The 114,470-nt window shown below is 41.0% G+C and overlaps 1 protein-coding gene across 2 annotated transcripts; it reads right to left on the reverse strand.

The window, feature by feature from the left end:
* Positions 1-27,232: 27,232 nt before the first annotated feature.
* PTN (pleiotrophin) lies at positions 27,233-105,381 on the reverse strand. Of its 2 annotated transcripts, none has more exons than XM_058022167.1 (5): positions 105,143-105,381; positions 51,964-52,073; positions 50,357-50,530; positions 49,166-49,327; positions 27,233-33,908 (listed from the first exon to the last, which is right to left on the reverse strand). In XM_058022167.1, exons 2-5 carry the CDS (start codon positions 52,070-52,072, stop codon positions 33,856-33,858), a joined length of 498 nt encoding a protein of 165 aa, XP_057878150.1. In that variant the 5' UTR covers position 52,073; positions 105,143-105,381; the 3' UTR covers positions 27,233-33,855. The 2 variants fall into 2 exon arrangements, with proteins under 2 accessions (XP_057878150.1, XP_057878149.1); XM_058022166.1 differs by lacking the exon at positions 105,143-105,381 and adding an exon at positions 74,464-74,546.
* Between the last annotated feature and the right edge of the window lie 9,089 nt (positions 105,382-114,470).

The raw sequence follows: 114,470 nt of genomic DNA on the forward strand, positions 1-114,470 counted from the left end.
TCCCTAATCCCACCCATAACAGCAACTTGCCAGGCCTCACTTGCTTAATGGACTTGCAAAATGCACACAGCTACTCATTTTCTTCATTTGCTGTCAAAACTAAGGACAAAAATAACCTCAGGAGACCCCAAACTTGACCTTTTCAAAATTTTATGCTTGTCAAATTTCACTGCAGAGGATGAATTACCAATGCCAGCAGTGGGAGAGCAATAGCTCAGTGTTCAATGCCTCACACTGATTCAGATAAAGGGATGTTTGCATGTCAGCACAAACCAGAACCAGAAAAGAGGGTGATCTGTCAGTGGTGCTCACAACAGACATGCCAGCTCCTGTCCAAAATGGGCCTATTACCATTCCTCTGAATTCATTCTTCATTTTCCATGTGCTAGAGCAATGAGGCACAGAGGAAAGTAATGCCATCTGTCTTGCCTCCTACTCCTCTACAATAATCTTTGCTTTTAAAAGACTCTTACAGGCTCTATTCATTGTGGGAAAGAATTGAGAATTGTGCAGGAAACCTATTTTCCCTCAGGGAAAGAGTGGGACATAATTTCATTCCTTAACATTATAAATTATGATGTTTTTGTCCTTTTTCTTTTTTTTTTTTTTTTTTTTTTTTTTAGTTTGAAAGGTTAGAAAATGCTGTGGAGATTAATAACATCACTGATATTAATTACAACCCTCCAAAATACATATTCCTATAATAAGGAGGGAGTATTCTCAGTGGGAGATTATACTGGAGAAGAGAAATTACTTAGGAAATAGCCATGCCTGGGTCAACTGACAGAAAGCAATTAGAGCTTTTTCCCAGCATGTAGGAAACAGGCAATAGTATAATTGACTCATTGTACTTTTTGAAATAAACCAGTAAGATAATGCACAGAAAACAAAATTGTGAGAACTTGTGTCCAATTAGTCAAATCCTGAGAAACAAAATGATAGCAAAGAAATATATCAAGACTGAGGTCGGTGCAAAGACCCTGACATCAGCAGCAGATTAGACAGCCAGACTGACAGGTCACTTATAAATAATGATGCAAAAGTACTTACCATACATAGCATGTGAAATATTTCACCTTTTGATGCCAGCCTCAGGTGTTACATATTCTGTTTACTCTGGGCATGTACATGCATGATGGAAGTGACACAGATATTTATAAACAGTCTACACACGTGATCCATGTGATACAAGCACCCCTGCAGTAGAAATAGAACATAATTTCCAAAAGGAGTTACATTCTGGACCTAAAAAAAAGCTCATAGATACCCATAGGGAGAGGCTGTACAGCGCTGAGAATCTTTTTAGAGTTCACAGACAGTCTGGAATCCATGATACATCTTTTCAATGTATATTCATAGAGCTAGCAAAACAGAGAATGTAAACTGAGGCATTACTCCATCAGTTTTTGTTGGCAGGCCAGTGGCACCTGCTCTGGAAAGTCAGAAGGTGAGTGCATGATTTAATCTGGAAAAGGTGTCAGCCAAACCAGAATTCCTTTCCTTACCACAACCATGTTATGCTCATGGTCAACCAGAAAGAAAAAAATGAGGGAAAAAAGGTAGAGGAAGCAAACACAATATGACTCGGTTTGCAGCCACTGCAATCTCATCTCAACGTATCCTTCATGGTTTGAGGCATTTAATTATGTGTCTAGGGCTTTGATGGTCATTTTTAAAATAATAGTAAAATTAAATTAAAGTGTATAGTTATACTGACTGATCTATGCTTCTTCTGTACTTTATATTTCCTGCAAAGTTTTTAAACCACAATAAAAATGCATTTTTTGTCACTAGTGGAAATAAGTGACGTTAAATATTGTCTGGAAAAGGAGACCAGTGATTTTCAATTAACATTAAATAGGAAACTGTTTAATATCAATTGTTATTAAATGGGCAAATTAGCATTAAATTAAAGCTAATAGCGTGGGCAAAGTTTTCCATTAAGCAAGCCAATATTAAGTGCATTCAATCTTTTATGGTATCCACTATTCTGTTTCCTCAACTGAAAGATGTTTCTGGCTAAATAGGCATTTATCCAGTTTATGCCCCTTCAGCTACCAACTTCATCTGATCTCTATTATATAAATTCAGTGGATAAAGCATTCTTGCAAATTTTGATGGCCATTAATTCTGTGGCTCCTGCCAACTAATTGTCCTCATTTTGAACCTCCTCTTTGAGCTTCATCTCACACATACCATTAACTACTTTTTGCTGTTCCACAATGAGGAGCAATGAAATCATCATGTTTGATGATTCTCCAGCTTAGATAAAGGCCAACTGCTGATGTTAATGAAACAGTACTGCATAAGGAAGAAACAAATGCAGAAAAAGGCTTGATACTTAAAAAATTATCAGGACATAATCCTCATTATAGGAGTTGGCAGCATCTAAGATTCAGGAATCATTTTTTAAAATGAGCAGTGTATGAATCAAAAAATGTTAGGACATGTATTTACTTTCTACCAGTTGAATAATAAATAGATGTTGACTTGCATGGTGGGAGGGTACATGCCATGAGTTTTACTCAAGCAGAAAACCTAGGAGGAATAAATGTGTTGGACCATATCTGAAACCTACATGTTTGGAAAGAGATGAGAGAGTACCAGACAAGTCTGTATCTCAGAGATTCTGAAGCTCTTCTGAAAACTTGTTTGTTGGGTATGTTAGGATACAGCTTGAATTATTCAAAATCAAAAAACCATGGATTCTTTTTAGCCAGTGGATGGGCCTGAAGTCATAAAGTGAACAAGACCTCTTGGAACTCTGACTCCCATCTCCTATTGTCACAGAGTTCATGTTCTTAAACTCCTTTAACTTTATGAAACTAACTTGAAAGTTAGCATGGCAGTCTCACAAAAGAAGCAACTGGCTTCTTGAGTTAGGAATTCAGATATCCTCCCAGAAGGGAACCAGAGACATAGGTGGTGTATTAATGAAATCAGAGAATAAATAAACTTACATTTTAAAAAAAAGTTTTCATTTTTCTCACCTAAAGGTAGGGTGTTCCATGGCCTAAAGGGTATTTTTCAGTGAGTTTCTGAAAGCATTCTGAAACACTCTCACATAGGTGATCTTGTTTACCTGCAATAAGAAGCAATTCTTGCCATCTAAATGTATAAACATTTAGTCTTGCTGAATTGTCTCTGGAGAGAAAACAGAACAGCATTATAGAGGAATTTTGCGCAAAACAACTTGTCCTGTGTTTGTGAGGTGGCAGCATGTTAGAAAATTGGTGCAACAGTTTGATGGGTTTCCATGGAAACTGCTAGACTTGAATGCATGGGTGCACAAGCAAGCTTGCCAGGTGCCCAGGATTGGTTCAGAGGAAGGAAAAATCACATTTCCATGACAGCCACAGATTAGCTGAGCAAGTCTCTTTCCAAAGTGATGTACTTGCAAAAATAGATAAGCGCCAACCAGACTAAAATTTGTTTGTGCTTTATACAGCAAACTGTGTAATTTGATTCCCCCTTGAAAATGGCCAGATTGCAGTTTCTGACCATTGAATGTTTCACCCAAGAGGCCATGGTCTTCTGCTGCAAGGAACATTTATGGGAAAAAAAAAATTAATAACCCAGCAGGTAGAATGAAGAAACCAAAATTGAAATGGAAGAATTATTCCCTCAAAGATAGCCACACAAGCATTTCTGACACCAGTGAGATATGTAATAGAATAAACCAAAAATAGGGCTTATTTGATAATCCTTTATATTAATTGCACTTGTCTGCTGGGCTGTTTCTAAAAATCTGAACATAACTAGGCCATCAGCTACTGCAAATCACTATTGCTTTGATGAAATGCTGAATAGCATAGTAATACTGAAAGCTTCTTTAAGCTGGAGATATAACAGAGTATTTTTCAATGGGCAGATGTAGCTTAGGACCAGGGAAAAGGCTGAACTGTACCTGGTGCCCCCTCTGTGCTTTCTCATTGTGAATCTGATGGATTGCTTTTTCATCTACTCTCTGAGCACAACTTTTGACTAAGCAATGCAAATACCAGAATGTCACTGTCACACCAAGAGAGAAAGCTGATGAACAGTTCAGGAGATGATGGCAAGGAGGCTCAGAGCCCTGAAAAATTATGTAGGAATATATTTTGGGATCCAAAAGGTAAGAAGTCTTTCAGATGCCTCTTTAAAAAGATTAGTGGTATCTGAACAAAATCTCACAGAAGTCAATTCACCAGTTTCAGCTGACAAGGAATTTAGTTTATATACAGGGCAATACTCAGGGAGGAGAAAAATAGGCTGTATAGAAGATGTGTAAGAGGAATTATAGAGATCTTGAAGCACCTGGACTAAGTCCAAAGAACACAGTGCAAGGGTAAAAACTCAGATGTTTTGCTGTTTTGCCTAGATCCATGAGTTTCTTGCACAGTTGGAAGTGAAAACCTGGCCAGTACAAAAGATTCTTCTAGTACTCAGAGTCTCTGAGAAAACCAGCTTTTCAACAGACTGCCTTCAGGTATTGTGCTCTGGGAAACAGCTCTTGTGTGGGCACACACCTGGAGGATGGAATTACATCCTTGGAGCTTGCTTCTCTGAAGGGAGTCTGCACCCAGGGAAGTTACAAAGACAACTCTGTAACTTACTGAGACCAAAGAGACCTTACAACTACTTAGGCTTATTCCTACAGGAGCCAGGACAGCCTAGTAAGTCACCAAGGTGTCCATCCCTGAACAAAAGCTAAGGACTTTTATGAATGGACCCTCTGAGCTCTGTCATCGCCCAGAAGGGCTACACAGCTGTTAGATAATGAGATCAGATTTTGGATCACTATAACTATCAATAAAGCCTCACCTATAACAACTCCAACTATTTGGAACAATTTTTTTAATGGATCATTAGGCATATACATAAAATGGCTTTATACCCTTCTCAGCTACAGTGAAGACTATTCTTCAGTCACTCAGATTATTCATGACACTCAAATTCAGAGGTCTGAAGTACTACCTGCGTGGATTTACCTGTGGTTCAGATGTCTGAACTCCCAACACAGTCACTGGAGGGCTTTTCCATTTGTCCACACACTGCTGTTTCAGTTATCTTATGGTATCTTTCCCAGCTTTCATTTATATGCTGAATAGCACAGGAGTCCTTTGTGTTATGTGTCATACCTGCCAGTGCAATTCAAGTACCTTAAAAGAATTTCTGCTGGTTAGATATTTATTAAAAAGCTAAATGAAACACTGATTCTCCTCTGATTAGGATGGATACTCATGCACCCAACTCACACAAGATCTATCTTTTATATTCCTAGTGCAGGTGTCTACAATCTGGAGCTGAATATCATCCTCACTTCCGTCACCCTGATATTTTCTGGAAAAATCCCTTCACCAGGATTTCTTCTCCTGGGAAGTTGAGAAGCCTTAGAAAAAAATGTAAATAATAGTTATCTGATTCACTTCTCCTGTGTTTGGCAGCTTTGGAATGTGGTCTGGAGATTGTTTACCAAAAGGTGCATGTTGATGGTTCAATGTGAATTGTTTTAACTTAATGACCAATCACCATCAGCTGTATCAGACTCTGAGGAGTTAGTCATGAGCTTTCATTATCATTCTTGTTAAGGCTTCTGTCTGTATCCTCTCTCTTTCTTTTAGTCTAGTTTTAGTATAGCATAATAAATTAATATAATATAATATAATATAATATAATATAATATAATATAATATAATATAATATAATATAATATAATATAATATAATATAATATAATATAATCATATCATATCATATCATATCATATCATATCATATCATATCATATCATATCAGCCTTCTGACGACATAGAGTCAGATTCCTCATCTCTCACCTCATCCAGGGGACCTCACAAACACAACACACTTCCAGCCTCACTTTCTAAACCATGCATAATCCTTATGGGTCTTTTATCCTTGGCCACACATTAAATGGTATCTCCAGCATCAAGTAGTCACGTCAATAATAAGTAATTGTTTAAAGAAAAAATGTATTCCACACAGTAGCCTCCTAATTTTATATGCATATGGCTTTATACTAATTCAATGATGCCTGTATAAAAAGACCAGGAGCAGAAAGATTAACAGCAATACCCAATGGAACACTCCGCCCAAACATTTTTTCTTTAAATCCTTACTTGCTGTTTAGAGCACAGCTTGTTTTCAGAACCTGTGGAGCTTTCATAAAGTGGGTTACCACAAAGAAGTGAGAAACTGCATCTACTCTAAATGTTCTCAGCCTTTCTGAGAGGCCCAGCCAGGAGTCCTTCAGAGGGGTGGCTGCTGAGACACTCTACTCCTGTTGCCAATGGGCCACTGGTGTTTTGGGAGCAGAGGAGGCAGGAATGATTGTTATCACCACACACAGGGCAGCTGGCAGAGCTACAAAGCAGCATGTGAGCCCCAGGCATTGCCCAGTGGGCTGAACACAGGGCAACGTAACAGCTTCAAAAAAAGCACAAGCAAGCGTTTGCTACACAAGTCCATCATAGCACGTTGTACTTTTCCATTCTTTGACTAAATCACAGCTTCAGGATAAAATGATGGGAGAAAAAGAGCCTTGTACAAATTATATTTAGTATAATGGCTGAATGAGCTGACTCTAGGAGAATCTTGCATGCTCGAGCAATGTTTTATTTCTGGCTTTTCTTGACACTAATTCTGTCTCTGGCTTCCTATAACACATAAGTGATACGGAAATTAAAGCATGAGTGAAGATCAAACAAAAAGTCACAGTACTTGAACGCTGTTATTTTTACTTCCCTGGATGAAGTAATTTGTATTAAATTATGCCAACTAAATTACCCTAAACAAATGTCAATGTTGAAAACTAAAGACACAATATTGGACAACAAGATGCTGGCTAAAGGATTTGCAGGACATTTTTCAGTTAATAAGACACATAAATAGTTCCATATTTAGAACACAAAGTTCAAATCAGGAAGCTTCAAAGTACAATATTTTTGAAAGGGAACAAATATACAAGCTTTCAGTGGCACCTCATAACTTCCCTTTTGTTTACATGTAATGTTCACTATAGTTCTTATCTCCCTACTGATAAGAAGCCTCTGCCAAGTAAAAGACTCATTAACTTACCTGCTCTTAGCTGCAAATGACATCCTGCAACCCTTTCAAACTTACTAGAAAATAGTGGTCACATAATGAGGTTTGAATATAATAAGGGCTTGTTTCACACTGGGTACAATGATTCTCTGTGTGCAATAACAGTATCATAAAAGCACATGAGCATAAAATTATGAAAACAAGTAGAGAAACATGAAACAAGTCTGGAAAAGTACATTGAACTGGGCAGTGGGCATCTGAGTTTCAAGATATTTAAACTCACACAGCACATAGTCTTACAAATTATTATCCAAATGCTGCAGTCAAATGAGAGTGTCTCAATATATAATGCCATTCCCTCAAGTTTTGTACAAGGTTACTCAAAAAAGATCCTTAGAAAAGGTTTCCACAGGCCTGGAACATGCTTTGAATTGAGGTTCTACACTTTTCACTCATACTGAAACAAGATATAAAAAATAGCTTTGGCCATATGACAGCAAACTAATGAGTCCTATGAATAATACATGAACCAGAGTGATAACATTCTTGGCTTTAGTGGAACAAGACAGGAATCTGGTGAAGAGCTAAAGCATGTCATGGACTACTTGCAAGGCCTCTTTACTTTCTAAAATGCTCCTCAGCTGTTTTGGGTGTATTTCACAAAGAACAGCAAACACTCCCAGCTGAAATAGTTATTACTTCTGCAGATGTTGGGAGATTTTCCTTCTGGGAAGAAGTGGACGGATAAGTAGGAGCAGCTTGTATTTCCATGGAAGTTTCATTTGGAATGCAGATATGCTATGCTATGAACCAGTAACCTAAATAAGGGACACAGATGTGCTCAGTACATCATGTAAAAATGTACATTCAGTTTGTCTGACCTAATTCTCCAGTGTCAGACACAGCTGAGATACCTCAGGAACAGAACAACCACCACACCAGGAGCCAGCTAAGGACTTGCAAATCCTCTTCATTATTCATTATAGAATGATGCACACATTTTTGGAGTTTAACCAAGCAACAAATAGATGCAATGGCTTAAAACAAAATCTGTACTTACATGTTGGCATGTCCTACAAGTCTTCCAGAACTGGGCCAAAAGCCAGTAAGAAAAGTTGCCCTCACCAGGGACTCGTGCTCTGGTGCCGCTTTTATAAACACTTGTAGCATGAGTTGGGAAAATACATTTCCCATTGTACATGAAGACAGGGCTCATTTCTCAGTAACACTTCATAACTGTAGGCTGCTCAATTAAAGCTTGACTGCTACAGGATTCTTTTAGATTGGCTCACTGCATCCCTCAAATTCACACCAGCATTGAAGTGCTGGCTGGAAGGGATCTCTGGATGCCTCTGCTCCTGTCCCACAGAGGAGGCAGGGCAGTGTCCAGCACTAGATCAGATCAGCTGTTTCTTTGCCTGGCTGAGTCCCAGGAACTTCCAAGGACAAGGACAGAGAGTCCCTGGCCACTCTGGGTAACCTGTTCCAGTGCAGCACCAGCCTCACAGCTGTGGAAACCCAGGGCACAGGGAATATTTCTCTGTCTGCTCTGAGGTGCCCTGACCCCCAGGGGAGCACTGACTTTGACCCTCATTCATGGAGAAAGTTTCCTACACTTCAAGATAGACTGGAATCCACAAAAGTGTGAAATAGATCATAGAGAGTAGTGTAGGTGTATCACTTGGTGAGAAATTTAGGATTGGGGATTTTTAGTATATTGTGGATGGAAGGAAGATAGAGGGCACAGGGTGTCATCCTGGGTTTCTTCTTGATGCTTCTTCTTCTTCCTTCTTCATGGGTTTGGGTGGCATTTTGTAATTGGGCAGAAAAGTCCACATTGCAGCTCTTTGGGATCAGTTATTGGGTTAAAAGGGAAAATAATCTAGGTGTCAGTTCTTAATTGGATAGTTTAATCTTAAAAGACCTTGTAACAAGAGATTGTTGGCCATTTTGTGCCATCTAATGAAAAGCTGCCGAACTCACGGTTGTGAGATTGTTTTACTGATAGGAAATAATCAACACTTGAGTCTGAACATGAATTACTGTCTCAAGTGCCTTCAATCCAGACCCAGAAAAACCAACAACTGGGACCCCCACACACAAGGTTTTTCCTAATGTTCAACCTGAGCCTGCCAAGCTGCAACATGTGATTTCTGTTCCTTTTTATACCACTTGCCACTGCTGAGAAGAGTTTGTCTCAGGCAAGTTTCTTTGGAATGGAACTTTGCTGTTCAGCATGGTAAGCATTCCCCCATTTTAGCATCATTGCAAATTTGCTAAGGGTATGTTCTGTCCCCAAAGTTGAGGAATTAATGTTAATACAAGCTACAGGAATTAGTACTGATTAGAGTACTGATTTGAGCTCCCATAGCTCATGTGAGAAAAATGAAATGTCCCAGTCAGGATTTCTAGTTCTCAGGAAACATCCAAGTATGGAAAGCCAGAGTCCCCAAAGGAGAAACATCTGCTGAAGAGTTCTTGCTTGTTGCAGCACATATACTCAGGATGAGTGCAAAATGAAGAGAGAAAAAGACATGCTTTAAAAGAATCAGTGACAGCAGAACAATAAACTGGCAAATAAAATGTGGATGAGAACCAGCAGAGTAGACAGCATTTGCCATTTTCATTTGTCTATATCAATTTTATTTATCCTCCCCAATGCATAACATACATTTTGGTACCTCAGACATAGCAAGTGAAAACAAAAGTTTGCAGCATCTCCTACTTTAGCCATAGGTTTCTACACACGTGTAAGGAATTGGTTTTCACTACCAGGAGAATGCAGGTGAGTGAAAGCTGATGATCTCCTGCTGGAGGAACTGTAGATTTCTGGGGACCAGGCTTAGTCTGCACTCAGACCAAAAAGAAAGCAAACCACCTCTAGTGCTGTGCACAGCATAATGTTTTCTTAGAGCAGTTTTCCTCCTTTCTTCTTTTCTCCTCTAGAATAGGCATCCAGCAGGCTATTTGCACTTAGCACAGGGGATTTCATTGCATTAGATTAGAAGATATCTCCATTTTCCTTGACCCTACCTTTCACATATTTTTCCTGAGGACAAGAAAGCTTTAGTGGGCAGTATCACTCACATCTTTGTTGCAGTTTGGCCATGGCAAGGGAAAGGAATATTTGAGATCCACAAGAGGGCAGTTGCTTTCGATAGAATTGAAAACTTACATGTCTCCAGAAACAAACTCATACATTTTTTCTTCTGAAAGAGTGTATTAAAACTTTAAAAAAAAAAAGGTCCCTCAAGCCTGAATGAGAACTTGGTGAGTGACCAGGATTTATTGTCAGGGAACATGTTGATCGTAATAGAGCAAGCCTCTTCTGTGCCAAAGTCCATCAGAAGATACACTTACATCGCTTTACCACCAAGAGGCTCCCATGCATTCTTTAACAACCCCTAGGAGTTTAAAATCACTTTTTCTCACATTATATGTTAGCCTGTGACTCTGCAGGACCACTGAGGAAGGACTGTCTGTCCCTCTGGTGACACAATATCTGATGTTTCCCTGGTCCATTGCTGTCCACTCTGCACTTGCATGCTCAGAGCAATGGCATAATCTGCCCTCCTTGCACTAATAAACAGTTAATCCACAGAACTGCAATAGCTACAGCCCTTGAGATTGTTCCTCCATTCAAATAATCTGGTGCATGCAGAAAAACAGTTTACTCTCTGCTGTTAATCAAGCTTATTTAGGTTCACACATGCTAGTGTTATAAATCACCTGACAATTTGCAGGGGAAAAAAAATTTCCCCCTTTCCTTTCCCTTTCCCTTTCCCGTTGTTTAGTTGCTTACTAAACCTGAAATACCTTTTGTGAAACATGTCCACTCAAGCTATGTTAAAAGGCTCAGTGAGCACCTGGAGAGAGAAGAAGCATGAAGTGATCACAGTAATTTAGCCTCTTCTGTTAAAATTTGGCCTTCAATATAAAGCTTTGACTACCCTTGAGCCCTACACATCTTCCATCAGAAATAGAATTACAGAAGCATTTTTCCACAAAGAGCAAACCCAGCAGGAAGTTTCTCTCCTCAGGATGATGTTTTTCCTTGCAAGTCGGAGTCTAGGAGAACCTGAGAAGTTCTCCTTGGCACCAGGAATGCACAGATATTTACTGTCCCCACATATGGTGTCTTCACTCATTTTTCCTCCTCTCATCCCACAGAGTGGTGCTAAGCTGAGCAATCCTCCCTTGCAGTGAAGAGCATTTATTCAGGTGGGAATTACACATGCAAGCAAGAATTCACTACCAAAACCAGCTGTGCCAAAGGGTTGGTTTACATTTGTTTTCACTCCAGGCTCAGCTGGAGGAGCAGGGCAACTCATGGACTCCATCTGAAGGGCAGGGAGAATTCATCTACCTCCTCTAGGCCCGTGCAGAGCAGGTTTTGTGTGTTTAATTTGGCCTTTGCCATCAATTTGTACAAATGATTCCTGAGCTGAGTCTCAGTAATGCCTGAACTCACAGGTCCATTTCCTTGCAGGTGTGTGCTCAGCAGAGATTGGTCTATAAAAGCTGCCATCAGCTATTGTCAAATCAGAAACCAGAAATGTTATTAGTGAGAATTGCGGTTCTTTTTTCAACTAGCTATGAATCAATGCTCTGTTGCTTGTTTATTGAGTTAGAGGATATTGGCAAAATGATACCATTATGCCCAAGGAATGTTATATTTTTCTTTCTTTTTTTTTTTTCTATAATGGCACTGCATGCGCTGTTATTTTGAAACCTCACTTCCTCTGGGTGAAGACAACCTGCACTGCAGGGCATCTCACAGTTTAGGAACTAAAGTGATGAGAGTGTCTCAATGCAGTGGCCAGGCAAAAGGGAAAAATGCCCCTTGCTCTGAGAAGCTGCTGGAAGAACTGGTTCTTGTGCAATGTCTGCCCTGCCACCAGCAGCTCCAGGAGCTCTGAGCTCCTGACAAAAGAAAACCAGAGCTCAGGAGCTGGGGGCAAGCTTAGGGAATGTAGAAGAAAGGGAAGGCAGTGCTCATCTTGACACCAATTGAGGAGAAGAAACTGTAGCTGATGAGGAGCCATAACAAATTCTCCTAGTGGTGTTCATCCAGTGACATGAAGGCTGGGTAAATATTTGCCAGAAAATTGCAAAAAAATCTCTGGAGCAAGATGGCTCCTGAGTGATTTCCTGCTCCTGAGTGAATCTGCTATAACTTAGGAGAAAGAGGAGCTCCTACAGCAGCTGTTTAAGAAACAGAGCTTGACAACTACTGAAAATAAGCTTGGCTCCTATCTGCCATGTAGAAAGGTATCAACTGAGAAAAAAAGATAAAAGGAGAGACATTTTTCCAGCTGTAAACTCAATTGCTGATCCAGATAGTGGCAGAAGAAAGTCCCAGTTTAATCACAGTGCATTTGTACTCCCAGGTATCCTGATGATTAAATGCTACTTATTGCTTTCTACCTTTGACAAAATAAAAGGTGTCACAACCAAAGAGGCAAATAAGCTGAAATTTTGCTGTTACAAAAGCAGGTTGCTTTCTGCAGATCTCTTCTTTCATCATGTCTCTGCTCCCCACCTTGGTTGCATAACCCATAAAACACCATCTTTCATCCTAAATATGCCAGCAGTTGTATTTGCACCTGGCAGGGAAATGGAAACCTTCACAAGAAAGTAACAAATCCAGAATGCCTCTCCAAATCTTTTCAGAGAAATGCCTAGGTTATATGAAAAGGTAAAAGTGAGAAGGCACTGTCCTGATCTAGAGCTGTCCTGATGCACTGAATGTCTCAATGACATCTCTGGTGTAGAGAGGTCTGGTTCTGCTGCTGAGCACTGACCAATAAAAGTTTCCAGCTACCAGGGCTTTGCATCTTGCATGGCACCGGAGAGAAGCTCCCTTTCCTTCACTCACCCTGCAAGGGGAGTTTTTAGACTTGTTAAAATATTTTTATCTCAGAACAGAGCAGTCTCTTGTAGCTCCTGTTTACCAGGCAGATCAGGCAGACGATGCAGAGGAGCAGGCCAACTGGAGCCATGGTATTAATAGTGGTGGAGAAAAGAACATGATCATGTCTAATACAGTTATGGACAGATGGCCTGCTTGTAGCACTGTAATCCTCCAATCCAGTTTCAGTCAGTAAAGCAAGTCCTCTGTCTCAAAATAAAACACTCCAAAGAATGATTCAAGGACCTCCTGCTTCCTTTCCAGGGGCAAGTCTCATTACAAAAATAATTTTTCACTTTTGGAGCTGTTTAAATCAGCAGCTTTTCTTACATTGAAGTATATGAGTTTCTCTGGGTCTGGGTTGAAGGCACTTGAGATGGTATTTCATGTTCAGACTCAGGTGTTGATTATTTCTTATCAGTGAAACAGTCTCACAACCATGTGTTCGGCAGCTTTTCATTAGAAGGCACAAAATGGCCAAATATGTCTTGTTACAAGGTCTTTTAAGACTAAACTATACAATTAAGAACTTACACCTGGATTATTTTCCCTTTTAACCCAATAACTGATCCCAAAGAGGGACTTTTCTGCCTAATTACAAAATGCCACCCAAACCCATGAAGAAGGAAGAAGAAGAAGCATGAAAAAGAAACTCAGGATGACACTCTGTGCCCTCCATCTTTTTCCATCCACAATATACTGAAAATCCCAAAACCTAAAATTCTCACCAAGTGATTCACCTGCAGTACTCTCTATAATCTATTTCACACTTTTGTGAATTCCAGTTTATCTTGAAGTCTGGGAAACTATCTCCATGAATGAGGGTCAAAGTCTGTGCTCCCCTGGGGGTCAGGGCACCCCAGAGCAGACAGAGAAATATTCCCTGTGCCCTGGTTTTCCACAGAAGTATGCAACTTACCATCATATTTTTCTATGGCTACACTGCTTTCCTGTTGAATATGACTCTCTCTGCTCCATTTTAGTTGGAAGGTGTCTGTGAGAGCCCCTGCAGAATGCAGCAAAACCCTTACAGGAGCAATTCCCCTGCTCCCTCCCACCATCATTCCCCCAGTGCCTGTGCAATCTCAGCAGTAAGGACTTGTCAGGCTGCACTAGAGCTCTGCATAGCTCAGTTTGAAAGAAGCCAGACGAGGTTAAAAAAAGGGAAAATTTTACCAGGTACTCTCTTTTTTGACAAGTTGATGGTTTTATATGGGAAAGATAAGAACACAATAATTTTTTTTTAAAAAGGAAGCAATAATTAGAGAGAATGTATGGGGGGAGGTAATCACATGGCAGCTGAGAGGCAGTGAATCACTGCTGGCATGTGTCATGACAGCATCTTTGGACTGTGCTAAAATGCCTCACATTTAAAAGCTCTGTGTACCCCCCAGTTGCCTGGTGATGGGCTGGGCACACTGGACATTCTGAGACAGGGCTGAAGGCAGCCTGAATGTTTTTGGACTGCTTTTAAATCTCATTGGCTTCCTAGCAAGTGCATTCACACTGCACAGTTTTTTAAATATGACCTTGGAAGGGCAAAATGTGAGGCACACTGTGGCAGGGTGCCCTCCCAAACTGGTACAGCTCCAAGTTCCTCCATGCATTCAAATCTGACAAACCAGAGCCTGAATTCCTGCTCTCCCTGCTCCACCTCTACAATGATTAATAAGAGCAGAAGCTTCTGTGCTGTCTTCTCTTTTATCTCTCACACAGACTTGTATTTAGATTGTTGTTAATGGCTGTGGCTGCTGTTTCCTCAGCATCTTAGAAAATCTTTGCATCATTCAAAACTCACATTTTCCTTTCTATGCCTACTGCCAAATGCTTTTATTACTGCTTTTTTTGGCTGATACTGCGCTGTAATTCAGTGACCTACTGTTTAGAGCCTGCTCACACCTGGATGGACTGTAACATCTCTCAGGTAACCTCTAAGCCATGTACTTCAGGTACCAGGAGCAGCCTTGCTGTTATAAACAGAGTAAAATAATCAACACAATAATGTAGCTGAAGAACTGCATGATTCTTTGGCCAGTCTATAAGATACTATGATTAAAATTATCTCAGCTATCCATATGATATTTTCCAAGTACAAAACAAATATAATCCTAATTTACATGGAAGCACCACTCACATGTATTCCCTCCTTCCCATTTTGTTTGGAAATAAAACAAAAATTCAGTATGATAGAGCTGAAAAGCTAAAAACACTAAATCAGAAACAGAAGATACTCATCCCTTGGTGAGCTGTATCCATCTATAAAGAAAAATAAAGGTTTCATGTGCTGAAAAGTGCACAAGACTGAACTCTGCACTAAGGTGGTTCATTTCCCTCTTTGCACCATCTCCTGGTGCATTCTGGATTCATGGCTGGTGTGAGGATTATAATTTCAATCTCCTCATTTTATGACTACCACTTCTTTAAATCCTCACCTGGGAGGCTACACACAACTTCACCTCTCTTTAGAAGCACAGCCCTTGCCTGCTGCCACCCAGAGCAGCAGAGTGAAGCAGTGGGAATGAGAAGCAGTGGGGACACAGTGGGGACCAGCCCAGCCCTGTGCAGCTGCCATGCTCAGCCAGGTTGCTGCTGACCGGGCTCTGAAAGGGCTGCCTGGAGCTGGGACTAGAAGGCAGTTCTGCTGCCTGATAAAGCAAGTGGATGTGCTGCCTGTCCCTGTGATGCTGGATTCCCCATCTTCCATGATTCAATCAGTTTTCTGTTGCAGAGAATGGGGGGCGGAGAACAGGAGGGAAAAGCTTGGATAAAAAAGCTCTTTCATTCTTCCCTTCTTTGGACAGTCTGGTTTGGTTTCTTTTATCTTGACTGTAGGAAAGGATAGAATACCCTGCTTTGAGACTTGTGTAAACATTATGAGCAAAAAGGTTTTGTTTGCTCTTCCCTTCATGATTAAAAGCTACAAGCCATTAAAATCAGCTGTCAATTTTAGAAATGCTCTTGACTGTGCATTTTAGATACAGCTGTACCTAACAGTTGTCACTGTTCAGAAAGCCAAGCACCAACAACAGCTGGCCAAAACACTAAGAACACTAAGTGCAAGAATAACACTAAGCAGCAAATAAAATACTGCTGATGTAACCCACACCACCCTTTTCCTCCCCTCTTTTCTTTGTTCTACCTGGAGCTGGGCTCATTCCTGTTCCCTCCCTGTTAGCCCTGAGTATCCCTTCCTCCCTGGAGATGCCCAGTTCCTCTCCCTGTTCAGATCTCTGAGACTAGATTTTGTACTAAAAGTCCCCAGTGACTTTGAGTTGTCACTGTGGTCTCTTTCCCAGCTATGACCTGCTTCATGCACAGCATGTTTGCTTGACTATGGATGCTGCAGCCTCTGTGTCTGCCCCCATGTAAAAAATTACAAGAACAGGGCATTAGATATAGAATTAGAATTATTCCAGAATAATTCCACTGACAGAATATTTCTGGAGCATCACTTAGATCCCAGAACATTTACTATTTAACTAAAGCAAGTTTTTCTGGAGTCAGTTTTGTGCAGTTTTCCTCTATCCTTGAAGAGTTATTGCACAAATGCTTTTTCTCAGTAACCATTCTTTCAGTCACCACACACCATCATGAAATAGGAAAAAAAAAGAATAAAACTGACCACATGAGGGAACTGTGGTCAGACTATTCCTAGGGGAAGCTGGATTAATGAAAAGGCCCTTCTCCAGCTTCTTTTTACTTTGCTGCTCTTTGGAGAAAACTTCCAAATCAGAAAGTGTTTTATGGATGCCTTGCTGCCAGGCTGGTAACTGATTCTACCACCTCATTAGCTAATCCATTCCCAAATTAAATATGGACTGGATTCAACAGGCACATATACAGGAAGGGGTAAAGTAGATGAGTGTAATGGAAGTGTAATTGGTTTTAATGTGATGTAATGTCAGTAAATGCTCTGCATTAATTGGTGTCCCAGGGCAATCTGTCTGGTCTCCAACCTAACTGCTCACAGATGATGGAGCTTGGGGAGAAATATATACAGAGAAAGCTTTTATGTTTTTTATATCCCCTGGTATAAATGACAAATCAAATGACATTGGGATGGAAAAAGGACACTGAATAAAGCAAAATGCCTAGGATGATAGCAAGGTAGATTTGCCCTCACTTGCCTAAGGTTTTATCAGCTCAACACAATGACTTGCAGCCCTGCTTTTACCCCAACACACTCTTTCAATCTTCACTTGACTTTTTAGTAAAGATGGCAAGGGCTATTACTGTGACAGATGCAAAAATGAGATGTAAGTCACCACATCACCTGATGTCAAGGATAGCAGGAAATTCCTGAGGGTGACCAACAGAAGAGCTCAGCCACAGGTGCTGCCAGATTAGGGAGGACCAGAAATGATAAAAGCAACCATGAAGTTGTCCCAGCTAGAAGTTTACCCTGCAAAGCACTGCACCATGTGGCTGGGACCCTTTGGAAAATCAAAATAAAGGTCTGGTGCCTGCACAACAGGCACAGTCTGTCTGGCACCAAAACGTCTTCTCTAGTAAATGATCTTTCCTAGTCTTTTTCTTCTGTGGAGGAGAAGATGGCTGTGCTGGGAGAGCCAGTCAGCCCTTGGGATTCCTTGGAAATCACAGCAGAATGTCCTGGTGCCCCTGTGTTTGCAAAAGGAGGCATCTCCAACAGCAGAGACAGCTAAAAGCTGGAAATATGTTCTCACAGCTACAGCAGTAACAGAGGATCAATTCATGGAGTTCACTCTGTCTTGAAAATGGCATGAAAATGTAAAGAAAGGGAGTAATGAAAAAAAAGTCAGTAACAACGTATTCAAGATGGAAATAAGTAAAGATCAAATAATTTCATTATAAGGTAATGATGTTTCTTTTGGTTGAGTTCACTTGCATCACAGGCCAACTGTGTATATTTTTAGCCATAACTGAAGAAAAAAGCATCAAGTTATTACTAGTCTCCTGGATTGCCTGGATTTTGTCATTTTCCTGGAAAGCTTTTGCTCTCTTTAGCAATTTATGGGCAGAGTAGTACAATTTCATGGTCTGCTCATGGGGTCACAGCCCACACCAAGCCATCAGCAATGGCTGATTTGCATTCAGAGTGCACCCCAGTACCTTACAAACAGGTTCAAATTGCAACTACACTACAGGACAACAAAAATAGATAAGCACATTCCCTTGGCAGAAAGACAACCTTCCCATTTATGTTTCAGAACATGGAAAATAATTATCTGTGCAGGGGTATTCACCTGTTACTGAAATTTCCCAGCTTCAAATAAAGAATTTTGTAACTGTTGAAAATGAGGGCATGATGGTTCAATTCCTCTGATTGTCAGGCTTCCATGTAGCTCAGTGGAAATTTAGCCAAAAGGAAAAAGACATGGAGTCTCAGATAAAACAAAAAACTCTCATTAAATCAAGTGTAAAATGTCTTCCACTAATAGTAATTAAGAATTTAAGTGGGTTCCCTCTGAATGCACAGATGCCCTTTTTCTGTTAGCTCTGGAAAGAACCCAGCAGTGTGGTTTGCTGACAAAAAATGTCAGAATAAATAGCTCATCTATGTAAATTTTTGAATCTGAAAATGTTATAATTTCTGCCAGTAAGGCACTTCTAATAGTTTCACAGATTCACTTAGGGACAGAGGCTTAGTTCATGCCATACAGCAAGTGCACAGCTGAAAAGCCACCAAGAAGTCACACAACAAATCCCTGCAGGAAAATGCTTGCAATTAATTTCCAGTAATGAAAGCACCCATGTAGAACAGCATGTAGGAACTGTTTAGGAACAACAGACTTATAGAAGAGGGGGACTAAATGGGAAAAAAAAAGCGTGAGAATTATTTTCTAATTTAAAATATATTAGTGAGTATAGGATAAATATGACAGCTTAAAAGCATTAATATGGGACTGGTACATGACATTTCACGCTTTGCTCAATTCTGTGACAGGGTTCCAGAGTAGAGGAGGGCAGAAGACATCGAAGGATGGCAGCAGCCCTCACCTGTTGTATTTTCTGGGACCCCCGTGGCAGGAGGAAGGAATGATAACTCTGACTCCATGTTCTCAGAAGGCTAATATATTATGTTATGATACTATATGATATTAAAGAATGCTTTACTAAACTGTACTAAAGAATACAGAAAGGATACTTACAGAAGGCTAAAAAAATAATAATTAAAACTCGTGACTCTTTCTGAGTCCAGACACAGCTTGGCCTCAATTGGCCAATGAGTCAAAACAACTCACACCAATGAAACAATCACCTGTGGGTAAACAATCTCCAAACACATTCCACATGTTCGCACAACACAGGAGAAGCAAATGAGATAAAATTGTTTTCCTTTTTCTCTGAGGCTTCTCAGATTCCCAGGAGAAAAATCCTGGGTGAAGGAATTTTTCAGAAAATGTGAATGCCACACTCACCTTCATGGTGTGCACAACAGGACACACTGCCAGGCTCCCTGGAGTGCCTCTGAGTGCTGAGTCCCTTGGGGCTCTCTGCTCTCTTTGCTCTCCTTGAGCTCTGTTCCACTGTGCTCACTGACACCAGATTGCTGGCAGGGAAACAGAAGGAAATGCTGTTTAATAGAAGTTGCAGTATGACACTGCAGTATGAGTATTATTACAGTTAAACATTGGAAACATTACAGAAAACACGAGGGCAAACAAACAGGTAGGTGGTGAAGTGCAGCAAGCTCTGTGCGCTGCCTCTACAGGGCCAGAAAGTTTTGTGGTCTCATCCCTTTCTCTTTTTCTGGTTATTGTTCCACAACACTTTAGGTTTATCTGCTACTTTTTGCCTTGTTGGGGTTGGTACTGTGAGGCAGTTTTAGAGGTCAAGCATCATGCAAGCCTTACAAGTTTTTAATAGAGACAGGGACCAGTGGCATCAAGGGAAAGAACAAATCCAGGGCACAGAAGGCAACCTCTGAACTCCTAATTAATTTTTACTGCCAACTTAACAGCTACCTCTTCAAGGTTTCTTAGATTACAGACCACAGCTCTGTATTTATCAGTCCAGAAAGTTTTGGGGTATTTTTCCTATTAATTTGTCCAATCATTATTTGAACCTGTTTAGATTTTAAACTATGATGGCAACCTGAATAGAAACAGTTCCACAACTTAAGCATACACTGGGTTTTAAACAGAGAACCCACAGAAGTCACATATAAGCCATGTAAAAATATATTTAGATATAGGCTATATGTTGAAATTCATGTATATTAAATATACATGGATTATATAAATATGTAATATTTATATATTACATATTTATATAACCCATGTATATTTTTATTATTATATTTTATAATATTACATGTTACATATATAATATGAAATATTATAAAATATAAATGTGTAAATTAAATATTTTAATATGTAAATTTTAAAAAGTCTGACTGGCATAAACATAGTGTAAAACAGTCATCTCCAATGCATTGTCTACCTGGGACAGATAGAAAATGAACTCTGAAGGGCATCATTAACACAAAGAGTGGAGGCTGAGAACATCAACTGTGTTTCTCTTCACCATCCCACCTCATTTCTTTACAGCCCACTCTTGGGGGGAAATGGAGATAAAAGCTGTTCCAAATGCTGCTTGTAAACATGATGCCTCTTGCATCCTGCCCCTGGGATGATGCAGCTGGGTAAAGAATATTCAGGATTAGGTCAAACCCAGGCATTTCCCAGAGGGCCAAGAGGGAAGATTTCTATGTAAAGCAGGGCTCAGGGCTCTTCCAGACAAGGTTTTTTAAAAAGCAGCTTGTGCTAACTCTTCCTTCACATTGTTTGCTTTCAGTTGCATAGAAAAGAAGTTGAGATTTCTTTCTAAATATTTTCAACATTCAAGCAATTTAAAAAGGAGTATGGAAGGTTCTAATTAAAAGAATTCACACACAGAAAGCTAATGCATGGAGAAAAGCCTTTAGCTCCATCCCATGACTGTTAAATACGTGTTTTGGAGCCAGCCCTTCTAATGAGGTGAAGATTAGAAAGCAAGTGGCTTGAAAAGGCATAATGTGCTTTGACAGAGAGCAGAGGGCCCAGGCAGAGGTCTCTCACCACAGAGGTGAGCTAAAGTCCCTAAGCTCTTGGCAAGATATGAGCATGGCATGTTGACATCTTGCTGGGTGTTTGCAGTGATGAATGATACTAAGCAAGAGAGTTTATTTCAGCCTCTCATTCCAAGCCAAAAGGTACCTGCAATCCATTCTCCTGCCCTTTGGAACCTCTCAATGCAGAGCTGTTGACTGCTTTGAGCCACAGTCTGCCTGACTTTGTGAGTGCTGTTTTGCAAGCCTACCTGGCAGACTAGGAAAAAAAGCCTTCTCTCTTCCTGGCAAGAAGCCAGGGTGTGCACTGCAAGCAGTAGACACACGTAGGAAGAAAACTTATCCTGTCATCCCTCCAACTTGCCAGGCAAAACCTCCTCCAAACTGTAAACAAAGCTTAAAAGTTCAGTTTACGTGTGGCTCGTATTCTTTGCACACTTCGCTGTGAACCTGCTACCTTTCTCTTATCCTCTATTTATTCATAATTTCTCATTTTGTCCTTTTCTCACATAGTTCAAGCTGACTTTCTGGTGTAGATAGTGGCTATCCCTTCTTTGTCACTGGCATGGAATGACTGAAAATGACCATCACATCCATGAATTGTCCAACTCTGTTCCCATAGCATGGCTGTGGTTCAATGCCAGACTTTCTTGTGAATAGAAAGTTGTGACTTGTAGGAATGTCAGTTTAGTAGTTCCTAAATTACATGCTGGTTGGCAAAACAAAAAATATGATTCTTACACATACAGTTGTTTCTTTTTCCATGGATACGTACAAAGTGTCTTTGCACGTCTAAAGGCAGCTTCTTTTAGTTTAGAATCATTCCCACTTGACCTATCACTATCTGCCTGTATCAAAAGTCACCCTCTCTCTTTTTCATAAATCTACTCTAAGTATTAAAAGCACAAGGCAAATTCAGCTCCCCAAGTCTTCTGCTCCAACTCATGGATGTGGCATTTCCAGATTAAGCAGTTGGATTTGATGATATAAAAGGTCTTTTCTAGCCTCAATGATTCTCTGGTTCTCTGTGCTTGATTCTGTTTTTCCAAGGCTCTCTGACACTGGCTGACCCTCTGGATCAATAGCATGGCCAGCCAGCTGCAGCCCCAGGCCTGCTCTCTCTGGCGTTCACACCTCCCAGCTGGCACTGGCACAGAGAGCTAAATATGTGATTTTGTGCTGCCAGAGGCTCCCACACGCCAGGCACTTGGCTGAGGGCTCCTGTCAGTGCAGCTGCTGATATGGGAGCAGGGGGAAGAGCATCGGGCTGGCAACAGCTCACCCGCCTCAAACACAGAGCAAGTGAGGAACTGGGCTGTGCACAAGAGGGGCCTGTGGGTGCCAGGATAATTGTGTTTGAGTTTATGTAGCCCCTTGCAACTGAAGAATTTAAAAGGTGTCCAGATGAGGTTTAGACAGAGAAAAGCAGTTCAGGTGCTGGTTTGAGGCCTCTCAAGAGATGCTGATCCCTTGTGGGACGAAGCCCTAAATCTGTCAGCGGGAAAAGCCAGATTAGGAGTGGTCCTGCAGAGCTATTCCCAAACCATCCCCATTCTCACTCCATGGCCCCTTCCTGTGCTCTCTTGTTTCCAGGAATTCTTGGCCTGCTGTTGAGAAATGCGGCTTTGCCCTGGTTCCCAGCAGGGCCGTGAAAGGAGCGGGGTATCCAGGCCCAGCCGCGCATTCCCCGGGACAGGAGCTGCCCTGGCACCTGCTGTGTGTGACACAGAGTGCCTGGAGCTCACCAGGGGCACTGCTCAGCCTCCCTCAGCTGGGGCAAAGGGAACAAAAGCAGGGACTTTGTCTCCCCTCTCCTCCATACCAACACCAGGGAGGAGGCAGTGAGCTCTCCTGTCACCTCTGTCCCACTCTCGGCTGTGCTGTGTGGGCAGTCCTTCCATCTGGCAGTGGGACTTCAGATAAATTCACTCACTGCTGTAATGCACAGCTGTAGTCCACTTGTCTTATACATATTTGGGTCCCTGTATTCAGAGCTATTAAGACACTTCAGTTTTTAAATTCCCAAACACTTTTGAAGTGCTGCCTTCCAGTGCAGCAGCTTGCAACCTTATTGGAAGGGGAAACTACCAAGCAAAACTCCAGTCAGCCTCATACACTTCATTTCCCTAAGCTCCCTCAGCATCTAGCAGGGAAAGAGGCCCTTTGTGCCGTCTCTCAGATTTGCTAAACTAGCCCTCTAGTCTGAATCCCCTTCTGAATGGACTTGTCGTGCTCCATTGACTACAGAGGGAGCTTAGGGACAGCCTCTGAGATTAACCTCTGCCCCCACACACCGGGGTGGTGGGTGCTGAGCACTGCCAAACTGCATGAAAGCCTCTGAATCAAAGGTGTTAACTGAGAGTGTATCACTAAATTGCAGCATAAATCACAATAGTGGCTGTTACATCGTTGTTGTAATTGCTGCTAACAACAACAGCAAGTAAAATATATTTCTGGATTTAAGATTAGACTGTTTTTCATCTCCCTTGATGAAGTCTCTAGAGACTTGTAGCATAAATGCTGCAAAGTAGGAAGGTAGCTGCCTTTTCCATTGCCTTTTTCTTACTCTGTCGTACCAGTTTATTGTGACCCTTATGTGAAAGGTTGCAGGGCACCCTGCACTGAAAGAAAATTGACTGGTGTTTTTCCTTTGCATGTGAGCAGATAGAGCAGTAGCTTATTTAGGGAGCTCTCCTGATAAGACAGCCAGCAGCAATTGTGATAACCCAGGCCCAGTTCAAATTCAGCTACTTACCAAACAGTGTTTATCAGAGGGAGTGCATGTTTTGTCTCTGAGACACTCAGTTATACAGGGGGTGTGATGGACCCCTGTCAGCAAAGGAGAACAGCAGCAAAGAGAACAAACATGGCACTTCATTCCCAGCTAAGGACAAATGGAGACCTGCTCTTGCCACCCCTTTTGCCACTGGGAAGTGTCCTGTTGAGTCAGTAGGACTACGTGCACTGCACTCATGTAAATTGTTACAGGACTGAGATATTACATATTTTAGGATCTTTGCATATTATATCATGAGTCTCAACACATTTCCCCATGATGAAAATGGGCCAGTTCACATTTGGAATACATCCAAAATCAGGTCCTGAATTCAACATAAATTCTTTTTAGTATATCTTGTCAGATATACTAAATATATGTGTGTATATATATATTTATATATGACCTATATATTTTTATATGTCAGATATACTTGGCTTACCTTGCAGCCAGTTGCAGCAACCACCCAGGCAAACCTATTTTGGGACAGGTTTCTTCAGTGCCCCAGTCTGTGTCCTTTCTTGTGTCATTTTCTAACACATGTACCCAGTTCTCTGTTGCGTTTTTACACCAGGGATTCTATTCCCACTTTTCAAAACTACTTCAACCCAGAATTTCTTCCCATATCTTCTAGCCCCGCAGAAGTTTTAAGACTATTTACAACAGTGACTCCATGTGATTGCAGACATCATGGACAGGTTTCTTCTCAGGTAATCACTTCAACCCTGAATTCCAGGTCAGCAGTGTGAGTCCTAAGCCCAAGGAAAAAATGGAGGAAAGGAAGAAAGCAAACAAGCAAGAAAGAAATGAAGATAAAGGAAGGGGAAAACAACAATAGGGATAATATTGCCTTGTGTTACATCTCTTTGGCTACCACCTCCACCATAAATGCTTTGAGGGGGAATTGGAAGCTGGATCATCCTTCCAGCTGGAGATTCCTACTGCATCAAGCACATCCCCAGGCAGCCACTACACCCTGCTGAGCCCCACTGTGCACCCTGGAGCAGCACCCAGTGCACTTGACCAAGCTTGAACATCTAGATCCCATGAGCATCTCTAGTGAATTGTCATGAGTCATAAAAATTTTAAAAATCAATGGAATAAAAAAAGCTTTCAGCCAGAAAGCCCCCACATAATTATACTGGTGCAGAATGCTTTTATTAGGAATAGTAGGGTTTTAAAATTGTATACTGGGGGGAAAAAATCTGTATCTCAAAATGCAAGGGGATGCAAGTTAATTATCATTACGGAAAGATCTTTACTTTTCCTGCATTCCCAACATTGAACACTTTTCTCTTACTCTGCCTCCAGAAATTCCAGTAATAAACACCAGTAATAAAAACTCTTAAATAGTTGTTGATTAATTGAAAACAATCTTTTCAAGACAGATTTTTTGGGTGTGTTTTGGTATTGCAAGGTTTCATGTACTGAGCAGACCAAAAAAAATTTTTACTGACCTTTTCAGATCCAAGATTTCATCTTTTGCTCCTGTGGTAGAAATGGTGTAAAGCAGCAAATGAAAAGTGTTAACTAAGAAAGCAGAGACTAAATAAACACAAACAAAAAACATTCTTTGCCAATGGAGACAATAATTTCAGTGATGATTGTGTAGCAACAAAGCTTCTGTAACTCGGGGTACCCAGTAAAGATGGAGATATTTTTCTGTAAAAGATAGTCTCTGTGTGTATGCATATTTGTATTTAATGTCAAAACTCATTTGACCAAAAATGTAATAATCTTTCTTCAGAAATGCTCCCAGTGAAGATTTTATAACAGAATTGTGCTTTACTACAAGATTACAGGGGTTTTTTTCCTTCCATTTGGGTTTCACTGGAGACAATTAGTACCAGCTAACTAAGAAAAATAGAGAAAATCTCATGTAGGCAAATTCCCATATCACCATAAAAGATAATAATGGACAAAAACCCGGATTACTACTTTGTGAGAAGATTTCATCCTGAACATGAGGAGTTCATTTTGCAAATTCCCTGTTCTCAGTGAAAATCAGGTGCTGCTGCATCATCTACAAGGCAAGGGATGAAGTGAGTGCTGTCTCTGTGTCTGTGTGAGGGCAACTATCAGGCATTTGAGTTTAATTACAAGTCTATCCTGTGCAAGGACAGAGGGATGATGAAGTGCAAAAAGGCTTTGAACTTCAGCTGTGGTAGTGCACCAGATTAGCTCTGGGGTCTTAAAGGCCTCAAGGAGGCTTTGTGCTGCTAGCAGATACTTGCCTGCAGACATCTCACCCCACTCACCTCTGGCAGTCCTCCTTCCATCCAGACCCACCTAATGAAGCACCATTCCCAAAAGCTTGGAGCACAAAGTGGAGCAGAACTTGGGTCTCTGCATGAAGTCCTCTCCATTCATCCACTCCATACATAACAAACCAAAAAGGTGCTAAGACCAGGAAAGCAACCCAACCAAAAAGAACGGGTGTAAAACTCTGTTCAATGTTCACAGCTCAGTCAGTACCTGAGGACAGAGGTGGGGAGGACATGAGAAATCCAGAACTGTGTCTCCAGCATGATGGAGCTTAGGGAAGCTAACCATGACTTGACACACTCCTCAAGCAGCTCACATTTCCTGACAGGATCAGATACCTCACATGGAAGTACAAGACCATCTTAAAACTCTCTCACAACCTTCTAAGCTAAAAGCAGCATATTAAAAAGGAATTAACATTTTTCTTTTGTAATTAAACAATAGTGAGTACTTGGTCTCCTTTCCAAGGATAGGATTTAAGTTTTGGAGTCCATTAGTGCTTTGAAGAATACACTGTCAATTTTTATACCTTACAATACTTAATTTTCTTCCAAACAATTTTAGAAGCCTAAATCAATCTCCTTGTCTTGTAAAATATGGGAAGCATGTCCCTCTTTTGGCAGTGACTGATGGAATAGTTTTCATGGAGTAATTAATTAATTATTCTAAGATTTTAACTAATAGTTGGACACAGAAAAAAACACCCAGAGAAATTGGAATGTGGCTTCTTTGTTCTACTCTTGAGTCTTAATCACCTCTCAACAAACACACACCAACACATATTAAAGTGACTATTAAAGTAAAACAGCTGAGCATGACAAATCTGGGAATGAGGGTTTACCACTGCTTACCTGATAGCATAATTTTTAAATAAATCAAACTCTTCATCTGTAAGCCATCATTGTGTCACTATCACACAGGTTGAAATAACTGTATACTGAAACAAGCTGCTTAAAAGAACTGAAAAGTGCCAGGAAATTGGGACAGACAGGCTTTAGTGGGCACAAACCAAAGAAATGTTTCCCACTAGATTCACTTTCTGGCAGACCTCTTTTACAGACTAAAATTTTTTCTGAATTTACAGATCATTTGTGTGACAAGCCACACCTACAGCAAATAAAAACTAATAAAGACATACCATTAAATATTTAGAATTATTTTAAGAAACTCCAGAAACAGTTTCCACAACCAAATGAGAACACCATATGTCTGTGTATTAGTTTATTTAATTCTTTATCGCCACTAAGAGCAAGTAAATTACGCTGATACAATTGGTAAACATATACATTCACTAGAGCCCCCCAAAATCCCACAGAGCTAAGGGAAACATCAAGGGATGTTACAGGATTAATGCTTTCATTCTACAATATGGATATATGGCTTTCATACAAGTTTTAAAAAATTGAAAAGGTAACACACTGCTAGCTTACAAAATCAATATACAAACTGGAAAAAAAAAGGAAAAGGAATAGGAAAAGAAAGTAACCCATAAGAAGATATCATATAGCACTGGTTTAATAGATATATACAGAATTAGGAATACATTGAATATGATATTCAGGCTTTGTTATTTTGACTTTCATTTCTCCTTTCAGTTTACCACTCAAACTACAAGAATTAATATGATTTCTCTCTTACTTTTATTTTTCCATCTTATTTTACCCATTTTCCTCACTTTTTATTGGCAGAGAAAAAGACTTTTCCTGTCTGTGTGTATATGTTCACACTTAAGTGAAGCAGTTCGTCCACTTTGAACAAAGCCCTTGTGTGTACTTGGTGTGACAGAAGAGAACATCACTGTGACATTAAGTCCTTTTGGCCATTACACTGGCATGTGTTTTGCATTTCCCTTGGACACAGCTATCCTTAAACTGAAGTGCTGGCAAGTGGGAAGAAATCTAGCTCTTCATCCTACTCGTGTATCCTCACTTAAACAACAGCACAGGACAAAAAGCTCTTTCTTTTCAACCACAGCCTGAAAACGTGGCAGCACCAGTTGTGATTCACATTTAGAGTTATGCATGCACCTTTCTAGAGTTTTCTCCCATGTATGAATGTACATATAGTGTGTATATATATATATGTGCAGTGTGTATGTATTTAGAGAGCTTTTGTGTCTGATGCTGACATCTGCATTAGGTGGATTCTGGCTCCAAGCTGCAGCCTGTCTCTGCTTCAGGCCACCTCAGCAGCCACAACACACTCTGGACTGTCACAGCCATTTCCTCCAGCTATAAAAGTCTAGATGAAATACATGATTGTAACATGGCGAGTGAAATGAATGATCTAATAAGAAAAGCTAAATAATGTCTTGTTGCCAGATGGAATAGAGAAGGGAGTTCAAACAGCAAAATTAATTGAACAAAATTGGCTGTGGGTAAAACAGCCCTGTAAAGGCTTCTCATTTTCCCTAGCTTTCCATCACTGCCTTCAGGATTACAGGTTTTGTGCAGTCTTTAACTTACAATGCAATGGGAATACTTGTACACCTCCATTTTCAACTCATCAATAAATCCACTCCCTGGACATGTTTTCAGTTTTGTTGTGGGTTTTTTGTTGGTTTGTTTTTTGTTTTTGTTTTTTTTGTTATCACTGCTTATTTAAGAAAGGACTCAAATCTGTAGGTACAGCTTTTACATATACAACTCACTCAAAGCCAAGTGGTTTAAAGGCTAGGAGATACTTACAGATTTCTTTAGCCATCTGGGACTCCATGACATCCAAATTTAAATGGCAAACTGCAGAAAGGGCTAAAGGATTGTAAAACCCCACCAATGAGAAAATAATAGTTGAACGTAGCTGAATTCTCATGCTTTCCCAGATTCTTGCTCAGTTCAGAGTGATGAGGCCACAAGACAGACAGCCATTTGTGAAGAGTGGCAGAAAGAGGCCATTAGGAAAATTATTTGATTTTAGCATTGTTTAGTTTTGATCCAAAAGCAAAGTTTGATGCTGCTATGAATGAGACTATCTACATCTTCTCCAAATGCAAACACCATGGGTGGAAGAGGCTCTCTCCTTGCTCCACACCTGCTCAGGCAAGTCTTTCACTATCCCTGAAACTCTATGCACCACAATAATTTGGTGATAAAAGAGGATAGTAGTAAAGGATACAGCTGCTTGCCACTATTTAGCTAGTTAAGGTGGTTTTCTGGATTTTGTGCTTTTTTGTTTGAAGACAGACACTCCTGCATCAATGTCTCTAATTTTTGAGATGATCATTTGATCATTTCTGTCCCCTGGGAAGCCACAACAAGGTCAAGTTATGAGGAAAGTTTTACCAGCAATCCATCCTCCCAGCAAATCCAGGGACTCTCTGTGCTCATTATCATACTTCCTTGTTCATTGTCATACAGTGATTAAAAAGTTGCTACTTTTACTTTTGTGTCTTTTAATTTCAGAAGGACACAGTTGGAGAAAATGTGTGGTATGGGCTTCCTGGGGCTGTTTTGCAACAATCCAGGAAGAAATGAAGAATATAGTCTCAAGGATGAGGAGAGATCATCAACATCCCCAGAAGTTTTACTGAGGAGTGTCTTAGCAGAATTGACAGAATAAATGCTATCAAAATTATGAGTAAGTGTGGGAAGGCAGGCAACAGGTATAATCTGCCTCAGCAAAGGAGAGAACTCAGTCTCAACTTCAGAGAAGTGCTGTCCTAGAGAATTAAAATGGACAGAATACAAGACACCCATCCCCACTGACATACTGTTTCTCCTCAGGATGATTTGCGAGACATTTTTCATGTGGAGACATGAAATCCCACTGCTGTGGGATATCAAAATGGTGTCCACCTCACCAATATATTGCTTTACAAAAGTAATGAGTTTACATTGTTAATGTTGCTGCAGTTCCTATACTTGAGGGAAAATTAGGTTATTGTCCCATCCTCAGCATTGACATTAGCCTGTATACAGTTGTCTCCTTTTGACTTTGTCTCCACTTGAACACTTTCTTTTGAGGCTGAAGTGGGACTTTACTTCTCTGTAACACTTTACATTTGATTTGTTTTCATTAAGGCACAAATCAATGAAAGCATAAAAACAAATGTGCCAACCTGTAGTTCTGCCTTTTGCATGCAAGGAACAGGCAACAGAAATTTATATAAAATGCTCCTGATTTCCTGTCTCTTAACCAACTCTCCAAAGCTGCCTGTTTATACATTTTGTAATTGTTATTCTTTCATTTCTTCTAACTTTTCTCCTCTGAAAAGCAGTTCAGCCCAGAATGTCATTATGGAATTAGAAGATGAAAATCAGTAAATTACAATTTAGTATCTACCTGCATTTACAACAAACATTTTCCCTTCCTGGAGCCTTGTCCAGAAGTTTTGCTGCACTTAACACACTGTTAAATAGGCCAGGCTGACCTGGGCATTTCTGTCAGAAGACATGTCTAAGTCAGAAAATGTCCCAATCCTCAAATACTGTTTTAAATCAAGATATAGACACGCCTAGCTGAAAGCAGCATTGCCTCAGCTTAGTTAGAGAAAGAGAAGGGAGATATACCCAAATATATTCAGGTTTAGACTCACTGGAATCCAGAATCTGGATGCAGATTCATCCACAGCTGATGTTCAGCAACTCACCCATCTTTTTTATAATAGATCTGAGCACTCAGAAAAAGGCTGTCATTTGGGGTTTTTTTATCACCTCCCCATACTCCATTATAGCTGTAGCAAATGAAGATGCAAACCACTCCTTGAGAGGGACATTCATGAAACAAATTTCTGTCCGTTAAACTAGGTAAGCAACACATCTATGCTAAGGAATTTTTCATTGTAATAGGATAGCACCAAGAAGGTAAACACGTTTTTCATCTCAAGTAGCTGCTCCCACAGCACTGTCAGACCAGCCTGCCCTCCCAAAGCAGGGAGGGTAGAAGATTAGAAAGCAAATATGGAAAAGTTTCAGAATGACTGAAGTAGAAAATGATCAGGATGAGTGGGAAGAGGTTTTGTTCAGAATTTTGCCTTTTGCTTTCCTGATAACGTCACTAGTGAAACAAGGGCTTCTTCCAGGTACTGGGAGCCTCCTTTCAGAGCTGACCTGACTGACCCATTCAATCTTCCTCTGTGTTCTGCCATAAATTACTTTATCATCTCCTGCATAGCTGGACTTTCCACTTAATGTTTTGTTCTGGCTTATTGGAAATTTTCTTCATTCTAAATTTATGAACTATTACTCTAATTGCTGTCAACAATAGGATGCCAATATAGATCTGAACATATGCGGATTGTGCATAAGAAATGTTCTCCTATTTCACACCCTTTGCTGAATTTTCTTCTGGTCCTAACATGATATTTTTTGTTTTGTTTCTTTGTTTTCTGTAAACTCTCTCCATGAAGGCCCTATGCCACCACAGGAACCTGACTAGCTTGCTTCAAAATCTATTAGGAATGTTCCTTTAACAAGCCAGATGGGCAGTTAAACAAAAGGACCATGAGGCATCACAGGAAACACAGGGGAATTTATTTTCTTTATACTCACGGAGGTGGAAATAAGAAGTCACATCTAAATTTTGTTAAACGACAATCAAAGTGTTGGTCTCAACATCATTCCCAATTCCTGCCAGCTCCCTATGAAACATGGACTAGATTAACCAGTGTGAGACAATGGTGCAACAGTGTTGGCACTCAAAGTTGAGCCACTTCAAGTGAACTGATGCAGCATGTAGACAGACAAACCTTTGGTGAGTGAAAAAAAGTTTCCTTCTCCCTTTGCTTTCAACCAGACCTACCAAACCATTAGCTTAAGTCTGAGGCACAAGCACAGGTAGACCTGATTAGACCATGAACAAACCAAATAGCACCCAGAACCACCTAAATATGAGCCTTTATGATTTTAGATTTGGTCACTGCACCTCCACCACGTGTGGGGGACATTTTTAACTATCCCACAGACTCAGGTATGTCTAACAGCATGGTCAAAATAACAATGACATCAACACAGACTGCAAAACACACCCAAGGAGTCTGGGAAAGAATTGTGAGGCTAGTCTACCTTAAGCTATGTGCAGCCCTGGCTAGGAGGCTTCAGGAGTGTTTGGGAACAGAAAGAGTTGCCTCACCGTGAGTCCAGATCAGCTGTACCCTCCGCGTGAGAAAAAAGAGGGCAAGCTCTACAATTGTTACAATTCTTTCTCAAAATAAAGGGGAGTGATGTTAGTATGGAAAGAAAAAGACTCTCTGCTTGTCTACAAGCTAAGCCCAAGAGAGAAATGTGATTTACTCAGGTGAACACAGCCTGCTGCAGCTTCACTGAAGTCAATGGGTACCATGCAGGAGTACAGGGGAGTCTGTTCCTCTTGACCAGCCTGCAGCCCACAAAAATGGCAAAGCTTATTTCTTGCTGCTGAATTTTAAGATTTAAAAGTCCAAAGCAATGATTTTGAACTTAATCTAGGTAATGAAATCCCTTATGTTTTCCTCTAAAAATTTTGGTCTGCTTGTTGTCAGTTCATTAAACAACCCTTTACTTTGAGACAGACCAGCCATTTGTCAGATCCTTTTTCTACTTTGTGACTTCACTCAGGATTCAGAATCATTTAAATTAGGTAAAACTGAACAAACTGAAAAACAGCTGGTTGTAATTTTTCTCTTTTTTCCCCCCTGCAGACTATATTAAAAAATCACAACTAATTTTATGTTGACTGAGCTTTTCCCAAGTCTTTTGCTTATATAAAAATGTAAGAAAGCAAAAGATACTGGTTTTGTATTTCCCTTCTGTTTTACTGAAAGATAAACGAATAATTATTTCATTCCTATTGGTTTCAGGTCCCATAATTTGTCCCTTTTTTGGTCAAATATATGAACTACCTCTGGTGGTTTTCAAACTGATTTCTCTTTTTATTTCCCACCAGACATACTATTTTTTAACCAGCTATAATTAAGATCAACAGGAATATTGCCACTGATACAAAAGAGAGCTGGGTTAGGCAGAATCACAACAATTTCAACTAGATCTTTTATGAAAATTATTTTCACCCTTTTGTCAAAATTAACAAATAAAATACAGCATTTTTCAGCTTTGATAGGTGAAATGGAGGACACCATCCACCAACACTGATATGCTGAAAAGTGGAAAGTTTTGTCATCATTCCACTTTGAAAAATCATTGCTAGAAAATCATGAAAAATTAGGACTCTTTTATGTCCAGTTGTTGAAAGATTTTAGATTTACTGCCAACATTCAAAATATGGATAAGGAAAGGAGTGTTACTGGTTTTTACCTGTAGATGGTGACATTTTGGAATGAACGTTAAGCACACATCCAAGAAAATCGCATACTTGTAAATACTCAACAAAATGCCCCCATCCTTTCCTTAAACAAACAGTTTCATACAGTTATGCAGATGTAATCAGATATTAAGAAACAGGCCTCAATTTTTAAGATATAAAGTTCTAATCTTAAATAGAAATGCATCCAGCCAGAGTGCTATGTTCACACAGGGTACCACTGGCTTCAGCAGAGCCCCACACAGGCTCAGGTTCTGTTTGCATGCACTGATTACCAGACTGAGACCTATGGCAAGACTCTAGAAAAAAAAAAATTAAAAACCTCTACATTTTCAATATACAATAGACATACTTTTCTAAATGAGTTTGGAGTCCTTTATTACAGGCCTCTAAAAATTGTTGTTAGGGTTATACATTAAAAATACTAAAGTAATATAAAAAAAAAAAAGGATTTTTTTCTGTGTTTGCTTTTTTCCTTCTATGGTACCATTAAGCTATAAATAATTTTAGGATAAGATGCCTAGGTATAAATGAAACTGTTAACTGATCATGTTTGCTGATGTCCCTTTCTCACATTGCCCGAGTTGACTCCATTAATCCAGCATCTTCTCTTGTTTCTTGCCTTCCTTTTTCTTCTTCTTGGATTCTGTCAAGATATAAAAACAATAAAAAATTAGCATCTAGCAAGCACTGCAATAAATTTCATTTAACATCTGTGGAAGTTTCCCTTTTTTTTTTTTTTTTTTCTTCATGCACATAAGAATTGTCTCCTCACTTTGAACAAAGAAAGGGAAAAGAAGAAAAATAACAGGAAAGGTCGAGGCAGTAGAGAAGATGGAGAGGGAGTTGCATGTTCTGTTCAGAACCCTCCCTATCTGATGGCTGACCCTGTTTGGCATGCAAAACATTATCTCAGGAACTTGCTTGGAAAATAAGAAAACAGCAGGCATCTCCTGGAGAAACCGGGTCACGGCTCAGTGGAGAGCTGGAAGAAAGCACTGCACACACTACCCACACATATACCCTTCCCCTGCTTCCTTTCTGTCTCATTGTGAGCCTTTGGCTTTCTCTGAATGTGTGAGCAGATCCAGAGCAGGAGGAAAAAGCTCTCTTGTTTCTCCAGCTCCTCCACTGCCAACCTTTCCCCGTTCCCCTGGGACAGACACCTATGTGCGCTCGGGAGCACGGCCTGTGTGGGATTCACAACCTCTGAAGCAGTAAAAGAAGCAGAAAAAAGAATGATCCAAACAATTCTTATCTCATTTGCTGCTCCTGTGTTGTGCCAAAGTAGAATGCAATATGGAGGTGTTTACCCAGAGTGATGGAGTTTTGTTTCCTTGGCCGATGAGGGCCAAGTGTGTGTCCAGACTGTCGGTCAGCAGAGAGTCATGAGATTCTGGGCAGTTGAGTGCTTGTGCAGATTCAGTTTAAATGTAGTATAATACAGTATAAAATAATATAATAAAGTAATTAATTAACCTTCTGATATTACAGAGTCCTCCTTGTCATTTTCTCCCCATCGTCAGGATTACCTTGCTTTTACCATAGGCCTGAGGCCCTGGGAGCAGGGCCTGTCCAGCCAGCTGAGACTGATGGGATGAGCAAAGGAAAAAGGAGCACCTGCTTCTCTAATTAATTTGGGGTTCATAAGGGAAGGATGGGAAGTCACAAGTGAAAATTTGTGTGTTGTGCTACCAACTGCAGTAGTTTTCGCTGTACTCTAGGGTAGCGCGGTGTTCGACAGGTAAAGGAAATTCACAGAGGGACCTTGGAAATTAAAACTAATTAAGAGGATTATGTACTCTTATGTCACATGTAGTCTTACAATAGGGAAAACAGAGCGTTCACTGGGAACATGAAAAAAAAGGAACAAACTGCCCAAATCCCTGTTGACACCAGCATAAAATAGCACAACAGGTACCACAGAGGGATGCAAGCAAAGCTTCTGTGAAGCAGCATTCCTGCAACCAGCACATCAAGCAAACAGACCCAGAATTGCCTAAACCCAGATATCATTAACCAAACCAAGCAAAACTATCATGGAATTATAGAATACACTGAGTTAGATGGGATCCAGAAGGAACACTGAGTCAAACTCCTGGCCCTGCACAGGACCACCCAAAAAAATCACGCCATGTTGCCTGAGAGGGCTGTCCAAGCACCTCTTGAACTCTGTCAACCTTGTTGCCAGGAACACCACCTCTTGGTTAAATAACAACTATCACCTTGAATGAGAAGAAAAGCACTTAGCCCTTAAGGTGAAATTGTTATTTTTAAATATGATTCTTTCCCCTCTGACTCATTTACATAACATAGTCTAGGAATCACCAGCTGTGGTAAAAACCGCTTGTTTTCTTTAAATCCAAGGCAACAACACCAATTTCTTTCAGGTATGGATAGGGCCAGGTACCTCCAGCAGAAAGCAAATTTAGGCTACCACATTTCTCTGATGGTTGTTTTTCCTAGTGTTTCAAACCAACATTTTTTTCTTCAGCTGTTATAACAAAACAAAAATTACTTCCCATAATCCTTTAGCCAAAGCAAATTAAAATACTTGTTTGTGCATATAACCTGCTCTAAAATCTCTTTCCCTTAAAAACTTTGCTTAAATTTCAAAGGGATAATAATTTCAAAGAGATAATTTAAAAGAAGTAGTATTTTTTTTTATTTGAAAACTAATTTTTCCCCCTGCTTTTGCATATGTTTGTGTGCTTGCACGTGTGTCTGAATGTCTGTAGTCTGGAGTTATTCACAGAAACTGACACTATTTCATAACCTGTCATTAGAAAAAGTAATCTTTCATTGACTTAGTATCTAATTTGCTTTCAGCTACAGCTTTCCCTCCACCCCGGCAAATTTCCCTCCACCCCTGCAAATTTCCTGTATCCCCCCTCAAACTCTTTCACCCACAACCTCCACTTCCTCTAATTTTGCCTCTCTGTAAGACTGACTCTCCTGGATTTTGCATTGACTGCACTCTCCCTCATACTTTTTATTCCCCACACAACACCACTTTCTCTGAAAGATGTGACATTTTATCAATCAGATTGGCACTGGAATCTGCAACGTTTATTTAGACCCAGCAGAAGCAGCAGGGCACTATGCAGACTTGAACTACATTTACTAAGAGCAAAGGAGACGTATAAATGCAGGCAGACTGCCAGCAGGACTCTGCAGAAGAGTCCAGGAGAAGACAGTGGTCTGCAGTCACATGAATGCACCATCCTCACTTGACCTGAGGTACCAGACAACCCACTGTTTATCCATTTGCACTTAATGCCTCTGGATCCACATCTCTTCCTTCCTCAGTTCTTCCCCCTTTTCTGCCTTGTGGTAATTTGCACATCATCCAAACTGCCAAACCCATCTACCTCCAAAGACAAGAGACTCTGCTTTGGGCCTCAGCAGAGTAAAACTGTCATGAGCCAGATGGAATTCCTCCCTCATTAAAAGCACTCACACCACCACAGCTTCTGCCTTTCAGACAGGTAATCTGGATTGATGCACAGCATATTTGCTCCATGAAATGACATGCATACACACAATTGTGAGAACATTAACAAAAAAAAAAAAAAAAAAAGGAAACTGCCCAAATATTTCCCAGCCCTTAGGCTCTTTTATAATTCCCAACACAGACACCAACACCCATGTGCTGACCTCTTAAAATGTTGATGTTCATATGCTCATGCACAAGTCTGTTCACAGCCACACTGTTCCTGTTTTGATTATGATCAGGCTATGGTATGTCCATGGCTAACAATGGATAAAGTTGCTTTAAGATGCACTTTGCTCATGTTTTTTCATTTCTCTTCATACTCTTTGCATTTGTGTTATTCAGGCTTTTATTGTCCTCACCTCTGTTCACCCTATGCTACAATTTCCACTTCTATGACAGCTGCTGGGTCACAGCCACGCTGGGAACCACATCATCCTGATCACCCTGCCAGTGCTTCCCTCCCCAGAGTAACCAGGAATGACTGAAATCACCATGCTCAAAAGGCTGACAAGTTCAAACAATGAGAGTTATCTGCCAGCTCATCAGTCCCAAACTCCAGCCAGTTAAGTCAGGGGAAGATCCCCTAGGCACACTGTCCAACAGACCCCGTCAGTTTCCTGTTCCATACATGAAAATGATCAAAATTCAATTCAGATTAGCACAGAGTGGATGTTAAGAGTTTCAGCTCAGCCATTTCCTACCAGGAATGTTACTGTGGTCCCATCAGAAATTACAGTGCCTAAGCAGAGCCCACTGAGACAGCCTGTCTGATGGAGAAGCACAAAGCTGATTCCACATCTCACTGGCACTTCAAAGCAGTGGGACCCCAGCAACACTCACCACTGAGCCAGAGGGTGTCGGGATTTCTAGCTGGTCAAAGTGACCCCGAGAAAAGTTCCAAAGTCCCTTTTCCCAGCCCAGCGCTTGAAGGAGGAGTCAGAGCTCTTCGTTTCTCGGTCTCAAGGTTGTTTATTGTATTTTATCTGTAAAATTCTTTCTCCTGTCCTGCCAAGGTCTGCTCAGCAGGACAGACAGAGGCACTCTGCCTGCCCCTGGGGTGGTGTTATGTCTTTATACTAAAAACTACGTGTACAATGTTTACAATCACTTTCCAATACCTATCACCTATGTTAGACAGTGAGCTTCTACTCTAAACCAATCTTTAAGTGCCAACATGACAGCAGAAGATGGAGGCCAAGAAGAAGAAGGAGAAAGACTGGACGTGCCCAGATCCCTTCATCTTGCCCCCCTGAATCCCCATTCTAAAAACCTCACAATCTACTTTTTCACCTTGTGATAAATTCACTATCCTACTTAGTTTGTCATGACTTGCAGATCTTCATCTAAGGTTGGTAACTTGCTCCATGGGTCACAATCAAACCCACAGGCATCTTGGGCTCTGTGCCAGGGGCTCTGAGACCCCTGGCAGGGGTCTTGGCTGCTCAGGACAGCCAGAGGGATGGATGTCCTGGGTCCTGACGAGAGGGGAGCAGGAAAAGCTGCCCAGTGAGCAGGGACTATTCTGAGCTGAACCTTGCCATTTTCAGGAGCTTTGGGCCTACAGAAGCCTCCTTCTCCTCACCCACCCCACTGAGTGCAGTATTTCCACAGGCAGAGCCACAGAGCTGTGCACCAGCTGTCCTTTGCCTCCAGGGAATGTGTTTGCTGCAGACAAGCACTACCAAAAATATAGAGAGACACTATGGTAAAAACACTTAACCAGATGAAACTCAGGTTCACAGGCAGCCCACACAGAACTTGAATCTAAATCTACTCACTGCCCTATTTGCTTTCAAGTTGGGTGGCCCACTTGTGCTAGACACCAGTTGGTGGTATCTTTGTGAGCTATCTATGGCAGAATTCAGGGTCCTGAGAGGCAGAAGCAAAGCAAAAAGAAGGATGAAAATACTGGATTTCAGAAGAGCAGATTTTGGTCAGTTCAGGGACCTGCTCATTCAGGCTAAATACTCTGGAGCAGGGCACATGCAGAGAGAAAATTCCAAATGCCTGGTAGTCCCTGCAGTGTGCAACACCCAAGCATTGCACAGCCACTCTGCTGCCCCCTGGAACAAGGGGGGCACTTCCAGCAAGATCAAAACCAAACATCCCTGCAGGAACAAACTGTGTCAATACACAGGCACTGGATTATCTAATCCTTCATCACCAGAATAACCCTACTAATAGTCACAAGACTTGGAATTATTCACAGGATTAAAAACTGGCCATGAATTAGCACTGGACCCACTTTCTGTGGGCCCAAGATGATCAGTAACAAAAATTCCAGTCAGGTTCTTAGCGAGTAAACAAGTTAATTTGATTAGCAGAACTTTCTCTATGCAATTTGGGATTGCAGCAGTCCTCTTTAAACAGTTATCTTTATTCCAGAATCTCATTCTTACTATGCAAGCAGCAAATGAAAGTAATTCAGTTGAGCAGGAGCCACACACCATTTGAAGCCACTCTTAATGTATAAGGCACAAAAGAGAGGTAATTACATTTTAATGGAAGTCAAGCTTTGTAAGCCAAGATTTGCAGGTCTTAATTTTCGTTTGTTGAAAAGAAGGTAACAATTCACTCATGGCACTGCTGAACTTCTGTGCATAAAAGTCAAGCAGTGTCCCCAAAAGTAATATAAATCATATAAAATTGCAAAAGCTGTGCTGATAGAAGGTTAGAGTAAAGAAGTTCCACATCAGATTTTCAGGATACAATCTTCCCAGGGCCTAGCACTCACTCAGTCTTACCAAGCTCAGAGGAAGGCATGTTTTAGAAAGGCCTCTCTACATCTCAATTGGAGCAAATTTTCCAAAGCACCAGGTTTCTATGTGGTAAAGGGTAATGGTGCCATGGTGTGCAGGGATCTTCTGAATTTTGGGGATGAAATGCCTGTCCCTGTGGAATGGAAAATCTTAGCTTTGGTATAATCCAAGATTTTGGGGAAAAAATCTCAGAGATTCACACTCCTGTCTAGGAACAGAAATTGTAATATTTTGTGATTTCCAGGACTTTAAAAGTACCTGGATTTCTGAAAACCCTTTAAACATAGTATTTCTTTTTCTTGTAGAGGAAGAAAACTTTTCATGGCCATCTAAATCCTTTTCTTCCTTTTTTCCTGTACTACATACAGCATTTATGTATTCCAAACGGTTTAAGAAGGAAAATCTATATTATGATAGCAACTTGCTCCCTAATGCATTCTGAAAAGCCTCTTTGAGAAACAGACTTCTACTGGATGGAGGAAAAAAGCAATAATCCACCAGCTGAACAGCAGCAGAAGGCACATCTCCAGTCAACGACCCTGATGTAACTTTTACTTCATTAACAGATTAAAATTGATTGCATCTCTTATATTTTAACCTGTGCTCCTTACCAGCTTTCTCTAGCTAACTGTGCTCCTCAATTTGTTCACTTCTGTGCTCCCTCCCCTCCATCAGGTTTTGTTCTGCTTCTGAATTTGCTAAAGTTTTGTTTTGGATAGACTTTCATTTGTTCCCAGTTGAACACAAGAATGACTTGATTTAGACCTAAAGGCTGCAGCTGCCCCATTTAAGTCAGAAAGTGCAAAGTGTGTTAGGAATGGGGAATAGTCAGATTTATGCTTATAACAAAAACTAACATAGCTGACAAAGGAATGGAACCAAGTCACCACTCACAGAAAATGTGTCAATACTTTTTCTTTCTCATTAGAATTGCAAGAAGAAATAAATGTAGAGGAAAAATAATTTGTTCTAAAATGAGCCACAAAACTCTGAAATTATCTTAGAAAGTCAGAAGCCACTTCTTGAATCTGACATACTGATCTAAGACCTTTAAACCCTTTCCTTTAACATCCCAACTTAAACTAGTCAGGAATTACAGGGAGCTTTTATTTAAGAGATAATTTGCTGAAACCAAGGATTTTCATCAGAAAGGTTTCCCTTTGATGATTTTCTTCCTTCAAATATTTGGGGAAAAAGAGTTTCAGAGCTGCCTATGCAGAGGCACTCAAAAGACCACAACTCCTGACTTTGTTCAATGGCCTAATAGCCTGAAGGCAAAGAACATGAAAGTTCCATCTCATTTTCTTTACATCTATGTTAGCCCTTAAGATGTTAGATCTTAAGATTAAGTATTCAGAAGATTGCAATGGATAAACTTTTCAAACCAAGGCTGTTTTGCAGCTGGAGCCTGCTACAGGGGTCTGGCTAACGCTTTCAGAAGTAGCTCACTTTGCTCTTCCAGTTGGCTTCTCATCAGCCTTGGGAACATTCACGCTGCTGCTTCTGTAGGGCAGGGACTTTCTCAGTGCTCTTCATCATGTTCTGAGCTCAGCATGAGAGGGACACAGTCCCAGCTGGCTCTTCAGCCCCCTCCCTGTCTATGCTGCACACAAGATCCCTCTCAATGCCAGCAGGACAGGTGCAGGCACAGGCTGACACATTAAGGGTTTACTCGCTGCATTCACATGTCTGCAGGAGACTGCTGGAGACAGAAAGCTTTAATAATCCATTGGGACTTCAGTATATACCTATAGAGAAAGTTATTTATGGTATAATGTCAATAGAGAACTTATTTTATTCAGTTAGCTCTTGAAAACCAGACACTGTCCTTTTCAGCTGTGCTTTCTGCATCTGCCCCAGATGAGCTCTGCCCTTGGGGCACAGGACATGGGGCTGGCTTTGATCAGTGCTTCCCACTCTGCAGAGTCACCTGCAAAAGTCTGGCAGTGAGCACAGACATAAGGAAAGACAGAGATGGCAATGTGGAAAATGAGATGGAGGGAGAAAAAAAGCAGGGGAAGAGAGCTTGAAAGGAAAGGAAGTGAAGAAATAGAAAAGGAAAAGAACAGAATGGAAGGAACAGGACTTCCTCTCTGTGTCACTGCTGGGAACAGCAATGAGGGTGAGCATTTGCTGATGGCATACCTTTTATCACAGCAGATCCCATAGCTTAAGGCCTTTTCATGGCTCAAGGGCACTGACTAATGCCAAGGAGGCAGGGCTGCTCTTACAAGCCAAAAAAGGGAGGCAATGAGCACATAACAGAATTGACACACAAGGCTATTTAAACTTTCACCCACAAAGGTCTGCATTAAAACCTAGAAGAAACTCCTGCAGGTACAACAGTGTTAAATGAGAATTTGTCAAATTCAGTTTTTCATCTTTTGGGGCAGCATAGAAAAAGAAAAAATTATCTGAAATGCAAACCAGGGGGTCAGAAAAACATGGAGATTAAGGTTTCCATAAACACCCCAGAGTTTTTCTTTCCAAAAACACCTATGAAAGATGCAGAACAAGTAAAAATTGCAAAATATGTAGTTAAAAAAATATATATCTTCTCTCCCTCTCCTACATGCATTTTCTTCTCCCTGGAATTAGGGCTGTGTCAATCAGATTGATATTATGCTATGATCTGACAAGGCATTCAAATTATTTATCCAAACAGTAAAATTTTTCACAGGTACAAAAGCAATCTCAGGGGAAACTACAGCACAAAGCCTCCAAGAAACATAAGGAAATGGGAGCAGAAAAGCAACCATTTAAAGACATCCAAACTTTTTTAGTCATGGGCTGCACTGGCAGCTTATAAGCAGCTTGAGGCTGGTCCACAGTGTTAGCACCATTGTGTGTTCTTTTTCTCATATAGCTTATTCTCATTCCCACTGAAATTGAGAAACATCATATTTCCTCCTGTCACAGCAGCAAGGAGCCAAATGACAGAGTCATGTCTCAGAGCCTAAAGTTCCCAGTGAGTTTTACTTCACCTTGAAACACGAGCCTTGTCCTCAGACTAGCACTGGGAAGCAAAACCAAACATTTAGTGCATAGTCTCTCCCCTCTGGACCACTGTTTCTTCTCTTGGTTTTCACATTTCCCAGCGCCATAAGGCATAAATTATTCATGGCAAAACTGCTTCTCACAATGTTTATGCAGTGCTTAGTACAATGGCACCCTTTTTCAGCTGGGGCCTCTGGGCACTCATGCAATACAAATAATCATGATGATAGCAACAATAATAACAGCCAGCAATGCTTTTCCCACTGGGCACACACTCCAGTGTCCTGTCCCACAGAGCTCAGATCACTGTATTCCTCTACAGGCTCCCAGTCAGTGCCAGGGGCCATTTTTCAGTAAACCTGTCTCACCCTTTAGAACAAGCGAAAAATCTCCCAATTTTACCTTGCAGGTTTTTCTTTAACTATCACAGCTGTTTCCTAATATGAGAAAATCCCTCGTTTTTATAACTAATTAGTTTGAGCAGATTCTATTATTCTGCCTCCTGTAATACTAATTATTACACTAGCTGCATGCCTGCACGACTAATGAGTTACATTAAAGCTGGGGAATTCTAAAACCTACAGAGGGAGATGCAGCATGACTGTGAAGCCAAAACAGGAGACAGCAGCATCTTTCAAACAACACAAAATCACAGCCCTAACAAGTCATTTCCTCCCAACAAGTCTGTGTCCCCTCCTGCTGCTTTGTGCTGTTGAACAAAGGCAAAGCTGAGGGAGGGCACCCCAGAAAATGCAATTTGTCCAACATGCAAAATGAAGTGGTGCAGTTTCATCAGTGCAGTACCCAGTCTGTCTGAGGAACAAATGGCTCAGGAGAGCAAGTCACTCACACACCACTGTCAGCTCCTTGCAACAACCAGCAGCCAAGCCATCCTGCCAAAGCTGGTCAGTCTGCTCTGGCAGCACACTGCAAGTAAGATCTTCCCCCAACAGGTAGGAATCTGCCACTGGAGTGCTCAAAAACCAAAGGTTGTTTTCTGTTCCTGCCAGCAAAGTAAAGAAAGGGATACACCTGCTCATTAACACGAGTCCATCTCTATGGCTTGACAAGAAGCTTCCTAAGAAGACCCAATGTAAAATGGTGTTTAACATTGATGGGAGTCCACTGAGATGACTGACATAAAACCAAGGACCCCGACTAAAGACTGCAGTTCAGACACTCACCTTGAAGTCAATTGTCACATTCTGATATTTTTATTTACATGGTAGAAGTGATCAGCAGCTCCTGATAATTTTATTTGCATGATAAAAGGGAGCAGCAGCTACTAGCTACATGCCTGGACCAGCCAATCATTCTTAGTCAATCTGGGAAATCCTTTAGCCTTTCTGACTTTCAATTACTACTTTTCTTCTAATTAGACTTCCTGAGCTCCAAGGAGTGATAGCAGGATTAGCTAATTGCTGCCTGTAAAGATATACAGATAATAGAAACAAGGTAGGGCAGATTATTTATACTTCACTCAATTCTGAAGTAAAACTCTTCAAATTGTATGAAATTATTAAAAATACATAGTGCAGTCATTTCCTCCATGCAGTAGCATGCACACTGTGCCAAGCACAGGGAACTGTACTGTCATCTTCCAACGCTCTCAAATGCTAAACCTGATCTGAATTGTACAGAAGAGATTACAGCCAGTAACAGCTCAGTTAGGTCTTGCCTTTATGTGGGAAATCTTTCCAAACACTGCATGTTGGAGGATGTGATCTTTGGTTGGCACGCCAATTACTAAAGACAACAGTGGTGTGAGCAGTGTTAATATTTGCCAACCTTAGCACATATTTTTCCTGTGTGGCAAGGACTGAGCTGAGCCATGACAAAGTAACTCATAGATGTGATGTACTGTAAATTGATAAAGAGTTGGGAAGGGAGATTTATTAAAAAGAGCTAAATACAGCCAGGCAAAAAAGTTATTAGAAAGGTGCATCATTCAAAAAACATGAAGGGTACATTGCAAAAAGGGCAAGCAAACTGCTTGTTCTATTTAATTTTATCTTAATCAGAAGAATAAATATCTGAAAGTACAACAGTTATGGGGAGGGAGAGAGAAAGAATGAGAGTGACCAAAAGAGTGTAGGAAGAAATAAAGCCCATCAGGCAACCCAGCTCAATGAAAAGAAATTCCTCCTCTCTTAGCAGTTCAAGCCAAACGTTTCCTGAATCCTGACAATCCTCCATTCTTCTGCTTTCTGGCTGGCTGGAACCTGAACAAGCATCAATCAAGCCTGGGTGGGTGTGGAGCTGGCCAGATGGAGGATGTCGGAAGCACTTTGTGCTCCTCAGCACAAGCTGGCCATTAGAGCAGCCACTCGACACAAGTGCCTGAGTCTGTCACATCTGTCAGGACAGTTTAGGGAGACCTTCAACATCACCAGCCTTGCAGACACTGATTAGAATATGCAACTGTGTGTGCTAGAGAAGAGGTGCCTGCCTCCACTGGGATTTTTTGATGAAAATCATCTTTTCATCCTCTCTAGACTTTGTGATAGGCTTTCTCATGACCTCATTTGGGGACTAAATACACCACAAACCGTGGTGCCTGGGACATCACTATCACATTGCTGACAATCTGTCTGCCTAAATGCACAGTATTCAAAAAGGAAAAATGTTTTTCATCCTGTGTTACCTACACTTCAACCCAGCAGCCCAGGACCAAGCCACTGTCTTGTAGTCTGAGAACATGTGAGCAAAGCTATGGAGAAAAGAGCTTGTCAGGAAGCAAAGTAAGGTTAAAATTCCTGGCTCATCATCTGCTCTCATCCTTAAAAAAAGTTGTAATCCATAAAACAGCTGCTAAGAAGTAGAAAGTACTGACATAGAGCAATTGCTATGAAGAAAATATTTTTTTTTTCGTTTTCAAAATAATGGAGAATGCTTAAAAAGGTTTTAAGCTTCTCTGTGGGTGCTTACTAAAGATAAAAGAAATCCATAAAAACACTTAACTTAGTGGTTTATGAAGAAAGAATTGATTCCCAAAGCTTATGAGCATCTCCTGCTTTAACTTGGCACAAGTTTTGTCAGAGATCATAGAAGCCATGGAAAACCAAACTATATTTTATCAACAAATCTGTAAAATTATAAACCCTGAGGGGTTTTTTGCAGGTATGATTTCCCTTTCTGTTAAGAATAGATTCAACTCCTATGAACAGCAGTAGTTTTTGAAATTGTTAAGTGAGAGGAGGGAGACTCCTCCTGTCAGCACAGCTGCCATATGTTGATGGGCTGGAAAGGTGGATAAGCAACAGCAGAGCAGCATCTACACTTAAATCCATCAAATGGCATTTTCCTCAAAGAGCAGAGAAGGTGAGGAGGAACTTCAGACACCATATCCCATGAAGGAAATGTGTCAGGTGAAATTTGATGCACAATGCTTTATTGGTCACGCCTAGACAAGATATCCTATCTTAGCCATACAATCTTTGGAGTTCTTAAATAATCACAATAATTAATTTTTTTTATTAGGGACAATTTTGAAGGTCTCAGATACTCCCCATGCAAGCAGTGATCAAAATTAAAATTCTATTTAGCTAATTTAGTGGGTGTGATGAACAAAAAACACAATGAACAATAAGTGGGTGAACAACATGAACAATAAAGCGAGTGTCCTCTGTAAAGGACATGCTTGGAATACTGTTTACATTCCAGTCTCTCCATAACAAAAACTCTTTTGCAATAATAGAAGGAATTTAGGTAAGTCAAATAATGTGTATTCTTATAGTGGATAAATTCTTACACCAATAAATACTTAAGTCATAAGCTTTAAAAGATGGCAAGCGACAAAAAATTAAAAGATGATGTATAAAAGTACCATTGATTGGAGAAGCTAAGCAGGGGCTTTTACAGACCTCATTTACAGTATGAAACCAAAAGGAAAATGGATATAATGGAGAGGTTACAAATACAACCTAATAGAATAAAAATTTCACCTCACTGGAAAGGGGTTAGTCAGGAAAATCAGGAAAACAACACTTTTTTTCTGAATATACCAGTATTTTTCAGTGCAATATTTTCTGTCTGCTTTTGGTGCTCTCAGCCTGTTGCTGTCAGAGGCATTCACTGGTGAACCTCTTGAAGCAAAGACCAGTCAGAGAGGCCACCATTCACAGTAAAACAGATTCCTGAACTGCTGAGCCCCTGGCTCACTGCTCTGCTGCCAGAGCACCCAAATGCCAGCATCCCCTGCCCTGCTCAGCCAGGCAATCCCAGTAGGAATCCCAGCCCTTGATCAGCACCCACAGATCTAGCTGGATATCTGTACAGACCACACTCCAGAAAATGACCTGCTGCTTCCAAATAAAGCATCAAGGGCTTCCTTTGTTACGCTCTTGAGGCACTGATGCAAAGTTAGGGGTGAAAAAGAAGCCTAACACATAACTTCAGACCATTTGAAGTGCTCAGGCCATAATCCAGTTCTTCCCATTTCCAAATAAGGAAATTCATTAGGACTCTAGCTACAGACTGAATGCAGTTTAAATATTTTCCTTTTTCTTAGTTGTGGGTTTGGACTTACCTCCAACCTGTCATTTCCTTCACCTCAGGAAGAAACCAAATACTCTCATTCCAGCACTCTGATTTTTAACTCAGAAATAAAGTTCAGTGGGGCAAAACTCCTCACACAGTACTAACCTGCTTGACCTAATTTCTTCCTCTAGTTCCTCCTCCTGGTGCCAGCACACTGCCCAGTGTAGCTCCCGTGTAGTTATACCCACAGATCTGCAATATGGGCTTAGCCCTGAGCCCAGGCAGGCTGTGTGTGTGTGACTCCCATGCCTGCTGCTCCTACTAATGCCAACAGCAGATGAGTGAGCAGGTGGCATGCAGGAAGATTTCTAATGCAGATCAGGAGAGCAGAACTGCCCACAGTTATTATGATTAAAAACCCACATTTGTACCTATTTCTCTTTTTGCATTCCTTCAAATCAAATAAAGCCAGGTTTCGTAATTAAGTCAAACCCCATAACTGGTTGCTGCAGTCAGTCCCAATCCAATTTCCAGTCTCAGCTATAACTCACTCCTAAACTCCAGAATCAGTTAAAGTTGACTCCAATCCAGCAATTTCTCAAGCTCTCCTTTAAAGCTGTAACTTGAAAATGAGCCTGTACCACCCAAGAGCGCAGCTCTCACAAAACAATGCTGCATCAATGCTCTGCTTTGTGGCCCTCTCCCCCTGCTCTGACAGCCACTGACAGAATATAGATATATGACTCAGTGGCAGAGGATCCAGGGGCAGAAGATGCCTTCTGGCAGCACAATAGGAAGCCTCATTCACTAAACTCCCAAAGGCCACTTAGGCATGGAAACTTAGTGAAATAAAGAAAGCAGCAAAAACATGAAAAAAAAAATCCTGCCCCCCAAACTGCTAAACAATAAAATCACACATCTCAAAGCCCTTCCTGCATTCTCATCCAAACACTTCAACCCCTAAATGATGTTTGTTGTCACCAGCTCAACCAACTCAGGTGGTCTCTGAAAATCTAGTTGTAACTTTGCTGCTCCACAGCCTGTCACTGTCTGCACAGGTTCTGGATTGTCTGGACTCATGGATGGTGTGCAAGGAAAACCAGTCACATGGATGGATGGATGGATGCATACACACACACACACGCACACACACACACACAAAGTGCCTGCAGCTTCTCTGGTTGCTCAAGCAGAGCAGGCCACCTGCAGGTACTCCTCTGATCCATGGCACACCACAGCCCACAATTTGAAAATTGCTTGTCCCAGGTGCACCTGTCACACTGAATCACATTTATTTGTATTGCTATCCAAGTATTCAGAGCCTGGAATGTGTCAAACCCTGCTCGTTTTAAGTAAACAAATGTCAAGGTAGCATAGCTTTTATAATCTACTTAAAACATACTGCTTTTGTATCTCAAACAAGATCTCACAGTTTTAGCTCCCACTATAAATCATCCTATACACATAACACCTGCTCTTCCAACAAAAGAGTACATTAAAAGGCTTTAATGATTAGAAAGAAAATAAGTTTTTCCAAGGGCCACCTGGAAACACAAATGCAGGGCATATGTCTTTCTGTGTAGCAGGAATTATACTGTCAGTCACATTTAAATAAGACATATACATTCTGTACTGTTCTTCCTGCTATGTTTGTATAAAGAATAAACAGCCCCAAGGGTGCACAATATTTTCATATTTCATTGTGCACTGAAAAGAATATCCTTTCAATGTTACTTGTCCAGAAGGAAAGCAGTCCTTTTTTCAACTAATCATTATTCAATACCAAACAAAACCTATATAAAAAATGTCTTTATCAAGGGATATTTTTTCATTTTATAATTATTATTCTGTTCCCATCAACGAGTGAGTTACAAAAAGAATTTTTACTCTGGAAGTCTACTTGTGTACACAAACTGCTAACAGTACAGGTGGTCTAAAGTTAAAATGAGAGTTCTAATCCTCAGCTTACTTCTCAAGTGTGAGACAGTCTTGACTATGCAGCTCAGGAATATTCCCTGCCTGAGCCCTGACAGACAGGAGCAGTGCAGATCTGAGGAAAGGCCATGAGAGTGCAATATCCTGTACAACTGAGCTCCCACTGAAGCAAGCAGGACACCACAAACCCAGTGATTTAAGTGAGCTCTCATGCAGCTTTCAGCAAATGGAATTTACCTTGAGGTTTGGGTTTGGTAAGCTTCCCGCAGGGCTTTGAGATTGTGACAGTCTTCTGGCAGTCAGCGTTATGGAGGGCTCTCTTTAGGTTCCCGGTCCGAGTCTTCAGGGCCGTGTTCAAGTCACATTCTCCCCAGGCCTGGAACTGGTACTTGCACTCCGCTGCAGCAAGGGAAAAAAGGCAAAACTTAAAACACAATGACTGAGCGTGAAAACAAAAATGTTGTGAGTCTAATAGGCTACCACAGGCAGCTGGTGCTTACAGACAAAAAGATGTGCAACTGAAGAAAAGAATCCCAGAAAACTTTAAAGATTATTTGTGGTGGTAATTGCAGTCTCCCCTCCTCTCCAGTGCTTTAAAATTTAATCCTCTTGCTTTTGCATGGATATTGCATTTTTTGGCATAGAAAGAGAAATCCATTCAGCTATGAATATGAACAGCAACAACAAAAAAGAAAGAAACAGCCGTTTGAAATGTCGTTTACATTCCATATGTCTGTTTCTCCATTTATGTGACACCAGAGGTTACCAAATAAAGCTTGAACAGTTTCTAGAATGTACGTGCACCCATAAACTTCTCAAGTCCAAAACTGCAGCACTGATTGTGTTGGTAAGGTCACAATAATTTCAAAATCGTGCCAAGCTGTTTACTAGACAGCTAGAAAGAAAGAAAAGCCAAGTTTGAAAGAGAAATAAAATTTGAGTTTTGGATAGACATCTTGTCCAGGGCAGATCTGACATATCTTCCCAAACTGGTACATAAAAACCTTCTGAACTGAATGGTAAAAATTAAATACACTGGTCTGGAATGATAAAAATACACTGGTTTTCACTCTCTCCTTTTACTGAACACATGGGTAGCCAGCCCCCACGCTCCACATCACACATTGTAAAGTCTGTGATAGCCATCGCAGAGGTTCACAGCTGTGAACTTGCGCTGCTGCCCTAAACAGGGCTGAACAGCACAGAGGGCAAATTCCAGCATGCAGGAAGGCAGAGTTTGTAATGAGTAAGTTATAGGGACTCTCTGCAGAGGAACTCTGAGGAAGCTGCCTTCTGATGGCCTGCATGTTCTAGCTCTGATAAACCCGAAATGCAGGACTAACGCCTTCCCCAAGCAGAAAAAACAGGCTTGCTGCTCCATACTCAAAATAAAAACCAATGTAAATCCCTTAAGAGAGGGATACTGACCTCCAAATTGCTTCTTCCAGTTGCAGGGAATCTTACACTTCTGAGTCTTGGTGGTTTGTTTGCACTCAGCCCCAGTGCGGGTGCCCTCGCGTGTCCCCAGGCCGCAGTCACCGCTGGTGGGCACGCACACACTCCACTGCCATTCCCCACAGTCAGACTTCTTCGCCTTCTTCTCTGCATGGAGACAAGAAACCAAGCAAGAGAAGTTCTCAGTACCCAAGAACACAGAGAAGTTGCCTAAACTTAACCAAAGTCACAGCACCTGGAAGGGTGAGTAAGGAAGACATTCGTAACACAATGCTCTTAAAAGCTAAAGGTCTGACATCCTCTTCACGATTCTGCAGAGACAGGTCAGGATGATCATTCAAACTCAGTCCCACTGCCATGTTTGCTAGTCCATTCAGATATTCTCAAGTGGATTCTCATCTTCAGAAATCTAACAACCCACAGGGATCACTGACCAAAACATGCAGAATGGACCTCACTCAGAAAGCTCTGTCTCCAGTAGCTGGTGGCATGCAAATATCCTCAGTTCCAGCTGAAGCACTGTACACTAAACAATGAGAAATGTATGTGCTGAAATCACAGGATTTGAGCACCTTCAGGAAACAGCTGTGGGATGCAAACTTTTGATTTGCTATACAATGTCACATTTTATCATAGCATACTTCAAAGGCAAAGGAGCTACGTGGAGAAGTGTACTCGAAGTGCTGTTAATTCACATGGGTTTGTTGCTCAAGGAAAAAAGTAAGGATTTTATTTAGATCCTTAAGCACAAGTCTCATGAGAAAAGATAGCAATGTTATCAAACCCAAGGATTCACAAAAATAATTACTTAGGTCCCTAAATCATCACAAGTAACTGTAAATACATAAATTTTTTTTTCTTCTAGGTCTTGCATGTTTATGCTACCATTTTCTCATATTTATGCAAGGCCAAATTGGTTAAAAAGTTCATTTTTTTTACTGGGAACACTAATTCTGATGGACTCACAGTTCATAATATCTGGTATATAAGTTGCCTGAAAATAATAAGACCTTAAGAAAAATACCAAAAAATACATTCTTTAAAAAATGTCAAACTGAGTTTGACAGATATGAATTTTCCACCCTGGGCCAGCTTCTCTTATAATGAGGTCTGAGTTCATCACTGACAGAAAGCAACTACTGCTGGATGTCTGGCTGTCTGTGCAACAGCAAGTTAGTACAATTCTTTGTCAGAGGATTTCCACATCACACAGCATTAGTGTAGCACTGTCATATATAACACTGAGCAAGTGACATAACTGCTCTTTCATCACTCCTGTTTGGTTCCCCCTAAGTCAAGCATGAAACTACTCACACAGCACATTTTAAGCTGCTTTGCACTATCCACTGTGTGATAAACCACGGACTCCAGTCTCTGGGGCTGTCAAGCTGCCACTTGACATGGAAACTCCTTTCTGCTTCCCTATTTAACACAGAACAGCATGTCACGGCCAAAAATCCTACCTTGATGTCAAAAGGCTAACAAATGACCTGATTTCATAACAAAACCAGAAGCATTTGACATTCTCACACACATGCAACCTAGCTTGGGGATTAACTCTGAATCAGACTGGACCTTACCTGGTTTCTCTTTCTTGCCAGCCTCAGTGGTACTCACGGCTGCCAGAAGGAAAACGAGTGCCAGGAGGGCAGCAGTGAACATTCGACGTTGCTGCTGTTGCTGCTGCATTCTGCAGATCAATGACAGAGAGGAAAAAAAATGGTCAGTGAGACTGTAAAAAGTGGGACTCCAACTAAAGCATTTTTGGGAAGCTCTGCTTCAGGACCACAGGATACAAGCAGATAATTAGCTATTGTCAGAATGGGCAATTAGCTCCACTGCAGAGAGAACACAGAGATTTTTAACTATTTTCCAGCCTGTGTAACCAAATCGCTGATCTACAGCACTGATGCTACTGGAGGAGTTTTGCCATGGGAAGTTCTGTAACTATTGCTTGTCTTCTAGAAACCTGTTAGAGAAACAAGGATCCTGACAGGTCTGGAACTCCTCTCTTCTTTTCTGACCTCTGGCTGTGTAAAAATAAGTAAAACGTACACTTCATTTTTCAGTTTACCAATTCATATGAAGTAGGGAACACTCTACTGTCCACCTTGCAAGGGTTGAAGTTCCTATTAGGCTTAGGTGACATCTGAAAAGAGCTTCTTTCACAAAAACTTATATAGGTGATATGTGATGCATTATCTTAATTGTCATTGGCATGTTGCTACATACTTCTTCCTTCTCCTCCAATTAGTGTCTCTTCATAATATAAATTAGGCTAATTGTTTGAAATGCAAAGTAGGCACAGAGACAGGACTTGCACATGCTGCTAGAGGCTATCCACAGCATGCTAATAAACCTGAAATCTGGATTTGGGAAGAAAATATTCAAATACAAAAAGGTATTATATACATTTGCTTGGGATTGAAGCATCAGTCACCAAAAGTCATTCTGAGCTTTCCCTTTCCCGCTTCTATAATTTTCATTGTCTCATTTTGGCACTGTTTAACAGAACACAGGGTCTTCAATAGATAATTTAAAAATAAGAAACCTCCTCCCTTTCCTAGAGACATCTGTCCAGTAGGCAGCCAGGAACCCAGATAGTGGACTAGACATTGCTTGGATGAAAGGAAGGTTTTTCCAATTTTTTTGTTTTGTTTTTCTTCAAACCAGCACCCATGATGTTCATGTAACACCAGCCTTCAGAGGAGGGGTAACAGTGGCACTAAGACAGTTTTTAAAACTCAGCTAGACTGATATTTACAGAGAGTTTAATGGCAGCCTGATCTCACCCTGCTGAGCACAGCAGCCATGGAGGAGAAATATTTTTCAACATGAACAAAGAACAAAATGTATTTGAAATTTAATTTGGCACTCCTCAGTATTCTCTGCTGGCAACCTCTTGGTCAAATGCAACATAATTATAACCGACAAGGAAAACAGGAGAGGAATCCCAAACATGGAGACTTTAAAGTATCTGGCTTTAATATCATTCTAGAAGTCAGATGAGACAACTTAATAGCTGTGTTGAAATAAAGTTCATTTGAAGACTGCAAGAGGCCTGGCATTCAAATGTATGAAAGAGCTGTCATTAGGACCAGTTTAATTTACTTCAAAAGAAAGTATCATTTCCCATGAAGAAGAAAAAAGCACCACCATTGTTTCCAGCAAACTCAGAGCCCAGAGTAGAGCACGTGAGTTGCCAGAGAGCTTGGCTTTGTTTTTCCTTTTCTTCTGCTGCATGTTTCCACTCAGGCCTCTCATGTTTCAGAGAAAATTAATAAAACAAATGAAATAAATAAATATATTAAATAAGCAATTAAAAACTAAATATGCAACCTGCCTTTTAGCTCAGCTTACTTCAAATTGCTTTTTTCATAATCAAATGAGCACCTCTTTAATAAGGAAAAGCTGAGAGAATTGTGTTTGTGCAGCCTGAAAAAGAGTAGGATGGGGTGACCTAATTGCAGCCTTCCAGGACCTGAAGGGAGCTCCTGAGAAAGATGAAGAGAGGGGCATGTAGTGACAGAACAAAGAGGAATGAATTCAAATTGAGAGTAGGGTTAGATTAGATATTAGGAAAAATATCTTTACTGTGACCATGGTGAGGCACTGGAACAGGTTATCCAAGGAAGTTGTGGAGGCCTCATCCCTGGAAGTGTTCAAGGCTAAGTTGGATGGACTGCTGAGCAAGTGGTGTAGTAAAAAAATGTCCCTGCCCATGGCAGGGGGGTGGAATTAAATGATCCTCAAGGTCCCTTCCAATCCAAACCATTCTATGATTCAAATACATTTGCCATACATACTATTTAAAAATTAAACTCCACACTCAGTCCCTTGTCCCTTTCCTTAGGGGGAGCTTCCCCACCAGTAACACTGCACATCCCCTAGCACCCCATTTTTACTATAATTTGTCTTTTCACTTCATCTCTTCCAATCACCTTCCCAGAGTCCTTTGTTGAGGGAGAGAGAGTTAATTTCATGGAAGCACATTTATCAGGAGACACAAACACTCTCATATCTCAAGTCACTGCTGTGTGTCAGAAGCTGAAGCAAAGGCAGCACTAGAGGTTTCACTCTGCAGAATGCCACCAAATACAAGAGGTGGTCACAGTTTTGGGGCTGCCCCCTACAGCCCTGCTGCCCACCCCAGGGACCTGGGATGGGGTCACACACACCCCAGAGGCTCCCCAGGCACTGGGAGTCATGGATGATTGTTACTAGGGAAGCTGCCTCATATTAAGTTGAAAGGGACTCAAATTTAAATCAGGCTGACATTCTTTTCCGAAAAACAGATGGGGAAAATAGTTAGGTTTTGGAGTCTGAAACATTCCAGAAGCCCTATAAACAAAACCCCACAGAGGCTTAATATAGCATGTTTTCCTAAGACTCAAGGCTCCCCTACAGCCAAAACACTTGCCAAATGTCTAATGCAAACACTAAACCTGCAGAGATATAGATATTCTGTCTCTCTGCAGACACCCAGGTTGCTTCCTGAAGTGCCTTTCCTCTACCCACAAGTGAAAAGCCATGTTGTAGAAAATGGAGAGACTGCCTCACACCACACCAACACCTTGAATATGATGTAACCAGTACGACCACAGGAAATCATTTAACTGTTTTGCAATGGTAAACAGCAAAGGTGGGTGCTCTCACAAAATTACAAGCAGCCCACATGTAGTACTCACAAAATAGTAGGTTTTTTTCCAAAAGGCTAGAAAATGCCATCTATCAGCAAGTATGTGAGTCCAATGTTCAGTTTTTCTTGCAAATATTTTAGTTGGCAGTTAAAAGATAGATTAAGATAAAAACTCACCAGACCAGACTTGTTTCTTCAAACAATATATTCTACTGACAATAACTTTGTATTTTTTGGTTTACTTTTTCAAAATTCAAAGGTGACAGTTCTTCCTTTTTATTAGATTCTTTGATAACATTTTTGGTTCAACCATTGATTTAAAGAACTGCTATAACTGGTTAAATGACATAAAAAGTGTTACACCATAGACAAAATGGACTCCTCCTGGATATTTTGATTTTTGTAATGAGCCCTCTGGCTACACCACGGGTAACAAGTAAATCATGTGCCATGAGAGGAAAGCATCTCTAAAATCCTGTATGACAGCCCCTAAACAGAGCAAGGAGGCAGCATTTAAACAAATGGCAGGGGTACTTACAACCAAAGAAAGACAAAGATAAAAGTGAAAGAAAGAAAAGAGATTTTTGAGATGTGGGTTGCTACAGGAAACCTCCGAAGAGAGAAAAGGTAAAGAGAGAGAAAGAGAGCTTAGAACAGTTTAAATAGGAAGTTGGAACAACATGAAGAAAAGAAGGTGAGCAATCACACAAAGAGCACCGAAACAGGAAAGAGAGAAAAGTGGTTAAAGATAGTTAAACACTAAACCAGAGAGTGTTAAAAAAGCATGAAGTGTAAAATGAAGGGAGAATTGAAGACCAGTTGAGATACACCACAGCAAGCAGCTTCTTGCAGCAACAATCAGGCACAGGAATTACTTCAGGCTTACAGTTGATTTCACAGCCAATCTCTGCTTGGGAGTAAAAAGTGAAAGGAAAATTTTAAAATGGCAGGCAATCAGAGAATTAATGGCTTAATCAACCATCCATCCATAGTTTCAATTACATGTTGAGCCTCAGAAAGAGAAATCAGACAGAAACCACTCCATGGCTGCAGTTTAAGGGACTTTTTGAGCAGAGCTTGAGCCTTCCACTCTAAATCCCACACTACCCCCAACCTGATTTAACAATCCCACTGAAGTGGGAAGCCCAAAGCAGCACAGGCATTTCCATGTTGTTTTTCTTAGACCTCTGGATCTCCGCTAGAGGAAGTCAAGCTTACCAGAGTGACTCAATCTGCACTTAGACAATTAACTCAACCCCAGGTACTCCTGAATCTGAACAAGTCTTTGCTGAACACACGCATTCAGAACAAAGCAGACAACTTTGGATGAAGCTCTGTTGGTGAGCAAGAGTTTATTTTTCCTAGCCTGACTGAAGCTGGCAAAAGCAATACATCCCAGGATCACATATGCCTTTTACAGGTGGCTTTTTTTGCTGTTAACAACTTTTATGCACAAGTTCTTCCCTTCATCTGTTCTTTCCAAAGCAACTGGCAAGGTCCCAGATTATAGAAGCAAATATTTCATTATTAGTCCATATGAGTGCAATCTACCACTCTGAACAATCAGGTCTTCTCACATTATTATAACAACCTGCCCATATCCTCCAGCTTTTCCAGTATAACGTGCCAAACACCAGCTGTGTTGATGATATTGCTAAGCTGCATCTAGAGCAAGACTGAAGGTATTGCCATTGCTAATGATGGTCCATGGGCTTTGGAGTGAGTTTGCCAGGGCTCTGGACCAAGGTTTGATGGGATTTGCCCTTTCTGAACATTCCTTGGCCTGTCCACAGCTTTGTCACATTTGCTTTAGCTGCAACAGCATTTCTTCTAATTGACCAACCAGCTGTGGCTGATTTGATTTACTTTTCTTTGTCACTGTATGGAGCCACACAGGTTTTGTGACTCTATTATGATAATAGCTTATAAAGAAATGCAGGGCTGGTATGTTAGCAAAGGCCTTGAGAAGTGGAGACACAGGATACAGTGCAGAGGAATACATATGCGGAAGACATGAGATGGGGCACCAGCTTATCAACAGAGACACAAACACTTGCTATAAACAACTGCCCCAAGGTCAGATAAAGAAATTCAGACATGGACCTGGGCAAAACTGGATATCACACAGAATCACAGAATAATGAGGTTGGAAGAGACCTCTAAGATCATTGAGTGTAACCTATGCCCTAACACCTCAACTAGACTATAGCACCAAGTGCAATGTCCAGTCTTTTTTTAAACACATCCAGAGATGGTGATTCTACCACTTCCCTGGGAAGAGAATTCCAGTACTTAATTATTCTTTTGGTGGATTTTTTTTTCCCTAAAAGATATATAAAAGATATAGGGCTAAGAAAGAGAAAGCAGAATAGTTTCCAATGTACCTAAAAGGTGTAATCTCTAGGGAAGTTTGGATATAACAAGACTGCGGAACAGTAAAGAGAGAGAAAGGTATCAAAGCATGCTAGAAAACATTAAGAAAAACAACCCCAGGTTCATCCTAGAGCAAGGAAAACATGAATATCATCCTGAACAAGGACCCCAGAGGATGACAGGTCACTATAACCATCTCTACCACCCACACCATGAAATCACCAACCTGAGGGCTAAGAAGAGCTGGGGAAGGGTCAGCAAAACATCAGGAAAAGCAGTTGAATCTAAGTGTATTTATAACAATTTAACTGGTGGTGGCATTGTTGTTAACATTATTATAACACCTGCATAGATATATAATCTTTTTCTGCAATAATTACATCCGCACTAATAACAATCCTTGGATTAAACCATTAAGATTTACATTATATTAACAATAAATCTTTGGCTTAATATAACTATATAAAAAGGTATGGTTCCTCTTTTGCAGTAAACAATATTTTGAGCTATGATTCCCAGCTTCACACACTATTATTTTCATCCCATGACCACAAATAAAAATGCATCCCAGGTGCAAACTTAATAAGTTCCTGCAACCCATTATTTTTCTTCAAAACACTGCTCAATTTGAGTCCTCTTTAAACTCCCTGTCCACTTCAGAACTAACTTTTGCATTAATCCTTCTTTTTTCCTGCTCGAATGAATAATTTCCCATCAAGTCCCACAACAAATACTTTAATAAATTACAGTTTGATTAGCACCAGATTAGTCACATCTACAAAATCAGTTTTTAAATGAGCTAGTTTGGGACATCAATCTCCTTTCAGTAAACACATGCCGTGTTTAATGAAACTTAATATTTAATTCCAGTTCTTAAATTATTCTCCTATTCAAAATGTGCTCTACTTTGCAGTCTATTGAGGGCAGATGGCTGCAGCTACCTGGATCTGCTTCTTTCCCTCTTTTTAAATGTAAATATTTTATTTGCTAAACTGCAGTTGTGCAACATCAGGAAATAAAATTTGATCCATGGTTTAATGGTCTTAATGAATCTGAAATGTAACATGCCATTTTTTACAGTGGTCAGAGATGGAAACACAAAGTTTTCTCTGTAAAAGGGAAATTAGGAACAGTTAGCTCTTGGGAGTTTTACCACAGAAACACTTGAAGAATCTTTTGTTTCTCCAGGTCTTCATCTCATTCGCCACCCTTTGCATGCCCCTATGTCCCACCTGATCTCCCACATGGAGAACTGAGGCAAAAGCCAGCATGCCTCTGGAGCCAGACCTTTATGAGCCATAATCTTCCAGCTGTAACATGCTCCCTCTTCCCTCACACTCATACACATTTCCTTTGTTGTCTTTATTTGTACTAGTAGGGAAATAAAATTAAAAATTTAGATTTGCTCTTCGTTGCCCTTGCAAGATTTAAGATAGCTTAGTTTTTGGTGAATCTCGGCAATCTTCTGTGTCAGGACTTCCAAGACACTACTTTATAGGGTGATCACTGCCATTTTTAGTAAATTTCTGCAAGCTCACAATAGCATTTCAGTGGGCTGATTTTTTTCAATAAAAAGCTGTAGAGCAGAAATAAAATTGAAATTGAATAAGCAGAGCAAGAATAAAATTGAAATTTGTTTTCTTGAAACAAATTTCAATTTTATTTCTAGGCTTGATACAAATAAATGTTAATCAGTCCTTTATTAAAAAAATTGCATCAGTCCAACACGCATCACCAGTTTACTTAATTTCACAAAAGCCAACTTTTAAAATTTAAAACTTTAATCAGATCTATATTCATACTCCTATGCAACTTAGAGCAAATCAGCTTGCTAACACTCAATAAAAATGGTTATTTTTAGGGATACACTTTAAGATGAGATATAAGATCATACTGAATCAAATTCTAAAATAGCTCAACTTTTCAGAGTTCTATATTAGGTGGTAGAGAAATCACATCAACACATTTTAGCGCCTATTAGTATCAGCACTTTTTACCTTCTAATTTAAGTTGTGAAAGATAAATCCTTCTGTTACGAAAGATCTCCTTCTATTTTACCTGTGCATAATCACACAAGGGCTTCTAATGAAGTCATCCACATCCAACTTTGGGAGACACAAAGCTAGAAGATGCTTTTCCATACTCCACCAAGATAAGATTCACATTCTGCCTTATGTATCACAGAATCACAGAGTGCTGAGTTGGGAAAGACCCATCAGGACCATCAAAATCCTCCTGGCCCTGCACAGGACACCCCAAGAATGACACTGTGTGCCCAAGAACATCCTCCAAACTCTTCCTGAGCTGTCTCAGGCTTGGTGCTGATACTGCTTCCCTGGGGAGCCTGTTCAGTGCCCAATCACCCTCTGAGGAAAAAACTTCTTCCTGATTATCCAAACTAAACCTCTTCCAACCAGCTTGAGGCTGTTTTGTCGAGTCCTGTCCCTGATCATGAGAACATACATGTGGTATCTTGTCTCAGTACCTGCCCCTACACTGCCCCTCACTGAAGACCACAGTGAGGTCTCCCCCCAGTTTCTTCTCCAGGCTGAACAAAACAAGTATACCAATAGCTTGCTTTTATTAATTCATTTAGTGCATTTCATTAATTTCCAGCTATATTTCCTCCGCTGTGGTTTCTCTATTTTTGGAGACTTTTCTGGACCTTCAAGTTCTGTTAACCAGTCATGACTACCACTACAGAGTGTGTGGGGGCTAGCCCAATAATTTTCATTTGCAACTATTACATCTCTTTCCAGCTTCTCCAACTAATTTCCCAGGCCACCCACACCTGATATTTCTCTCTGTTCTCACCCAAATGTGTTTAAGGTTCCAACTTCTCCTTAACTGCTTTCCATCTTTCCATCCTGACTACTGTGGTTTATAATCTAATTTAGTTCTTTGCTTTGTCTACCCTGCCATTGTAGTGTCATTCCTTTATCCAATGCAAAATCTTTATTTCCCTTACTTTTCCTTTCCTGAGTATGAAAAGCCGACATAGACATCACATATATTTCTCTGTATACTTTTTTTTAGGGTAAAGCTCACCAAACTCTTCTCAGAGCTCAAAATCTTGAGTCTCCATCATTTTATCACACCTTCACGGACCAATGAAATGCTGTGTTCATTTAAAACTATTACTATAGCCTTAGTGATCCAAGTCCAAGATTGAGCCAAGATTTAAAGAAAGAAAGAATCTTTAATTATAATAACTGACTGTTCAGTCAAATGGTCTCTCTCTGGCTGAAAAAAAACATAATTTAATCTCATTTATAGCAATAGTGATCTTTCAGAATGATTTTGTTAAAGAAAATCTACTATGAAAATGACGAAACACTGAGTTTTCTTCTTTTGATGAAGTAATTAATGAAATTATATTTTACACTTGGGTAGGTAGGGGTGAGTGGGTTGGTCAGTGTATAAACACTCCCCCATATTAATTCAGAGACCTTCAGCAACTGCATTTCTGCCCAAAGCAAAACCTGTGTGCTCATTTCTCATACTTCTGTGACTTTTCTGAGAAGGCTTGGTATCCCCTTGGCCCATAGCAATGAAAATTTTGCAGCTCCATCACCAACTCCAAACACTGGTTGCCAGTACTCTGAACCTGTGTGCCAACAAGACAGTTCAATGCCATGTAGGAAACAGAAAATAAGCTCCTTGCACTTCAGCCCTGGAGCAGAGCCAGCACCCCAACAACAGCCTTCAGGTCCCCATTTCAAAACACACAACCCAGTGCAGCTGACTGGTCACCCTGTCTGGGAAAATAAGATCATTAATTAGAGAAATTCAACTAGAAGCTACTATTCAGCTTTTCTTCTTTCCTTCCTCTACCTTGCTTCCACTTGGGGGTAGAGAGAGGGACCACTACACATGGAAGCAGCTCCAGCAATGCTCTCCCTCCACCCAGGAGAGGAAAACCTGGCAAGCAGCGGCTGGCAGGGAAGAGGCAATTGCTTCAAGGTGAGCTGGAAAGAGTTGGGTAAGCAGCAATTTATTCTGCAGTACAGTGGCAAATTTGAAAAACATAAAATTGAGTGTAACTATCTGTTTGTGGCTACAGAACAGCCAGGGAGACGTGAGAAAGCTCTAGAAGGCTGAAATTATATTCGGCAAACCTTCTGTATTTTTTTAAACTAGCATTTATGCTCAGCTACAGCACAGAGTGCCATAAGAACAAGCAAGAATTAAACAGTTAGCTAAAAAGAAAAAAAAAATTCATAGCACGACCCCTCTGATAAGCCCAAGTCAAACACTTCATTTCAAAAATTGCAGTGTGCAACTCAGGGGCAACATTTTTCAACATGTAACCAATTCTATATTCTCTTTTCAACATGGACATTATTAAGGGCCAGAAAAATGAGCAATGAGGCGAGGGAACTATGCCAATGCCATAAAAAGAAGCAGGGAACCAAGAGTTACATGTCTGAAGAAAATCACTAAAAAACAAGACCTATTAACACATCTCATCTAGTTTTGTTCAAGTAAATAAACTAATTAGTTCATTTCTGGATAACAGCTCCCCTAGTCTTTGATATTTGCTTAGCTGATTGCATATTTGTCTCTCACATCAGGCTAAGGCAAATACACATACTGTGGATATTTTATATTTCTAATTCCCCAGACACAAATGAATAGTTCAAGTTGATAATAGACACCCCTAGGTACATGAGTTGTGCCTTTAAATGCTGAGCATAATTTAGACTGACGCAAGACTCAAGAAAATGGATGGTACAAACAAATACAGGTGAAAGATTTCTTTCATTTTTCCAAAATGTTCCATGGGAGAGCATTGGTTTCTACAGGATAGTAAGCCTTTGAAAGCATTCTTATTAATTAAAATAAATTTATGTGTGTTTTTATAAGCTCACTACTATACAACTACATTCTCTTCCATTAAAAAAAAATTAATAAATATGTAAATAATTTTATGCAAGCTATACAGAGGACCCTACTACTCCATTTATCTGATCAAAGAATAATGAATAATTTATAAAAGGTGGCATTTTCAGGGGTCAAAATTTACCATTCATGCAGTATGGTTGTGAACAAGACATAATGGTAGCAAATAGTTTCTTCCTCAAAGGAAAAGTGTAGTAAGTGGAAACATAGTGCTAAACAAACACAACAGGCAGCACCTTGATTAAAAGGCCAAAGAATTAAAAACCCGGAGTGGAAATGGTCAAAACTTCCAAGGGGAGTAAAAATGTTATGCTTCTCTTTTTCCAGATCTCCAACATGAGATTTTCAAAAAGTGATTTTATTTTTCAGAAAGCCTAGGGAACACATCTAATATTTCCAAACAGTAATAATAGAGAAAATACCCAACTAACAACCTAGCAACAACAAAAAAATCCCCATTCAGTATCATAAACTGATGTTAAGAAACCAGCCATGTCTATAAAGAGATGAAAAAACATGCTGTGCTTTCAAAAAAAGCATTACAAGCCTTTAATGCAAAAGGGATGGCTGCTATTTTTTCTGCTGGTCCCCTCGTGACCGTACAGAGATCATTTTCTTAGCCCTGGACTTCAAAAATTGTCTTAGAAATGAGATTTTTGAAATGGACATTGCTGTTGAAACCAGTTTCCTCTCATTCCCTGAGCTCTTATTTTGTTCTCATCCACAACCCACACATTTTCTTTCTCTCTTTTGCTCTTTGTGGGTCTGAGCAAGCCTGAATTGATAACTAATACAGTTCTCCAACTTCCTCTTCTATTGACCTCCCACTCCTACTGCTCCACTGCTGTAAGGCTGGAGAAACAAAACAAAAACCCAAACTGACTCATATTTCAGTTCATTCTACTATATTTCCAAATCTTAACTGAAAAGGACATTTTAAGCCACTTGTTACTGCAATTTTTCCCCTCCCTGCCCTTCCCGCAACAATCACAGCTGCCATCTCAGTATCGACAAAATCACAGTGGGTTTCTTAGACTTTCATTTCTCCAGGACTAAAGATTAGACACTACTGGACCTGCTCACCAGGAAGAGCACAGGATCTCCATTCCATCCAAAGGTTTTTGTTTCAGTGACAGAGAGGCCAAGTTTCTGACTGAACTCTCCTGTGCATGTTCTGCATCACTGTTTCTCTCCTCATGCTGCGGTCAGGAGTACCACAGCGACTGCTGAATCCTCTCTCTCTATTCCCTTTCACCTCTGCTGTCCCAAGGTGCAAAAGATGTAATTCCTTGATGATAGCAGAATGAAAACAGGCTCTTAGTAGTTATTCCCTCTGCCTCTTTTCACACCTCAAACTACCAGTGGTTTTGCTCTTCCTAATGATCCTCTGGTTGGCTGAGACTGTTAAAATGCAAAGAATTTTTTCATGGTTTTTCAAACTCTGGTAAGTGACCAGATCCCAACTACTGCACTACCATGACACTACAAGACCAGAAAAGAGCAAATAAATACTGTTACAGAGAGCCTTCTGATATAAAGAATATTGCTGACACGTCCTTGACTACCTAATGTGTTTTCATCAACCAGAGATTAATTTGGGTACCTTCTGAAAAATGTTAGAAAAAGGAGGGGCATTTTCCCATTAACTTGCCGAACAGAAAGTAGAAAAGAGTCTCTCACTCTCCCTGTCTATCCAAAAGAAAGTTTTCTTTACTCATATAAATTCATTTATTGGAACAGAGCAAGCTTATGACGCCCCATTTTCCTGTCCATTGCAGTTGTAACAACGCCCTGTGGGTATCACAGTCAGGAAGGAAAAAAAAGGAGCAATCAAGGAGCAATTTTTGTAACTGGGTCCAGAGCCAAAGATTATTACTGATACTGTGAGGATACAAACCATGTGCAGATATACTTTGATGTCACCACAGTCCCAGTGGTCACACCACCATTGTGAATAAATCATGGTTTGAGAGCTGTTTAAGCTGTGACATGATTTGCATAATGAACAGCTGTACTGTACAAGCCAAACAGATGCCTCCACTGTATTTTTATTTTCATTTTCTCCCTCTGCCCCAATGAAGACATTTTCAGCTCAATGGCAGCAGGCAAATCACAGCATCTGTCACTATCCTCACTTCTGCATCTATGGAACAGGGATAATAGCACTTGCCTCCCTTAAAAGAACACTGAGAAACCCATAATAAAAATGATTATGTGAAGAGGGGATAATTTTATTAGCCAGCATCAGCTGCAGCTTGCTCCACTTTCCTGCATCTCATGTCTCCATGGTTCCAGGTTTTGAGCAGGGTAGCCAGACTCCCTCAAGCAGAGGAGAGCAGCAGGAACACTGTGAAATTCCCACTGGCTCAGCAGGCTGCTAAAGGAAAGCTGCCAGACTCAGCAGAACCCCCTTATCTTTTATAACTACCTTTCCTCAAAATTAAACAAATTTTGGCAAATGTTTGAGTTTTGATTTGCCTGAGATGCCTGTCAGGTTGGAGAATTTTTACTAGTTTGTTTGTCTGGGGTTTTTTTAATCTTCAAATCAGGCTCTGGGAAATAGGCCATACCCATAAAGAAAATTACCCATTTTATTTCATTTATTCAATATGACTCTGCCTTCTTTGCTGTTTGTCCCTTCAGATGACATTCCAAAATATGCAGTACAGTCAGAAAACTACCTAACCTGAAAGCACAGAGCCTCTCACCAATGCTCTCTATTAATCTTCCCAAGGGACTCTATTTATACTTTTTTTTTTTTCAGAGAAATTGTCTCTTTGCTTCAAGTGACAAACATCAGGGCATTGGGACAGCCATGCAAAAATGAATTAGGAAAAAATTAAATAAACTTAAATAAAGGCTACATGAAATGAAATCTATGTCTATCTAGCCTGTGTCCCTGTTGTGACACAGGGCTAGAATGTGTATTTAAATCCTTCGTTTCCAGAAGCAGTGAGCAGAGGCAGCAGCTGTGTGGCATGTTCTCATCTCTGCCAGTCAGCAAACAGCATCTCCAAGGCACAAATGCCCTCCAGTGTGACACCAGTCAGCAAATAAAGCCAAAAGCCCAGACCTTTTGTTCTGCAATTGATTCTCAGAAACACTGAATATTTTAGGTTGGAAACACCTTTAAAATCATCAAATTCAAGCCTCAATCTAGACTGCCAAGACCACCACTAATCCATGACTCTCAGTGCCACATCTTCATGTTACAGGGATGACGACTCAACCACTTCCCTGGGCAGCCTCTTCCAGTGCTTGACAGCCCCTTCAGAGAAGAAATATTTTGTAATATTCAATCTAAACCTCCTCTGGTGCAACTTGAGGCCATTTCTGCTCATCCTATCACCTTGTTACTTGGGAAAAGAGACTAACCCTGACCTCGCCACAACCTCCTGTCAGGTACCTCACAGCCCTTCCCACTTGGCTAGAACTTCAGGAACTGCCTCACTTATCCCACTTATCCCAGTGCAATTTTAGCAACTAAGATGGACCCTCCCTCAAATTCATGAAAGATCATTCGTCGTGTAATTTAATAGTAGCAAAAATGAGTTGGGATGCCCTGCCATTTCCTTTTCAGTTATTGGACACAGGCCAAAGCTCACCATGACCTTATCAGGGCTAGAAAGGAATAACCTTCTCACAGCTGCAGTGAAGCAGCTTCAGGATGTTCACTGATGGTGTCAGCACCACAAGGTAGTGCCTCCATCCATGGGAGATTTCTTGTGTCCTAGAAACAAGGAAGCCAGTGGAAGGAAGGAAAGTACAATCAACATCACTTGTTAGAACAGAAACTGAGGTTTATAGACATAAATCAACTTGCTTGTAATTATCCAAAAGATGTGTGTGACAGAGAACTTTTTTAAGAGAAAATAGTCTCTCACCTCAATGAGGGAAACATTCCAGACAGAAAATCCCACTTTCAAATACGCCCAGGAAGACAGAGTTGTCTCTGTCCAGTCTCTTATCTTATTAGAATAAGTTTCATTTTCTATCCATGCTAAAAAATATCAAATTATACTGTAGCTATAAAATTTCAGATGACAGAGGATGAAGTTGTACAGCATGCAACTTACCTGAGGTGAGACTTCAGTGAAGCCTTTTTGGCTTTTAAACAGTTGGGCTTTTTTATTACTTTCTATGCAAACCTTTCTATTTTGGAAGTCAATACAGAGCTGCATCCTTGCAGCAAAATTTTGGTAGCTACAGAGTAAGGCTGCAGTCTGTATTATTATTGAAAGGACACTCTGCCTCAGCTACACTCCAGCAATGCAACAGGTCAAAATACATTCAATTCTTTAAAAGTCTATTTTCATCTACCCAAGCATGGTGGGAACATGTCTTCATGGCTGATTTGTCTTCTCTGTTATCATCCTTATCTGGTTAAAAGTTGTGGAAAAATTAGGAAACTCCATTCAAATGAAAAATTCTTGTCATCTGACATCCCTGCTCTAAACTAAGGGACACCATTTCACTCTATCCTTTCAATTACCCTTCCAAGTCTCATCTTCTCCAATCACAGAAAAACTCCCTTCCTCTCTGTTCCTTTACCCTTGTGCACACATTTTTAAAGAGAATGTCCTTATCAGCTCTTCTGCACCTCATGACTGCTTTAGGTTCCAGAGTTCTCTCAAGACTACTAACCCTTTTTAAACAAATAAAATAAAATTAAATTAAATTAAATTAAACAACATATTAGAGACAATATAAAATAAAATGTCCTCTCTCTAAACTGGAAGGTAGCATTTACCAAACCACTGGAAGGTGAGAGCTCCTAAGGGAAGTAACGTTATTCCAAAACCAGACACACATTCTATTCCATCTACATCTCTGATGCTAAGAATAATTTCTAGCATTGGGAGAACATAAAACAACCCCAGAGGGGGAAAAAAACTGGAGGAGTTATTTATGGTATTATGCATTTAAAAAATTCTTTGATGGCAAGATCATACAACACTAATCAGAAAACTGAAATTTCTTGCTAATGCAAAATTTGCAGCACAGAGGTGAAACTCTTCTTAACATGTGGGCAGGCAAATACATATTTCACACTGTTCCTATTGTCTTCATTTTGCATCTGCCACAGATCTCAGTATTCAATGTGCAAGTAGGAGACAGAAAATCTCAGGGAGACAACTGGAGACTTTGGCAGCTAATAGGGGGAGAACCAGACCCATTGTTAGCTTGAGAGTCCAAAGAGGAAAACTAAATACTCAAAAAAGAAAAAAAAATATTAAACAGTGACATTTAAAACCACTAGCTTTGGTGGAGAGAGTTAATAGCTAGCTGAGAACAACAAAATGACCCCAGAACTACTTTTCAGTTTACGTAAGATTTACATAAATAAAAACGCAACAGGTCACACGTGAAAAGCTTTCTACAGAGTTGTCTTTCCAAACCATAATGGCTAAAGAGATATTTTAGTTCATTTTTGTTTCCTTTTTTTTTCTTAATGATGTCCAGATTCTGCACAGACTTGCATGATAGAAGTCATACTAATGATTTAGTGTATTACAGTATTACAGAATCAGCCAGCAGATGCCAGAAAGATAGGGCTGCATTTAGGAAGGAAGAAGTTGGCATTTTTAACCTCCAAAGGGAGGCTACAGCCTGGAGGGTGTTGAAATACTGCTGAAAGGCAAGTTTCATTCAAATTGAGTTCTTATTATCATATAAATAATGTAATTTTTTAAAGTTGCATCTATGCTACATATCCAAATGCCGTAATAACTAAAAGTAAAAAAGAGGAAAAAAAAAATACAGGCTGAGAAAAGCTCAGATTTCTCGATGATCTACTGATTGATTTTTTTTTCCCTAGACAATATAATTTTCCACATGTTTCCAAACTAGACTGGTTTTCAGCAACCAGTCTCTTGATGAAGCTCTTGGAGAACCCTTTGGCACTTTTAACAATCAGTTAGTCACACAAACTTCGTGCTAATTTGCCAGCAGAAAGTAAAAGAAAGAGAAAAATCATTTATGGCTATGCTTAATTTAAAAATAAAATTTTAAAGCTTGGAATATCTGTCTTCTGTAATTAATAGCTGTAGTTTTGATTACTGTTTCCTTCTCCTCAAAATAGCCCCAGCTACATCTCAGTGATTTTTCAGGCAGGAACCTCAATCACCCATATAGAGAACTTGTTTTATACCACAGATATTTCTGATGGCCTCCAAGGTATTTTCCTGGAAGGTGAGATTATTATGCCCCAGGGAATATTTAGGTATTTTATACCACATGTTTAGCACAGGATATATGGGAAACTACCACTATAAAGTGCCTCATAGGACAATATTTATGGCATCCATATATGCCAGTTTTGGGCTGAAAAGAAAAATATTTCCCAGCCCAACAGAGAGGTGATGTGAATCAAGACTCCCTCACTAAATATCATATTCAAAAGACTGCTAGAAAAGGGCAAGGGAGTATGATATAGAGCAGCCTCTCTTCTTCCTTGTATGAACAGCAGATATTCCAAAAACTTTTAAACTTTACCTGCAGTCATGAGTAGCTACACTGTGTAACTGCATTTCTCAGTGAATAAAATATTTGCCAAGTGTTATTCAACAGAATTTTTCTTCAGAATGCATCTCCCAGCAGAGTTGCAAAACAGTCATGAGTGAAAGAAACTGCTTGTAAGCACTTCAACAATCATAGAGGCAGGAGTTTTAGGAAAAAGTTCCAAATTTTTCTGCTCTCTGCATGATGCATGCGGGGATACTTAAGAGATTCAAGTGGTAAAACTCCGTAGCCAAACCCATGTTTTTCAGACCATGTTCCTCAAGCTGAAACCCAGGTGGTCTCTTCAGAGCCTGCTGCTGAGTGGAGCTCTAGGGATCACAGTGTTTACACCATTTGGGATGTACAATTTTTTCCCTTCCTCATGCAGACTGCCACTTCTCCTCCCAGTCTTCTGCACTGCTAATACGTGCAGAAATTCAGTACTGTATTTCCCCATATGAAGAACTTGGCAAGGAAAGACCCTGTGCTCTTGGCAGAAGTTTATCCTGGGATTATGCCAATAAACAATCATTTTCTGGTTGCCACAAGCATCCCATTATTTCGGTTCAGCCATTCAGTCCACTCCAGTTCAGCTCTGTTAGTGCTTCCTTAATAAACCCTTATTATCAGGGGCTTAGGCCTCAGTCATTTGAATTCATGCTCAGCCGGGACTCAGTATTCAAAGACCCAGTCCCAATGTCCTTAAAAAAATATATAATTAAAACCCTTACTTGGCCACAGAGCAGAGACAATGAAATTTCATTGGCTGCAAGCTATATTTGCACTCTTAAAGACTTGAGAAAAGCTGGATATTGAGGCTTGTTTTATAAACAACACTTGGAGGCTTTAGTTCTCGCTGAAGAGAAATGCCACGGCAGTCTTTTCACCTTCACCCTCCTTTGTATCTATAGCATTTGTGTCTATGTTGTTTACTACACAAATAAATATCTTTTTCTCATCAGTTTCTAACACCTGTTCCTGGGGCTAGATTTGGTGGGGACAGACAGGACCCAAAACCCAAAAGCACCTTGAAGCCCTCACTGGGGTAGGTACAGCCTGGGGACAGCACCTGAGACAGCTCCTCCTCCTGGGACACAGCTTGGCTGCTCCAGGGCTTTGGTGCCTACTGAGGAGGCAGCTCGAGACACTCATCTGTACAGCATGGGATTTACAGCTCTGATCCAGGAACCCAGCTCTCCTGGAGAGCAGCAGGCAGTCTGTCTCACTCAGGGAACCACACACACACACTGAATTTGTGAGGGGACTGGCTCCAGACTTGGAATTTTAGGTCATCTTCATTTCTGCACAGATCAATTAAGAAAAATATTTTGTCTGGAGATTAGTTAGAATTCCCAGACTGTAAAGTTTGTCACTGAAAAACTCACAACTACCTCCCTCAGGTAATCCACTGTCCTAAACCACATAAAATTTAATTTCTTCTTGATTTTCTGTTCTTTACAATAATGGTGTATAAACCATCAATCACAGAGTTTTGCTGGTCCCAGGCTGGATGTCTCTCTGTGGTGCTTGCCCAGGACATGAAAAGCAGCATGAATCCCTCAGACAAAGCAAGGGGGGAATCTGCTCCTCCCCAGCAAGTTCTCTTTGTGCTAGTTGGATCCTCCAAAACAAAATATTTAAATGCAAAAAGGTGCATCACCCATGGTTCAAATTAGCAAGGCATTACTGTGTTCCTTCCCTTCCAATATATCCTCCCTCAATATCACACCATCCTTACCACCCTAGAGGTAAGCACCAGTGAAACAAATCCTCATCCCCTCCACCCTCTCCTCTCCTTTGCTCTCTGCAATTATAATCAAATATGCAAACCACAGAAAATGGATTCTCTGCCCTGCATCCTAATAAGCATGGCTAGTGCCCTAGAACAAACTGGCTTGCAAGATTTGGAATTCACTGATGACTTCTGGAGTTAGGAACAGGGAAAAAATACAAAGTGTGATAAAAACACAAACACATTTTGGACATCTAAAGTGAAATCCTTCTCCATTGGTGAAGGTGAGGAGGATAGGAAAAGTACACAAGACTTCTCAAAGAGATGCTTTACTCAAGACAGAATCCCTTGTGAACACTTTTTGTTTCTGTTCCCATAAACTTAACTGAAACTCTTTACCGCTACTGCTGACTGAGGAATCTGGAGACTAGCATGGCAAAAGCAGCTTTCCAGGGACTGTGCTACTACTGTGAGCCTCCAGAGTGGCAATAAAGACAAGTTAGTGTGTGACTGAAAGACCAATTTCATGGGCTCCTCTCTGGGCCCAGGGACCCTTGTGAGAGCAAAGAGCTCCCAAAGGCTCTGGATTCTTCAGCTAGAGCAGAATTACACACACAAGAGTCCTGAAACAACAGCAGTGCCATCCACCTCAAATGAAATCAGTGTCATATAACCTCTGAAATTGAAGCAGTCTAGAAATGCACCAGACCCTGTAAGCTTTCCACTGCTCTTTATACTCTTCGTGAGGGATTAGAGAGCTGAATGTATTTGTAACTCTAAATGGCACTTCCCATTGATCCTTTGTTTTTAATTTCTTCCCAGAGGTTTAATAAGCAGAAAAGTGTCATGGTATGCATGGTTTTTACAATTTATGTAAAAAAGGAATTCCATTTCAATGAGTCTCCCAAGAACACAGTCTATTTTAACTACTGAGTTTTGTCATTTTTCATTTTTGCGAATCTGCAAGAAATACTGGTGGAGGCAAAAGGCCTTAATAAAACTGCAGTAGCTGAAGTTAATGGGCAGGTACTGTGGAGGGAAAGAAGAAAAGGTGAGAGATGTTAACTCTTGATAGTTTTAGTGAAAAGTTATGACAAGTCTTTAGCAGTTTATCTCTGCACAGCTCAAACCTGCAATGTAATCAGTCCATCCTCATACTGCCAACACACCTACCTCCAGTGGGAGTGATTTTTCCAGAAACACCTCAGGACTTTATTGCAAAATCCCAGCCACAAGGCTGGTATAATCTGCCACGAATTAAATGCATGATTTCTCATTAGGGAAGAAAACTCAAGGGTCCTCGAGGTAGATTCATTTACAGTAGCTGTATAGGTGCAATACAGCATTGCCCTCTGCTGGATTTTAAGCTGTCTGCTCATGCAAAAGGTGCCTCTGGCTGAGCTAGAGAGGATGATTTTTAAACCAACACTGTAGTAATTACCATAGGGGAATATCCTGCCACCAAATAAGGAATGAAATAGTGAATGAATGTTTCTTCCTAAGCATTTTTTCCCCCACTGGGCTAGCAGTGCTTCAGACAAGGGGCGGTGTTGACTTATTCAGCCCTTACCCAGCACAGCAACAGCCACAATTATGCATCCCCCAGAGCCCAGATAGTGCAGAGTAACTTGCACACAGATACACAACATCTAAACAAGCCAAAACTGAATTGTAGGTGAACTCTGGCTGAATTCTGGTACCTACAAGAGCGGTCAGTCACACATGACTGTCACATCCAACAGGGTGTTACCCAACACAGCATCGCTGCTATATGCAACTTCTACCAACTTGACAAGAATGAGGAAGGATCTCCTGCTTTTGAGTAGGATAATTTTCTTCCTAGTAGCTGGTACAGTGCTGCTTTTTGGGTTTAATATGCAAATAATGTTGATCAAACATTGATGCTTACTTGTTGCAAAGTGGTGTTTATACTAAGTCAAGGACTTCTCAGCTTCTCATTCCCTGCCAGCCAGCAGGCTGGAGGTGCACGGGAAGTTGTGAGGGGACACAAACAGGACAGCTGACCCCAGCTGAGTGAAGAGCTATCCCATACCATAGAGAATATCATGCTCAGTACATAAAATTGGGAGAAATTGGCCAGGAGGAGCCTGTCCCTGCCCAGGGATTGTCTGGGCATCAGTCAGTGGGTGGGGAACCATTGTTATGTGCTTTACTTGGGGTTTTATTTATTTTTTTGTTTCTCTCTTTTGTGCTGTCTCCCTTTTCATTACAAAGGGAGAGTTATAAATATTATATTCTCTTTCAGTTCTTAAACTGTTTTTATCTCAAACCCATGGATCTTACCTTCTTCCCAATTATCCTCCCATTCCAACAAGAGAAAAAGGTGAGCTACTGGCTGCATGGTACTTAACTGCCAGCTGGGGTTAAACCATGACAGAGAGCAAACGGGATGCTACACAATGACATAAAGCAAATTGTTTTGTCAGTTCCTGCTTTTCATCATCTATCATTTTCTGACTATTCCTTGTCTAATTGACTTTTTGGTATAACCAACCAAATGCACACACATATACAAGTATACAAGCACACCTCTATGTGAAAATATTTATTTGAACACTGCTGTCTGCAATGGGTTAATTATACTCATATGACCTAGATAAAGACAACAAATCCCATTTCTGTATTTCCTCAGCTATTATTCTTGCTGATCATCTAAAAGACACAGCAGGGCCTTTTGCATCCTGTAGCTTGATGCTGTACAGAATGGGACCCCATCCAGAGAATCAGGACATCTGCTAATTCAGACTAATATACAGGAAGCTGAGAGTTAGCAAAATACTGTTTCAGACAGAAAGGAAGTGCAAAAAGAAAGCTCTTTTCCATTTATACTAATTTCCAGAGTCTACCCTTGCACTTCTTAAGTGATCCTTTATTTAGTTTCTTTTCACTTTGATTTTCCCACCATTCTTTCCCCTTTTCACTCTACCTTATTCTCTCATTTCAATCTCAATTTACCATTTGACTTATTTTCCTTCTTTCACCAAAAAGGCAGTATATTCTCTTTGGAATACCTAGTCTGCAAAAGCAGCTGACTGTTTTTTTAGGATTCCCTAATATCCCCAGGATTTCTTAGGATGTCACTAGTGGCTGTGGGAGAAACCCACTCTTCTTCATGGGTGGCATTGTTAATAGTGATAACAACAACAAAAATAAAAACTTCAGTTTCTAAAGATACTTTCTTGCTTCATTGCTAAATGAGAATGTCTGTACTCTGAACAGCCCCTTTCAGCCTGTTTCTCCCTGCAAGGTATTCACAGTTCTCTGTGGGAGGCTTCTTCCTAAAAATAAATGTCATGATTTGTTTTCTCTTATCTCACAGCTAATTAAATTCTGCCACCATAACATTTCACCTTTTCATTGTGCTGCATTTCCAAAGTATCAAACTGCACTTTGGCCTTTTCCTGCTTCTTTTTTTTCCTCCCTGTACTGCCATACCAAGAGCAATGGCTGGGGTCTAATTTAAAAATTCTCAACCCCAGCCACATGAAATGAAAAAAAACAAAGCCTACATTGTTTGATCTCTAGAAATAAGTTAGCAACACAGGTCAAGGTTTGATAATCCAGTAATTTCAGTTTACAAACTGTGCAAAGTAGAAAATTTAACACTGATTAAAGGTCTGCATTGGTACACATCAAAGCTTTAGGTGAAGTTGCTAAGAATGTACTGAAAGGGTGAGAGATGGAAGATAAGAATTATATACATAGTAAAAAAGAAAGGTGATAAGGTTCACATTATCTAGAAATCAATTCTGAACTACAAAGTCTACCTAGATGCCAAAACAGACTTTTATGGACCAGGAAGACATTAAAGAACAGCATCAGCCCAATTTTTCACTGCTTTGTGTGTTTTTTTAAATTATCTATCCTCATTCAAATGAATAGGAAAATGATCCATTAATGTTTTATACTCACCTTGAACCAATGACTGGGCAAAATGCCAAACCATAAAATCCTTGTAATGATGGGAGACACCTAAACATGCAACAATTCCAAAGCCAGTTATTATCAATTGTTTTGGAACTCTCAGTGGTCTCTATGGCCAGTGATGCAGATGATTGCTCCAGTTTAAGACTGAGGGAATAAATCACAATGCAAATATTTCAGGAAAGTGATCCAAGGTCCAAGGCACTGTATGTAAAATTTTCTGTGTCACACTCAGGTTTAGTCCCTACTTTACATTCTAAAGCATAACCATTCAAATGAAAAAACCAAAAAACTAAAAAACAAACCCAAACACATTGCTGCTTAAAACATAAGTAACAAAGACAAACTTTACTTAAGACTGTTCTTGATCTTTGGGCATACTGTACTTCATGACTGATTGTATTTTTGATTAATTGACCTTTATTTCCTCAACAGTAGCCATTTATGCTTTATACTGGAAAATGCTTGGTGGTGATGATATACCAGAATGTGAAAAATCTTCATGTGACCACTTCCCTGTCCTGAACAACCATGGGAGAAAAAAAATATTTTTAAAGGCTTTAGATGGCCACAAATATAATAGTGAAAGTACATCCCTGACAGTTTTCATAGCAATGTCAGAAAATCAATGCAGGAAAACCATCAAATGGCTGATCTTCCTCTCTCTCCCAGGGTGTGGGTGTCCCAAAAGGTCCTGGCACACTCCGAAGCAATATGCAGAGTCCCTGCAGGACAGGACAGGAGTGGGAGGACTCTGGCAACATGCAGCCTCCCTTTGAGTTAAATGTTGCCAATAGGAAAAGGGGGAAAAAATACTTTGTTCTCTTTTTAATTATACCAAATGATTTGGAAATTACTGGCAACAAGAAGGTAGAAAAAGTCCAGTGTAGTTTCCAAAATATCTTGCCTGAAAGAAACAGTGTATTTAAGCTTTCCTGAGACTGACTTTTAGTCCCTATCAGAGAAAATACCTCTGAGGATTGAGTTCAAGTTACAGCTGCAATAAGGCATGAGTAAGGTAGCACAGTCCAAGCAGAAACAGAAAGACTTACATCCAACTCAGACCTTGTGGCACCATAAATCCTGATGAAATTTGGAAAATGAAAGAGTAATGCTGACAGAAGGGCAAGGAACAACCTTTCACTGTCAAAACTTTCTGAAAATTATGCTTTTTGTTATTGTTCATCACATGCCAAGAGAAAGCAGAGCCAAAAACTGTTTCATTTACAGACAAAGCTTAAAGTACTGGAAAATTTCATACATTCATTGTCCCTTCCCACCTCAGTTTCTACAAAAATAAAAATAATAATAATCTTTAAAAAAACAAGCCAAAATAAAGCAAAGCCCAAAACAATAAATGGACCCAGCATTGGATCTTTTGTCAAATTTAAAACTCCAAGATCATATGTTCATGTCTGTAAGGCTGCATGCTTTAGAAAGTAAAAACCCACATTAAGAGAACTTGCTGCCTTTAATGAATGTGTGGATCTCACAAACTCCATTATTTTTTTCTGGCAACTTCCTCTGCTGATAGGGTTAATCACGCAAATGCTTGCCTGTTCAGTCCTAAGGGACTGGTGTGTGAGATACTTAGATTCACAAAATGTGCATCTTTTACACCTCTGCTCAGGGCTCAGCAAGTGCTGATAACTTCCCAGATAGCAGTGAAGTTTAAATACAGCTAAACATCACTGCAGCTCAGCTCCACCCTGAGTAGCTGGAATATTGGAAATCTCTGGCTTCACAGGGCTCATTAGGGGCTAACTTACCTCATTAACTTTTTGCATTACTGCAGCCACACAATCTCCAGCAGCCAAGCCACCACTCAGTCAGCAGGCTTTTAAGGATCTCAGCCATACACCCATCATTCTCCCTGGGCATCATCAATCTTAATGATTCTCAATCCCTAACTCCTGACCAATTAGCCCACTAAGGCTGAAGGCACCTTCAGTGATGACTGCCAGCACAGGAGGGAAGGCTTCAAACACCAAAATCCAGCCTTTCCATCTCAGGTTTTCCCTTCTGGGTACTTTGTGAGACTGAGACCTGCTGGCTCCTCTCTACTTTTACATTTTGCTACAAAAAGAGAACCTGTATCTGTTTGCATAATGGATATATGCATATGAGATTGCATCTGAGAACATTCCAGTCATTCCTTGTTCTAGCAATAGGAGAAACAAAACGACACAGAACACAGAAAAAAGACAAGTTGAGGAAAGAGCATGAAGCATTACCCTGTTTTTAATTCATTAATATTTATATCTTCATCTATGACAGAAAGGATGAAGAACAGCTTATACTGCCAAGGATCATAACACCAGCTTTCTCATGTATGGATTCAGGGAGGCAAGCGGGAGCATTCCTGCAGGTAATTAGCCTTGACTGCTAATCACATCAGCCAAAAGTGATGAGAAAATTAGTCTGATGCTCTTCCTAGACTCCCAGAGCAGCACTGCTGGTTACTGTGATGCTCTGATGCACAGCAGCCTGCAATACATCCTCACTACCACACGGACAGGAGTGGCAGTAACCACAGCCTGCCTTTGGAAAGGATGGAATAAAGCCAGTGCTTCTTCTACCCCAGCCCTGCTCTACCCCAGGACCATGTTTCCTTATGGGTCAGATAGGGCAGATAGCCAGCTCCTCATTCACCCCATTGATCTGCCCTCCCACTACAACAGCACAAACCAAAGAGGAGCAGCAATCATTTGCTTCATCTTTTCAGAGTCAGCATTTGCCCTTTTTGAAGTTTTCCAGAAAAAGAGAAAAGTCATGATTCAGGCACAATGAACCCAGTGAGAGGTGGACAAGGACTTGGATTTGCATTTGTCTGTATCCCTCATCCCCTAATTCTTCTAAATATATATTTAAAAAGCAAATATACTACATCACTGCATTTTCACATGACCTGTCACCTGAAGTCTTATTCACTCCTGAAGTTAGAGTCAAGTCCTAGCACACAGATATTGCATATTCACCTTATGAGAAACAGTTCCCAAAAGCTGAGAGGGATGGCACAAAAGCTGTATGTTAGATACACTGAGCACAGGAATCAGTCCCAACTCTGTCACTCAAGGAAAAGACTCTGAACCCTTTCAGGATGGAGGACTGTGTCACACAGATGGCAAAGGCCTAAAACAGATGGTACAAGAAAGGACTTGGAAGCAAATGACAGTCAGGAATGGGATGGACCAGGAGACACAGGGACAAGCAGGCTGGGGATTGAGGAGGAAGGCTGATACAGAAAGTCTCTGAACATGAAGCTCAGCCCAGCCAGCCAGGATGAGCACACTGGAACTGAGGTAGTAGCTCACCTGAGAGCAGGCAATTAGTTTGTGTGCCCTGAAACTAAACAAAGAAAATGGAGAAAAAATAAATCCTTCTGAAAATTCTCTTCTCATCCCAAGATGATGACAGCTTAATTACACTGGAACTCACTAAGTTTTAGACTTTAAAAAAAAGCACCCTGTAAGATTTCAAAGCATGGAAACAGAGAATTTAATAACTGTTACTACTAAACCTTATAGAATATAAGTGAAAAGCAATTACCCGTAGATGTCAGACTTTCAACCGCTGGAAGATTGGAGTAATTTGATTTCCCCTCATATAAACATTTACATAAGCCAGAGGCTGTCAGGGGATTTAACCATGGGAGTTCTACGTCAGAAGAGTGGGATTTCCAGCATCTATTTCCAGATCTGTGATCCAGGCCACCCTATTTCCTCTCCATCCACCTCTCTCCCTGCCTCAGCACAGGCGTGTTGTAAGCAGCTTTCTGCCAGAAGAAGGTTGGATGATTAAGGTAACTACCTCACAAGGCTCAAGGATTATATCTTCATCTTCACTGACCCAGAAATAACCTTAGAAATAAAAAGCAGGACTCTTTAGTGAAAATGCCTGGAGACTGGGGACAGGAAGGAACAAAACCATCCCAGGAGTTCATGCCATTTCAGTTGACAGCAGACCATTCCAAGACACTTACCAGCTTTCCTGGCAGCAATTCATGCTCACAGGTATCAGGGAAGCTGTATTTGAACAATTCATGTGATCAGGACCTCTTCACACCACCCAGACTGCACAAATCATCAAACCATTCCTCTGCATTTACTGGAGGTTTGGACTTGCCTCCAAAGCAAAGACAATTCTGATTTAGGTGGCTTCCTACCAATTTCAGCCATTATTAGGCTACTTTGGCTTCTTGGCTCCATGACCAAAGAAGACACAGAGGATGCCTAGAAATCTTTGCAGTCCAAAGTGTTACTTTGGTACAAACGACCAGCAGAGGACCAATTTCCCTGCAGGCTCCAGGCTGTCCTCACAGCAATTAGGTCTCTTTGAAGGAGCAAGAACATTGTTCCTACAGATACAGAACTTTATCAGAATTGTCAGGGGCTGCACATGGCTGAGACACAGCTGAAGTGGCAATGTTGCTACTCTTAGTTCCTACAAACAAAAAGCTACTTCAGTACCACTTGTCCCCTTCTCTTTTAAGATAACACACAGTGCATGCCCTTCTCCTCACCTCATCCATGCTAACAAGTTTTACAGTCAGCATCCAGCCAGGTAGGGAGGCAAAAGTCCTGTGATTTAATGTTCTGCCATGTCTGCTCTTCAGCAAGACACAGCTCTTAAATGAAGGCATGATTGCTACAGCTTGCAAAATGCTGTATTCCTGCATTTTGATCCTCAAAATGGCTTGACAGGAAAGAAAACTGCTTGTGCTTTACCCAATCAGTCCTAATACAGCTTATGCAAGGCAGAGTACTCTCACTCCTCAGACAGAACACAATTAAGCCAGCTTCCTATAAGCACTAGCCTTTCAAGGCAGAGCCAACATTAACAAGTGGGTTTGCTACACAGAGGGGAAGAATGTTTTCCAAGCAGATATGAAAATACAAAGAAATTTAATAAGACTGAGCAAGGCAACGCCCTTGAGGGTGAAACTATGAGACTGTCACATGAAGGAAAGCGTACCTGGAAAAGGAGGATCAAAGATGGCAGAATAGATGAATGCAGTCTCTGCAGCAAATCAAATTTCTATGCTTTCTGTCGATTGTCTTAGTTTTTGTTTGTTTCAGGTGAGTGGAATAGAGGAATAACAGAACCTAAAATCCTGCTGGAGCAGATTTGCTCCAAACAAACATCTCACCAACAAAAGCAGATTAAAATAGGACACAAATCTCTTAAGAAGAAAAAGAGAACAGCCCTGCTTCACTGGCCAGTGCACTTGGTGCAACTGCAGCACCTGAGGCAGCTCACAGCACCCTTTCTCTGAGGTGATGCTGCACCAAACTCCCCATCCTGCAGGTGCAGGGACACCTCCCACCAAATGCCACAATCACAAACACAACAGCAGCTCCCCTCCTATTCATGTGCTGCCAAACAGAGTCTGAGTGTGCTAAACTAGGCCAATATCTTCCTTATTAACAAAGAAACTCTACACTCTCACTCCCTGCTCTGCCTCCTTCTACCTCTCATGTAAAAAGTCCTCCTATGCCTTTATTCTCCATTCACTTTGTCTCTGGCCTATTTCTGGGGTCCCCCTGGCCTGAGTTTGCATACCTCTGAACCAGGGGTTGCTGTTGCAGTTTTGATCCTCTCTTTCCCTGCCTGCTCTAGCTGCCTTTATGAGCTCCAGCATTTCTCCAAAGTTAGAGCTCTTTCTCTCAGCAGTCTCTCCTTTAGCAGGGAATAATGAATATTACAGATGATTCTCTCCCTCATTACAGGAGTTTTAACATCTCTAGAGTTACCTTTGACTGGTAGGACTCTCACTCATTCTGTAATGTAAGCCTCCATTCTGCCTTTGCTTGTCAGTTTAGAGTATTTCTGGCAAATCAAGCTACTTCTTCCCTATCTTCCCTAGCCCGCAAAACAAACAAGCAAAAATGCCCATGAATGTCACACTTTTCTAATAACTTTCCTAGCATCTCATTTTTTACCTCCGGTAGTTACTATATACAGCCTCAATTCTTACTTTTACTCCATTGCAAAGATGCAGGGTTTGTGCAAATTAGTCTGAAAAATCCAGTGCTGCTTTTGCTACAAGTCCTTCATTATTGCTTTTTAAACAAGTGAAGAAGTGCCTAAGGTTAAAAAATAATATGCTACATTACTAGACCAATTACTGGCTACTCCTGTCTTATGTATCACACATCAGTAGAAAAACTCCAAGAAAATACAGGCTTGGAAAATAAAAAAGAATCATTAAGATTATTATTTACAAGATTCCAGAATTCATTTTTGTATACGAAGGGATGCATAATAATAAAAAAAACACAACAGCAAGAGCCTGTCACAGTTGACTTTCAGTCAAGAACTCTAACAGCCTCCAGCAAAATAAATCCACCTTTCTAGCAAAATAAAAACCTCAGCATCCTCCTCTACCTTTAACAGGTTAAGCCGTTCATTACAGGCCCACAGGGAAGCTCAGGGATGCTCAGTGAGCAGCAAAACAAGCAGAGAAACCATAATTACAAGGAAAACCTTTCCACAAAGTGTCAAGTATCCAAATGAGAAGGAACTGAGTCTTTCCAGACATCCCAACTTGACCTGGATGCTGAAGTCTCCTATCATGTGTGGTTCAGAGTACAGAGAGACTTTTATAAACTTTTGTTGCTGATCACTCAGCACAGTTTTTGACAGCAGCACACTCAGAGCTGGCAAGAACAGCATTGCTCAGTCTGGGATCTAGGCAGATTTAGCAAGCTGAGAAACACAATGCTAGGGGCAAGGTTTCCAAGCAGGTTCCTCAATCAAGGAGTTTAGCACCAAACATCTGCATTTTCATTTATTACAGAAAACTCAAGAAATCAAGCATGTTAGTTTTTTTCCCACTCTACAATCAGCAGCTTTTCCTGCTAGTTCATATTAGGCTCAGGTCATCATACAGGAAGAAACGGAAAGCTTGGAGATGGAGGAATAACAGATTCTGAAACTCAATAGTACCATAAACAAGATCCTGCAACACTTGGCAGCTAACAGAAAATTCTACTTTGAACCACTGGCTCATCAGACAGAAGTGTAAAAAAGGGGAATCTTAACACAGACCTGATTACCACCATGATGAGAGCAATCAAAGAGGGGATGTGAATTCAGAATGTAACACACACAACGCGTGAGGTGCTGGTGCCTCCTTCCAATTCCTCCCCTGCATAACCAACCTTCACAGAAAAAACACCTGCACATGTCAAAATTCAGCAGGATTTATTTTGGTTTTGGGCTTTTGTTGTTTTATGTTGGCTTTTTATTTAATAGAGGGATTTACGAGTTTCCAAAATAATTTTGCTTAAAACACCTAAACTTTGGATGTTTGGAAACAGCTTGATACACTTTGCTGTTTCACATGCTGTCTTCTGGGACACAGATTTTCACTCAAGGACTGTTTGTGTGATGCCAAGAAAACATCCCTCATCTTTGTGGGCCAAGTCCTCCTGGAACCTCTTTGAAAGAGATTAAAAAATAACCTAGTGAAATGCCAAAGTAGCTGGGATTCTTATCTCACTCAATTTCCCCCTCCCATTTCTCAGAGGAGAAGGGCTGTTTACTTAACCAGCAGATTACATTTGTTGATCAAAGGACGAGGGGAATCCTCCCTAGCTCACACACCCCATCCACATGCAGATTTTGGAGCACAGTGTATGGCAACACAAATGAACTGCCCCTATATTAAGTCACCAGATGTAATCCTGACAGCAGCTCCAAGCTCTTGGTTTCCTCCTCCTCCTCTGATCTCTCTCTTTCTGCTGCCTCCCTCTCCCTTTGCTTTGATGACTTTGACAGCCAAGCTCTTGGAGAGTTACTCCAGGTTACAACGTGTCACCTTTAATGGAATTCAAAGCTTTAATTCAGAAAGTGGCCACTCTTGACCTCTGGCCCCACTGCCACCCACTCTGCCGCCCCCCTCCTTTCTCCATCGCCATGGAAATGAATGGCTGAGCGAAAAAATGGGAGCAGGCAAAGTCTAAAGCTTTTCACAGAGCCCCCAAAAGAAAGATGAATGAAACTCATTCATCACTGAGCAAGGGACCCAGAGAGCAAGCCAGAGGCAGAGCAGGCAAGGGAGAGAGACAGCCTGAGATAGAAAAGGTTACCTCATGCAGGAAGTTATGTGATTTGAAAAAGAAAAGCACAGGAGGTGTGAGGGAACATAGTTCACTTGCAAAAACTACAGATTCCACCAAGAAAGATGCTGGTTTGGGGAGCAGGGGTGGTTTCCTCAGCCCCTTCCCAAGATAGAATTTCTTAACACGGGATTACCAGGAAAACACATAAATTTGAGGGGAGAAGGGAGAAATTCCTGAAGAGAAATCTCTGTGAAAGTCTGAAGGATGGACCACTCATGGAAAGGAAAAAATATAATTACAAACAAAGCTGTGGTTTTAGTGTTTGAATTTGGTCCAGCAAATCCTCTGCTTTAGAGAGAAGTCATCATTCTCCTGATACATACACCTGCCTTTCCTCCCCATCACCTCTGCATCACATATCACATTGATTTGTCTTCATGTGTGCTATCAATCAAATTCCAAAGCCATTTGTAGCACTAGGGAGTAAAGCACTCTAGAGGCAATAGCTTAATTCACTCAGACATAGCACCAGTTTTCCAGGGCGTTCCTCCAATTTCCCCATTTCTTACAACCTCACTACTACTGCAAAGAGCTCCTTCTTTTCAGAGCGCCCGAATCAAACAATAATAATCACAAACACAGCCAAAGGACACCACATATCCCAACGTCAGATGAAGGAAAATGTGCTACTGCATGCTGTCTTACAGAGCTGAGGGAGCTTGCTGATGCCAGTGACAGACAGAAAGTGAGAGGGACAGAAAGGAAAGTCTGAAATGCAGCAGCTCCAAAGAGCTTAATTCGCCTGCACCACTTGAAAAAGAGATAAGCAGGACAGAAGGAAGGCAACAAGCTGTGACAAGTGACTCCCTAAACCTAGAATCTTTTGCAAAGTTATTAGATAAGAGTGTCATAGATTATAATAGGATATTTACATAATTGATGACTTCCCAGAATAACCAGTCAAAATTCATCTCAAGCATACCAAAAATCAGGCAGAAGCCAGCAAGGCCTTTGGGAATGGTTATGGGAGAAAAGCTGTAAAGGGCAGATCCCAGTAAAAGGCAAATTCTTACCTAAGACTGCCTTCCAGCCTTATCCCAACAGAGAAATAACAATGCAGTTCTCCTTTTCAGTGAAGGCCACTCCAAAGCTTACCCATTAAGCACAACTCAGAAGAGAGCCTACCTAGAGATTAAGTGATAGCTCCAGGAGATAGCTGCCCCTTGCAGAGTGATTACCATTCCAAACCACGAGATTCTTTTTCCTCCTTCCTAAAGCTAATCAGGCATGATTCTCTTTCATTCCTCCAATCCTTTTGCCACTATTTAATTCCTCTTTTTTAGCATTCGAGTGAAAAGGTATCACCCGAGAGGCAGGAATCATTAAACTTGATTCAATGTTAATTCAGGGAACTGGATGCCAAGCCAAGCTTCCTGGGAATGTTAGCACCTCTGCTGGCCACAGAGCTCACACTCAAACTTCAGCCTTTGGTTAATCTGTATGACCCTCCATGGTGGCTCACACCCTGCCCCAGCCTGAGCTACCCTGAGGATTCCTCAGGCAGGGAAATCCAGGCACACAAGCAGAAACGCTCCCTTCAGTGAATATACAATATACAGCCTGGGAAGCACAGTAAGAGGCAGCCAGTATCTTCACAAAGCTTTTTGAATAAAGAAAAACAGAATTGGCAGCTTGTATACAAATTAACTGAAACTAAAGCTGGCATTCTCCATTGCTTCCAAATCTCTCTTCCATAGCTATCAAAATACATCTATCAAAAACAGAAGTAGGCACAGGTACCACTCCTTTTCACCTGCAGAATGCCTACTGTTGAGGTGGTGTTTTTATTATTTTTTCATGCCCTGTCATTGGGGATTCAATCCCTCCAAACACACAAAAGCTTGCTGAGACCACAGGTATTGCCTATTAAAGCTGGTGAGGCACATCCCACTGCAGAGGGATGCCAGTACTGAAGGCACAATGCAGAATTGCTGCTACCCGTCTGTGCCTTGTCCTTCATGAGAAACAGCTCTGCAAAGGTGGAAAAGCTGCAAGGACCAAAGGGAGAGAGCCCTGCAACACAGCTGAGGGGGAAAGGAAAGAGACCAAGAAACCGAGCAGTGATGTTCTTCATATCCTCATATCCTTGTCTCATGTTCCCCAGGCCTCTGACCCACAGACCTCTTCCTCTCTCCCCACCTCCATGGAGCCTTGCCTATTCAAAGCTGGCTTGCAAACAGAAAGAGATCACTTAGGAAAGGTTTTTGCTAGTTCTAAAAAAAAAAAAAAAAAAAAAAAAAAATCACTGTTTATTCAGGGCATGGCAAAAGTTCATAATGGATGATGCTATTCCACACAGAGCAAACACACAGCTCTGGCATAAAAAACTCGTGTTACTGTTAAGAGCAGATATCAGTAATATTTTAGAGTCACCCTCTAAATGTTCTTCTCTCTGGTGGCCTCAGGCTACGGCTCTGAATTGTCCTGAATGAAGATGTCTCTGGTTGATTCCTGCTGCAGGGTAGCTCAGGTCAGCTCTGCACTGCACATCTGTTTAACATCAACAGACAGATTTTGGAAGCAGCAAATTGTGCCACAAATGGCTCCACAGAGGTGGGAAGCCTCATTCGGTCTTCAAAGAAACTTCCTACAGTAAATTTAAGAACTTGAGTGCGCCAAACATGAAGGACACCTGCATGTCATTAAGTGCTTACTGCTGAGCAGACAGCTTTCTGGGTCACCATCTGTTCATCAAGAGCACCAGCTCCTGGCTGCCTCTCCAGTTCAGTGTGCTCCAGGCTTTGAACTCTCTTTGGCAGCTCACAATCACTCAAAAGGTAGCATGGATGGTTCCTCTGTGTCAGCAATACAAATCAAAACACAGTTGTTCCACGAGGGAACAATTCAACAGGCGCAGCTCAGTAAAGTCTGTTTAAGGATTTTAGGAGCTAATCTGAATAGCTCATGGTGTATTATGCCTCTGTTTGTGGTATCTACTGCTGCCCTTCTAATCTCATCAAGCTGCCTGCTTATCTGTAGTTATCTGGCTCAGGTAACACTTATTGTGCGTGTTGTTTGAACAAATGTCCTCTCCTGTGCTAGCAATTTCCCTACCGAGGCAACTGCCTCGGTAAAAGTTCAAAATTAAGTTAAAAAAAAAAGTTCAAAATTAAGACCCCTTGGCCTAAACAACATAACTTGTTGAAAACACTGTCTGTAGCAACAGGAGGAGCTACCTGGGTAAAGCTGGAGAATAAATATCTCACCACCTCTAGAAATCCAAATTACTTTCCTGCTGCTCCACAGAACCCAGGCTGGCCCAATCCTGGCACTTCTATCCAAAGTTTTCAGCCTTAAGTTTCAGCCTCTTGAAGTTGAATCACCAGATAGCTCCACTAGATCAACACAACCATCAAAACAGGCAAAATTAATCATATAGAGAAAACAAAAGGGTCCTAATGGCTCCCAATGCTCACTGGGGAAAATGATCCTTCTCTGAAACAAAGCAGGACAAAGAGAGCAGAGGCCCCTCCAAGGTCTGTGGAACTGATGTATAACCACCTTCCACAATTTCTGCTCTCTTGCCCCCTGTCCTCCCCACCCAAGCTGTATTACACAATTTAAGGACTGGCACAGTTCCATATTCTCAGAGAGAGGAACAAACAAATTTTTCCATTTGGGAAAATCCTGCTTGGTATTTGATGTTCCAGAATCTTCTTAAATAAAGCCAGCAATTTATTATAGCTATAGCCAGCGCTCAGATTGAACTAGAGTTCAAAGCTGCTAAGCTTCTTCATTCTTCTCAATGAGAGGAAAATCAGCATTCCCCTTGATTCTGGAAACGGAACTGGCTTATCCACATGGCCAGAAAAGCATGTGGGGCTCCCATGAGCAAAGGAAGCCTATAAAGCTGACACCTCCTCCACCCCACCAAAACACAATCCACCTATCTCAAAAATGCATGTTTTCCCTCATTCAGATTCACCTTTCTAAGAGGCTTCATGTGGGTGAGATTTGAAGAGAGGAAGATAATGCCTGGATGGAGACCTGCTGTGCCCAAGGACCTGGGTTTCAGGAATAAGGGCTGGGGCCTGCCTGTCTGCTGTCAAGAAAATAACTCTTGATTGGAAAGGAAAGCATGCACTTAGCTAGCACTCCAAAAAGAAAAGGTAAGCAGGAGAAAAAACAGAAAGAAAACAGAAAAAAACTACCAACAACCAAAATATGTCAAGAAAGGAAAGAGTAAGCAACTCTCTACTTTGCTGACCTCCCATCATGGCCCTTTTAGTTTCTATGAAGCATGTTTCTCTGTTCCCTCTGCTTTCCACATGATGTTTGACTCTATTTCTCTAGGTTTACAGTAGCCAAGCTACAAATTGATATGAGAAAGGGCAACACAAGAGGTGTGACTTGCAACATGTCACAGCCTTTGTAGGAAGCAAATTGGCACCTAAATTACAGTATTTGCATATTACAGTTAAAAAGGGAACTCAATTACTTGCTAAAGCAGGACACATTTGCTATCTTTCAAAACACAGCTTCTGCTTCCCTGACCTGCCCACATTTCATCCCTGAGAAGCTGAGAAAAACTCTTCTGTCAAGACAAAATGGATGTCCTTATGCAAAAGGCCCAAGTTAGCTCCTTGTACCAATCTTCTGGTATCCACAACTCCACATTTGCCATTTACACTCTGTAAGATGAGAGATCCACTGCCTTCTAAGGAAAGCTTTTGTGAAATTATCATCCTGCCTTGCACCATCAACACTGTAATATAGTAAATTAGTTTGTAATTGAATTTTTCTTATCGTAGCTTTCCCCAGCAAGTTAAGAGAGGCCTTCAGTACTTGTAATTTTTCTTCCCTAGGAGATATTTATAATGTGGTTATCTGTTCTTCTTGAGTTTGTCAGGCAGACTAAGCTCTTTAAGCTGCAGAACAAACTTTCTCCAGGCACCAGTTTGCTGAAGAGTTTTTTCTTTCCTTTCATATTTTTCTTTTGCATCTTTTGAAAATGTTGACACCAACACAGGATGCCTTATCCTGGTATCCCCATCATCACCATGGTCTGACCCTCTCAGGCATATGCCTAAGATTTGGTTTTAGACTTTTCTCCACAGCACTACATTCAGAGCTCATCTGCCAATTCCTGCTTCCTGTGACCCCCTAAAATCCTTTTTAATCACTGCTTTCCAAAAATTTCCACTACATAGGTTTCATTCATACCTACAGAGATGGAAAGGACTAAAACATGCTGTGCTAAGCCACTTGCATCATTATTTTCAGCACTGAAACACAACAGGGAAAATGTCACCCAACCCTACGACACAGACTTTGACACAAAAAGGAACAGGTGGAAAGAGGCTCCCTGCCTTTTCCTGACATCTTTCCCTGCTTCCAGAAAGGTAGAAAGAGGTCCTCAGCAGCCTCAGACTGTTAATAATTACTCCAACGCTCCGTTAGTAATGACTTTTGCAATATTTAACATTTTCCTTATAGACTAAAGTCTAATTCTTCATTAATTTTTAAAAGAAAAAAATTAAAACGTGTTTTCAATCTTTTACTTTAAAGGAAATACTTGAAAGCATGACCACTGGGTTACATTAAAATAATAAAAACCTCTGCAGAAGGCCAGAACAAAGAATCCCATCGTTGTTTTGGATTTTCTTCATCTAGAGATTTTTAGGCAAATATCCTGACAGGAAAGGGGGAGGAGTGAGGCTGTCAGTACTGCATTCAGTGAGTATAATTACACTGAATTAGTGCTAAGGGGTTTAGAGAGAGGGGGAAAAATACTATTCCACAGAGTTAATATAAAGTGGGCTTTCATGTACATACAAACCCACAAGGAGCAAGCTGCTGCCTGCTGAGACCCATTTGGGAGCCAAGGGATTGATCGGGCCCGGCCAGCCCTCGCTGCACAGAAAAGCTGCACTTGTGAATTACTGTAAAGCAGCATTCACATGATTGATGGGTTTGCCCCCACCACTACATTTGTCTCAAAGATCCATTTTGTCTTCTGTGGCCACGGTGTGAATTAACCACACTCACAATGGCTGGCTGCATTTCGCCAGGCCGATCCAAGGCCCCGGCGCTCCACGGAGCTTTTATCTCATGCGGCCCTGGGACTGGGAAATGGGGAAGGGGTGCTAGTGAACACCCAGGCTTCTGAGGAGCACCAGAACATCAACCTCCTCTGCCACCAGACCAGCCAGCTCACGCCCAGGGAAGTCTCTGAAGAAGCCATGCCTTCGAATTCCCCTGCAGTCTGATGCTACACCCACTTATCCTGACGTTCCAGGGGCCATGAGGGTGTAATTATTTCATCTCTTGCCTTCTTAACCCAATATGTTTTCAGCAATAGATTTTTTTTTCTCCTTTATCCCAATGAAGAGCAAGAGGAAGCCTGAACTCTGTATCCAGTGAAAGATCCAGAGACTCCACACAATTTGTGGTGGGATTTCTCCTCAAGGCTCAGTAAAAGTAATTAGGATAGGAAAGAGAATGGGAGAGAACAATCATACATGAGCCCAGATCATGACCAGCTTTTTAAAATGTCCTGAAATGTTTTGAATGGACAGTATGACACAAGAAGCTGGAATTTTTTTAAAGCCCAATCACACACCTGCTTGGGGACTGTCCTTCAGCATCCCAGGAACTGATTTTTCAGCCAGGGATAAATAAATCTTAGTCAACTGCAAACTGCACTGGACTCCTCCCAATTCCCTGGAAGGTACTACATATATGAATAACATTTTCATTCTGTTTTCCTTTATGTGGTAAATACATTGAGGAAAAGAAAACCTCAAAAAACCAAATAATAGCATTAAATACTATTAGCTACATCAAGTTTGCTGCACACAAGCAAAATGTAATCTTCCTACACACAACTCTGCCAAAGCATTTCAAAGGGCATAATTTCATTTCTCTTGCCCTGGTCTTCCATCAAAACATGTCTAATCCTACAGCACTTCCTCTGTATTCACAGTTCTGCTCTAGCCACAAGGATAGGGAAAAAAAAAGATGCATTGCTTCTGTTGTCCTTGGTGTCCCTGCACTCACACCATTTTTTAATCACTACCTGCAGCATCCACTGCTCCCCACAGTGTCAGAGCCCTTCTTCCCAGCTCCACCATCCCAACAGCTGTCCCAAGAATGGCCCTGGAAAAAAGGCTCTAAGAGCAGGATAATGCAGCTTGTTTTCCAATCAACGTTAGGCCTGGGAGCTTCTCATGATGTCCTGTCTAGGTTTGGCATAGCACATCAAAGTGCTCTCCTCAGGTTCAGAGCACCCTGCAATCAATCCTCTCTGGTCCTTTCTTGGACACCATCTGCCTTTGCAGCTATGGTAGATGTCCCAGGAATCACAAAGTTAAAATGTTTTGAGAGGTCTTGGCCTCTCTGGGAGCCTCCCCAGCTCCAAACCAACCCAGCCTCCAAGGAGGCAGATGCTGAAGTTGCACCAAAAGGGGTCAAGCACATTTTAGCCACTACACCCAACTCCCACTTGAAAATCCTCACAGCAAAACGTGCCATAACTGAAAGCACACAGTAACTAGGTCAGTCCCTGTGCACCAAACAGCTCACACAAACCACAGCTAGAGCTCAGCTGTCCTGGACTGACTGGGTTAAAAGATGAACACTCAGCACTCCTGGCAGCAAATAGGAACTGCTCTCAGACAGTCTCCTGCTACCATACACTTCCAAACTTTGTATGTGTGCATTTTATTAACCCCAAAGGATAGTGTGTTCCATTTTACAGTGAAAAACTCTCTCAGTTGCAGAGAAACTGAGTTGTCCAGACCCTTTTGACTTCTGACCTCAGCTGCTGTGATTTGCCTGTTATACACACATGCTGTGTGCTTCACCACACACACAGGGAGAGAGGAGAATGGGATCACTGGTAGGTTTCTCTGGGACCTCACAGAGCTGCTGGAAACCTGCAAAGCACACACATGGGAAAGCACACCATCAGACAACGTCATGGATGCTGCATGAGCTGTGGTGAGCACCAGAGTCAGCACTGCTTTGGTAACAGGGCCACCACATCCCACAGACCAAGCTGAAGGCTCACTCCAGTCCCAGGAAGCTGGCAGTCCTTGTTTCTACCTGTCATATGACAACAACATTTCCACTGAACTCTGACCAGCACACTAAATTCTTACCTCCCCTACAAATCCTCTAACAGTGCAGTTCAGTGCAGTGCTATCAGCAGCTGGATGTCAAACACAGGTGTGCTATTCAGAAAGGCCAAGTTATTTCATTTCCAAAGTCTTTGCACAGTGGAGCACCATCCAAACCAGGCACATTTTCCCTCAAGTTCCACCTAAACAAAGACTGGCTTTAAATAAAAGCTATTTGTTGTCACTCCTTCATTTTGCCACACTCAGAGGCATGGTGGGCAAATGTTATAAAAGCTCCACCTCTAGAAGCAGGAAGTTATCTGCAACCTCAGCTGGCTTCTGTCACTCCTGGTGCTGTGTGTGTCACAGCAAAACCTGCAAGGCATTTAATGCCTCACATGATGACAAGGAACACTAAGCCCTTGTGCCCATGCACAGCACCCTCCATAAAAACCACTTGAGCTCATCAAGATTAGGAAGGAGCTCTTTCTTAAGTCCAGCCCAATCCAGTTAACAGGCTTATATGGAAATGCTGAGAGACAGGGCTGACAAGTGGCAGTGCACCCAACTTGCAAACTCCAGTTTGCTAAAAAGGAAGAACGTGTTGGTGCTGCCCAGCTCAGGCTCACAATTGGCTCTCTCCTCTTCATATACTTCTTTACAGATGTTTTTCTCTAAAGATATGAATTTAAAATTACTTGGGTGGTCCTTGTGATTACTAATCACTGTTATAAATCTCATTCCAGTACCACAAAGAAAGAAAACCAACTGCTAAAGACAAGCTAATTTCCTGATCAAATAGCCTTTTTCTTCCTTGGTATATGCTTGCATAAGTTGATTTTCTTCTGCTAAAAAGATACTGGCATGCATCAAAATAGAAAAAAAAAAATGCACAGAGATGTTTTGAGACTGCTTGTTGTGACATCAGCTAGTGATAAGACACCACTGTCCCATCTCTCTCATTCCATCTGTGCCCAGGAATGCAACCTGGGGAAAGGGCTGCACATGACCTTCTGCTGAGGAGCAAGCACAGTGGCAGATGTCCAAGCCCTGTCCTCCCATCACTGCTGAGCATGCAGGACAGCTCCAAAATGAAGGCTGAAACAAAACCTTCCTCTCTTTCAAAATAGAGTTGCTTTGGGATTCCACACTTAAAAGGTAACAACATTAAAGTGACCACAACCTCAGCTTACTAAGACCTGATTTTCCATAATAGGAATGAGAAAGGGGGAAAGAGAAGAGAATAAACATAAATTTTGCAAATAATATAAATAATTCTAGGAGTTAAATGAAAGACATTTTACATGTATGAGTGTTACTATGAGAAGTTAATATTAAAATAATTTTCTGTGAGATGCATGGAGACTGAGTCAGCATCAGATAAACTGAACACAGTCAGACTCAAGGGAAAATGGGTAGTTTGCACAGGACATTTCACTTCTGACAACATACTTGTTTTCAAATAGTCATCCATTTACCACAGCTGAAAAGCATCAGGGCAACAAATTAGATGTATATGGGTGTAATTGGCTCACATTTCTAATATCACAAGCAGCTTCCTGGAGCACAGCTTGCCTAGCTGTTAATTTAAAAAAACAAAAAACATCCCCCCCCAACAAGGCAGGAGCACAAAAATTGTTAAATTATACAGCCAATCTAAATCACAATGAGCCTATATAAATATATATGTTTAATTTACATATATATTTAGGTACTTTGGTGGACCTTCAGATACTTCAGATCAGGCTTTTAGACAAAATGCTTAGAGGAAATTCTTCTGAAAAGGCAAAAACATACAATATTGCTCACATACCAGCTAAGGAGGAAAAAGTCAGAAGGACAAATAGGACTTCTCAGGCTTTCCTGGCAGGGAGGTACAGGAGGGGAGAGTTTCCAGCTAGGAATGTTGAGCTATAGTTGTGAGGATGATAATACACAGCCTCCAATTGAGACCAGGGCTGATCAATGTGAAATAGTTGGTGATCAAATGACGGCATCACCATTTTCCACAAAGGTGAAAGTGTGATAATTTTTATAAACTATTCTTGTCAGTGTAACCAATTCACGTTGGTGGCAGTTAGTTTGAAGACTGCAGAAGGAAAATCTACAATGAGTAAGCCCCAAACAACAAAAAAGAATTGATTAAGGAATTGGGCCTGTTTCTAGATTTATTTCTAAAGTGAGGACAGCAACAGTTCAGATACATTTGCATAGGATGTAAACACAGAATTCTCTCACAGTCATTTGAAATCTTCACACCACAGTCACTGCCTGATTCTGGTGTATGACTGGGAAGTCATTATCAGTGCTAAGAGAATCAGGTTTTAAAAATCACAGAATCTGGGAGTCACTTCTTTCTGTTCCCCGAGAGCCATCCTTTCAAAAAGCATGCCAAGAATGACATAGATATTCTGAAATGATGCCAAAGTGCAATCACTGGTGATATTTCTGGTCAGTCAGAAAAAAAAAAAAATTACTTTGCAAATGTAGTTTAAGAATTTATTCACTCACAGAATATCTTTAAGAGAAAGAAAATGGAAATGCAGCCCAAGTGAAACTAATAGGAGAGAACAACTTTGGCAGGTGAGATGTAAAATGGAGATTAGCGGGTCCAAGAGCAGGGCTGAAGAACAAGGAAGCAAATGCAGAGTGACAAGTAATAAGGGATTCCTCAAGCACACAGCAGACGGGACTCCAGAAGAGCCAGTGGGTCCTGCAGACTCTCCTGATGCAAAGCCAGTGAGGGCAGGGAGAGAGACTGCACAGAAGTTAAATGGCTCCTTCCCCTGTTTCAGAGCAGGGAAGGGAGATGCACGCCCCAGGGTTACACAAGTGCAGAACTGCCAGACAGAGTTAGGGGAAACAAAATAACGCAAATGAAAAAAAGAAGCTACTTGAGAAATTTGATTGCACTAAACTGCATTTCCAGAGCTGAGAAAAGTCAGTAAAAGGCAAGTGTAAACCAGCCAGTCAGAAACAGGGGACACAAACTAAAGAAGTCTAAAAAAGCACATTTTCCACAATGATAACTCATAACCTACAAATGACAACCTACTAACCTACTAAAAGGTTTCCAATACATATCCTGGCTATTTTTTACCAGATGTAAATTGTTCAGATTTTCAAAGACTTTGAAACTGTTAGGAGAGCTTTGTCATCTTAGGACAAGAGGTAACTGCCACTCTTTCAATATTAGCCAAGGAACAGAGACTCCCAGGATAACAATAATAATCTTTTCATATAAAAGGGAGATGTTTTAGGACCCAAAGTCCTGCCTAGGATCAGTGTTGCAGAAGGCACTTGTGAAGTATCTGATAGAAAGAATGGAAAACAAGGCCACAAAAAACACACTGCCCATATAATGTGGTGCTAACCAACAGTGTGGGGGTCCTTGTTCTCACAATCCAGACAACTGGACAACACAAACACCAGATAAAATTCACCACAGACATATTGAAGTCTAATGGGGAAAAAAAACCACAAACAAACTATAAATATATATATATATATATATATATATATATATATATATATATATATATATATATATATATATATATATATATCTGCTTCCACTATACACCAGTCACTACTGAACTAACTTCTAGACATCAAAAAAGAAAAAGTTCTGAAGACAGATGATGTCACATCCCTGTGCTTAGCAAAAGAGTCATTTCAGAGTAGACAAAACTTTGGAATAGCACTTCTAAAACTGTAAGCTGTAAAATGTAAAAAAAATGTTTGACTGTGGAAATTAAAATTATTGAATGCTGGGTTAAATTTCAACTAAGAGTGATTGCTAAAATAAGGGCATGAATTGTGAGCTTAGAAATAAAGAAACTGAAATATTCTGTTGATTTAGAACAAGGCATGGGGCTGTAAAAGGCTACTGAAAATGAGAAACATGAGAGAATGTGTAATATTTATGAAAGGTGACCCACTGCACTATTTAAATAGAAGAGAGATTAAAGCAGAGACAAGTTGAGGTTATGAAAATAAGGACATTATGGACACATGAGTGCAAAATTAAGATTCAGGAAACATTAGCTACTCAGAGTAATGAAAATACATCTTCAAAACCTAAACAGACTGCTTGTGGCTTATCTGCCTAGGGGAAAACCCCTCCCAGGCCTGCCCACATTCAAAGCCAAGGAAGATGAACACTATTTGCAAAGAGTTTTAAGAAATCCACAGTCTGGTTTTTAACAAATCCACATAAGACTGGTTTTTACAGAACTCAACTCCTGCTCTTTCTCACCTTTTCTAACTGGACTGAAGGGAGGGGTCCATGCCCAGGGAAAAGCCAGGCCTAACTCTCAGACTGACCCAGCTGCTCCCACAGAAGCATTTTCTGCCTTCAGTGGTTTTGCTCTGCAAGGCAGCAAAGCTGGGACCACAAAGGAATCTGAGCAAGGAAACCAGAGTTCACTTGGGATCAGCAGCCGCAGCCTCGAAGTTCTGCTACTCCAGAAAGTATTTAGACCTCGAATGTATCTTTTAAAGCTGAAGGAATAGAAGACAGATAGATACAAATGAGATTAAAAAAAAAAATATCCCTTTCATTCCACACCAATCACACTTTGCATCAGGCAGTGAAAACCAAGATTATTCTCTCCTAAGGGCACTGATCAAAGGCTGAAATGCTTTTTGCAAGAGAAGTTATGATTAGAAGGGGAGAATAAAAAGAAAGAAAAAAGAAAAAAAATATCAAAAACCCCTGTGCTGTGAAGCAATTGAAAGGAAATGCACAAGTTTTAGTGGAAAAAAAAAGAAATAAAACTTCTATTTTTGTTCAATTCTACAAAAATAGTAGGAATAACTGAAAATAACAATTTCTAATTATTTCAACTGTTTCAAATTATTTTATAAATAGACAATTTTATAACTTATAATTATTGTAACTGTTTAAAACGTTTACAAATACTACGCTTAGATTCTAATTTTCAAAGGTATGCTTTGAAGAAAACTTTAAATGGATCAGGAAAGGATAAACGTAAGAAAATGCTCCTTGTTGCCCACTGCTGTGTTCTACAACACTTATTTCTGAGACACAATGACCATAAAAATGCCCTAATGATGAGCATGAGCTGGACATCACAGGGCATCATGAAGAGTTTACTGCAGCCAATGTGTCTATCCCAAAAGTAGGCTAAGTTCTTGTTTCCATTTTCTCAGTGCCCTTTAAGTGCTGGAACTGTTCAGATACAAACTGGAATTCCACTGACCTGAAATCACAGATTCAGTAACACAGAAATTTCCATTTCGATAAGCCTTAGATGAAATATTTCAACCTCAATTTTTCTTGACTCAAGACAGATAATTTACACTTCACAGACTTCTCCTGCTCAGAGTTTTTTTGTTTGTTGCAGTTTAAATGAGACAAGAAATTCCCACCCACAATTACTTGAGAAATCTCAGTTGGTAAAATCCCAACTGGAATCAGAGCCTTATTGCACATGCTGAAAGTGTCAATGCATAAAGATGTGAACTTGTCATTTACAGTACATGTTGCACAATTGGTAACTCTAAAGTTATCTAACACATTTTTGCTAAGCATCCCTACATTTTTTTAAAGTTTCTCCCAGCAGAGACTTGCTTCTGGGGTGTGTGTAAAGCATGATGTCAGGGCAAAGTCTCTACACATCTCTCTGTGCTCCTCCATAAAAACACTCTCCTGCCATACCCACTCGTCCCACGGTTGTGGTTAGCACAGGAAAGAGGGGCTCTTATTTAAGGGACTTGCAGACAGAGTCATAAATAATTCAAACTGCAATATAGTACATAGCAACTAAATGAACAAAGTACATGCTGTAAGATGCCACCTTTATTTTTTAACCTACCACAGCTCTCTAAAGCTCTCACCCTTTGGGAAAGCCAGTACAGAGATGCTGAATTTGGGCACAGAGAAGCAGCCAAAGAAAGGCCAGGAACACGTAGGACACCACATGCTCCACCATGAAAGAAGAGGTGTTTGTAAATGTTAACTCCGTTGCAAAATACTGGAAGTGCCTATAAAGGTTTTTGAAAGCTTTTCTGGACCAATATTATGAGTAAGAACAGGAAGTTCACTTTCCTATCCCTTTTGAACTTCTGATTTTTTTTTTTTCTGTCATGAAAACATGGCAAATTTTCCAGGTGGTTACAAATAGAGAAAATGTTCCCCTCCCTCCTGCATTTCTGATTTCAGCCAACTTTACAAAACATTTCAGACATTAGGGCCGGAAGATTTCTCCCTTCAGAGACAAACCCAAGGGTTGATCCCAGTGGGAAGATGGAAGTCTCCATCTCTCATCAGGATAAGCTCAGAAGCTTCACAGCACTAGCTTGTCATTCAGGGACAGGTTTGGCCAGGGGTTATGCATCCAATATGGCCCAGACTCTACCTTGGAAAGGTATGGTTATTAGCATGGACTGATAGAAGCAGTTTATCTTGGGAAGTGGAGGAGAAACCCAGATCATCATCAGCTTGACTCTACTAAAAAAAAAAAAAAATTAATAGAAGAGCAGCTCATGCTTAAACAGGTCTCCAGAAATATACCAAGTGAAGCTGTCAAAGGCCCCCTGGTAAATGTATTGCTAGAAAACATTTCACAAGAGCTTTCATCCTATCCACTCACAATGGGCCTGAACACATACTATGCCATCAGAGAGCTTTATTTGCACTAATTATGTTAAACTTTTCAATGAAATTTGCACGACCAAACAAAAGTTTCACAAGCACTTTTACACTTTGTCTAAGTGAATCCCACTGTTCTCAGTGAGGTAACTCAGAGCCATAAAGATGTTCCAGCAATGCACAGGACACATAGACTATAGCTCAAACTGGAAGTGATGGAAAGAAGACAATGGCACCTCTTAAAACACCCTACAATCCCAATAACCACTCAATATTAATGAGTCCAAAATACAAACTAAAACCCATGTCCCATTTAATAACAGACCCTTGAGCTAAACAAATATGAAGGGAGAGGAGCTTGCCTTTTCTTCTTTACCACCCCACAAATATAGTTTCCCATGGTATTTGCAAGCACAGCAAGGACCAAATTCAATGCAGACACCCCTACTTAGGCAGCCCATAATCCCTGCCAGCTCTTCACAAATCCTCTGCTGGTGGATGGTCTATTTGGGATTAGTGCTAGAAGGAAAATGAGAGCAACCTTCAGGCTCCCCTGAACTCTGCAGATCTCCGGTCAAACTGGCCAGTGGATCATTGTACCATAACCAGCTCCCACATGGGTTTCTGATTTGGTTTGTGGGGTTTTTATTTTTTTGTCCCTTCTGCTGCATAAATAAGCCTAGAAGAGGAGGAGGCCCAGAGCACAGAACAAGTATGCTAATGCCATATCATACCAACTGCCGTGCCAGCAGCAATCACACACACACACACACGCCTGCTCACACGCTCCTGCCAAATAATCACTTCAGCAAACATCAACCACAGAGATTAGCAAAAGCGTCTGACAACGCGCAAATCGGACAAGAAACATGGGCTGAAGGGACAGCTTAGCAAAGTGAGGATTTACTAAGTGAAATGACATCAAGTTCCTGAATCAAAGCTTGCAGCATTTTTGGAAGACTGCTGAAAATGCTATCGTTGGCCAGTAGATTTTTTTTTCCATCCGGCCGTCCCCACTGCGTATCAGCTGCAGCCAGACAGGCTGCTAATAAAAGCAAGTGACTCCTGCACACACAAAGGAAAATATCTCTCCGGCCTCCGGGAAGGCAGCAATCCAAGCAAACAGCCAGGCACTCAGGTGGCACGGGCTATTGGGGAGCAGCCATGGCATCTCAGGGGCTTTTCAGCACCAAAAAGCAAGCTAAATCCCTACACAGTAAAAAACCCCTACAGGTTTTCCAGGTGAAACCATCCTAGGCAGAGAAAGAACTTCAGATTATTTCTGTTCAATGTGATGGGGGGGTGGGGGGGGTGGAGGGAGGCTACTTTTAAACAAGCAATTTGTATTGTGCAAACTAAAGGAACAGAGTGTCTTTCTACCAGATTTAAGGCAGAATACCAGAACCATCTATTATCTCTAATTTACTAAAAGATGCTTCACTCCAAAGGTACTTTCAATGAAAGTAATGAGATTTTGCTTCAAGAAGCACAAGAAGAGTCACAACCATTTAGCAGCATAATAGTGTATTTGTGTCTTATTTTGAAGAATTTGTTGCCAAAACAAAGGAGGAGGTACTCTTTCTAAATCTTAGACTGAATTACATATTCCTTATTCTGATGAAGCTCTTGCTGAAGCATCAACTTTGCCTGAATAATGTTTGGAGGATGTGTATGTGTGCCTGGTTAAAAATTAATCTCTTCTAGACAGGAAGAATATGATTTCTGGTAAGCTGAAAAAGAACTAAATATTGAAATGGAAGAAGCTTAGTTGTCTGAAAGCAAGCTGTGACTTTGTAGCACCATTGCACAGACACCACCATATCAGATCTTCAGAACTGCCATTTTTCTACCAAGGCTATTTCTAAATCAATTCCTATCTTACTTTCAAAGACAACAAACCTTCCTTACGAGATCCATCCCTTACCATCTGACAAAGTGCCAAAATGAGCATTACAGAAATGTTAAAATGGGCATTTTGAGACAATGTCACTCTTCCCACTGCTGCTCACATGCTGTAAACCTGCTAAAAAAAGACAGAACACCTAAAATAGTTATCTTTAAAACTAAAGTTTTTGATACAACAAATACCTTTACACAATGTACCAAGCACATTTTGGATGCTCCTATCACAGAAGAAAAGATGCTACAGACTGTGAGCCTTCTGTTGTTGGCTACAGATGGGTGCATACATTTGCATTGCACTACTAAGGCTCCTTTGCACTTGGAGATACATGATGTGTGAGGAGTAGAGCTAAAAAAATAAACACATGCATAAATGAATCTGTTGTTCTAGTGATCCAGTAGAAACAAGGAAGCCTTAAATGGAGGAGCCATATCATCTTTAAATGGTTATGAAACTAATGCCACTGTTTGCATGGCTCTGAGGGAAAAAAAAAAAAAAAAAAAAACACAAAAAAGAAAAAAAGAGAACAAAACAAGTTCTGTGCCCACTGGAACTGAATCTGAGAAGTTAATTCAGTTATTTCTGTGCAGGGACACTCTGGCTTCCAGACATAAATATATATTCAGTGGTTGTGTCAATGCACAAGGAAGTCAATTCCAACGTACCCATGGAGTCAAATTATCTGGGGTTTTTTTTCCCTTTTAATCCTTAGGGGCAGAAAAGGCAACAGGTAGATGCAATTAGCAAAGTCAGATGATGAAGACAACAGCAGAGCTGTCTCTGTGCCTTAATGAGCTCAGAAGATGAAGACCAACTTTGCACTCAAGCCTAAGAAACAGCCTAGCTCCCCCTCATAGTGCTGTGCCTGTCTCCACTCAGCTGGACCAGCCTCCCTAAAACACCTGAGCACCAGCCAGGTGTGCAGATGAGGCTTTTGGAAGGAAAACAGAGCCCATCCAGTTTTGCCTTCCTTCCCAATTGCTCTGTCTGGTTTTACTCTTGAGAGTTTTTGTACAGATAGGGAATTCCTCCAAAAATATTGCTTGAAGATGGCAAAAATTGTGTTTCGTTTATGTGGTTAGCTACCTACCTGTAGACCAGTGTCAAAGAATGGGGTATTTAGACTGGGGTATTAGAGAATTCTTCCTCTTTCTCTTCCCTCCCCACAGCCATTTGATGATGGTTTCATCCACAACTAAATAGGGGATGTTTACAAGGTCCAAGCCATGCTGAAACCATGTAGAAACTAATGAGGAAGGAAGATTTTTATAATGCTCTTGTGAAACATTTAATGAGCTCTGAAATAGTGCTGGTAGGCCTCAAAGGAGAAAGGTCCAGTTTAAAACTTTGCAGTTTACTAAATGGCAGTGTGCAGGAGCCCCAAGCACTATTTATTTCCAAAGACTATTTTTATCTGAAAACACCCAACTCCTGTAACCCTCTTCTGCTCTGAAGGTCTTTACCCCTCTGCTGCAGCTGCCATGCAATCAGTGGCACTTGCCAAGCAATGTGCTCCTAAGGCCCAAAATAACACATTAATACATTTTTCTCAATGCAGTGGGGCTGGATGTTGCCTCAGATATAGTTAGCTCATCTCCTCACCTCCAGAGGTCATCCCCATTGAAACCAGAATGTGCCATTCTGGAAAGGCTCTTTGGAGTGGAGGGATGGTGAGGGTGAAAATCCCCTGGCTTTATCAGCAATACAGCTCTCTTTTATTGCATTCCCACTCCCCCTTCTCATCTCCCACCAAACTGCCCACAGCTGTGTTCTCTCAATCTTCAGCCTGAAAGACATGAAAAAGCAGCCTGCAAGACGACTGCAGCTTTGCAAAAGTCACTCCCACACATATAGACAAGGAAGCAAATAAAAAAGCTAAAAAATAAGAAAAACATCACAGTGCCACTGCAGAAGGTAGAGCCAGATATTTTGAAATGGCACAGCGGTTCTGTTCCTTGCAATAAAAGAAGGTGAGACATATTTGCCAAGAGTCAGGTGAAGTCCTGCTGACCCTTTCTACCATGGTAGGGTGAACCATTGCTGAAAACAAACTGAGCTACTTTAATACCACCACCTGCAACAGGTCCTTTTAAACCTTCAAGGTCCTTATTTTTCACTAGGGAAAAAACTGTAGGAGCCTGAAGAGAGTCTGAAAAGTATTGATGAACTTGGCATCGCAAGATCACTTTTTCTGGCAACTCAGAACAAGAAAAATATTAAGAAGCAAATTCCATACTGACTGCCAGCTCTTATTTCATGGGCTGGATCAAGCTCATGTTGAAGGCAGTGAGATTAAAAAGAGATCGTCAGCTGATGACCACTTCTGTTCAATCCAAAATCAACAGTTTGCAAAGCATATTTGAATTTTAAAAAAATTGATATGGTCTTTATTTAGTGCCTAATACTGCTGACACAAGTAACAAGTAGTCAGTGCCCTGAAATTTAGTGATGTACAGAAGAGGTGCCTTTTCTCATCTGGTTTCCCTGCTGCTCTGTCAGTCCACAGAGACACCACCACACCATTTCTTATGCAACAACTCTGCTCTGTGGGTTATTGTAGTAAAACAAAAACATCCACATTACAGAAGACATTGCTGGCTCCTCTAATTCCATTTTTCCACAGTGCTTCTGCTGAAGAAATTGATGTCAGACAAGCAACTCAAATTTCCCCGAAGTCCCCTCAAACACACATTGAGCACTTGACAATGCCCACTTTTCTATTTTCCTCCCCAGGCTCCACTGGAGAGGACCCTCTGTGCATTCAGAGCAGCACAATGAAGAATGATTTCCAAAGCATTAACTTGGAGCCATTGAGACTTGGATGTTTTCAAAACGACTCTATTGTGCTCAAAGGATTCTAGACTGCCCCAGCTACTCTAGAAGAGAGTCTTTTTCCCCTTTCTCAAAACATCCACCCCTTGAGCCATGCCTGGAGTGCATTGTTGGGGCCGATTCCTTAGTGCAGCAAGTTCCATCAGTCAAAGCTCAACAGATACAAATAATATCAGGATATGGACATAAATTAGTGAGACAGACCCTAAATAGTTTTGACAGGTTTGGTAAGTATATATAGCGACACAGAATGCTATTCCTGCTGTCAGACATCAATATGTAGACAGAAGATTGGGGGCACCATGGAAACTCAGTGACATAAGAGTGGTATTGATTGGATAGAAAACGAGGCTGCAGTTTAAGCTTAAGGCTGCCAGGGATGCCAAGAATGGAGAATGACCTCCAGCAGTGAATTTTCAGCATAAGCTCCCTGTGAACAAGGCAGTCCAAGGAGGATAAATCAGGGACAGGCTCACCAGGGATATGGCTCAAGCGAGTGTGGCCGCCCTAAGCAGATGAGAATCACTCTGTGTGTGCACGCGTTACAGTGACCTACTTCGTTCAAAGACAGCATTTTGTATGGTTTATTATGGAGCCCTGGAACAAAGAGATTTCCTCAATTAAAGTCCTGAAATGCATCCTCTAAATGAAAATGCTTTTGATACACTGACCAGCGAGAGGTTGTAAATATCCAGGCAAAGCGTACATTGTTAAAGAGCAATTCCCACAGAAAACGCCACAGTTGGGAATGTAGGTAATGAGGGGGCCTGAACAGAGCAGAAGCAATGAGCCATGCCAGCTCCATCCCTAATGCCCTAGTCTTACACTAAAACACTTGTTATACCATAACACTAGATAAATTGTATTTTCCTTGACAAAAAAACCCAACACACACAAACACACACACAGAAAAAAAAAATAGTATGAGTTAAATGAATGCATTTTCAGAGCTCCTGTAAAGAATTATTTTTAATTGTTATCTAAGGAGTCAGGAACAAGCATTCCCAGAATGATCAAGAAGAAATAGAGGACATGTCAAGGAAGTACCTTGCCAAAGCCACAACTGCTGAAGTTCACTAAGAAATAATATTCACATTCGTGGCAGAAAGATTAATCTACACAAAACATCCACCAGTACAGCTGTGTCAGGAATAGGATAAGCCTCCAAAGTGTCCCCAGTGTCAGGCATATGGTACTGGGATAGCAGCACTATGTTTTGTAATCCTATAGTGAGACAAACCTTCTGCTGGCAAGGATGCATCAGCCACAGAGTGCATCTCAAATAACTGGGGATAGACATCTGCATAACTGCAAAAAACCTGGTTTTCTTAGGCCGCTTCTACACTACAAACAAATATTTGCCATTTGTAAAAGATAGGTTTGTTGCTGGCTTCTCTTTTTCCCCACCCAAGAGCTGACTCTGAGTAAAGTTGGTGAGTTTCTGTCCTTCAGTTTCACCCAAAGCTTCATCCATAAAAAATCACTGAAGAGTTTAGCTCAGCCTGGAGACAGGAGTTTAATAAATCTCCACTTTCCTTCTCTTTAGCAAAAGTTGCTAAATTATGCAGCAGGAATTGGCTTTGCTACTTTTTGGGGTCAGTTATCGGGGTTTGGTTTCTTTTTTTTCAGTTTGATGAGGTACCCTCTCCATGCACTTCCAAATTTTCTTTCCTACAGCAAATTAACAAATTTTGTCACAAATACACAGGCTCCTTTTTCCCTTCAAACTATTTCTCATTATCAAAAGTTTAGATTATTTTTTAATTCTTATTCTTTTTCAGGGAGGAAATCGAAACAAAGTAAAATAAACACACAGAAGCATTAACTTTGTTCAGCTCAAGAACACTGCTCAGAACACATAAAACCCCAGGTATTTCTTTGTAACAACTTTTACTTTCCTTCTCTCTTTCTCTCTGTCCATCCCTTCCCTCCTCTCCCTAATACAGTCAGTTACACACATCGTTTATTTCTTGTTCAGAAAGTTGAGCTTCGCTAAAAGCTCAAAAAAAAATCAGAGCCCAGAGGGAAAACAAGGAAAGGACATCAACTCAAGAGCTGATGAGCCACAGGTAAAATATTCCCCAGCTGTAATACAAGTCACTGCAAGCAAGCAGGATCCAGTTAAAACACCTCTTTCCATAGCTGCAGGGTTATGAGGCAGAGAAAGATTTAACTCCTGTCACAGACATTTCCCTAAAGCTCCAAAGAGCCAGGCAGTCTCTCAGGTGTGCATCCCAGGAGCCAGCTCCCGAGGGTGCCCCCAGGTTAAAGCGCAGTGGCCATTCCCCACCAAGGCAAAGCCACTGGAGGAGAGGTGCCACAGCCAAGTGGAAGAGGCAAAAGGAGCAGATAAGCTCACACAGAATGAAGATAAGCAGATAAGCTCCCACTACCTCTCCCCTATGAAAAGTTGTATTTTCAACAAGGAGAGAAGAAAAGAGGGTAAGGAGTTAGAGGCACCGGGGCTGCAGACCATGAAACACTTGCAGAATAACTTATACGTTCAACAAAGAGGAAACTGTGTTTTCACCATTGTTAACTCAGATTTTCCCCCAGCCTATCCCTCCCGAGGAAGGAGAAGACACAAACTAACGACGGCAGTCTCAGATAGATCTATGACCACTTGCTAGATTTAGTTGTATCGCGAGGAGTAAATCAGGGATAAGAAGGCAAAGTCCCAAGGAAAATATCAGCCGAAGGTACAATTTAAACTCCCGAGTTGCAGCCGGGACGTTCCTGGCACAGGGTACCTGGGACCCGCCGGGGGTTTGCGCTCCGCCGCCCTTTTGTGCTCTCGAAATGGACCTGCCCGAGCGCCCCTGCCGCCCTTCCCCGCTTTGTCACCCACGGCCACCGCTGTCCCTTCACCCTGCGCTGGCATTTAAACCCTCCCCGGGACCGAAGCACGGCGGCAGCGCTGCCTGCCCGGCACAGATCCCGTCCCTGCTCCCGGGCACTCCCAGACCTCACGCACCACCACGGCCAGGTGTCCCCTCAGGTGCACCCGGAGTGTCCCGGAGCCGCGGCAGGGACGAGGGAAGCGCCCCCCACCCTGTCCCGGGGGAACAAGCGCTGGAGGCTCCATCCCTCGGGCATTCCCCGGGAGTCCCCGCCGCCGCCTCGGACTTACTTGTGGCGGCAGAAAGCGCTTCTCCCGCAACGGAAAGGGGCGAGCCGCGACCGGACCCGGTGAGCAGCGGCCGCTTCTGCCGCCGCGCGTCCCTGCGCTCCTCACGCCCGGCGCCGCTCGCTCTCTCCTGCCGGAGCTTTCTGCCGAGGTTTTTATACTGCAGGCAGGGAACCTGATCCGCGCCTCGACTCGGCGGAGCCCGGGCTGCGGCGAGAGGAGGGAAGGCAGGCGGGCGGGCGGGCGCGGGGCAGAGCGAGCGAGCGAGCGGCCGCGCTGCCCCCTCGTGTGATGCGCAGGGGCCGCGCCCGCCGGGCGGGTCAGCCGCGGGGCAGCCGCGCCCCCGCCCGGGGCTGGGCTGGGCCGGGCCGGGCCGGGCCGGGCCGGGATGGGCGGGAGCGGGGGCGGGACCGGGACCGAACCGCTCCTCTCCGCTCCGCTCCGTTCTTCTTTTCCCTGTTCCGAACCGCTCCTCTGCGCCGCAGCTCCCCCGCGAGCAGCGCGCCGGGCTCGCCCCAGGGTTCCCTGTTAGCCCAAGCAGCTTGCCCTCCTCTTCATCACCCAGGGAGAAGGAGAGGCACCCCTCCCTACAGCCTGGCCGGCGCGGGGATTCGGCTGCTTTTGCAGGGTACCGAGGTCCCCCGCAGTTTTTAGCCCCTCTGTCGCCTTTGGCTGTCAGAGTTTGGAGAGCTCTGACTTCAGCCTCGCTGGCTTCCAGCTTGCCATTTTGACCCCGGGGGTGATATGCTGGGAATACTGCTCGGGAAATAAATAAGTAAATAGAAAATAAATAAATAAAAAAGAAAGAAAATAAATAAATAAATGATTGAAAACCCACAGCCGACCCCTTCTCTCTGCCAGCCCCCCTCCCCCACCCCCAGCTTTTGACTTGCCATTTTGACCGCGGGAGTGATAGGCTGGGAATACTGCCTCGGGAAATAAATAAATAAATAGAAAATAAATAAATTTTAAAAGAAAGAAAGTAAATAAATAAATATCTAAAACCTCACAGCCGACCCCTTCCCCCCCCTCAGCCCCTCCCCCCCCCCCCCCCCCCCCCAGCTTTTAATTTCAGCTTGGCCTAAAAGCGTGATGAGAACAACTTTTGCCATTTCAACACTTTGGGTCGCAGTGGTTGCTGGAGTTGTATCAGGGCTTTCATTTAGGAGCAGGCTTTTCCAACTTTTAGGTTCATTGCATCCACTGAATAAGAGTGTTCTCCAACCCACAGCTTAATTTAAAACTACATGGACTTGTTCCAAACTCCAGGCAATTTCTGTGTAATTCCCTCTCCCCAGAGCAAGTGTCTGCCTTCACTTGAAAGACTGGGCCCATTCACTGCTGAGGTCTCAGCTGGGTTTGCAGCTTGCAGCTCCTGCTCCAGGTTTGCACAGAAATCCAGTTCAGATTCCCCTCCTGTTTTCAGAGGAATGAGCTAAAAAAGTAATTTGTCTGGCACCGTACACATTGCATCATCTAACACCTACCATCTGTGACAATGAAAAGCACTGTACAGCCAGTCCCAGAGCGGGCAATTGCACTCACCTGGACTCCTTCTTAGTAAAGTAAACTAACCCTTTCCATCCACACCTTGACATCTTCTTTTCATCACACAGTTATGTGCTCAGTCCTGGCAGGGCTGTTCGGGATTTGCACCACCAGCAGGTTTAATGACAGTGATGTAATTTAAAACAACAATTTTGATTTGCAGTGTAAAGTGATGGCTTGAGGTGGAGAGAATATCCTTCCCAGCAGCTGGATGAGTGGAAAGGAGCACTCAATGGCATTTGTGTTTCAGAGCAGACAAGGCTGAATGAAGGCCTGCTAGCCAGCTTGCACCTTCCTGAGCTCTTCTCAGTGAAATCCTGGCAGCATGGTGTTAAGCACGACAAGCACCTCGAGAAAGAAACTTTCCATCAAAAAACACCTGGAAGTGGCTGACACTTTGCAGACCCAAGAAATTCTCCATACAACCACCGTAGCACGTTTCAGATGATCAATTCTTTCTGAGTTACAAAGTAGGCAAGAGAACAATGGCTCTAAGTTCACCTTGATTGTAACCAAAACAGATTGCATCAGAATGGGCCGAGAGATTTCACTGAAATCTGAGTGTTAGCCAAAACACTGCAAGCTTAGCATTTTCAAAAAACAGGAAACTTTGCAGAAAGCAACTGCTTGTCACAAAGATGTGCATGATGTTAGAAGCCTCATTTGGCCTCTAAATTTGGAAGCAATGTCAAGAGTTAATCTTCAACCAAATTTGCCCCCAGATTTTGTCCATACCTAGTTTTCCATGGCTCCTGAGTTTACATGCACAGAAACTAGTTTTGTGTGTTATTTGACTCAGAATCTCCAAAATAAAACTGCTAGCAAAGTTACCAGAGTTTCTCAGGGGACAGATCATTGTTTGAAACACCCACGACTGAAAAAGGAAGTATCTCACTTTTTGATTGCCAAAAAATAAAGGTTTTTTTAATGTTCATATTATTTGTTTCAATGGCACCTTGAGTCTTACCTGAGGTTTCCGTTGCAACAAGCACTGTACAAATACAGGAAAAATATTCTTTGCCCCAAATTGCTCACTCTGTTGGATACATTTGATATTAATGGAGCATAACACTTGAATTTCTTGACTGAACTTTTGCCATTGAGATAGAACCTGTTAAGACAGAGAGGATGATGAGACAGTGAATACAGCAGTCTTGAGAGGACAAATGTAACTTCTTTTGCCCAGAAAAAGGTCACCAACTATGTTATTCACAACCTCAAAGATGCCTGTGGCACTGGTTCCCAATGGAAAACAGCAGTACAGCATGGAGAAAAGGGATGGATGGAAAATAAGCTATGACCATTTACTTTCACAGGGATGTTTTCTTTAATAAAAGGATATTAAGGTTGGAGAAGCTTATCTCTAGATCTCTGCTGTTTTGTCTATCCTGAGGTTTTCTTCTCAGACAATGATATAATTGCTGCATCATCTCCAGAATTGCAGACTAGTCAACATTTGTCGTGACATATAGGAAAATCCCTACTGAAAAAATACTTTTCAACTGTTACTTTTCTACTCAGAACACAAAGGTAACTGAGAAAAGAGACTTTGCATATCAAGATTGTCAGGGATACTTATTTTTAAAATCCTTAACATTGGTTTACAGCTGCTGGTTCCACTCAAAAAACAGTGGTGAGGAATGGACTGGCAGCTGTAGAAGTCCAGTTTCTGTTTCCACGTATCCTCTTTGCTACCTGAAGCAAAAATGTACAACCTAATGAGTGAGACAGAGCTGAAATATCTCTTAAAAAGGAAAACTGAAGGTTAGGGCCAAAACAAGCTGTAAAAGGACCTTTGATTGATGCCAGAGGCAAATGGTCTCATAAGCAATCCAAAAGTATTAGATCCTCATTAGAATCTCAATTCAATCAGTAAAACTTTATGACAATTTTGGGGAAAGAAGCTCCTAACTTTAGAAACAGTTTTTGCCAAAATACAGAAAGCACCCCATAATAAGCTCGCTTTAATTAGGTGTGGTTTTCCCTTTGAAAAAAGCATAAACACCAAATTTTCTCTTTGGAGCTGGGGCTTTTCATTACTCTTAGGTAATCATTTCACAGCCCACCTGAAGGAGACAGTTGGAACTTCTAACAGCAGTTTGCACATTTTTTCCAAAGATGGCCTTAATAATTCTGACTCTGAAGTTCAGAGAGCAAGTCAGAGGACAAGGCTTTATGCAATTTTCTCTCAAGAAGAGCTTCCCTGTTTTTGGTCCCTCTGCTGAGCAGGTTAGGAGGTCAGCTGGAGCTGAGCTTGCCTTGTTTGCTTCAGCTCCACTGTAAATATCAATTTCTTTCCCTGCTCTCCCCAGCCATCAGCGACAGCAGCACCAGGAAAATGTAACACGATTCCAGGAAAGCAGAGAGGAGAACCACACAACAGTTTAAAGGTTTTTTCACCTTTTGCTCCATTGTTGTTCCCCAGCTATTGAGCTGCCAAGCCCTGGCAAGGGAGTGCCCTGCGTCCCGACTGCTGTGCTCAGATCAGATTTCCATTAGTGATACTGAATTATTTAGTGAATGCATTGAGGATTGAAATCAGCTACTCCTGAGCTGTGTACCCTCTCACTCTATCTTTCATTTCAAGCCTGCACACTATCATCACAGAGACTATCAATCTTATAATTGGAGTAGAAAAATCCATGGAGTTCAGAAATAATAATTCATACCTTACTCTCTAATATTAAAGTAATCCAGAGTATAAAAAATCAGATTTCCCAGAAGCATGTGGAAGACGACGGCAAGAGCATGAACCCAGAAGGGTTATTCTTTCATGCACATATGCTAGAAACTTAAGATATTTGAAAACAAAGTCAGTGGCCCAGAACTTGATCTTAAGCTTCAGTCACCAAACTATGAATACATGTCGTAACTTCACACATTTCACTGACTCTATTCTCTACAAGGGGATTAAAGCTCTTCTGCTCAAAATTATTCATGTGCATACATCTGCATGCTGCAGTTTGAAATACACAAATATAATGCAACACAGCAGGCCTTTGCAGATCCCCAGCATTTAAAAGGCTGCTCTTCATATGTTGGCTTCTCTCACTACTTTCTTCTTTTGTTTGTGCTGGCAGTTCTGGGAATGGAAGTCCTACATATCCAGGATTAGAAGTCTACTGCATTAAAAATAAAATACCTTAGTTATGATGAAAAAAAAAAATTGCTTTGAGTACATGATCACTTTTTTTTTTTTTTTTTTTTCCAAAAACATGTTCATTTCATTCTAGTTTTGCCGTTTAGGGAGAAGTTTAAACCAAAAGAAAATGGCATTTTATTATGAAGGGATGAGCAACAGCTACCACTTCTCTTCTGTGTTCTGGGGGTTTGTCACTATGCATTGTAAAATCAAAGCAAAATGCAGAAACAACACGTTTTTCCTTTGAAAATGAACCAATAAAATTAACATTTTTAGTTGATTTCAAACTTATGGCAGAAAATTGCTCTACAATTAGAATGCAAATGTCCCTTTCAATTTCTCCCAGGAAGAACCTGATTTGCTAGTTCCTATTTTTTCACAAGGCACTATAGCCACGTGCCTAAATATTCTGTGAAAGGACTGGCTCTAGAAGTAGAGAAGACAGGATTTATAATTCCACCAAATCAGTCCTTGATGCTTCATTAAGGCAATCAGCTAGTATCAGACACAGTACTAAATAGCTTTGCCCTGGGCACTGGACTGAAATGGTCAATTTTACTCTCTGCCAAGCTAGCAATAACAGATTAGAGGCTCTAACTCCATAGCAGGAAAGTGATTGGAAAATTAGAAGAATTCTGATCCTTTCCCTGTGAGCTAAATCATGACGCACAACATTTTCCAGTTAAAACTCTAGTAACCATGTTTTGAAATACATAATCACTAGCTTTCAATCCAATTATGTGTATATAACCAAAATTTATTTGTTACTATATTCCATATAGGATGAATTGGTAGTGTTTTGGGAGCAAACATAGCACCCTTTACATCCACAATATGATGCACCCAGCACAACTTTTTTGTTCAACCTTAATGCATGAACAAAGAAGAAATTCCACTTACCAGAATGTTCTCTTTGCTTCTGATTTGTCAGTTTGTAAAGAGTTCACCTGTGTAATTATAATGATGCTAAACTTCACCTTTAAAGACAAATATAAGTGGTTTTAACAAGTTTTTCTTATGCACAATCAAATGATAAGAGTTCTCCTTCAGAACAGGCAGCTAAATCCTTGATTATGAATCTGAGTGAAATCACAGCAATAGAAGGAACAGTGAGAAAATAATATTGACAAATAATTATCAAACATATTCAGAAATACCATTACTGAGAGTTCTTTATAGCTGTTTTTCCCAGGATTCTGGTGGCTTCGTTCAGCTTTCAATGGTTACAGTACAAGCTTGCACATACAAACACAGAGGGGTTTTTCTTCACTTTAGTTAGTGGCAGTCACTGTAGTAAAGGCAAGCCTGCACTGAGACTGACAGTTGTGGAAGTGACAGAAACCCATCCATTAAGCAGGACATAATAAAATTCAGGCCCTAAAATAGTTGCTTCTGAGGATGATGGGGTTGCAAAGCACTTTAAGAGCTAGCTAAATAGATAGATATTTTCACAAGAGAATAAAATAAAAAGTAAAATTGAGTTAAGCCTATGTAGTACTCTTTCCTTGCTACCATTTTTTCAGAAACAGCTGTGGCAAATGGGAAATTTGGGTGATATCATCTCCGTAGATAACAAGAAACCTTCATAAAAGTCTGTTGCTAAAAACATAAGAACTGTAGGAAGAACAGCTACAACCTGCACATGTGCAATACCTCATTAGTTAATGTAATGGCCAGGATTTTTTTGCCCATAAGAACAAAATTAGGTACATCTGTTCATAACTTACTGGCAATTTCTTGCTGGAGATTTGAGCCAGTTGCATGGCCCTCATAAAGCACAATCTATCTTTGATGGAAACTCCTGTGGGATGCTGGTGCCTTCAACGTCAGCTTGATCTGGGCTTTCATGCTCAGGAGTTTAACAAAATGTGGCATCATCATTCACAGACCTAGACCTGGACTGGCTGGTATTAAAAAAAATGTGCACATTAAAACCTTTTAAAAACATTAAAAATTTCATTCTGATAGCAAATTATGGGGATTATGTGGGCAATGTTAACACTTCTTGCTAAATGATGTCAGTTTTTTCCCCAAAGACCTGGTTGCCAGCATTATGTGATTGCTTTAGACATGCAGCTTTCACTAGTAAAAAGTGCAAACATAGAGGAGAAAGTCCTGATTCTTCCACTTATGCTTTATGGGAAAATCTTGAAGTATAAATGTTAAAACATTGCTAAAATAATCCAGAGTCAAGAAAAATTCTCAGAATATGTGTCAAACTGTATGTCATAAACTTCTATATTATAATATATAATACATATAAATGTTTAACACTTGGAGCCTTTCTCACAGGAGTTGGTGGGAGTTTTTTCACATTTTTAATTCTTGGAACCATCAACACAGTGAGAAAGACTCAATAAAATAGCCACACATGTTGTTCTTTTGGTTATTTCCTCTGGAACATCCTTCACTTCAGTAGTTTACTTTGCATCTTGGGAATTTGAAGGGGGTAGAACACAAGGGGAGGTAGCTTCCCATGCAGAATAATTTCTGACTCCACTTTAAAAGATCTTAATTTTAGGCTTATTTCGACAAAACCACTGCAGCTATTGCTTATAATAATTTTGCTTTTACCATTTATTTCTACAGTGAAATTATGGAGGTTTTAAAAGGAGTTAGCATACTTGGTTCTACTTTGAGGAGAGGGAACAATCAGGGTAGCCCTGCACCATCCACAGCTCTTCTGGTCATTAGTTTTATTATTTCTACCAAGAAATGGAGAGGAACAGGGTTTCATCCTGTTTTCTAAGATCCCTCAGGTACTTTAGGCCTTTTGAAGATACCATGTTTTTTTAGTAGCATTTATGCAATGTTTGAAACAGAGAAACACAATCTTAGCTAAGGTTCCCTTTGTCCTAATTTCAGTATTAATGCTAATTAATTAATATATGACATTATTGATGGAATTATATTCAGAACCTAAAAGAATATATGTACTAGTAGTTCAGTAGCAATATTTTTGCTTTTTCAATTTCCTTTTCAACGCTACATGAGATTGTTCAGAATTGTTTTTACCTCCCCAGGCTACTCTTTTTCTAATTATCCTGCCTAAATGTTAAGATGTTGCAAAGTAGACCTTTCCAAACAGTTGAGTTCTGTCTCTTCAGCATTCATCCCTCTCTCTTTAAATAACCTGCATCCCTCTCTTTGTCTAAATGATGCTAATATAAGATCTGATTAGAACAGCATAAATAATGCACATCTAGAAATTGCAAGGAGTTGAAAGCAGCAGCACCACCAGATTTGTCTTAGGAACCACAATTAACTGCCTAAAGGCAATTCTGTATTTATTGGAGTTCTCCCAATACTTAAGAAAATTCCCATGCTTCTGGTACAATTTGCCTATCTCCATTTCCTTCATCATATCTTTGCAGGAGGTAGAAGAACATGAGTGTCTAACAAGGAGTTCATATGAGTGTGTGACCTGTATTGCTGTTGCCTGAATTCTTTCTTTGGTGACATGTTTTAGATTTTGATTAATTTTTTCCCCTTTTTTTCTCTGTGTGTGTGTGACATCTGTTTTGTTTCAGCTGTCTGGGATAGGAAATGAGGAGCACTTTGCTTGCTGTGTTGCCTGTCTTTACTCCAGCATCTATGGGTACCATTCATTTTCCAGATGAAATATTGTTTTGGAATGTTGTAAAATGATACTCCCTTTATGTTTCAAATTATTCCTACAGTGTTGGTCAAAAAAAAAAATGAAAAACACCTAATTTTGAAGCATAGGCATAGGACAAGGTCACAAATGTAATTCAATGCTTTTTATATAGTGTTTTTCCCCTGGTTGTTCTGATGATGAAAGAAGTGCTGGGAATCCATGAACTTGCTTAGCAAGTGTGTCTTTTGTGGGTTTGTTTACTCATGAAATTGAAAAGTGAAGATGGGTGAAATCCAAGCAAACTGATACACTACCTGGTCTGGACAGGAAAGCTCCATCATCCTCCATGGAATCCTGGTTTATTAACAGGGATAACCTTTCCATTAAATCCTAGATGAACCCCGACTCCCAGCTGGATTCCCCTGCTGCCCCAGCCTGGCTAGGAGGGAGATTGATCCTGAAGGAATGCTCAGATCCCAGTGCAGGCTCTCCTCACCGTGGGGGTGATCCTCACCTGCGCTTTTCCCCACCAGCACAATAAGTGTGACTGAGCCTGAAATATTACCCAGTGCTTTGCTAAAAGAATTGTTCTAGGAAGGGGATTCAAGGGAAATTGTGCTGGGCTTACTGTTATTAAAAGAAGGAAAACCCCCAAAACTAATCAGAGCAGGTAAATTCACTGGAATTTGCACATTCTCAGACTGCAATAACAATACATTTATAAAACTTGAGGATCACAATTCCTAGGACATTAAGGTATCACCCAAGGTGTCTCAAAACCATGATTGATTCAAACTTTCCTCTGATTACAACCATTCAAAATTCAAATCCCACCCACTAAGATCATTGAACAGAATTTGAGAGAGGCCAACAATATTGTTTTAACATTCAGGTGCTTTGTATTGCAGGATGGTTGAGGAGAGAAAGAGTGTTGGATTTGGAACCTCTTCAGAATTCAGGCCATTTTTAAGTTCAGGCTGTCTGAAAAATGAAGATAAATTAAAGAAAATGGAAAGTGATTTCCTGTTACCCTTGTGCAGAAT

Source organism: Melospiza georgiana, chromosome 4 (assembly GCF_028018845.1).
Source record: "Melospiza georgiana isolate bMelGeo1 chromosome 4, bMelGeo1.pri, whole genome shotgun sequence".
Lineage (NCBI taxonomy): Eukaryota > Metazoa > Chordata > Aves > Passeriformes > Passerellidae > Melospiza > Melospiza georgiana.

What these genes read in the sequence shown, in the direction of transcription:
- PTN (XM_058022166.1), bottom strand. Translation starts at nt 74,531, where the DNA reads ATGTTTAGGTGTCTCCCATCATTACAAGGATTTTATGGTTTGGCATTT. An exon ending in TGGCAAGAAAGAGAAACCAG is followed by an intron (nt 50,531 to 51,963) that starts GTAAGGTCCAGT and finishes GTCTCCATGCAG; the next exon opens with AGAAGAAGGCGAAGAAGTCT. An exon ending in CTGGAAGAAGCAATTTGGAG is followed by an intron (nt 49,328 to 50,356) that starts GTCAGTATCCCT and finishes CCCTTGCTGCAG; the next exon opens with CGGAGTGCAAGTACCAGTTC.